Source organism: Nyctibius grandis, chromosome 1 (genome assembly GCF_013368605.1).
Source record: "Nyctibius grandis isolate bNycGra1 chromosome 1, bNycGra1.pri, whole genome shotgun sequence".
Lineage (NCBI taxonomy): Eukaryota > Metazoa > Chordata > Aves > Nyctibiiformes > Nyctibiidae > Nyctibius > Nyctibius grandis.
In genome coordinates, this window is record NC_090658.1 from 458233 (window position 1) to 602411 (window position 144179).

At 44.8% G+C, this 144179-nt stretch overlaps 1 protein-coding gene across 2 annotated transcripts; it reads right to left on the reverse strand.

Moving 5' to 3' along the window:
• Positions 1 to 1267: 1267 nt before the first annotated feature.
• On the reverse strand, positions 1268 to 112254 carry RALGAPA2 (Ral GTPase activating protein catalytic subunit alpha 2). 2 transcript variants are annotated; one of them, XM_068416322.1, is made up of 41 exons: positions 112050 to 112254; positions 106377 to 106487; positions 105667 to 105716; positions 95431 to 95488; positions 92312 to 92355; positions 91224 to 91398; positions 90800 to 90915; positions 88343 to 88481; positions 86201 to 86400; positions 85244 to 85474; positions 83444 to 83617; positions 82413 to 82550; positions 81674 to 81822; positions 81157 to 81268; positions 80156 to 80393; positions 79436 to 79600; positions 78067 to 78207; positions 75787 to 75924; positions 75188 to 75282; positions 73169 to 73253; positions 72847 to 73005; positions 71071 to 71264; positions 70471 to 70569; positions 70051 to 70206; positions 61470 to 61598; positions 59947 to 60075; positions 58631 to 58689; positions 58231 to 58339; positions 57519 to 57629; positions 57101 to 57169; positions 56796 to 56933; positions 56098 to 56281; positions 54340 to 55108; positions 53960 to 54031; positions 52843 to 52966; positions 51695 to 51850; positions 44344 to 44502; positions 39324 to 39451; positions 10369 to 10490; positions 3863 to 3902; positions 1268 to 1317 (listed from the first exon to the last, which is right to left on the reverse strand). In XM_068416322.1, the coding sequence occupies exons 1-40, from the start codon at positions 112153 to 112155 to the stop codon at positions 3898 to 3900; spliced, it is 5736 nt and encodes a 1911-aa protein (XP_068272423.1). In that variant the 5' UTR covers positions 112156 to 112254; the 3' UTR covers positions 1268 to 1317; positions 3863 to 3897. The 2 variants fall into 2 exon arrangements, with proteins under 2 accessions (XP_068272423.1, XP_068272432.1); XM_068416331.1 differs by lacking the exon at positions 78067 to 78207.
• Between the last annotated feature and the right edge of the window lie 31925 nt (positions 112255 to 144179).

The following is a 144179-nucleotide window of genomic DNA, read 5'->3' on the forward strand; positions in this document are numbered from 1 at the left end:
CAGAGCAGCTTTTATCCAGTTCATAGTACAAAACCGCAGCTGAATTTTTACAAATTAATATTTTAAGGGTTTTTTTTGACATCAGGAAAATACTATTTTCATCGGTGGTTTAATACTTCCCTGAATTAGAGATGCATATTGCTCTAAAGAGAAAGGTCTCCTTTTATTCAGCAGAATGCCTTTGAAATTGTTTCAGACCATTTATTGGATAACTAAGAACAAGACAGCCTCGCCTATCCAGTCCTGAAAATAAAATAAATTAAAATACACGTTTTATTTTCTAATTTCCTTTACCAACACACGACCAGTAGAAAGCAAACCCAAAAGGTGAGGCAGAAAGTCCCACTGAAGTCCCTTAGGAAGCGCGGCTCCTCCCCGCAGGCCGGCTGCGTCCCCCCACCCCGGTGTGCTGCCAGGGCAGGATCAGGGACCCGGTGTCCTGGAGGTGCGGGGCGGTCACGGGGTGGACACTGGCGCGCAGACAGACGGACACGCGGTGACGCCGGAGCAGAAGGGCGAGGAAACAGCGGCCCAACGGTGCGGTTTGCTTCTCATGGTGGATGCAGCATCTCAGATTTCTTTTGTTTGTGTAATACAGGGGTTTAGCTATAAAGCTGTGCCCCCCCGGGCTGAAATCCATTTCCTATCGACAATAAAGGTTTGCTCCCGACACAAAGTGCCAGGAGGACACGGCACATCCCCACAGCCTGCAGCTTTATTTGATTCTAGAGATGCTGCAAGGTGCAGCCTATTGCCCTGACGTTGTAACAAGGTGAGGCGGTGACCTAAGACGTGTGATGTCTAATTATTGAACCCATGGTGAGAAACTGTCCTGCCAAATGTGCAGCATTTGCTTTTCGACAATGAATTTGGTTATTTTTATTTTTCTGGTGAGCAGGGCTCAGCGCGCAGCCACACATGCGCTGCTGCAACTGCCCCGGCAGGCGCGGAGCCAGCGCCGGCGCTGCGGCAGGGGGCTCCTGGCTGACGTGAACGCCAAGGCGTGAAGGGAGGTGGCTGAGCCCAGCCGGCGCGGCGGCTGCTAACGGGCACCTACGTGCACACGCTCGTCCAAAATTACAAGTTCTAGAGCGGCAGTAAATCATTTATCTATTTTCAGGTCCCTCGGGTTCCCCCGCCGGAGCTCTGCCCCCGCAGCCCCTCAGCTGGGAGCCTTGCTGAGGGCGCTGGCAGAGCGGCGAAGCTTCCCGGACGCTCTGCTCCTGCAGGCACGTGGCAGCGCGGGCGAGGGCGGCTCTGCCAGCTCCGCTCCGGTGGGGACGGTCAGGTCAGCGCTTGCGCTTGTGGTGAGGCAGCCTGGAAAACACAACGGGCAGAGAAAAGGCACCGTAAGGAAGGGAACCACCTGCCTGGCTTCGCATCACAACGACTGCTTGGCAAAACGCAGCCCCGCTCCACCGCCCCGCCAGATTCATCTTGGGCATCGCTCAGGTGAACTTGACACTTAGAGGAGAAATTTGGCCCAGTTGGGGCCAGGTGTGCCGGACCACGCAGGCCCCGCAGGCGCCAGCAGCGATTCCAAAGAGTCCCAGTATTTCTAACTGGTTCCGCTACTCAAACAGGACCCCAGGTACCCACCGAGGTCGGAGCGCTCACACCGCCAGGCCTGGGCTGCGTGTGCGGGCTGGGGAGCCCGCGGCTGCAGCGGAGTCTGCGCGTTTGTGCTTTGTTGTTCAGCAACATTAAGTTACACCTCAGTTATTCCCCACGGGCGGTTACGATCAGCAGCCAGGACTAAGTAGGGTGTGTGAATGAGAACAGGTGAGGATGCAGCTGTTAAACCAAGGAGTGACTAAACTGAGGCGCGTGCGCAGCTCCTGCCTCTGCCCCGCGCGGCGGGACCGGCGCTCTGAGGAATACAGTGCGGATGCTGCAACCTGGCCCTGCTCTTGCTGCGGGGCCTCTGGCCCGGCCCAGGGCGTTCCCGGTGCGAATGGCATTTCATCAGCTCCCCTGGGGTACGGGATTGTTAAACCGGGTTACAATTCTCTAGGTCTCAACACAAAGGCTTTTGTTACAGGTGGGACCCAGGTAGGTGCCTGCGAGCCCGTGGGGAGAGCAGAGGGCGGCTCCGAGCCCCCACTGAAGGTCGGGCTGGGCCTGGCAGCCGTGCGCCTCTGAGCCCCAGCCCCACGGCCCCGTTCTGCAGCACAAACCTATTGCCAACTCAACAATAAGCTCTATTGTCAGGCTGCATCTTTCTTTGCCTTTAATTTAGGGGACGGATGATGACTGGGGTATCTTTAATAATCCCTTCAACTGTGTTGGCCTGAGCGACCCTCCAACGTGCAGAAAATGCACCAAAGGTTCTTTGCTGAAGGCCTCAAAATGCTTAAGGGAAATGTTTTGGGTAGGTGGATCCTGAACAAGGTACCTGCAGGGAGACACCACGGCCAGGCCGCGGGCTGGCGGCGCAGCCCTGGCGGGGTCTGGCTGCAGCCCCGCTCCGCGCCTTCCCCAGGTACCGCCTGTGCCTTGGAGAGCCCTCAGCCGTTGGCATTTCACAGACGCTCTGTACTTACCAGATTTGTACTTCAGGACAACTGACTGAAGGGCAAACAGCACATTAAAAAAGGTGAGAAATGTGACTTAGCGTGTAAAGGCATTTTCTGTGAAAAATGTGGAGCTGTCAGTGCTGGATTAAAACCAAAACCTGTGGTGCTGTTCGGGGGGAGGGACGGGCTGGGAGGGGGGTGTCGGACTCTACATTCCTGCAGTTCAGCAGAATGGCAGATGGTCAAAATTATACAGTTTTCACCGAGCGGACAAGCTCAAGCAATATTCATGCAAGCGCCGAACAATGCCCGGGCCGCGCATACGAACAGCGGGCGGCTGCGGCAGGCGGGGTGCGGGCACGGCCCGGCCGCTCGGAGCACCCGGCACCCGCCGCCGCGGGCCGGCACATTCCTTCAGTCCGGCCCTTCCTCCGGCGAGGCCTCGGCCGGGCCAGCGGCCTCGGAGCTCCCCCGAAAGCGCCTTGATTGATAGGGAGACAGCAGCTGCGGAGTGAGCGAGTAATAACCACAAAAGATAAAGGCTTTCATACAAATATTATAATTCCACTTGCAAGCTGTCTGGCACGAACTCTAATTACTTGGCGGCCTCGCAAGGGGAGCTGCAACTTTGTTCAGAGACGAGGCTCCCCTCGCTCAGCTGCGCTGGGGAGGAGCGGGGCTGGGGAGGAGCGGGGCCGGGGAGAAGTGGGGCTGGGGAGGAGCGGGGCTGGGGAGAAGCGGGGCTGTGCAAAAAAAGCTGCCTCCTGTTTGTTGCCATTAAGCTGCTCACGAGAGGCTCAGTTCTCCTTTTCGCAGGGCTGTGGAGGAGGGTTTTTCCCTCCCCGGCTGTCTGTGGCAGAGGGCACACAGGCAACGTGACATTGTAAGTTGTATAAACCAAGCAGCAGCTCCCCAGTGGTGTATTGAATAAAAAATCCTTGTTTCTGACTCGCAGGCGGGCCAGCGGAGCGCTCATGATTTACAGCTCAGCCAAACTTGTGAAATTTGCAAAAAAGTGGGGGAAAACCCACCCAGAGGTGCCCCCAGCCCCTCCCTGCCCTCCCGCGGGTGCTCGCACCCGGCCCCATCCTGCCCCGTGACGCCCCAGGGACAAGCACACGCAAACAGGCCCCGCCGCCACCAGAACGCCTCCCGCCGTCGGCCGTGCCCGGCAGCAGCGTCCCGGGGCTCGGTGTGCGGGGAGCAGGAGGGGACGGGGGGGGGACAGGGACAGGCAGAGACAGACCCGGAGAGCCCCGGAGCTGCACCGAGCACAGGAGGAGGAGGAGGAGGAGAGCGGTCAGTGATGGAGCACAACGGCAGCCTGCGGGAAGCATCGCTCTTACCTGCGGCAATTACCGTAACGAGACCGTTACACATTCTAATCTAAAGGGAGAGAACACAAAACCGTGTAAATACAGGAACAGCACCCGGAGCGCCCGCGCGCAGGCCGGGCCCCGGCACAGCGTCACGGCAAACCCGGCACTCGGGGGGCACTTCACCACGGACAGTTCAGCCCCAGACCCCGAGGGCACCCAAGGTTCTGACTTGGGAAGCTTTCCTAAGGTGAGAAAAGGCCTAAGGGAGGTGGGTCTTCACGCGTGACCCCGGGCTGTACAGACAGCCGCCACCATCACACGATCATGAAGGACTGTGGAGCTTTACCCTCCCCTGAGCTGCTGCTCCCGTTGGGGTGTCAGCCGCGTCCTTGTGAGCAGAAGGCAGAGCACCTCAAACGGCTCAGCGCATTTATTGGGGTGACGCTGGGATTTTATTACCTTCACAGTTAGTGGGAAAGAAAGATTTCCACATGGGTTAATTGGGGGGGGGGATAGGTGTGAAAATGTCCTGGGTCCCCCAAGTGTAAAGCCGAAACGCTGGTGAGTGAGCGGTTCGCTCCCCTGCTGTGGGGTTTCACACACGAAAAGCAGGATCTTGGGCAGCTGGAAGTGAAGCGGTGAGAAGAATCTGAACCTACAGGTTAATCAAAGGCAGGAACAACCCTAAAAAAGCCCTCCGAGCTCCCAGCACGGGTGGTGAGGCCTGACACCATCACGGACCGAGCCCCGAGTGTTTGAGAGATTGGGAAATAAACCCTAAATGGACACATCAAAGTTCTAATTAGTTGTGACTTGGAGCAGCCGCTAATTAGCTCTGCACGGGTCAGCCAGCCCGAGGGAGCACAGCGAGCGTCAGTGGCTCCTTCTCTCCGCGCACAGCACACATCCCGCAGTCCCTACCCACTGCCGGGGTGCAGAGCTGATGCCACCCAATGACTCACGGCATTTACCATGGCTTTGCCCTGTTTAATAACAGGCCGTTTCTAGCCCTTACGGGGACACTAAGGGTTTTACTAATTCAAGAAAGTATTTCTCTTCCGTGAAAAAACACAAACTCTCCTACTGCCAACACGCACAACCTCCGACCTTTTACACCCATCCAGGGTCTGCCCAAGGCCCGGGAGCAGCCCCACGGTGTGCTGAGGACGCAGGAGCTTCCCTTCTATTCCTCTGCATGTACCTACCAGCAAGGTGTTTAAACTCTGAGTAGATTAATGAACTACGGAAGACACCACAGCCTGGAAAAGATTTTCACTCGCTGCCCGAGCCCAAAAGAGGAAAAGGGGTTTTTTCTGATTCCTGGTGCTATCTTTGCGAGTGGATCAAGTGCTCTGTGGGAGGAGAGAGGCACTTCCACTCTGTCGTGGCTTCATCATTCACCAAAATTATTATTTGTTTATAACATTGTCCTGGTTTTGTGGGGATGAAGTTATAGAATCCCTTTTCTGTTTCAGTGTGTGCCCAGCTGTGGGTTGGAGATCGAAGCCATCAGCAGCTAAACCCGGGGCAGCTGCCCCAGGCTGGCCCAGGTGTGTGCTGTAACATTGACCTTGGGTCACTATAAATGGGGCAGCTCTTGGGGCTGGGGGCTCTTTGCTCTCCTCTCTTCTCAAGGGTTGTGAGCCCAGGAGGAACTTGCCACCACTCCATGGGGTAAGTGTAACTTTGTGTCTTTTGTATTAGCATTGATGTTGGTTTTCTTATTTTATTAAATCTGTTTAAATTTTAGCCCCTGAGTCTCCTTCCTTTTCCCAGTTCCCTTTCTCAGCTGGGGAGGGGACACTGGGTGAGAGAACAGCCCTGGGTGTGGGCTCAACAGAGACAAGCATCCATAGAAATTATTGAGATTTCTCAGTTTTGCTATTAAAAGGTCCCAGAAGTGGATCAGAATTGCTGTGTCACCTTCTTTGACACGCTCAGGGGGGTTTCCTTAGGTGAGAAGGAAGGAAGGAAAGAAGGGAAAATATGAAATGGACTTACTCTGTGTGCCTTGCTGAAAGGCATCTCTGGGGTTTCTGCAGAACATCCTGACTCCCCTTCTCTGTTAAATCAGGTAATTATGCCTGAGTCAATTGAAAATTTCATTTGGCACCTTCTCATTTGCTGCTGTCAAGCAGCTACCAAGGGCCAAGAGACCGTTTCACCAAGCAGGGAAGGCGCCTCTGGGCGATGCTGAGAGGCGGTCAGAGCCTCAGCGAGCTCCTGGGCGAGCCAGGGGCTGCCGGGGAAGGAGCCCGGGGAGGGCAGCCCTCCGTGCTGCGGAGCCGAGGGGCTGGAGGCTGCTGGGACAGCCGGCAGGTTCCCAAGTCCCAGCTACTGGAAACTGATTTTTCAGTTTCAGGCAACACTGTCCTGTTGATCAGACCCAGCCCTTGGCACGTGCTGTGTGTGCTGTAACACCATGGCACAGCTCCTCACAGTCAGATGGGCATTTGCTCATCTCTAGCTCCATCCAGCCTCCCTAAAAATATGCAAAAATATTATACAGAACCTGGAGAGGCTTCTGTTCCACCTAGTACAGGGAACTGACAAAACAGCCTACAGATTTTCAAGGAAAATGCACAAAGTAGTAAAAAAACCCCAGGAAAACCAAAGCAAACAAAGCCAAAAGGAGTAATTGCTCAGTTAGCATTCAAAATAATGTAAATCTCTTTAAGACAAGAGTTACTCCAGGTTTGGTTTTGTTTCTGTAAAAAATGTACTTTAAAATTACATGGCCATTGGAAATAGTCCTTTTGCTTTAAAGGGGGAAAGATAAAGCTCAGCACCAAGCAAAAGGTGGTTTAAAATAAGCCAAATCTTGTTTGTTGTAGTTTCATGTATTTTGTACAATGAATTTATGCGTGTAGCAGCCCAGAGACAAAAGCAAAGCATGTGTCACCTCCTCAGCAGCCAGGCTGCGAGATCTCAGTTTTATGTAAATAATCCGGAGGGCTGCGGTTCCTCGGCTCAAGTGTTGCTCCTGGGCAATGCTCTAATATTCATTAAAGAATCCATTTATCAGCAGATACCACATGTCAGAGTTCTCCAGCACAGTTTTCCTGACGCTGTGAGAACCCCGACACGGACAGCGCTGCCCCGAGCTGCCCCCGTGCCGCAGCAGCTCAAGGGAAGGGTTACGCTATACCCCTCCTGATACCGTCGAGCATTATGCTTTATTTCCCAAATCATTAGCATGCACAAGAATGACCTCATGGCGAACAGATGCACTTGGATATGGCAGTGATTAGATCAGTCCTCTCAGCAGTCAAGTGTGCCCGCTCCAATTAACCCTTTGAAGCACCAACCGCGGGGCTGCGCCGCTGACAAGCGGGTCGGGAGGTTCTCTGGGAAGTAAAAAATCTGCCCTCGGGAGTGTAGAAACCTCCAACACAATCTCTCTCTGGTGGGGTAGTTATCCCTTTTCCCTTCTAGAATATCCACCTACTGCCGTTTCCTAAGGGTTAACACCATTCTGGCTTCTGATCTTCAATGAAAAAAAACCAAACAAACCCTTTTTAGTCAGCAGAGGTAATTAAAACGCTTTTGTATTGGTTTTGTATCGCCTGTTCCATTCTCATGATTTTTTTAAAAGCACACACAAGTATTTTGTTCAATAACTGTTGTTCTTTTTGGCCGAGGGAGCAAGAACAGAAAAAGACAGCAGCTTAAACCCCCTCCTCCAAACCGAGGGAAATCTGCAGAGGGGAAGGACAAGGATGATTCACTAGTGCTGGATTAGGGAGGCTTTCCTGGGCTGCCTCTCGTACCTGCCTAATTAAAATACAGCATGTAATGTACCAGTTTAACAACAAAGGGCCCCGTTCCCACCTTTTGTTCCTAATCTGCACATCCCCTAAATGAGTGCGGGGATGCCCATTCCGCCTACCAGGCTGCGTGCCTGACGTTTAGGATACGCAGGGCTGAGTGATACAGAGAGGGGGTTGAAGGCTCTGCTGTGAGAACAGAAGAGGTCAAGGGGATGATTTTCACACATAAAATGTAGCACCTGCAGGAGTGTGTGTGATAGGGGAGCTTCAAGGAACCCACATCCCACCTGAAGCGAGGGGAAGCATCCCTGGAGGCAGCAGCAGAAAACATAAAACATTTAGTTCAAATAAATAGATCATTGTTAATAATACACCAAGAATGTGTGTCATTAGCAGCTACTGATTGGATTCAGTTAATGGCCTCGATCTCCTTTATCCTGTGTTAACTGCTAAACCAATCCCAATTTTAATAAAAAGCGTCCTCACTCCCTGACCCCTTCTGCTGCACATGTGTACACGCAGCGATGGCAGGGTTACAGTTGGGTGGTATTAATAATATTAAATTTACCTGAAAAGTTTAAGCCAGGCAGGGTTAGTAGTTTCAGCTGCCTTGTTACTTGAGGAGGGGAAGCACAGGCCTGTGTCAGCCCCACACCTTCCCTGCTCTGGGACTCGTTTTGTCTGTTTCAGGATAGAAATTCCCCTCTCACACGAAGGAAAACGCCGCCCGTTCAGCGGCAGAAGGTTGTATCTGCCTAAACATGCAAGTAAATGGTCAAGTAAAAAGTAACAGGTAACGTGAGGAGACTCTGAAGCAAAGATCTTGCCGCCAGAAGCCATGACTGGCCTCTGGTTTCTTTGTGAGAGTGGAATAAATTGTGATGTTTGCAAGCCTCAAAACCAGGACCTGACCAGGACCTGACCGTGGCAGGTTTTACTCTTTAAAATATAAAAATAAAATAATGAAATTACAAATCTGCGTGCTGGTACTGATGATTAACAGTGTTCTGAAAAGCTTAAGTCGATATTAGGAACACTTTAAATATTTTTGGCATACAAAATGTACCACAGACTTTAGACAGTGTGACTGTGGTATTGGTGAATGATCTGTCATTGCTTGTCGGACTAAATTTGTTTATAAGATCACTGTGTGCTGTAAGAAGAACGTGAAACCAAATACAATTATGTGTATGCGAAACGTTTAAAGTATATCAATATATCTACCTTTTTATGTGCTGATACGTCACCAGATAAATGATTCAGAGCGCTAACACCACCGGGCAGGAAATCTACATTTCTATTGAAACCGGTAATTTTTTTGTCTCGGACTTTTGGCAGCGCGTATAAAAGAATTTAATTCACAGCTGTTCTACTTTTTAATGTAGAAAACATTAATCAAAGCTTTAAGTTATAAGCTTTTCTAATGTTGTTTAGTATTCCAGTTCAACAAAGATCAATAGAGGCCATCCCTGTGTTTCTTGACGCCTCTCCAGGAAGCAGAGGCGCGATTATGTAAATGGCCCCGGCTCCCCTGCCCTGCTGCCAGCTCGCTTATCTCCAAAGCCTGCTGCCTGCTGCTGCTGGCGCCCGGCGCGGGGACGGGCTACACCTCTTATCTCTAACAAAGCTCCAGGGCTGCAGCCAGTAGCGTTCAACAATGATGCACGGCTGATTTTATTTGGGCGTGATTTATCTTAGTAAATTTAATTTCTCCCTTCGGTTTTGCAGTTGAGATGGAAGGTATTTGCTAACGAGGCGGGCTGAAGAGAAGTAGAGCAGATGTCCTGCAACACTTGCACGGGTTTGAAATAATCTATCAAACAACCCGAAAGAGGAGCAGGGAATAATTAGGAAGTGCCACTTTCACCCTACGAGTGTAAAAAGGGATTAAGGAATCTTTGTGAGAGTCCAACACGCGGTGACCAGATACTTTTTGGAGGCTGGAAAAACAAACCCTGAGGGTACCAGAGATCTGCCCTTCAGAGTCAGAGCTCCCTTTCAGGAGATGTTTAAATAAGCTCAAGTGGAAGAGCAAAGGAGCGGTCCGTACCTCACTGACTGCATGCTCGCTTCACACCGCGGTGGGGCACGTGAGGAATACGCTCAGAGCTCAGCACTGCATTTTCACCTGTCAGTAGGGCTGAGGAATGGTGAGCAGCACTGTGTGTATACATATACACATGGATGTACATCTGTACGTACAGTCAAAAAAACCCAGGCAGGTTCCGGGCCAGGCGCTGGAGGAAGCCTGCACTGTGCTCCTCTGTGTTTAAGGGCAGTGTCAGCACGCTGCTCGCTGCTCTGGTTTCCTAACACACCATCCTTACATTTCTCCTGCATTAATCCCTGACCCTGGTAGCGCAGCAGCATAATCCCCATTAGCATTAGTAGCAACGGCTTCTACTGCGAGGAACTATTTTTTGATAAGTAGGCACTGACTCAGGCACAGCTTTTGAACAATGTATTCCCAGCCCAGCAAGGAACCCCACTCCTGAATGAACCCGAGCACATTACTGAGAGAAAGTTCATTAACCTTGCTAGATGCGGGGGTTAACGGGATAGCTGAAGAAAGGAGCAGAGTGAATAGCTCTGATGCAAAACAAATTAAAATGAATGTCATCATTCCTTTTGATATTCATTAGTTGATTCAGGGGAAGAATGGTCGTCTTAAATTTGCAAGCATTTATCTACAAAAAACAGGTGTACAGCTGCTGCTCAAGTGCTTCTTAGTGCTAAAGAGAAGAATAACGTGCAGAGACTCACCAGTTCCACCGAGGGAGTAGCTGGGAGAGGGAGAAAAGACCTGAGCGGCAAAATCTTCGAATGTCATTACTTCTTTGTGGTTCTGGATTATTGCTTCGAGATACAGAGCTCTCTCCTCATAACTGCAACGACCGGGTTAAGGAAATGTGCGTGCAGAATGAAATGCTGTTACACAGCGTCCCCGAGCACCAGCGCTTCGGATCCACAGCAGCACTAACGAGGCTGTACACGGGCACGGGAAAGAGGGGACCAAAACTGCCCCATTCTGCTTAACAGTCCTGACCACGAGCAAGGAGGAGGGAACACGCTTGATGCCCTGAAAGGAAGGGTAACACCTTTTAGCTGGGTGAATAGCAGCAGTGACTCGGTGGATCCGACAGACTGCTCGCGTTCCCGAGGGCAGACACAAAGCCCCCAGGCTGCTTCTTTAAACCAAACCCCAACGTGGGCAAGCTGGGGCATTACAGAAAGGTCCTGGGACACAATATGCCCCTGTCAGACTAGAAAAATTATTAGATTGGAGAAACAAGCTACAGGACAGAGAGGAAAAACCCCCACGTATTTATTTGATCACTGTACTCCTTAAAAGAAATTAACCGTAATAAACACAATTCCTGAAAGCGTGAAGTTTTCTTTAAGGCAGGTGCTAGAAGGTGTGATCTTATGTCCCCTAAATAAACGGTGCACATTGGAAGAACTCACCCCCCAACTTGCACGCATTATAGCCCGCACAATGCAGCCAACAAAGCAATCTAAAATCAAGACTATCGCCTTTTAATTAAAACTCGGCAACCTGGAACACCCAGCATTCACATGTGTAATCAAAAACCAGTCGCCAATAAAACTTACAAGCGTAACAAGCTGAAGCAACTTTCCAGCTGTCTTAATAGGACCCCTGCTTGCGGCAGCCTTTCACGGCGGAGAAAGCAAAGCTTTCCCTTTGTGCGCAGCTTCTGCTTCCTCAGAAGGTGAATCGTCCCCTCCCGTACCGGGGGGACGGCTGAGGCACCGACCGCGGGCTGGAGAGCCTCACTGTACGAGTTAACGCTCACGGGAGCCCGTGGGACACCTCGTGCTCCGTCTCCTCATTTAAAACAGAAGTTTCCAGGTTCTAATTGTGTTTGTGTTACGGGGAAATGCACGCTCACCCTGCGAGGCTGTTAGGGGGGAGCAAAGGCTGAGTTAAATTCAGCAATGAGGAGCATGGAGAATAACACATAATGCAGGTGAGGGTATTTACAATTGAAAAGCATTACTAATTAATACTGAGGTGCCATTTGTACCTTCCATTACATCAACAAAAACACTCGCAAATGCTTTCTTTTATTAAAAACAAATCAGAGTAAAGAGGTACTTAAAAACAGGACACGATGCTCTAGTGTTCTACCAAAGCGCATCTTAAATGTATGCGAGTTCCTAGGCATGGTGGTAAAAAAGAAAACAAAAAGAATTTTGCTTTCAATGCTGGCAGAGGACGATTGATATGTGATAAATCTTCTTATAAACTTCCCGTGGAAGCCTGCAGAAAGGAAATCAATACGTGGCAGCTCAGAGCCTGCACCTGCTGGCAGCGTTACTCGCTCGGCTCTCCCCCTCCGCCCCCCGAGCCCAGGAGAACGCGCTCCCGGCGGCGCGAGCATCAGCCCGCCTGCGGCCGGGGCTGCCTCCCCATTATGGGCTGAACTCCTGGTGACTCTTGCTAATGAATAGGCTGCCAAACTTCCTCGGAGAGGCGGCACACGCCGGGGCCCCGCTCGGAGGGGCTGGCGGATGCCATTCGCCTCCCGTGATGGAGCCGGCGGCGCGGCCGGCTGTTGCCGGGGCTGGCAGCGGGGGCCGTCTGGCCAGCAGCCCCTCCGCCGCGGAGCCGGCACGTGCTGGCGCAGCGGGAGCGGAGCCGGGCGTGACAAATCGCTCAAAGGGCTCGGCTCAGCCCGGGGCTGGCGGCCACCTGAGCCCGCGGGCCGGCCGGCAGCGCTCCGTGTGCCGCTGGGCTGCGGGGCCGTGAAGGCTCTTCACGCTACGCCCAACAGCATCCTGCTGCTTCATGAAAGCCCTCGACACACGCACACCACGCGCGCAACGACGGCCCGGGAGTGTGTGCCGGCGTCGCTCGTGGAGGAGAGCGGGGAGATGCTGACTAGGTCAGCTTCACGTCTCATAAAATCCTTATTTACGGGATGGGAGATGCCCCTGACCGCACACACGACTGGAGCAAAGCCACTCGGCCAAACAGCCGGGCAGCTCCAGGAGAGGCATCTGAAACACCGCACCGAGCTGAGCGTGGGCCAAGGCCCCCAGCAGCAGCTTCGGGCGCACGAGGCAGATCACAGATCACAAAGCTGAAGGCAGTAGGTGCAGACAGCGCAGACCGCTGCACAAACCACCCCGCTGCACCAGCACGCTCCCTGCCCTCTCCCAGCTCCCCAGGGCTCCGGGCAGCCCCGCAGCTCCAGCCACGAGGGACACTCGGACAGATCTTCACTTACAGCCTGATCTAAAAAGCATTAAGTCACTGCAGGAAGATTATACCAAACTCTCTGCTCTCTCTTTTAATACATACACATATTAGGGGAAACAGATTGGATTCACTAAAATAAAAAAGTCAACTAAAGTTTTACCAAAATTTAGGGATTTTGACGGTGGCATTGGGAACGTAACAAACAAGCCGGTGCAGCCTGTAAATAGGGGTGAAGCACGCAGCGTGACAGCATGAATACCCTCTGATCTCTCACACAACAGCTTTGTGCTGGAACTTATTCAAGTTGCATCCTTGTATGCAAACAGAAGCACCGTTTTGCTACGTAATTGTGCTTATGTCAGTCTTCTGTAGGCATCACTGCATTAATCATCTGTCGGGTACCCTGGGGTCCCCAGTAACGTATTTTGAGGGTCTGAGAGAACACAACATTCCCAAAAATAATGGTATCAGATAGACGGCGGGGGGAGAAGCCTCAGCATTTCACGAGCCTTTGCACAGGAGCAGTCTGAAACAGTGATTTTCAGCTGCAGCCTCGAGAAGCTGCGTATTTATCACCACGTAAGAATGCTTTCACCCAGGTAATCGCTTGTGCAATACCTGATCTGCCAAAACTGCAGCCACTGCACACGTGCTGTGCCTTCACCCTCAAGAACCACCGATGCGATTTCACCTCCCTACACGTATTAGAACATTCAGCTGAATCTTTTTCGTGTGACATTTGTGTCACCTCTCTCCTGTGAGCCTCCAGCGGAGCGCACCTGACACAGAGGTGCCCTCAAACGCTAAGCCTGCTTGCCTTAGGTAGTTCAGAGTGCCACAGAAACTACTGCTTTTTAAAAAACACCTCTACACACATCAGCAAACTCCCCAGCTCTGGAGCGAGCGGGGCCAGGAGAAAGCTCGGAGTACCTCACGGCTGGGCTGCTGAGGTGACACACGCAAACCCTGTTCTGGAGGCGGCCTGGCTGCAGGGAGATGGGCTCTGATCTCGAACCCCACCTCCATGCAGAAGCTGGGCAGCTGGCTTCCCTCATTAACTAACCCCCATCCATCTGCAGGTTCGGGGATCCCCAGAGATCCTCAGAGAAATGGAGTTATACCAAAGGAGCCGACCAAAAGCAGCCTCGTTTAATATGTGTGGCAATTTGACCCACCTCTTCCACCACTGCATTATTGTACACTTCACTTCCACCAAGGCAAAACTCCACAGCGAAACGTTTTCAGTGGGCACAAACATCCTTATTTCACGTACTAAATGATGCAGAGAGCCAGGACAAGGTATGAATTATTGACGATTAATATACACAACCGTGGGAGAGCAGAAATTTAGCTCCAATTTGACTATGGCGATCCAATCGCGGTGTGTGAATATTGAGAGTTTTTAAAACTGTTCTATCAGCTTATCAATTATTTTCACAGTTCAATCACACCAGGTAAGCTGTTTGAAAAAACCATTCCAATGCTAAGATGAACTCTTTGGAATAAACCATGTCACCTCATTGCAAGCAGCAGGATGAGCTGGGAAGTGCTGTGGTGAAACACGCGCAGGGCCTCCTTCTAGATGGACAATCCAGAACAAGGCAAAAGGCAGGATTTTTTTAAAATTCTCCAGAGACACGGTGGCAGCTGGTGCACGGCTCTGACCTACCAGCATCACTTCCACGTTTAACCTCTACAACACAGAGCCAGTTTCAGACACATAAAGCCTTTGAAGGCCTCATCATCTGGGTTCTGCAGGTGAACTGAGCCATCCTGGGGTCAAGATCTGTCCAGTGCTTCCCTCTCTGCACACACACACACGTTAGACCATAAATAACTACGTATTTAGAAACAGGGGAAATATAGAAGACTATCATTCAAACAGATCCTGAAAAAGTAGAACTTTCGCTTTTTAACCTTAACCCTGTGCTGACCTCAAGCCAAAACATCAGCTGCCCATCCCTGCTGATGGAAATGGCCAGCAATTCCTGCCCTGCACCACAGAAATTAAAAACATTCTGGCAACGTCTATATACTCCCACCAATGGATGGAAACAACTGTGTACTTTGTTGACACAGCACTCTTTCCACGCAAACAAAAGACAAAATAATTTGTGCTTGTGAACAGGTGAAGAGAGAACTGACCAGCTGCTCTCCCCAGCTCATTGTTCGCCTCGTGCCGACGCCAAGGGGCTGCAGTGCCGGGGCCGGAGCCCCACGGCGCGGGTCCGGGGAGAGCACACATGGAACGGCCGTTCCTCCGGCCCCCGAGGGACTGCCAGGGAGCTAATGCGGGCTGTTGGCACGAACCTACTGCAATTCCCATCTGCGATGGGAACCCACCCCGAGAAGGGCTGGCGGGGCAGCTGGCCAGTGGAGGAGAGGCGAGTATAGAGGCAGACAGCTCCTTCCAGCCCATCACACATCGAGGCTGTCTGCATGTCCACGTGCCAGCTCCTTCTTCCACCCAGCTGGGGAGACTTGCAGAAAGACAAAATCCTTTAACTAACGGTTAAACGCCAGAAAGCAGGCTGCCCAAATCGACACTAGGGCTGTCCTGCTCCCCCCTGCTTGTACAGGTGACCACACGGGTAACCTGGGGACAAAAGGAGGAGAACTCGTCTGGCAAATAGCCGATTTCTTGGGCAGGCCTGGCAGACCCTGAGGCAGGGGAAATACAGGGCTGTGGTGACCTTTTGTTTTACTGGTTGCCCTCTCGAGATTTCAGTGCCAAAGAACTACTGATAAGTCATTTCTGACCATTACACGTATTTCAATATCCTTTTAATTTGTATCCTGAGAACCAAAGATGGTTGTACACAAAGGGTCTGCTCCTGACACCGTGATAGCGGTTTTAAACACAAACAAGAGCATAAATGTTTGGGACTTACCAAAGGAGAATAAAGCAGGGACCATAAAATTGAGGTTAACATAAATCTATTGCAGGTGACCTTTATGCACCTAATTGTCCTCCTTAAGCTCTGAACAGGACAGAGTTGTTGTGCTTTTAAAATGCTGTGAGAGGCAATTTCAGTGTGAAACTCAATATGCTTGATGGGGCTTGCCGTCGTTTATGGTCTAGTGACCGTCACTGCTGCATAAATTTAAGTGGAAACTTTTGGGGGAATTTTAGTAACATATATCCTTCATCGAACAGGTGCAATTAAACCGTACCTGGCAACAGCTGCACATGGATGTGCTTTTTTTAACCCAAAGCATCCGAGATTAGAACTTTTCAGAGTGATCCACGCCTTAGATTGGTCAATGCAGCATGTAGGACGTGTATTAGAGCGAGCTGACTGCGTGTAACTGTCCAGCTCGAAGGGTTTTGCACAAGAGGGGCGTGAGGTTGGCTCCCCTGCCCGCCCCCAGGAAGGCCATCTGTCTGCGGTGCAGCTGGGGGAGGCAGGGCTCCACGCTCTCCCTCGGCGCAGCGGGGCTGGCCGGTGCCAGGGCTGCTGGTCCCCCTCCTTCCCCAGAACGGGCAGATGATCCTCTGCTGCCAAAACCAAGAGCTCATCCTCTCCGCAGCGTAATTTCCCTCTGCTCTGCCACCCCGCAGATCTGCACAGGCAGGCAGCCCTCTCGCTGCTGCGCTGGGGGGTTCCCAGCCACGAGGGGTGGCTGGAGCCCAGAACACCCCGCTGTACCCCAGACATGACCCTCGCTGAAACCGACGGGTACGGAGAGCTTTTCAAAAGGATTGCTCGGGTGTGAGGCGTCTGCCCAGGGCCTCGGCACCGTGTCTGGAGCTCTGCCACCTCCTCCCCCCGAGAGGGCCTGGGTCTTGGTGCAGGATTATGGCAGAACCCCAGTCCTGACTGATGGGGATGGAGCTTCAGATACCACCAGCACACAGAACAAAAAATACCCCGTCACTGCCTCACGTAACGTGGCAGACCGCGACAGCGTTTCCCCTTTCCTCACAGACAGTCGCCATTAGTTGCTTTAAAGAGGAAAGTGAAGCAAAACACCAGCACAACCACGTTTCACATGGTCTCAAACCACCTCCGTGGAGATCAAGTAATGTAACAGCAGGATTGTACCGAAGGTGCCCCGAGGCCACAGCTCTGGCTGACGCCCTTCGGTGCGGTGCTCGCTCCTGGCTTGTTGGTAGCACTGCCCAAGGTGTGCTGCGAGCTGCCCGGCTGGCACGGGCACACGCCTGCCGCCCCGGGATACCAGGAATATGGGGCACATCAGTCATGCCAAGTGCTGCAGGGAAGAATTTTGCATTTATTATGAATAAGGCAGAAAACAAGCTTTCATCTTAATTTACTCCTCCTCGTCCTCGCGGGAAGCCCCTGGGAGCAGGTACATCGTACCATGGCAGACCCATCACGGCGTAGGACGAGGGAAGGAACAAGGGGTCACTTTCCTGGTATAAAACAATTCAGTACTTTAACAGCACTCGTGTTCATCCCTAGCTGAAGCTTTTTTTTATTCTAACATAGAGTACTTGTGATGATGTCCTATCAGGTATTCCTGGTTGTACAGATACCTACTCGAAAAAAAAAAAGTTAGAAATACACCCTATCTCCTTTATTAGCCTTGTTCTCCCTGAGATCATTCCTAGCACAGCAGAAACGAAACACCCCAGTGGTGCTCAAACCAGTGGCAAACCCACCAACCCCACACGTGCCCCGAAAAATGGCACTGCATGTTTTGCACTGTGCAGTCAGCCCTCTGCATGCCCAAGGTCCATTCAGCAGCTGTGCTCCATGCCTCACCGTACCGATAAGGCTTTGACTGAAATATTTCAATTGATTAAAACGATGACATAATTGCCTATTATCAGCTAGTGCAGCAGAAGCCCTAACGGGTAAATCATTCCACAGGGCACACAAACATTTAACCACCACCAAGCTAATTCTGCAAGAGCTATTGTGACTTCAGTTACACAAGTTTTTGGCCAGCAGTTCACTGGGGCATGATTCCCCCAACACACATTTTCTCTAGAAGTATCCATATAGTTCCCTATCCAACCCTGAGAGATACCATAAAGGGACAGAAGCTGCTCAGGTCTATTGCAAGTCACCCTCCCAGTGCCCCAGAGCAGAGATGTAGAGGTCCTCTCTCCTGCGGGCGGTGGGGTGAGTTATCTTCTGGCCGTCTCCTCCAGCAGAGCACTTACTCACCCAGGGGAACAACCTGGAGACTGCAAAATTAAAGATGGGTGGGAGAGGCGCAGAGAGCGGGGTGTCAAGATCTGCTGGTCTCCCCGAGGCAGCGCAGGCTGCAGGAGATGGACCTTCAGAAGAACCTCACTAGGAGCAAAGCCTGGGCACGTCTTGCCTACGCACAGAGCGGGCGCTCGTGACAGGGAGCTGCCGTCGTGCGGAGCCTCTGCCGTACAGGTCGAGCAGGAAAGCTGCCCCACGACGGCAGGAGACAAATCCCCAGGTCGTATTGTCAGAGATCATTACAGCACCGTCGCTGTCCCGCTTTATCAGTGTATGTACAGCTGCCGATGCTCGTGCTCTGCAATTATCTGGCTTGTTCCACCAACGGGGTGATCATCAAGGGACAAATAACCGGCGGAAAGGTCACGAGTTACCGAGCAATGCTTCCCCCGTGCTTTGTTGCAGTCTTGATTTTATTCAAACACTAACAAAATGCACCTATTGCAGTAATTCTGCTAATGAGCTGTTACTTTTGGACATCTTAGGAAAAGGGCAAAGGTACAAAGGTTCAATTATTTGTCATGTACTTATGCCTTCCAGTTCCTCCAAATTGGCTGCTTGAACACACGGGGATAATATATGATCCTTGGCCCACTATTGTTAGCCACATACCAGCAACACCATCCCCTTTTACTGTTATTCTCCTCCTTGTTACAGCATGTGTGCCTTACAGGGAAGGGGAGGCTTCTTGTGAAACCTTGAGTATTCTTCCCCTAAACCAGCATTGTAATAATCTGTTGTTTGTGAACAGCAGCAGCAGGTTTTCAGAACCGCTGCAAGTTGCCCACACCACCCTTTGGGAGGGACGGTAGAACTCCTGACAGCTTTTATCAGGCAAATCTCAAGAACTTTTGAAAACCCCAACCCTGCAATAACAGCAATAAAGACCAACGAACGCAAAGCCAGGTGCCAGGCTGTGAAGCAATGTCCTCCTCCAACACGCAATCGCTTCAGAGGTGTCGCTGAAGGGGCTGCAGAAACGGTGTCTTTTAAACCCCTCCAGAGATGGTGACTCCACCACCTCCCTGGACAGCCCCTTCCAATGGCTAATGACCCTTGCTGAGCAGAAATGCTTCCTAATGTCCAACCTGACCCTCCCCTGGCCAAGCTTGAGGCTGTGTCCTCTTGTCCTAGCACTGGTTGCCTGGGAGAAGAGGCCGACTCCCAGGTTAAGGAGAAAATTGTTAACCCAGTTAATTCTGAGCTGACCAAATATTTAATTAAAGCCAGCCCTGGTGTGTGCTATCACACAGTACAGCTGATCTGAGCGTGCGACGTAAAGACATTGTCCACTGGTTGGCTGTGATTAATGCACCACTTAGAGATGGCCAAGGCACGTGGTATTATTCAGCGCATCCCACGTGCGAGACCCTCGCTGGTCGGGTGGCTGACCTGGTGGAAACCAACGGACCAGAATACGCCAGATCCACACAAACAAACTAAACACGCTGAGGAATGCTCTGGCACTTCACCTATTTTGTATGGAGCATCTTGCATCCACGCTATTAATTTTTTTGCGTTTTGGCAGGATAGCTACATCCAAACATCTTACACTTAAGAAGAGAGAAAACCATACAGGTGAGGAACATTATTACCTTCATTTTATGGAGGACGTAGGTACAGAGAGACTGAAAAATGTATTTAGAAGTTACACAGGATGATTTTGTGGGTAAGGAACTAGAGAATAACTCGGGTCTCAATGTTTTTCCTTAACTGATTTCCTGTATCTCCTGTTTTAATCATTTAAAACATGTAAATGATATATTTTTAAGACTTTCACGAACTGGTATGTTTTAGAAACAGAAAAGTGCCTTTCATTAGGTTTTTTTTATGAATAGGAATTCTGTGGTTTTAAAATTTTAAATAGAACTTGTTTCATTTTTGCAAAGCTAGAAATTCTCTCTCATAAGAGAAAGCATCCATTTTTGGTAGCAGAGGCAGCCCGCAAACACCCAAACCTTTGGTTAGTCTTGGACTGCAGCACCTTTCACTTCGGGCCACGTACATGTGTTAAGGGGGAATGGAGTTTGGGGGAGAAGCAGAACAGTTTTTCTGGTAGCGTATTGTTTGCATTTGACAGCTGTTGGAAACTGCTTACACGCTGGAAACATTAACAGTGTGGATGGAGATAAGTGCGGCAGGCAGGAGCGAGAGGGGCTGTTTATCACACGGCTCTCCCGGACGGCTGCACCTTCCCTGGCCGAGGCAGATAATACGATTTGGTCCTCAAACACGCGCAGCAGAGAGGGGAATGTTTACTCGGGGCCGTAACCAGCAAACACGAGTGAAAGCCTTGTGCTTCTCGCTCAGCGCCGGGCTGCTCCTGCAGGGTTACACAGCCCCAGCAATTACTGCTTGAGTCTACGCAGGAGGGAAGGGAAGAACCTTTTCTCTTTCCTACGGACCCTGTTTGTGACTTATGCCTCGTACATCACCATGAGGTTGCTGTAACGCCCCACATGTGTCCCTTCCCCGCGCACAGCCCGCGCTGCAGTCCTCTCACCCTCAGTGCAAAGGAGCTGCGAGCGGGGATGCTCGGCCACCCAGGTCAGATCTTCCCAGCTGCTGCTCAGACTTTTAGGAGAGGCACAGACTTGCCTGCAAGGTCTGTGAGTTTATTAATGATACCAGTCGATGACAAAATGCTCTTGGTAGTCACTTATACCTTAAAATTTCATAATTAAAAAAATGGTAGCCCCTAAGAGCGTAAGAAAGAGGCTCGTAAAAGTTTTCAAAAATGTGGTGTTATACTTTGGTCATTGCACATATGAAAACACACACATACACACACACATACACACACAGACTTACAGGCACGTGTGTCTGTTTCAACGCAGGCACATGTACACCCTTCTCAGTACATTTTAACATTACTACATCATTGCCATCCCATTCTCCGAGCAAGCATATTCACCTGAGTCAGAAACGTCACCAAACTGGCACGCTGCCTCTTACCAAACTCAAATGCCACGTCAGCTCTGCTCCTCGGCCCCCTGTCACACAGTGCAGCTGGGGAAGGGCACAGCTCGCTGCATCCCCTCCGAGTCCATCTTCCCAAGCTCCGTCACAGCAGGATCAAAGTGAATGTTAGGAATCTCCCAGGATAACGGCGTACTCAAAACCATTCAAAAATTGGATGTACCCGCAATAATCTAAGTCATTCTCAGCTTTGAGAATTAAACAACCAGAGACAGGGGAAGAGGGGGATAGTGACAGATTCATACTGCAAAATTCCTGAGAGCTGCTCATCAGACTTGCAAGGCAATTAAGTAACTTGGAGGATAATTTTGCTGCAGTAAATCAGAAGTCAACTTTTGTCTCAACATTACATTTAAATGATAAGGGAAAGCAAGCAGAAATCACCAAAATACTTCCCCGCACATTCACTTCAGAAATCCGGGCGCTTTGGAGGTTGAAAAAGGGGTAATTACTGACAGCTTAAAGCGGACCAGCAGCCCGAAGGCAGGAAAACACTTGTGACATAGCTGACATAACTGCAGGGAGGGATCTGGCTCACCTAGCTACGCACCAGGCGTGGCTCGAGGTGGAGCCCCCTCCAAAGCACAGAGCCTTCCTCCCTAACCTGGCTGGTTAAGGGAAAATCTTTTCAGATGAATTTAGAATCATATATTTTTCACTTACTAAAGGTTAATAAACCATGATGGTTTGATAAGAGCATAAGGATCAGGCAGCTACAACCAGAACAAAACATAATTAAACAAAGTGATTGTGCCCCTTCTAGTTCATTACAGATTTTTTCATTATTTCTGGGACCAACACTACATGGCTCAGTTTCAGGTCCATTATACTTGATAATTTACACGCATTACGATCAGGGGTAGGTAACCGTGGGGCTTATTATCACATCCATTACAAGTGACACCGTTTGCAAGATGCTCAACACTAAATGTACTTGTTGCTGCAGTGAGACAGGCTGGGAAATTGCTTTACGTTAGAGCATAGGGAGGAGGAACAAATTAGAAAAAGACCCCCAAGAAATCAGCGGGGATGTGTCAGGTTTAAATTAAAAAAAGAGAGAGAGAGGGGGAGGTTTAAAATTATAATCACAGAATCACAGAGTCAACCAGGTTGGCAGAGCCCTCTGGGCTCATCGAGTCCAACCATTGCCCTGACACCACCATGGCAACTAGACCAGGGCACTAAGTGCCATGTCCAGGCTTTTCTTAAACCCCTCCAGAGACGGTGACTCCACCACCTCCCTGGGCAGCCCCTTCCAATGGCTGATGACCCTTGCTGAGAAGAAATGCCTCCTAATCTGACATATTCATAACTGTTGCAGATATTCCAGAGCTGGGGACTGAGCAAGGGACCTGCTGGGCACGGAGCTCTGAGTAACAGACACAGCCCATCGAAAAACACCCTCTCAGGTCTGGTTTTGTGAACCACGAGGCCACGAGCGCTTCGTGGGGGCTTCACTTCCAGCCCACGCTTCCATGCTGCCCCCTTCTCGTTGGCACGACGATGGGGCAGGCACAGCCCGACACCTGGCACTCGGCTGGCTGCGAAATCTCCCTGCCAGGTGGCCGCCCTTCAATGGCATCAGCTGGGCACTGCAGGGTTAACAAGGATCCGGAGGAAATCTTTTATTCATATAACACAGTACGTCTTTTGTTGATCTTTGAATAAAGTTGCTTAAAACCCATTAAACTAAAATCCTCCTTCAAGCGCGCAGGTACAGCGGGACGCGCCCGCCGCCGCCTGCTCCCGCAGCACTGCCGTGGGCACGCACCCACCCCAGGAAAATTTGATCCCCAAAAGCAGATGATTACATCAGCATTTAAAATAACATTTTTTTTTCCCTGGAAGTGACCTCTCAGTAGGGGGAACGGATTCCCCTTTCATTGCGTAGCTCAGCCGGGGCACATGCTGGGATGTCTCTCCGTTTCCCCAAAGGAGTAAATTAAAATTCTGGTGCGTGTTTATGAAATCTGCTTTTTTTATTTATAAAGAGGGGGTGAGCGGGGAGGGGGGGAAGCAGACCTGAGAACGTAAGCGCCTCCTTCACAAAAAGGCAAGCCAAGGAGTAGTTGCACGGCTGCTACCTTCTTCCAAACGTTCTAGTGCTTCTAAACAAATGTCCTCACAGGTTTAAGTAACTTGAGTCTTATCATCACAAGCTCTTAGAGCGTCCTGCAGCACCAGAGCCGGGCTGGAGCTGGGCTGGGGAGGCGGCACGGCCCAGGGAAGGAGGTGGCATGGTGCAGCCCCGTGGTGCAGCCCCGCAGGGGCTCAGAGCGGGGTGGCACAGACACCCCCAGGGGAGTGTCGGGGAGCAGAGCTGCTGCACAGCACCGGGTCGCTGGCAAAGGCTCCGCACCCCTGCCCACCACCGCGGCGTCTGGGTTAGTGTTCGTAGTGTTAACACCATTTCTTGAAGGCAGCGCCCTTTAAGTTGAATTTCTGAGGTTCTTTGAAGCCCTTTACTGCTGAGTCACGCCAGATACAAAAGGAGATCGCAGGGATCCCAAAGAGGAAGGGGAAAAGCAGATGATGAATTTTTAAAGCAGCATCAAAGTTGGCAGAAGCCACCAGAGAAGGTGAATACATAGGGAGGGTGGCCTCGGGCAGAAGCTGCACGGCAGGAATGCTGCGTGTTGCTGCCATCGTACTTCACTAGGAAATATTTCAAGGGCAGGCTCACGTAAGGTTTTTCTTTATTTAAGTCTTTTTCCAATTTTTGTTAAGTCTTAAGCTTATCAATAAAACACCTGTCCAGCTATAAGCTTTCTGAACTACCACCTTTCAATTAAAATCGAATTTTTAATTAAAACAAGAAACGATATGAGAAACTTTGTTGATCGTGTCCTACTTTACTGTTTAATTTGCAACTTACTTTTTACAACTACAGCTATAGTTTGCTACTGCTTGAGGAACACACGAGGCACATTTCCTGCACTCTGAGCACGAAGCTCTTCGGCATTAGATGACGCTTCCCTACAACACCCACCCCCAGAGGCCAGTGTACAGTTATTTAACTCACTCTCTCAAAACTCGACCACCAAATTTCGCCCACTTTAAAAAATTAAGTTTTTAATCACTCAGTTGTCAACTATTCCCTTTCACAGACCACAACCAACACAGAAATCCCTCCTGCGCAGTCACACACTAACACTTCCCACATTTATCTTCACGAGGAGTTCAGCGACCTGTTTCCTCGCAGCCAACGCCAAAGGAGCGCGGGTATCTCGGGCAGAGGTAGAGCAGACACGAGCAGCCCTTCGCCATGCAAATTTGTTGCTACGACTGTGTCACGACCTACATCAATCCCCTGCTACGTGGGCTGCGAGCCGGTCCTGCGAGCAGCCTGCAAAACCTCATCCCTTTGCTGGAAAATGTCCACTGCGACACGAGATGAGGCCGTCCAAATAATTTCACTTGCTAATTAACTTTGGAAATGCATTACAGCCTTGCCTTCAGGAGTGATCTTAGCAGGCTGCAGTGCTTATTGCACCGCCAAGCTGCCTTTCTGCTTCAAACCCAAATTCTGTGACTCGGTGTAACAGCAGTAACGCTGACACAGGGAAGTGGGTTATTCAAAATTAAATATTTGGCGTTTTTGCAACGCGTATTTTCAATAAATGCCGCGGCTTTGCCCTGGTATTCCTCTGTGCAGGCACACCGCTATCTGCTCCCAGTGTGTAACACCACTAATATCACTGCGTGTTTATATCGAGGGTTGGCTACCGAGGGCTGGCTACCAGGCTATCAGAACCTGCCCTACGAAGCAGACACTGCTCTGCAGCTCCAAACAATGACCAGCACTTGTGAATGAACAGCGAGAAAGTGAACATTAGCACATCAAAGGCCCCTTTCTGAAAGAAGAGAAATTGCGTGATGCTCACTTTAATCTCGCTGACAATCTATGCATGGATTGAACTCAATTCTGTTTTTCACACAAATGGGAATGCTTGATACGAGGACATCCTTACCAGCAGCAAAGAGAACAGAGAAAGACGCGCCAGCGCAGCCTTTGAACCTCTAAAATATGGATTAACGTGCACTAATATTTAACAACTGATACAACAACATCCTTCTTATCTCTCTTAATAAACCCCAATAACCTAAAACACGTTTTACAGGCAACATACAGAAAGACTGTTACAAATATTTTAATCTTAAAATAAAAAAACTATTTAAGAAATCAGCAGTAAACAAAATATAGGCAATATTAAAACCTTCATGTAAATGTCTATTAATTAAAATCAGTTACCCATCACAGAACAGCCCTAAGTGTAACTCGCTTAATTAGCACTTCTATTTAGCTAACTAAGGGTGGAATGGGACCTGGGCTTATAGGTTTAAAAGAAAATATTGCTAAAATATGTGTACAACATGTATTACACTAACCATGCTCATCCTGCCCTAGTAAGCACAGGGGTTTCTGCATGTAGGTGATCTCGCATTGCGGAGGACTTGTGCCAATCGGCCCGGAGAAGCAAACACTCAGGAGCTGCCCCGTTTGAGCTAGACAGCTCTCTGCTCAGCAGAGTGTATAAAAAGCCCACACCAACAGCACCATACTACCAAATGCTGCAAGAACTCTCGGCGATCCGGCCCTCTGCACCCTCTCCATCAGACCCTGCAGCAGAACACCGCAGATGGGACGGCTTCCATCACCCCTCTCCCACCGAGGCAGACCTGACTTCTATTCCGTGCCTTTAACGAAGCAGCTAAAAGGGGAGGACGGGTAATCAGAACCCTTTAAGTGCATTTCTTCAGCAGATACACACCTAGAAGACAGCACAGCAGCTTTGGAGGATGGCTGCAAGACAGCTACTCACGGCCACACATCCAGATGGACCCACACCTGCCTGCGGAGCAACGGGAGGGAAAGGGAAAGCGAGTGCAGGGCAAGACGTTTCTCCCCTCACTCCTCCATCAGCATGCTCTGTTTGCTGCTGGAATCTCACCAAGACTGTCTGTACGTTTTTTTCTGCTGACAACGTGTTAAACTGTGGAGTGCAAATGCCTGCAGAGAGCAGGGAAGGGACATGCACAGAGACAACGTCCCAGGGTTTTCTTCACGTAAACAGAACTGCATCCTCGTAACTATCAATGGCATGATTTTATAAAGAAGCCTTATTAAATGCACATGCTGAATGAATTTGTTCCTAAAAAAAGCCTAATTCATTTGGTTATAACTCAATCACAGCCAGTGGAATGACATCTTGGAAGAACTTAAATAAGATCAGAGTCTTTGACTCGCAGAACGTCACCAGTGGAGAAGGCGGAGGCACCAGAGCTGGGTGGTGAACATGGTGGGTCCAGCCCCATGACTTTTATTTCACTTCATATTTTTCTTCTCCAGGATACGGCCTTACTCAAAGCCCTGGCTAAAAGGCATACTGGGGGAGGAGAGAATGGCTGGACAGCCAGATGGTCTGCCTGCGGATGCTGAAAAGGATTTTGAGGGAGCTGAGCAGTAGGACTTAATTCTTGCCCTGAGAATTTAAGGTAAACACAGATCAATCCAAATGAGGTAAAGCACTACAGCACTACAATACTGCGCCGTACATAAAAACCAGCAACAGATCATGAATGCCAAAATGCCCTAGGAGAAAGTGTCCCTTTTCTCCTTTACCAACCTCTCCAGCTCCAAAGTCGCCCATGACAGCAATCTGACACTCAGATGCAGCACAACTCTTTGACTATGCATGAATATACAGAAACCTTCTCAGACTGTTTTTCTTACAAATCCTGATGCTCTTGGAGTATTGCCTCTTCTGTCTGGTCAGGGAACAGAAATTTACTTTCATTTTTAAAGCATGCAACTATTTATTCATTCTGCATAGATCACTGACTCAGCGTGTTACTGCACAGTCACCACGCACAGAGGGAAGGCAGCAGGAACACCCAAAGTGCTCAGGAACTTCTGTCCTGCTGTTTCCTCACAAATCTGGACCATTATTACAACATCTCTGTGATAACTCCAGCAGCACTGGTGGGTTCTACTCCATCCTAAAATCTCATTATACTGGAGACTACAAAAAAAAAATAACAAAGCTGTCTCAGTCCTGATGCTCTAAATGTAACAAAGATGAAATACAAGGGGACAACAACGTGCGCCTGCATGCATCGTACTTCTAATGTTTAAAGTGTAAAATGAAAAATGAGCCATTTTGCCTGCTAGTCTCTGTATGTCTTCTTCAGTGATACAAGGGAAGAGTAAACATTGCTGGTTTGGGCATTAAAAAGAACACTGAACTCCACGTGAGCCTTTTGTGTGTAAGCACCAGTTTTACACATGTTGTAACTGACGTGAAAAACTGAAGTAAAAAAGTCAAACCTCTCCACTTTGCTTTCCGAGATCCCCGTACTTGGTGTGTTGACTTTTGGGATTCCAACATGCACGTTGCTGTGGTGTTTAAAAACACGGAAATGCTGGCATGCAAATCCTATTCAACAACTTGAGAATACCCAGGGCTTTCACAAGGCAAAGAACACGTTAAAAGTTCATTAATTAAACAGTGCTTGTGAACAGATGGAATGGCTATCTGGGCTCTAATTACTGTAAGTTGGTACAGAGGTTCGCAGACCTTAATGAGGTTCAATAAAATGAATGATTACACATCAATCACAATTAGAGAAACCTGTAAGATGAGCTGAATTATCACGGCAACAAGTCATAAAACACGGGAGCACAAAACCCAGCAGGCTCTGCCAGAGCCTATAAAGAGAACGTTTCTGCATCAGAAGAGCTCTGGGTTGGAAGGAAGCCTCTCTCCTGCCCACCCCTCACAAACGCGCCGGGGTTTAACCGTCAGGGCTGCACTGTCCCTCTCTGACACCCCGCAGGACTGACCGGCCGCAGGAGCGCGCGGGGCACGGCAGCACCGGCAGGGTTAGCAACGGCAGGGCAAACACGGCAGCGGTTGGAGCAACAACCAGTGACGGAGGGGAACGGGAACCCCTCATCGTGCGTTAAATGTGCTGCTGAAAATAAAGACCCCGACGTTTCTTTCTGTCTTCCTGGTGAAATGGAGATGTCAAACCTCAGGTACAGAGGGTGTTCCAAACCAGTACAACTAGGAAATGGGGCTACGTGGAAAACGGTGTAGTTGAGGCTACTCAGACTGATATGTGTGGGTGTAACTGCTACTCCTACAGCGCCAAACCTCCAAATAACACGGAGCTTTATTTAAAAATTAAGGACAGAAAAATAACCCCAGCCGCTTCCACTTCTCTCTGCTGGAGCTGCCTGTGGGCACTGATGTTCCCAGAGCCTCAAATTTCCCAGCTGTAATAGATGCTGGCAGTGGGGAGAGGAAGGTGGTAAGATGGAGACAGAAATTAATAGTAAGGGGAGGAGCTCACATATGATACGTGAAGCCTCTGAACGTTGTTCCCTGAAGTAACAGCTCTACACTTTCATCATCTTCTCCGTACTGCTACACTGCTGTCGCCCTAATGGGGTTGGTCGGGCTGACACAGCCCCCAAAAACTCCACAAAATGAACGAGATGGATCATCCTAAAGAGGTCCAACACTTCTAGCTGTTCCGCAGGAGTTACAGGTTCTCAAAAAAACCTGTCCCGGGCCAGTTCACAGAAAGTATTAAAAACCAGCAAATAAACTGAGAATTTTTTTTCAAACAGAAAATGCTGCACATGTACTAGACTGTTACTGAGCATTACATAGTAAGGAATCATTAAAAGCCATCTGCTCCTGTTTATACACTAGAACTCTGACAGTTAATCTTACTGTGAAATACGCACAAAAGTATGATACTGAGGAAAGAAAAAACACAAATTAAATATGCCAGCCAATAAACTATGAAAAAGTAGCTTTCTCCTGTTCCTCTCTTGCTGTCTCCACGTTTCTGTCCCCAACCTAATAAAAAAGCCCCCAGTAACGGGATGGCTTCAGAAGTTTTTCAAGCGCACGGAGAGGGAAAGCCTGTCCTCTTTAAAGAATGATATCAGATTATGGCACTACCCATTAAAGTAGCTTTTATACAACAGGCAAAAAAAATCTGCGCCTCAGCCTCTTCACGTGGGATGCACAGAATCAGGTTGGAGGGATGTCAGGAGGTGACCTAGTCTCACCTCCTCAAAGCACGGTCACCACGGAATTCAGAAGCTCATTTCTACTTAGGAGAGAAACAAAGCAATTAAGAAAATTCAAAGCTAAACCTAAAAACACTTTTCCTGTTTAGAAAATGATTTCTTAACTTCAGAATGAAGCGATCATAGCGTGTATGGTTCATGAAAAACATACACTGAAGTCAGGTTTTCTTCAAAAGAGAAAAGTTTGAAAGATGCTGTAAACCTCTACTGGCGACTGCACACCTGTATTAACGCCAGCGCCGGGCCGGGGGGGACACACGCGTGACAATGCCCATGTGCACACCCAGCCGTCCCTCTGCACCTTCGCACCTCCTCACCCCCTGTGCAGAGGCGAACGCGCCGCTTCAGGGACCTGGGAACTGCCTCGCTGCATCGAAACCGCAGTTTCCAAGGCTGGTACCCGGGCCTGAGCCACGGCAAGGACACGGTGCATCGCGGCAGAGCCGCTGGGAGCCCCACGGCAGGCCGGCGTGGAGCCACCGGCCCCACAAAAGCTCTCCTCCAACTATCCCTGGTGAAGACTTTCCAAAGCCAGGACTTCTCAAAACCGTTCCCCCGGGAGCATTAACCTCGCTGGAGCAGCGCCCGCGGGGGCTCCCCGGGACAAGGTGCTCCTGGGGAGCCCGACCCGCCGCGCTCGGCCACCTCCATCCCTCACCGCGGGGCCCTTTGTTCCTTTGTTGCGACGGAGGGAGCGGGGAGCTCCCGCCGCGCCGCCCGCTCCCTTCCCCGCCGCTCGTACTTCCCGCGTGCTTTTTGTCTTGTAACAACAGTGAGCAAGCCCCAGCTTTTCACTCTCTCTCCTAACGAGCCTTTTCATGACCTATATAATTCCCCACTCACGCAGAGTACCCGTGCGCTTCAGTTTTCTCTGAATTTTGCAGCTTAATTTGATGATTACACTGTAAAAATTAAGACGCATCCTTTTAATCTAAATTACCCGGGGTAATTTAACTTGATTTTATTAAAACGTAGAAGCGATCGCTGTACGTTCTGCACAAAGGAATTAGACTGGAAGGTTAAGAATCAGCATCAGCGATGCCAGCAGCTCCCTCTAGTTGGAAAGTGTATTATTTTTCTCCCCTGAAGGGCTAATATATAGGAGAGACAGCCAGATAGCACAAGCTGCTTACAACAAGCGGCGTGGTAACTCGCGCTGTAATATACGATCGTTGTAGATCTACTAGCTACGTTGCTTTGATTCTCTCTGAAATGTAAATAACTTTAATAATATGCTGATTTCTGACTATTTTTGTAATATGTGGCTACCCAAAAATTAAAAATTGCCAACATTTTACAATGAATCTACTAAAAAAATTACCGTATGTTAGAACAGTTACTCGAAAACGGTGTTTTCCTGAAATGTAAAACGAGCGTTAGAACTTGCATATGCTTTAAATAAATCCAGGGCTTCGTATATTGATCCAGAAGCCACCTCCTTACATTTCCAAGGCTTTGAAACTACAGAAGAGGCTTTTTTTAGCCTGAGGGGTTAAAAGTGTGGGTGTGGAAGTGGGCTTTTGTTAGAAAAATTAGCAATGCTATGAGTCATTGTGCATTAGCGGCAGAATAGTTTTGCATCTTGTATGAATCCAGACACCATATGCCATGCGAGGGCCGGCTACTTTATGCGGTGCCGCGGCTGCCGGGCGGCCACGTGGGCATCCCCAGCGGAAAGGCTGTCTGCGCGGCGGCCGGCGCGGGGCCCGGGGACCCGGCCACGCCGGACATTGTGGCGAGCAGCAGGAACAGCTGGTAAGCCAGCGGAGCGAGCCGAGCGAGCGGCCACGGCGGAGGCCAGCATGCTAATGAGCGCGCACAAAGCCCCGCGCCGAGGGACCGGTGGCCCGGGGCTCGGCCCGCTCCCGGAACCGCCCGCCCAGCGCTGCGGCCGGGGCTCTGCTCGGGCACAAACGTCACCTCGGTTCTGGCCGGGACGACAGCCCTCAGTCGGTGGCACTCACGCGCATTGTCCCTGCGAGGATCGCACAGCCTGAATTAAAGTCCAGTCAGATAAAACTCTACGTACTTTTCTTTTTTTACCCATTTGTGACAAAAGCCAAACAACAATAACCCTAAAAATCCAAAGCGCAACCGAGCATTCAGAAGCAAGTTTCCAAAAGATCATAGAAGCACAGACCGGTTCGGGTTGGGAGGGACCTCAAAGACCATCCAGTTCCAACCCCCCTGCCACAGGCAGGGACACCTTCCACCAGACCAGGTTGCTCCCAGCCCCATCCAACCTGGCCTTGAGCACTGCCAGGGAGGGGGCAGCCACAGCTGCTCTGGGCAACCTGGGCCAGGCTCTCACCACCCTCACTTAAAGAATTTCTTCCTCAGATCTCATCTCAATCTCCCCTCTGTCAGTTTAAAACCGTTCCCCCTCATGCTGTCACTCCATGCCCTTGTAAAAAGCACCTCTCCAGCTTTCCTGTAGCCCCTTCAGGTACTGGAAGGTGCTAGAAGGTCTCCCCAGAGCCTTCTCTTCTCCAGGTTTTAGCTACACCCGTCCCTGCAAAGTTAATAGGGGCAGAACAGAAAAATCATCAAAACTCACTTTGAAAATACAAACAACACAAAGCCCTTTAATTTGTCTCATGTATAAGTGGAAAAAAAAAAACCCACACCAAAAAACCCCGTAAGACTGAATGAAGTACTCAGTAGTAACCTGAGTATATCAATTTTGCTTCTGTCAAGCTTTAGAGAGAGCCTCTCACTAAACACAAGTTAGAGGTTGTCTAATACGACAGAAAACATGGAGCAATAGGTGTTTGGACCTCTGTCCACCTTACTCGAGGAGAGTGGGAGCTTGAGTTCACACCTTGCTGTGAAAGGTACATTTACTAGTTTGTTACAAACAAAACCCTACACCACACTGACTCGATGTTTGTTATTGCGAGTTAAACTGAAGTCAGACTCCCACCACAGACCTCCTGGAAGCCCTTTGGGTAGGGCACTTTTACTAAACTCGTTTTATTTTTATGGAGCACAACAGGAACACTCCGATGCCACCAAAGCCGGCGGGCTGCAGGCGAGTGGGAGACGAGCGGGCAGTTAATCTAGAGATGCAGCCAACGTCGGGCTGCTGTGAGCACTGGTAGGCACCCCGTGAACACTACTAGCACTTAAATAAAGACCCCAGTTTCCTACAAAATGATTCATGAACAAACATTACTGATGAAGAAATGGAATAAAGCAAGTGTTTCATTCAAAGCAGCAGCTTCTCCATGGCAGAGAGGCATTAGGATTCAGACTCCCAGCTCCCAGTCCTGATCTGCTGCTTACACTTTATGTACTACACTAGTTCCAGCACGATCATGACTTCCCAGCCTTTGGTAGGGGCCAAAGAGGTACGGCTGTGTATTTTAGGAAGTTTGCTTTCCATTAGTGCATACGTACATCATTTAACAAATCCAAAGCTGAGTTTGTTTTTTTTTTCCCCTGTTTCTGACATACATCACACAGTGAATTCACTTTTCATTTAAAAAAACAGTACATTCATGATGCCACTTAACCACAGGTTCATTTTTGGAACTACCCACTAAATCACTTAGCAAATAAAAGCCTTTAAAGCTGTTGGGGTTTATTGACTCTTAGTGAAGAGAACAGTTGCCACAGAGATCACCATCAGGAGGGGCAGCAGTTAGGGACGTTTAAAACTCTGCTACAGAATTAGCTCAGGACTTTCTCGACAGCCCTCGGTGAGCTTTACAGCTTCCAGCCACGGGGAGGAATAACGATACCCCACGTTACAGCAGAAAAATAAATGGTGTTAACATGCAACCTTCCCTCTGCCCCCCTCGCCTTCTGCAGGACGGTGAAGTCGCCAGCAGCTCACAGCAACGCGTACCAAGATGTGTCTGACAAGGGACTGTGGCCAGGGACAGGCAGGCACGGACGCACGCACAAACCCACAGACATTTACACCCCTTGTGCCCGCACACCATTCAGCAGCACGCGCAGTTCAAATCCGCACAAGCATTATATACTCTTCAGATATTCACAGGCGGGACGCAGTAGATTTCTCTGCCAGTCTATGAAGAGCACCATGAATAAGAGCTGAAGAGCCGCCTCCACAATCCCGTGTAATGCCACCTAAAAGCTTTGCCTCGCATGACTTATTACGGGCTGGAGCAGATTAGAGGCATCGATCGCTGCCTGGAGAAGGTTCTCGCTGCGAGGAGGGAAGGCAGCCGCGCACACAGCCAGCCCGGCCATCGATCCGCTCCAGCGGGGAGCCGCGCCGCAGAACGAGGGTCAGCGCCGCCCCGCGCCGCCCCGCGCCGCCACCGCCGCGGCCATCAGCATCCCCCGGAGCCCGCGGCGGGGCCCGGTGCTTCTGTCTGAAACGCGAGGGCTGGGCACAGCAACGAACAGCGAAGGGCGGTGAGTCAAACCTGCTGCTCGCCGCAGACAAAGCGGCGGAGGGCTCATCACCACGGCCAGCACCGATCACTGGCAGAGAACTGTCAGATGCCATGTCATATAAATTGTCACAGCTCCCGGGACACGTGCTGTAGAATTTCATAGCGATTTCTAACAGCATCTCCATAGCTTGAGGGCACAACTTCTTTGGATGGAATAAAGGGAACAAATTGTGAGCCCTTCTCTACAAAGAGTAACAGCCTTTCTGTTTTATTGTCACGGCACCATCAAACGCCCCTTTATACCCAAAGCACAGCTCTAAACGCAAGCTCAACAAAGCACAGTTTGAAAGGTATGCAAAGGGTGTTTTCAGGCACCTGACATTACGTGCACCTAGAGCCATTCACACAATTAAGTCCCTCATGGCAAACATCTTTTTTAGCCTCTGGTAAAGCAGGTAAGCAGATCAGCTGCTCTGCATTGCGTTAATCAGGAATTGGCTTAAACCAACAAAAAGAATTCATTCAGAATTCAAAGGTGAAGTTCTTTGCTTAATCTTCCTGATTACAGACATGACATACTATTATATAGTAGATATGTTGATATCTGGATGCAATATAAGGAACAGAAGTTATGGATACCTTTTTTGTTACACATTTAGACTGTCTTTTGATTTTACCCCAACGCACCCCTTGTCTGGTACAGGTAAGGAGGCACACCATACTCAGTACAGCACATAACACTTCAAGAGTTATTCACGTATCAAATTACTCCTCCAAAGTAAGGGCTGTGTTTTCTCCTGGCCCACAAACAGGACTGCACATCGTAAGCAGGGAAATGGTGACATCCAGTGCTCAGATATTCTCTAAAGCGTACGCATCCTCGTTGTGCTCTGTTTTGTTTGTTCTAATGCACAGACGCTTTACGTTGCAGCCAAGTACTATCAGCATCCATGATACACTTAAGAAGAATTTAACACTCTTTTACCTTCAGATTTTCTCTTACAAATAATGCAAACAACTTTGGAAACAATACCACAACCTGCCGCTGTGGTAGTTTTTTTCTTCTTACCAGACCATTTAGGTCAGTCCTTGTATAATTTTATGTACATTAACAAAAAAGGCAGAAGCAGCGTAGCTTACATTAGAGATTTGTTAAGATCACACCTCCCAGAACACTTGCACACTGCCTGAAATGGACAGTTCCAATGGCAAAACCAGTGGCTGACAGACATGAGTCTGTCTGCCCACCCCATCAGCTATTTCTTCTTCCCCCCCAGAGTAACGCAGCACTGAACTCGAATCACCACGTTATAGAAGAGTAGGAAAAATATGCAGGACTCAACAGGCAGAATAAGAACAAACACCTTTTCTTTCTCTAAGACCAAACCAATTTACCCTCAAAGTGAGATTGCTTAAAAAGATAATTCTATAATAAACATGTTAATTCTCAGTAAACCCCAACAGGAACTAACTCCCTATTTACTCGTTCACAGGAAGATACATGCAGCTTAAATTGCTAAGAAAATAATTCAACGACTACAAGGAACCAAGGAAGAAGGCAGGGAAGGAGCCAGCTGGTGCCTGCACATCGGAACATTTCCTACCCTCCAGCTGGCTGCTTACAAAGAGCTGTTCGAACCTGGAGCAGCATTTCAGACATGCCAGATTCTCTCCTGCTTTTCTTCAGACTCAGTTAGTGAGAGCAGGTAGGACTGGAAGTATGATAGTAACTTGCAATGGCGGGGGGAAGTGGTAAGTTACTACAAAGAACATCACAATAATTTTTCAATTAAAAATAAGGTTTTTTCAGTAGACGAGTGGAAACACAGAGATATGGGCCTTACAAATCTCTAAACAAGAACAGTTTAATTCAAGGAGCACGGAAATTACTCCATTTCGAAAGACAATCTGGATTCTGGGTAGTCAAAACTGCCTTTCCCTATGCCTTCCAAGGGGAGCTTTTTGCTCAGCCATCACTATCCCCAAATCCCAAAGTCTTTTTGGAGACCAACAATAAATAATGGAGCAACCAAAGCACTCAGGGCGGCTGGGCCTCCAGAAGGCACGAATGTCCAAAGCTCCTTTTCCAACATACAACTAATTTAATATAAGCTGGAAGACAGCACAAAAACGCAGTTTTACAACCTCACCTCTACCATTTTTTGAAATATTCATTATTACCAGCACAGCCCCTTGCTGAGGAGTCCTGCTCAATCCGATGACAATTACCCAAGCACTGCACCAGAGCACCGAGTTACAAATGCACTGTTCAGGCATCCTGCTTATACTCACGTTACTCCCAAATACTGACAATTAGCAACCTCTGCTTTAACTGGGCTTAATAAGAGGGACTTTAGTTTTGATACATAATTGTTTACCTGAGATTCGTTGGTCCTTCCTTACCCCAGCACATAAAAAGGTGGCTTTAAAGCTCTCAAAAACTTGCATAAATATATACATTTTTATATAACGATTTTAGTAGGTTTAAATATTGTACTTCTGTGTTATACAATTTAAGCCACCTCGGTGTTTACGATTTCTGCAAAATACACAGGCGTATTTAAAGTAAAAATTATTGCCTGAAAAAGCAGACTGCTGGGGCTGCTGAACACATTACCTCACACTCAACAGTTACTTAAGGCTGGTGAGAGCACCAATTAGTATGTCTGCAGCCGCTCGGTCTCAATGCTTCATTGCACCAAGAACGGATGCACTCCTGAAAAAAAGGTTATTTTGAGCATATACTAATGTATAATCATCCATGAGCATGTAAATTCGCAGCAGCTACGGAGACACCCGAGCTTTAAGTGCTCAGAAGACAACTAAGCTATGTGTTACCCACCCTGGTTTTGCTCCTGTGCAATGCCATCGCACGCCACTTGATGTATACAAAGGACTTGTAGCCAGAATGGCTTTAAACTGAAGTCTAAACATAGTTAATTATTTTTTAATGAATATGTCTCCCACCTTAATGAATTCCTTAAACAGGAACAGTTACATGAACATAAATAACAGATTTAAAACTAAAGAAATCTGCTGCGGTGTGCCAGAGTTACCTTCCCCATTTTCAAAGAGATTTCCAACAGAACAGTGCATTTGGGCATGACAGTGGAATTTGTCTCATCATGACCAAGCGATTAGAGCGCGCAGCGAGATCCTCCCCGGCTCTGCGGCCCCGGTCCCCATGGAAACCGGCCTCGGATATTGTCCTCCACTCGCTGGAGCACCGAGGCTTGGGAGCCTTTTGTGCCTGATGAGATTTCTTCCACAACCTTCCAGCAACAGACCCCATGCTTCCTCCTGACTCCTTCCTAATTGAGATGCAAATTAATCTCTGTGGCTGATTACACTTCCCTTAAAGCCCCTGACAAGTGCAGCTGTAACCGGAGTTTACAGACTTCCCAACAAGTGACTTCAGCTGTCACTCCTGGCAAGACGCAGCCCCAGCTCGCCGGCACGCGACCCTGCGCCAGCAGCACTGCCTGTGGGCACTGCCACCACCACCACCACCACCACCATCACCACCACCGCCACCACCGCCTCGCTCCCCTCACAGGGCAGGAGCGAGGACCAGGGCTCTGCTCCGCTCGGAGCAGGCTCCCAGCGGGTATTTCACACCCCACCGCTGCTCCAACACGAGCACTCGGTGTCTTATTGCCATTGAACCATTTACACCAGAAGAAGTGTTCCATCGATTTCTAACCACGCTTGAGAACATTTTTAGCTGCTAACCCTTCCAATGGCTGCTGGCTTTTCCATGACCCGTGTGACACACAGCAGCGGCAGGCCACTCAGCTCTGCCTTACACAAGCTCTCCTGCACTCACCCAACTGCAAGGGGACGTCTAAGGTGCTGCCAAACATCATCCATTGCTTTTCCAGGATTATTGCTTTTTATTTCTCCCTTCTCTCGAAATCCTTTGAGTTATTTCACCTTTGAGTTATTTTCATCTCCAGTCTGACAAAGTTACTGAACTCTTTCACTTACTGTTTAAATTGCTGGCTCTGCTTTCCTCCTGCTCTCCAAAAGCAAACACCAAAGCCACCCACTGCACGTGCACCCTTCGGGAGCTCCCAAGCAGTGGTACTGCACTGGGCAGGTTCAAACGCCACCTTTACACATCCAGGCATTTACACTCCAATTTCAGGCTCATTAAGAATTTCAGTATATCTAAAAGCATTTCATTATCTATAGATAAAGTTATGGATAGCTTTCTCCCCCACTCCAGTGTCATCCTGATGGGACCTTCCCACCACATGATCTTTGCCCAGTTTCAGAAGTTTCTCAATCCACTTTCATTTATCAAACAGACAAGTGGCAGTTGATGCACTACGGATATCGTTGGTGCAAAAGCAGGCACAAAAAAGGAAGAAAAGAATCCGGGGACAGATGCTGTTTCAGCTAGACCTCAAACATATGCCGAGAAGCGGCATGTGCTCTCATATTTGTGCTGCTCGGGTGTCCCTGGGGACGAGCAGGGACCCAGAGAGCGACCGTGCCGGGAAGCAGGAGCACAGCAGGCTGGTGAGCACTCACAAAACGCTGAGCAGGAGCAGGAATCAGAGGACCCTGACCAGGACAGGTGGTGGGACAGTGCTAAGAGGCAACAGCATCTCTTCACTCCTGTAACCGCTGTGGGTCATGTTAATTTTACCACACTGCTAATTTATTATTGTACACTGGCTACACAAGCAGATGGATTAAGCTAATTCTGCATAAAAGAATTTTAGTAATTAGCTAGATTTTTCTCATGAAACAGAAGTGGAAAACTTGGCAAGTTTGGAATCATCGGTTAGGTACTGCCACGGCTTTGCAGCTGATGTACTGCATTCACCTGCTTACGCAACAACTAACTGTCCTTGTTTTAAAACAAGCACACAATGAAGTTAATACAATACAAATTCATTTAACCACAATTCTACTTCTAATCTCTGATAGCTTTTGCAAAGTATACTGGATAAAATTTAGTCTTTTTTAAAAAAAAATAGTATTTTGAGGGCATTTTGTGTTTTAAAAATGTGCATCTCTAATTAATCAATGTTCTTTCAAAGATCAAAACATTTCATTAAAAAACTCTTTCATTAGAAAAATACTCAAATCAAAAGCTCCCCAAAGAAAATGAAGTGCAGTGAGCGTTGGTCCTGAGATAAGCGATACGATTAACAAAACAAGCTATAAAGTGTTTCTAGCATAATTATGGCATTAAGAGGAAATCCTAGAATAAGTGAAACCCAGTAATAACGCTGTTAGTCTGTGTATCCCACACCAGTAACAGCCCATGCTACACTCTCTGTAACAGAGAAGGAGACCATCTAGTTACCTTCCAGCAACTGGTAGAAAGTACGTTCTGAAAATGCCCAGATGGCTGGAATGAAGCTGGAACTGGGCAACAGAAACATCCATATCTGAAGCCAAATCTGTCTTATTGATGTAATGAGTTCAAGTCAAGTCAGCTGCACTACTTTTCTGAGCAAGATAAGAATACAACCAAGCTCTGTGTGTTAGCCCATATACACTGTAGATAACACAGATAACAGATTTCTATTAGCATGAAAGAAAATTGAGTATTGTCATTACTTACAGTTCAAAGCATCAGCGTTAAGTCCAAGTCCACCACCAGCGAGACTGAAGCTGCTGGTGAGAACACTCTTGTGATGTTATGATCTTATGTTTACAACACAGGATGACAACTGGGTGTTAACGACTGAAAACATTGAGCCTGACGCAAAGAAAGCTCTGACCTTCTCCAACGAAGTCCAACGGGAAGGATTTTCATCAAAGCTTACCTCTCCGCAGAGGAACACTCACAGTGAGGACCCTACCGAGGGCAGCCTTGCCCCAGAGGGAGGAAAGGATACAAGCTCTGGTAGAGCGGGATGAGCGACTTGACGGCTCTGCTGGCGTTGATGCAGGTGGCACAGATGAGGCTTGGCAGCAGCGTTGCAGTCACGATTGCTCCATCGAAGAGAGGACCGAAAAACGGCACCTGTGGGTCCCAAAATAAAAACAACACGTGAAGCCAAGCCAACGGAGGCTGAGAAGGTTGGCATAGAGCATGGGAGCAACTTCCCAAATCACACGCAGAAACAACGTGCCCGGCTCCCAGGGGGTTTGCACAGCAAGGCATCTGCTGCTTGAGAAAGGAGAGGGAGGCAGGAGGAGGCACGTTTCACACCGCCCTGCTCCAGACAGCGAGGTTATCCGGTTCCATCACAAGCGTTAGCTCGCTCTAGGCCTCCTCTCTGGGTCAGGGCACAGAGACTCCTCCAAGTACAGCAGCACAACACCAAAAGGAGCTGTAGCCACAGGGCCGTTACCAGCCCGGTCGGGCAGGTGGTTGGCTCTTGGGGTAGGGATGACCCTTGGGTGATGCCCACGGCTGTGTGGGTACCCTTGCTAGCACGACGCACTGCATCTCACATTGTGTTATTGATGTGTGGAATAATAAGCATCACACCCGCTAGAGAAGACCAGGACATTATTTTGCCATAAAATGGTACGACCACGTTGTTTTCCATGCTGACACTCCCAGTGTGATATTAATCTCCTAATTTTTTAAGGTTTGAAATCTTCCATAATTGCCATCAATATAATTTACACATATACGCACGTTTCACAGAATATACAACTGGGTAAACACGAGCTTGTTATGCATGTGAACAGAATCTGCCTATGGATTTGAAATCGATGCTCCATTCTGAGCAGATATCAAGAGCTGTTTTCTGTCTTGCATCGCACCAGGAGACCCCAATTCACCGGCTGAACCCTACACTGGCAGGAGCTTCTGCAAAGAAGTAAGAGACGCTTCGGAACAGTGAAAAACCTCCAGAACTGCAGACTTCTAACAGACTTTGCCATGTCAAACCCAGAAGATTTTCATGTGTAAATCACAGAATAAATTTCAGTATTTACAAGCAGTCAAACTCATTTCCCTTTCGCAGACTCAAAATGAAAAACCCCAACCCAACCAAAACCCCGAACAGAAGCTAGCAGCAGTTATCAATACTTAAGCTATAGGTTTTTTCCCTCTGTACAGAGGCTTATCACATAAATAAATACCCTCTATTATTCTTCTGCAACTGCTTGTGGGTGACTGTGACAGTCATTCAATAAACGGACAAAGGGAATAATACAAATCCCCTGCACCTAGGGAATCCCTCTAATTAGAAGTGGCAATGAATTACAGAAAAAATTTGGGTTTAATATAACATCTGCAAATGACAGCTGTCTTCTCACACAGCTATTTTGTCATTCCTTTACTTAAAATAATTACCTGCCCCCCCCAATACATTAGTGTAAAGTGTTTCCATAGTGGTTTTGTCTTTTTTTTTAACGGTAGCATGACTACCCAGGCAGTTGGAAGGAAAGGTGACAGGAGGAAAATCTGTGCCACCAAAGTGACACTGTGCTAGAGCATCAAGTTTTTCCCCTTTAAGCAATAACATTCCTAAGTGACATTTTTAACACGTGCTCTTTTTACAAGTATGGACAGAAGGAGAAAAATTTAAAACTACATTTTTATGTAAGTACAAACAAGGAGGTTAAGTACATACTAGTACCAAAATCATACCAACACCAGATATTTAAAGTCAGATTAGCACTTACACACGCTACTGCACAGGGAACCCCACTGGCAGGCTTTTTGACAGGCAATTTTTGCTTCCAGGACTTTGCTGCACTGTTTCAAACCCACCTGGAGCCTAGGGAGTGTGGTGGATGTTCTTAACACGCTATTACAGAGTTCATACACTTAAAATATAGACACAAAATATTTTACACACCTTATATACGTGTGTATATAAATACATACACATATATACATATGCTCACACTTAAAAACAAAACCTTTCAGTGGGCACCCTCCGGCAAATTTATCAAAGATATCTCCAATCTGTCTGACGTTTTAAAACAAAAAGTTCAATAATTGTCTTCTCTCAAAGTTTAATAGTCGTACTCCAATAAATCATCCTTTTCTGTGCTATAAAATTTCTTTTAAACCGAACCCTAAACGCTGGGAGCTTCCCTTAGCACCCCCGAACCCTGTCCCGACGGTGCGCAGACAGGAGCGCAGTGGGTGCTCTTCAGCGTGACTTCCATGAGATTGGGAAGCGTGCTTTTTGCAAGCACATTTCAAACAATCAGATTATTTCAAGAACTGCGTCTGAGGCACGTGTTTTGTCAAAAAGCACGCGTTTGTCACGACCCAAAGCTGGCACACGCTGGCAGACGGACACAGAAAACAACGCACAGGCTGGCCGTGGCTGTACGAGCGACCGCCTTTGCACTGACCCAAGGACAGCAAGGCAGCCCCGTGAAGCCAGAGCCAAGAGCAGCGTTTCCCCAGCGGGTTCAGGCTCTTCCACGCGCAGGGCTAACCCTCGGGAGGGCCGCAGGGGCGTCGCTGCCCTGCCAGCAGCAGCGGAGCCGGCAGCCCCCGCGGCTCCCCGGCGGGCGCAGGGCCCGCGGAGCCGCTGCCGGAGCACGCGCCCGCGCGGACACAAAGCCGGAGTTATTAATTCCCGAGCAGCTCTGCCGGCCATGCCGAGGGTCATTAGAGTCACTGGAACTCGCGTATCGTCAGCCTCCATCTGTGTCGGGGCTCTGCCCTAACGAGGGGCTCGGGGGGGGGACCAGCTGAACGCAGAGGGACACGCTCCCCGCTCCATCCTTGCTGCGAGTTGGCATTAAGGACCCGTTTGAGGAAAAGTGTTTTGAATGGTTACAAAAAATACATTATGCTTTGACAGGAATCAATTAAAACAAAAAAAAACAGGAGCAAAAGGAAATATCCCCTTCCTTGTGCGCTCCAAATGTCAGCGCCAGTTACCCATGAAACAAAAATTAATATTCAGCCCGTCGCCAACACCTGCTTCATTACAATTCCCAAGAAAAAAATAATCATTTCTGTTGCACGCAGTAAAAGTAGGCAAGGTTAAATAAACCTTTTGAGCACAAAGCCTTCCCCTCTATAGCAAGAAGCACTAGTTAAAAGAGTGGGGAATGGGTAAATTATTGTACCAAATGGCTGAGAATTAATCTCTGATGACTAGCTGCAATCTAACGAGGCATCTGTGTCCCAGGGAACCCGCAGCATGTCCCTGGCGGTATGTGCAGTGTGTAGAGTCTGCCTGGCATTCTTTGTCCTCTCTTGCAGGCAGCTTTTCGTCTCATTGTTCCGAATATCCTCATGCATCTGTGACGCGTGGAATGCATTCACACTAACAGACTTACTATTGTCTTCCCGCAGAAGCTTTGTCGAGCAAAGACTGCATCACGGTTCCTGATAATTATATTGCTTAATTAATCAAGACAAAAAAAATTTGCAAATCATTGCCCGGTTGCCAAGCAGGGAGATAAAAAATGAAAACAATACAAGCTGAAGCAATATAACAAAAGTAACAGCTATCTGATCAGAAATTCTTCTATAATGAAGCTATTAATGCTAAATCGGTTAATGTTAACATTGCTCCAGGTGTCTCTGCTCGGATGCAAACAAAAAGGCTAACATTATGTATATAAAAGGCCAAATGTTGCCATGGATTCTGTAACCTGATAGAGAGGACAGCCTTTTCATTTGATTAGGGAATGCAATTTAAATACCAGGGACTGAAGCCAAACAACAGACATTTCTCTCTGCAAGCCTCTTTCATTCACCCTGGGGTCAGGAGCTGGTGAACAAAAGGTCAGCCACACTTGCCCTGGAAATGTCTGGATTAATTTTATTACATTGTAATGGTTTGTACTTTAAATGTAGGGATAACACTAAATTTCCAGTTAGCTATTATTCTTTCTGCCCGTTGGGTATTTTTGACTAATATGGAAGATGACATAGCTTTTCTCCATCGGTTCACAGAATTTTCAAGCATGGTCACAACACTAAATTCTGATTTTCCTCACAAAACATTAAAAGCCAAAATTTCCGAGAAGTAAACTGTGGACCTCAAAATCAAGTGTAGGAAAAAAAATCCCACTATTTCAATTTAGAAAAGATTTTCAAGTTTGAAATGTCTGCTGGCAAACCACTGGTTGTTAATATATAATAGCACCGTCAGTCACAACTTGAAAAATATTGTGTACAGCTGGTAAATACGTCATCTGATGTACACATTTTTCCACAGCTGGTTATTCTCTTGGACAAATATTGTCCCTCATGTAAGGGAAATGGTGTTTATCACACTGAGCACTTTCATAAAGTACATTTTATACACATTTTTGCATCCATAGTGTACCATACAGGCATTTATCAAAGTAGCTTTTTTATACGTGTGCACAGATGTACATACACACACCTGACATTTTGCAAACAAAAAACATCCATTATTTCCAGAAAATGTTTAAAATATGGTTGTGTAACAATGACTTAAACAGAAAATAGGAAAGCCCGAGTGCTTTGTTTGATGTGAGGATATCCAACGCCTGCATCATGCCGTTGAGCCAGATTATGAGGACGGTCTCAAGAAGATGTGAGGTTATGCACGGTACCACATGTACAACAGTAACCAACCGTACGGGGTGAATTAACAGCAAAATAGGAACTTAAACCTATTATTTTTCTTTTATTACCTCACACTGGAAATTCACAATGATTTTAAACACTGCTCTTTGTACTCCTATGGGCTGAGAATTCTGAAATATTTCTTTAAGCGCTAAGCATCAATATAAAATTAATTAGCAGCCATTTCAATCACTATTAATAATTCTAGTTTTAAGGTAAAAGCTCATTGCTCGGTATACTTTTAAACTGAGAGGGACAGACTGTATTTCATATCTGCTGGAAGAAAAAACCCACACTAAACCACTGAGCTTTATTTAAGCAACAAAACCCTTGGTCACTTGCATAACACATATGATAGATGCAATAAAGCAGTCAAAACATACCTCCGGCTTCTTCATTATCTCTATGAAAAACATGTGATTCTTCATGGGATAAATAACAATTAAAACGTCTCCAAAATCCGTTGGTATAATGCCTCTGCGGTAGTTCCTGGTGTGCTCAGACCAGACGATGTGAACCTCATCATTTCCCAAGTGACGAAGCTGCAACAGCAAATTGGCTCTTTATTAATCAGAGTGATAACAACAGTTTATGAGGGGTCACGGCTTACAAATTGAATTACAATGCTCAATCGTAGAAATATTTCATTACAGAAAAACTTAAAATATTGTTTTTCTCCAGTTGCTCATGAAAAGATCAGCTAAATAATTTGCTTCATTCAGAACGCATTGTTGCCTGATGGCTTAATTAAGTAATTATCAAACTAGCCATTAGCACAATATGTAAATGTACATCACCTACAATAATTTAAGATGGAAATCTGAATTACCAGAACAAAACACTAACCAACAGAACATCGTGTTCCAGCTACAATAAGGTAGCTGTCACAGAAATACGAAACGCCTTGACTCAGGATGTCAAGAAACTTTCCATCATGAACCATTATCACTGAACTTATTATATTACAAATATCTCCCCGCTGACTCTGTCTGGAGAGGACTTTTGTTTGAAAATGTGAGCAAAATATCTGGGCAGTGTGAATTAGAGAAGGATGCGAAATGCTGTGGGAGTCACCTTTTTATTGGAGCAGAGTTCCGTAAAATATGGATAAAATTTAAACGTGACGTACAGAAAACGCATCTGAAAGCCTGTGTGTTTGCTTTGTTACTGGAGGAACTGGAGGGGATCTAACAGATGGCAAAAAGTATTTGGCAATCATGTACCAGCCACGCACAATAGTTTCAACTGTAAGCTTGAAAGTTAAATTTTAATCCACACGCAGAATGCCAGCCCGAAGCATAAAGAGAATTTAAGTCCCACTTAAAGCCTAAAAGACACCCCCGCCCCCAATTCGTGTCCCCCCCCCCAGTTTGGTGCTAGCCCCTGGAACAATGTGCACAATAGACCTAACAAAGCAGCCAGCTCGGAGCTCTGCCTTCCTCACTGTCTCTGTGCAGGAGGGGGGAAGAAAAAAGAAAAAAAAAAGGTAGTGATTTTCATTGGTAATTAACAACTAAGTGATCTCCACACGCCTTGTATCAGCCCATGTTGTACCACTGAATGTCCCCTCTTCAGGACCAGGCACTGCCTTTAAAAGTAGACTTTCACTCCTGCATATTGGGTGCCAAACCGTGCCCTAGTTGTAAGGGAAACATGGCAAAAACATAATAGTTATGAGAATCAGCAAAGTTACAGCTATGACCTTTGCTTACTGCTTGTACTCTAGCGGAGTACAACAAAACTAAGTTCAGAGTGGCTTAGATTCTCAGTTCATTTTACATGAAACAGAAGATAAAGAGTTGTATTTTATTTCCACCTATGAATAAAAGACATTTCTAGTTCTGTCTGAAGAAAACAGAAACCACTTCTGTCTTACAAAAACACGGAAACATTAACAATATTACCAGAGCTTCTGACGTGTACAAAGCCCAGCACAAATTACTGCTCTCATGGTCACCCTGAGTCCTGTGCCTTCTCTTGGATTTTCTTAATTGCTCAGTAAAAATAAAGCACCACCCAAGCCAATACTCCTGTCAGCGCAGACTGACACACACAAAACGAAGCAGTCGTTTAACACGCACGACACAACCCCGATTTCCCTGGCTGTGGGCAGACGCAGCCAGGTCACCTCAGGAGGGATTAAAAGCGAGATGTAAAGTTGAGTCCTAAAAAAGCAGGACTCTGTGGCTGCAAGACTGTGTGCACACCAGGTTATGTGCACTGAGGACCTGAGTGCTCGGCCCGGCTGTTCCGCACGCAGCGGAGCCGAGCTGTCATTTCTGTGAGCGCCGAGCGGGGAAGGACCCAGCCCAGCCCAGCTGCGCCCAGAGCAGCCCCGCGGCGAGGGGTGTGTGAGCAGGGCCCACAACTGAGCCCATCCTGATCCCAGAGGGAGCCTTGGCACTAGCTGCCCGACACAGAGAGAGCCCACGCCGGCGGTATTTAGCAACCTCTGCTCTTAAAAGCCCAACAAACAAATACGGGAACAGAATTCTGTGCGGTGATGCAATTATCCAGTGGCACAGGGCAATTCACAAACTGAACACGGCTCCTCTTTCTACAACAACAAACTGGGAAGAAAAGGCTCTGCACTTGATAATAACCAAATACTTGTCACGCTGAAGAATCCCACAACACTTTGTACCTATATCACACCGAAGACAACAAAATTCAGTGAACAGGGAGAAGTGAGATCAGCCAAGGCTCGCTGTGCTTGGGATGGAAGCGATGGCTACGAGCTCAAAACCGTGCAAACATCGTGTGAGAATAAATTACAACCTTTGCTACAACCCTCATGGCATGCCAGTAACTCATTGTGAAGCTGGAGTTAGTACCTGCCGTTGTTTTGAAGTCACGCATCCTTAATCGTCGCATTTATAAGGTATAATGTTACAAATATTAAATTGGTATTAATCAAAAATATTTGTTCTTGCAAGATAATTCCACTGATAAAAACCATTATAACAACCTTATCAGTGACAATGAACCAGCTGCTCCTTTCCTGCACTGCTCGTTCCAAACAGAAGCTGTGGGGCAGGCCCGGTGCCCTGCGGGACGTGAGCACGTTTTGCCAAAGGTCCACAGCAACAGAGACGATGCGTTTGGAGCCAGAGTCCCACGCGCTGCCCTCCATGCAGTTTGGGGGGAGGAAGGAAGGAAAAACCAGATTTAAAAAACTCCCAAAGCAGCCAGGAAATAAGATATTTATTAAAAAGCAAAACCAACCAACCACAAGTGGTCAGATTTTAAGTTTATCGCTGACTCGAGCGATCTCTCTACCAACGCTTGGGGAAGGCAGCCTTGGACTGGCAATGGCTTCTCCTCCCCGAGCTGACAGCGCAGGAGCTTTTAGCTTGCCCACCAGAGCAGTTGGGCTAACACGGACGGCACACACCCGTTCTCGGCCACAGCCCCGCCGAGCGTCCGACGCCTGGACGCTGGGTCACCGCGTGGGTTCCGCCGTCGTTCACCGCAGCTGCTCCGCGTTCCCCCAGCCCCACGGCGGGCGTCAGAGCCAGCCCCTCGCCGGGCGCCGCCGCTCCCGAGGGCTCAGAGGGTCCGAGGGTCCCCGCACGCTGCCTGCCAGGCGCGCCGACGCTGCCCACGGCGCACACCTCGCGGCCTGACCCCCTCTCCCCGCTAATTGCATTACCGGCCAGCTGGCCCCGCAGAGCCGTCGTCTGTTGGGCTGAAGGATTCCTGCTCGCGGGGAGGCAGGGCTGCTGCTCGCGCTCAGTGACAGGCGGGCCTGACGTCCCCATTGTCTGCCTGACAGCGCACCCATCCTAAAATCTAAGTTTTATTTGTAAATTAACCAAGAAACTTCCTGCCAGAGCAGGGCTGCCTGCAGACTGATAATGTGCGCCTTTCATTCCCTTTCACTCTTACTGTATCACTGCCAATTTGTTTTTCTGCTGCTCGCCAGCCCTAGGCTATAAAAGCCTTGTAAGACATAAGTGCAATTATAGTCCTGGAGTCAAATGAATTGGACAAATCCAATAGCACAGCTCTGTCCCCACTCTGCAAACCCCTACAGCAGTCAGATTAGCTGCTAAAAATCTAATCTAGCTCCAGCTAACAAATTTCTGCAGCGAAGGAGCAAGAGTTCAGTATGGGGTTGCAACCAGATTTCTGAATTGAAAAAGTTCTGCTATGACAATGGAGAAGAGGGAATAAATCACTTAAACATTGCTGCAGCTCGTTTTTAAACCGTTAGGTACAATTTAGGTAGAAGGCGACAGGGGATGGCAGGGTGCTGTTACTATGATTGATTTTCATTCTTGCCACAAGACAGCCAGATTAAAAAAAAGTTTAGAGCCAACGATGCTGAACCCTAGAGCAGCAAAAGATAGCAGCTGAGTTTTGATTATTCCACTAGAAAAGATTTCTTTCAGGGCTAAGGCTTATTTGGAGCCCCCCGCCAAATAAGCAATGTAGTATGTCAGCATATACTTCAAATAAAGAAACACAAACTGCAAATTACAACTGTAGTGCACAGAAATAAGGGGCCGGGTTCATCCTCAGTGGAAGTGCACTTACTCTTGTGAATTGATACCACAAATGAATTTATCCTCTTGTGTTCAGTAAAAATAAAGAACCATAATAACGTATTTAAATAAAATTACTGCATCTGCTAATTCCCCAGCCTGCAGAATTTATGGCCTGCTGTACTACTTCCTTGGCCAGCAGGTGGTAAGACCTTCTGTTCAGCTCTGGAGCTGGCGAGCCGAGCACACTGACTGGTGGTGAATTCTTTTTGCCTGTCTATAGGCAAAATAAGCAGAGAAGAAACCACAGAAATGACAAAGATTTCAGACCTTAGATGCCAAATAGTACCCATGCAACCCCATCTGATGGAAGCAGGGGGAAGGCAAGGAAAAAAGCTGTGGCCCCCACTGCATCCTGCTTGGCAACAGGATAAAATTTCCTCCTCCCAGTAACACTGTCCTCTACCACCATATATAGTTCCATTGCAGCAAACACTGAGGTGGAGCAGGCACTGACTGACACCACCATCACCTGCCTTCCTCTCACACACTGCTAGGAAAAAGCAGCATTAACAGAAAGAAGCATAAATCTAAAATCACCTTTTTAACCTGGACACACTGCCCCGACAGTCTGAGGTGAGGACCTGAGCCCAGCGTGCACTAACACTTCAGTGAGCATGTGGAAGGACCAAAGTACGTGTGATGGTCTTGAGAGTTGCCCCGACCTCGGAAGCAACGTTGCATTTGATGACAACTCTGTTAACCAGGTGTTACAGAATTCACCAGCGCAGTACCCACAGCTGGCGGAAATAAATGCATCTTCCTCTTGTTTAACACGAGTATGTTGCAGGCAGGCACGTGTTTCTTTTCAAGCACCCACGCCACTTGTGGTCTGCACATGCAATGGCTGCCAAAATCAACACGGGGCTTCTGTGGACTGAGGAATTTAGTTGCAAAAGCATCAATGTACTTGCCTTTACGTACTTCAGTATATGGCCTCCACAGCTAAGGTTCACAAATGAAATTTCAAGAAATTGACTCTTCCAGGGTTGTAAGAGTTCTTGCAGGATGTTTAATATTGGCTTTAAAAGCGGTTTGGATATAGACTCATGCCCAAAACACTGCTTTCAGATGCAGGCTAGTTCATCCAGCAGCATTTTCAAAGAATTAGAGCACTATCAATCTTCCAGAAATCTTACAGTGCTTCTGAGATGCATCTTGCCTCCACTTCTAGCTGCAGTTTTGTAAAATTTGTTAAGAAGTCTATGCTAATTTGCACAGAAGTACATGCTTGCTTGCAAAAGAGCTGTGACAAATTAAATGAAACTGTTCTGTGCAGAAGCACAGACCATGGAAGATTATACACTAAAAAAGACCTCTGGCAGTCATCTGGTCCAACCCACCGCTGACAGCGGGGCCAGCTCCCGAGGTCCATTAGGGTGCTCAGAGCTTTGTCCTTCTTTACAGGAATACACAGTTTGATCCCTGCAGGGTTCCATTCCTATAGCAGATTTAAGGGGTTTTTTAAGTCTTAAAGCAATTACTTTGTGGTATTTTCTGTGGCTAATACGTACTGGAGCTGGCCTCGTTTCCTAGCGCTTCAAGACTTGGAGACTGGCAACTACTAAGTACTTTTGCTTTTTGTTTCTCCCAAAGAAGAAATTCTTGTGAAGCAAACATAGGGAAGACAATTAAATAGAACAACCAGGCTCTCTCAATGTCTGTGTTAATCCCTAACGTGGGTGGGAATTAGGAGAATTAGTAAAATAGACTGTTTGCAATTAAAACCCATTTTCCCCCTCGTGGTAGCTCTGTCAGACTGTGCTCTCTCTCCTCTCCCAGATGATGCATTACTCAACACCTAGACACTATTTCACTGCCTTTGCTATGCTTCCGTAAATCCAGGAGCTGTGATTTACAAGGGAAGATCAGACTAAACGACCACAATTTGTGTAGGAAAAGTAAGACTGGGAAAGACGTGGTAGCAGTTCTCCAACATGAATAAGCCTACTGCAAAACAATCTGTTCTCCATATCCACGTGGAACAGGGTAAGAATAAATGGGCTTAAACCGAAGCAAAGTAGATGCCACAAGAAATTTTCTCATGGTACAAAAAGTGGAGCATAGGAATATGTTGCCTAGGGAAGCTGTAAAGCATTCATCACTGGAGTTTTTAACTAGCAGCTGGATAAATACTGGCCAGGAACAATAAAAACACAGATAGTCCTACCTTGGTAAAGCAGCAGAGACTGTACAGCCTCCTAATATGTACCACAGCCTCTACCCTAAAGTACTCAGCTGACATTTTTTCCATAGCCATGTAAATCTCCTAATACGGAGATAATGAGTTGAGAGAAACGTGTCATTTTGTTGACTTTTTTTTTAATGACAGATATCACAATAAAAAAGAAAGGATCTAGCTTTACTACTAAATGCTGGGCAGTTTTTCAGGACCAGTAATCAGAAACTCCACCTTTTTACTTTGAGGAAAAGCACATGTCATTTTGAAACTCACTGGACAACAAACACAATCACTCAGTGACATATTTATAGATAATTTTCAGAGCACAATATAGTATCACATGGCAGACCGGGTGGCTGTAGCAGCATTATGAACACACATTAACAACCTTGGTAGGACAAGATGCTGATCTTAAGGCAAAGATTTGGCATGCACCTAAAATCTTTGACTCTAAGCAGCAGCTGGCAAGCGCGATAATCTCAAATCACTCCTTGTTAGGAAAGACAAATGATTAAGTGCTGATACCACCAAAATTTTGGGCTGGGTTCTGGCCATCTTTGAAGCAGAGTCTGCTTGTCAGAATTGTGACTAACTGGATAATGGCTTTAAATATCAGCTGGCTGCTTTTGGGACTGTGCTTGTCACTTCTTTTTCACTTCTTTTCTGTTACACGCTGGACGAGTCACCTGTAGGGTTTTATTATGCTGCATTTGGTTGTTTTGTTGTACCAAACTACAACAGTTCTGGCAGGCAGACAACATCCAAATGAAATTACTGCTAATATTATTACTAATGGTGGTATTTGAGGCTACCACGGAAATGTTGATTGCACTTCAGAATCCAGAATTTAGATGCCATTTAATTCAGATAATCTAGCTGCAGAGCGCCATGTGGCACAGCAAGGATGGCCTGCTAGGACCAGTTAGCACAACCTGCTTTCACTCTGAACTTTAACTTAAGCACTTGCAGACTACAATGTTTTGAAATACACAGCAACTTATTTACCTTTTTGGTCAGTGAATCGTCTGAGTCTGATGGCATTCTTGTAGACACATGAAAAATGATCTCCACGGTAGAGGTAGCGTAATAGGGGGCCGTCTGTCCTGTGCTGCCATTGCGCTGCAGGCCACCCATAAACCCCCCGTGTGTTGAAAGATCAACCTGATTGATTGAAAGTCATAATTAGAAGAGATTTTAAAAGACTGATGAATAATCAGTACTTATTTATATATCAACGCTTGGTGAATTTACCCCCTCTAAAATTCTGTCGCCTTCCCCTACAGGTTTGCGATCTTTGCATTAGATCTGCCTGTTTCCCATTCCTGTATTTGACATTTACTGAAAGCAAACACCTCTTAACCAGGTAGAGGCATTATCTATGCAGCTATTTCACCTTCCAGCAGGAAGCAAAAGCATTGTCATGCGCAGCTGCTCAAAGGGCTACGCACGGCTTAGCCAGCCCGCTCAAAGCACACACTGCGAGGAATAATCATGAAGTGCAGAGAAAATATAAACAATCAGAAAAACTGCAAAAGAAAGTGAAGATTTGTACAAAAAGAAAAACCTTAGAAGAAATTATTCTAGGAAATTATTCAGAAGAAATGCCTCTCTCAAGACAAGCCTGTGTCCAAAAGCTTGGTTTTCTTTCCCAATGCATCAGTCTAACTGAGGACGCCGCCTCTCCCTGTAGACCTTGTGTCACTTAAATCCAAATCTAAATGAAATGCAGCTACTCTATATTCCCAAAAAACATACCTGTTCATGTCATTTAGGTTACTGACACACCATTGCAACAATGCAAACTAAACCCACGTTTTCGTCCTTCGTAAAGCAGTCCTGTGGTTGGGTATGTGGTCTGACCACATGAAGGGCTAAAAGGAGCTAAAATTAAGGTAAAACTATGCTATAGCTCCTAATGATGCAGAAAATCCACTGCAGCCCCACCTGCCCACCAGAAACAGGAAGGATGCGTTCGTCCAGAAGTGGCAGGTGGATTTACAGCACTCTGCTAAAAAGGTGATCTTTTAAGTACTGCTAAATATCAGTGAGTATTAAAATTTATCTCTTTTTTTTTTTGAGAATTAAAAAAACGTGCAGTGCTATAAGCAATTTGTTTTCCAGTATGTTAGCTTGCCTAAATTTATGACTATTACCTCCCAGCCCAGTCCAGCAACAAAATCTTCATATGCCTGGCTGCCCCTTGCGTTGGATAGTATGGAACATTTGTCCTCCTGGCCTTCTGCAATGTAGAACACTGCGATCTTGTGAGTTTCACGGCTGGAATTAGATATAAAAATAAACAAAAGTTAAAGAAGTTTTAGCTCAAAATTATTTTTTAGATCACCTGTGCTCAAAAGCTATGAACAGGTGACCATGTTTAACTCTACGTGTCCATTTCATCATTTACATCGCTCAATTTTGGTTGAAGAAATGTATTTTCACCAGTTTTTTCCCCCCATGACCACACTGCAGAGACACCACCGTTCAGAGCGCAGAGCCACGTCTGTTCCTCCCGCACATCAGCAATAGAATTGCCCAAGTTCCAGTTACAGGGTTAACCACTGACATCTGTGCAACCTCGCCACAGACAGTAAGATTGCACAGGTGTTAATGGGAGCATAATGTGACCTACAGAATTTTAATTACAGGGTGATGATATATGAGAAAGAAAAAGCATTATTGACTTTCAGAGCCTGGGTTGAGTTTTACAAGGCTGACAGTGACAGCTGGCTGCTTTGAAAACAAGCTGAGTGGATTCGGTATGAAAATTGTTGGGATATAAGAAAATCAGAACTCTGCAATGCTGCAGACATTCTTCCAATAGCTGTATGTCAAGTAATGAAACATAAAAGCTAATATCCAGAACTCTGCCACTACCTGGCTGCAGAGTATGTGTATGGAGGTTACCCCTCAAGACACTGCTCTTGACACAGGGATCATCCTGCAGAAAATAGTCCTTCGTGTGAGTTGAGCCAAGGCTGCAAAAAATATTGGAACTTCATCCCTCCCCTCCGAGCTAAAGAAAACAGGAAACAGGTCGCTGAGTCTGATTATTGGCTACTGAGTTTGAATCCTGTGTATATAGTGCCAGTGAAAATAGTGTGTCCACTCAGGCTCCAGAACTCTTTAGAAACAAACAATCCATTTTTCACACAAATATTTGTATTGCTAGCACACGCAATGTTAATGAATTTTGGGTTTGGTGACATACTTGTTCTTTCTTTGGAAACGCCGCCCCTAGCAGTGGTGTGTTCAGTAAATATCACCTACCATTGGCGGGAATCCAGATTTTTCAGTTCTCGCAGTAATTTTGAATTTTTCTTGAGAAGATGAAAGCTTTTTCTGTAAATATATTAAAAAAAAAAAGATTTGAAGGAAAATGCAACACAGCACAGACACGGTATTTTGTCACTCAAATACCTAAGAGAAGGGAATCAAATTAGCATGATTCAAATGATTTTTTTAGAATTATTATTATAAACAATCTATAGATGTCTATTTAAAATAATCACCAAAACAGGCACTGTAAAAGCTCAGAAGTATGCTCTGGCTACCACCCAGCTATGCAATTCTTACTTTCCTAAGCGTGCACACGTTTGGGGAAGAAGAGTAAGAGTATTGTAAACGTGTTCTGAATCCTCCCTTCCTACCTTCTGTCCCAGGAGTTCATTCCCAAGTCATTTAGCAACAGCCGACAGAAATAAAAGGACGCCTGAGGTTCAGCAGGACGTGGCTCTTCCTGACGTGCCACCTTCATGCTCAAGTCTGAGCTGCATTTAAATATATACTCTCTTTCCTGGGCGCTCTGCCTCATCAGGGCCTCAGTGATCGCGCTCTCTTGGTCGTAGCTCATGCCAAAGGGTGGCGGCGACGGCTCGTTCAGCTTTCGCTGGGGGTGTAGAAGGCATTCGGGACTGGTGTTACCAATCTTCTCCAGCAATTGGTCGAGAGCATCTTCTCCTTCTTCCACCTGAGAAATACCTTTCTGGGGAATGAAGTGGTGCTCGGGGTTGCCCGAGATCACAAGCGCGTTCACCACGCTCTGCCGCGGCAGGCAGCCCTCCAAAGGGCCGTACAACACTCTGCCATCCCAGGAGTACTTCCCTGAGATATCTCTGACAATCACCCTCACGTCCGAGGGGGCTGCTGCCGGCTCAGCGTCTGTCCTCTCTGCGGGGATCTGGAGGTAGGATATCAGAGTACTGTCATTAAACACGAAGAGCTGCAGGTTGGGACTGCGGAAGACTTCTGAGGACAGCTCAGAGGACTCCACGTAGGAGTTGTCGTGGTTCTCGCTGAGGAGGCTGTGCAGAATGGCAGGGCCTCCGCTGAGCGGGTAGTGGCTCAGGTGGTTCACCAGGTGGGTCATAACCATCCGTGCCGTTAAAGGTATCAATTCTAAATTCCTCCTCCTTTTTTCTAAAACGATCAATGAAAAGACAACAGAACAATAAGAGCAGCAAGAGGGAATTAAAATAGAGTATCGGCAAATTTCTGTCGTATTTCAGAAGCTTGCCTTAGCTGTCCTTCTAATCCTTCCTGTTCAAGAAATTATCACCTTCCAAGAAATTCTACCTGCCACCCATTTTTATTTCATTTTCCCACCTGCCCTTTGACATTTAGCCTACTGTGACACCCAGGTCTCCGTACCACACACACAAAGTCCTTCACACTGATCCCACAACGCCTGCTGTCACTACAGACTCATCTGGCACCTCAGGGTGTTTCTCCTTACTGCCTGTGTTCCCACAGCCACCCCCACAGCAATCGCAGCAAGAGAGGGACAGGGCACAACCAGCAAAGGGAAACCAGAGATCCAACTACAAACAGCAGCACGGTGGTAAAGTTTGTTGTATGAGGCAGGAAGAGTCTTTCTGGATAGCCCCAAGATGTTCCCCTCAGCCCAAATACATCAGTTATTTCATAAATCGATTGTGCTCTGAGTCACATTGTGTCTCCACTTCTCCTACTGGAATGCTGTTCCAGAGTATCACCCCTTTTATAGCCAGAAACCTTCTAATTTCCAGTTTTTGTTCATATTCAGTTTAAAACCATTTTTCTTTAGTTTATAGTGTTTTCATGCAGCTGTAGAATTTGGTCCAAATCATACATGTTATTCTCAAATCACTCAGAACAGGCAAATTATCTATGACAGTGGAGTCATTTCTACTGAAAAATTCAAGAAGGGCAGCTGTATGCTTCTGAAAGAGGTTCGATTTGGGGATTATCTCATTTGCTGAATTTAGTTCTATAAACTAAATTATAAGTAGTACCAGTTTTCAGGGAACGGCTACTACGTGCAGTAAGGAGAAGCATGTTTTCAATGAAGAGATGTAACCTGGAAAGCTGTATTTCCTCGCTGCTGAATGCTGACGTGCTGGTCCTCACTATGCTCTGGGAACTCTTACCCTCGGCAACAGTGAGCAGGTTGCCCAAATCCATGGACAAGTGGCACTGGGATGGCTCGGAGCTCTTGACGTTCCCCAGTGGCAAAAACGGGTCGTAATCCCTGGAGGAGAGATCCGCCAGACTGAGCACGTAATGGCTTTGCTGAGTGTACGTGCTGGAGCCGTTCACACAGCAGTGCAGGACCTGCGAGGAGACGAGCACGACGCTGAGGAAGCAATGAAGGGTACATTGCAGCACCCACTTCAACACATTCACTGAGGAGTGACCCACCATAAGTTTACATTGTGGAAGCCAGGAGATGCTACAAAAAACATCTGTGTCTGCATACAGCGTTTTAAAAATAACACTCTTCGTCTGCACTGATTTTGTACTTTAACAGCTCGATTCAGGACTTATTTTGTATTTTAACAGCCCATTTCACATAACTCAAATACTTCTGCAAAGATTATTTTCCCTGGCTCGTTGTTGTAAGCATTTTACCTTTGTCTCCTCACCGTCGACTGTCTATTCTACATCTCTGATCTTATCGTCTTAACATTTTACACTCCCAACTTCTCATCTGTGTGACTTCTGTCTAGACTGGGAGAATTCATGATTTTCTACAGCTTGCTAAAAACACTTCTGTGCCTAACAGGATCTGTGAAAGGCATCTTTAAACATCTAGACACAACAAAGCATGCTCATTCCTCAGACTCACTCTGTAAATATAGTCCAGTAGAGGAGCTTTGGATGCATGTTGATCTTCAAGACCACCAGCAGACACCGGCTCCAGCAGCATTTTCATGGGTAAGGCCATACACCAATCCAACAAGCAAAGCAGCAGTGAAACTATGAACTAAACAGAAACACGTAACACAGTATTTAGGTGTACTCTATTAAATTCACCCAAACCTAAAGGTATGAGTTTGAAAGTTTAAAATACGACTCTGGTTCCAAGCGACTTCATTTAATAACCGTCTCAAACAGCACAAAGAATGGAGACTGCTCTTTGCAGTGACGTACCTTCTTATCTGCTTCCACGGAGGAGTACTCAGCACTCGGCAAGAGAAATGCAATAGTGGCCACAAGGATCTACAGTAAGAAACAAAATTCCAGAAGGATGTTTAACTACTGCGCTATAAAGAGCATGAACTTCATCTGAACAGGGTATGAAAAAGGTTAAATTCTCTTAGAAGTATCTAACGGCCCTTGGAAATCAACGTCCAAGTGAAACAAAAAGTTTTAATGAGCATTTTGGAAATAAATCACTACAACCGAGAGAAATACCCTGGTCCTAGGACTACAGTCAGTACACCTCCAAAGAATAATTGCAGAAGAAAGAAAAAGTTAACACAAAGTCACAGTTACAGTAGCTCAAGTAAGGAATTAAGACAATTTTGCATATGATTTCCATACAAACATTTTAAAGAAATGGACATACTTCAGTAATTTTTCTGGACAGAGAGGATTCGTACTTCTGAAGCTTTTGCCAATAAGAAACCAGCAGCTGAAGAACATCACAGGCTACTTGAGCTACCAGTTTATTAGAAAACTGGAAGAAAAGAAAAGATGATTAAAAGCCAAATAAAATATCCAGGTGCAATACAAGGCATTCAGTTGTTCTACATTTTAAATTATTTTGCATCTATACAAACAATAAAAAATGTTAATGTTGCAAACCCACCCTGTCAGCATTAGGAAACAGCAGGCTTGACATTCTCTGTGTAACCTTAATTTGGTCTGTTGGGGAAAGGGGCTCCACGTATAGAATCACATGCTCTTTTTGCAAATAGTCTGCACTTTTGTATAGGGTACCACCTTGGCGACACTGAAAAACTGTGCATATGCTCCTCAGCAGCTTCCCAGGAGCCACAAGGACCTGAACCATGCTCAGGGAACATAATGAGCTACTAATTACATGCAAAGGTTCAGCACTGGGAGACATGCTTCTGAAGATGGCCAATGCCATATCACTAACGCTATGCAAAAAGTCCCAAGCAGTTGTTTGTTAAGCAGTGTCCTGCCAGTGTTTTAGGCAAGGAGAAGACAAAGCAGCACACTGTGCTCCACACAACCAGCAACTATTAAAAAAAAAAATGAAAATACGTTCTTTACACAACGTTTATTGATTACGGAGACTGTCACAGTAATACCTTCAGTGTCACACCTATGACATTGATTGCTTCCTTCACTTGGGGATGGTTTGTGCACTGTGTCAGTTCTTCACATACCCAAACTCCAAGGCCACAAATGGCTATGCATCTTTGTTAAAAGAAAAAGTGTTTTTGTCAGAAGTTTTAGAATATTTAGAAAAACAAAGAAAAAAGAAAGAAATGCACAAAGACACAATCTCTTTTTTCCCCCTCTCTCAGGTCACACGACAGCTCAACACCTTCATGGCACGGAGCGAATCTCATCTCAGTAGGGTTAAAGTGAGTAACTCATCCAAACAGGATCAAACAACAAGGCAGTAGTAACAACTCAGCTGTACAAGCTCCAAAAATTCAGTAGCGAGAAAGACTTTCCCATTTGTTCTTTTACTCTGTACTTTACCTTGCAGCTTCACTTGGTTCCTCTGTAGCATTCTTCAACAAAATATTTATGAGGTAGCACTAAAATAATAAAATAAATTAGAATAAGCATCTTTTTCATACATCCACTTCTTTTAAAGTTGTTTAATAGCTACAGGTGAAATAACTTTAATCCTCAGCCTATTGTTAAAGCATTTTTACCTCATGCCAATTTTTTTTTGTCAAGGGAGAAACACTTACTGATTACAGCTCAAATATACAGGCCCTTGTGGATAAATCTAATCGACTTAAAATCCTGTGCAGGCAGCAAGATGGAAGTCAATTCATTTTCAGAGTTGATGGGTATTTACTAATGATGACTGGTGATCACCTGACAGTACAAACTATAGTGTTTAAGTTCTAAGTTTAAGTTAAGACATGTTTTGAAAAATCTAGTGTATTTTTTAGTACAGAAAAGACTCTTAAAATCGAGGCTGTTCTAACACACCACCAAGGACTCTCTGAGATCTGGTGAGGAAAGCAAGAACGGGAGCCAAGCACGCTCTGGGGTTTGCTTTCTCTCTGGTTCCACCTTCTCAGGCCGCAGGAGGAATTCGGAGGTTCCTCCCCAGCTGTTCCTAACTTTGTGCAGTGGATCAGTGTGGTGCCCCAAGTCTATCAAAAGCAAGTGAGGCTTGTGCGAGGGCAACCACTTGGACAGGTTGCACTTGCAAGTGATGCTCCAGGTCACCTTTGATGGGTCTTTACAGGACACAGTGGGTGATTTTTCCCCACCAAGAGTATTGCTGTGAAGGTCATTAAACTACAAAGCTTTCCATCCAGCAAACCAATTCATGTCTTGGGGTGTCTCACTGAAATTAATTCTCAGGGAAAAACCATTCACAGAAGTTGATGGTTCTGCCTAACAGTGGAATTTTCTTAACATTTTACTATAATACCAATAAGGCAAAAAATATCTCCCCTTAAGCACACCCCACGTCCCTCACAGGACAAGCCAATATACAGAGATACAATGAACGGACACTTTAAATAATCCCACCAACATCATGTAATGAATTGACCTGACAGGCATCTGGCTGGAAAACATCGCATTTGATCATAGCCAGCTCACTCTCCTTGAAAATAAAAGGTAATTTGCAGTATCTAAGCTTTGCTAATTTGATGGTGCACGTTAAGCAAAGCAACGCTTATCAAATAAGTGCATATAATGTGTGCAGTTGTGGGGTTTTGAGAAGGAGGGGTTTATTTTTCAAACAAAAAGTGCATGGTAAAAATGAAGTGAGTATGTAATAAAAATGTTAGGTTACATAAGGATTTACCAATAAAACGTGACGTTACCTTCACGTCTGCTGTCCCCGCAATGATATCGCCGGCTTCTGAAATGGGCCGCAAGAGCGGGATTTCTTGGTAGATATTTGGAAAGCAAACAAGAGACCCGAGGATGGTGTGAGCTTCTGAACGGGGAGCCTAGCGAAGGAAAAGTCAAAAACCATCTTCTCCATAAAATCATGCAAATGGCATAAGCTACGAAGCTAGTGTCTATCCCCATGCACACCAGATGTGCTGTATTCCCAAGGCAACACAAAGTGTCCTGAGGAACAGGTCCCGGTAGTTTTTCAACTACAGCAAAAGCAGCATGAAAGCAGCACCTTACAGACACTTACTTGCCTCTGCTTTTTGCTGCTGTGCTCTTTTTCTGAGGCCAATCTTCTCCTCCAGCAGGGAGACCTGGCCCCACTTCTAAGCGTATTCTACATTTTTAATACCTCCTCTGTCATTACACAATCCAACTACCAGCAACTCGGCATCAATAAAAAATACAGAACAACCTGAAGAAAAGCTAAGTGAGAGTTTTAAGCACTACTCCAGCACTACTATGAGCTGATCGTGTGACACAAAGGACAGCACACGGCACTCCAACTGACTGCACACATGATAAAAATGCGCAGAGAGATTCCTACTTCAATAAAGCCATCAAAGGCAACAGGGCATGAGCTATAAATGCATTAACTACTGCTGTATAACCTTGTGTAATGTTGAAAATAGAACACATGCTAAGTTTTGTGCTTGCAGGAGAAATGAAAGATGAGGGTTAGGTATTTTTTCCATGGAAAGCTGAGTTTCCATCTCTTATTAGCACTTCAAGCTTTGGATCAATGATCAGGCTGATCAGGTGTTTTTAAAGGGCTGTCAGAAATTAACGGCTGTAACCTCTCTGAGGGACAATGGAAACAGCGCGGCCAGGCTCAGCATTTCAGCCCTGCTGAAACACGAGAGGGCTGCAGCCCTGCGCGGGGCTGCACAAATGTCACGAGCAGCGGTAAGAGCACTTGGCCACGACGGACAGAAGGGGCTGGGGGCTCCCCTCAACTGCTGTTCCATGCACAACAAAGCCTTCCTGTTCTTCCTGGACTGCCAGACCCTCCCCTTGTTTTGGCATCCCATCCCTGATTTGCTGTTTTACTTATCCTTCACCAATTTAACCGTTTAGAGTCACATTTCTACTGTGTGGATATTCAGTAAGAAATGCTGTATTACCAAAAGAGTTCCGTATTTTCAATATTTGCTCACTGAAAAAAGCTGATGAGCCTCTGAAATCCAAGCCCTGCTTCCAGCACGCAGGCGTGCTGCACTGTTAGCGAGGATATGATTTCTCACACTGTGGCCTTTGATGAAACACCTCTGCAATACTGGCATGTCACCTTATCCCACGATTTCACACATGAGCTGCCGTGGGATCTGCCCCCAGAGCCCCGTTTGGCGTTGCACTAACGAGCCAGCACCTGTTAGAGTGCAGACATCCAAACCTCGTTAGCGAGCACGCTCCCGGGGGACGGGGGCCCAGGCATTGCCGTGCTCACCTCCAGCGTGTCTGTGCTCAGGACCCGGGCTGCCGCCGTAATGAAGTCTCCGATCAGCATCGTAAAGCCAGGCAAGCCCAGGAAGAAAAACCACGGCGGGCAGTGCTTTATGATGGTGTTTAGGATATCCTGAAAGAGAAGTCACCTGTTTGAGAAGATAAGCAAACAACACAAAAAAAGCCCCAAACCAAAAAAGGAGAGTCTGAGAATGTTTAACTTTGCAATTCACCAGTTCCACACTACTCCAGGTGATAATTCACACAGCTCTGTGTATAACTGAGCGTCACGTAACAACCACTGCTTTCCGCTGCAGATGCGTTTAGCAGGAAAAGTGCATTTTGTATTTTGGTAATATTTGTATTCTTAAATTCCTGCTTAAAAAAAAACCCAAACAGCCACGTCTCTTCCCATCTAAGCCTAAAAGAACTGTGCTCCTGTTAAATAAGACTTTGGATTCAAAACATTCAAACTGTTAATCAATTTACGATGAAGCATTACACCACTCCAGATGAGGTATTTCCTAAAATCACATTACTCAAACTTCTGTAGCCATAAAACCACGAGATGACACAAATGAGTGTCGCCTCTGCCCCGAAGGAGCTCAGGGCAGTAACCAACAGCAGGTGGCTTTCTGCTGCTGGGCTGCTCCCGCACATCCAGGGCTTGAGCTGCTCTGGAGCAGCTGAGACACACAGCAACGTTGATGCAAGAAGGGATCTCCTAAACAGTTAAGACACCAAATATAGGTAAGCCTTGGGGGGAAAAAGAAAGAGTTTTGCTGAACTTTTGAAGGAACAGAGGGGTGTTTGTTTTTAAGAGGTAGCACTATGTGTAAGAACAGACCCCCAGCCACGGCTTCGCTCTCATCATTGCCCTGTGACACAGGACACATTCGAGATGAGCATTTCAACTTTCATCCTTCCACATTTCAATTCTTCACAGTCTTTCCAAATGAGAACAAAGTTCCTGTATTTGAGTTAAGATTTCCTTCCTGCAAGGTTTGAGCAGGTTTAAAATTAGGCACAAAATCTATATAATCCTTACCTGCAACATTGTATTTGCTGAAGAATTAGATAAAGCTGTTTCTATATTGAGTAGAAAATTATTTTTTGTCTCAATAAAATTTCAAAGAAAAGTTGCAAAGAAATCCACTTTCAATGCCCATCTTTACTGGTTTTCTGATGTATTAAAGAAGGCTTGAACTTAAATTTAGTCCCAGAATGTGTCCACATGCTCAATTTGTACATCAGAAACTAAGAGTCAAACTCACTTTTCTCTACCTGCAGACATGCTTTACCTACACCAGTATTTTCTCAAAGCACTGTCAAACACCTGGACAGAACCTATTTAGTGTTCCAGTAAGTATTTACAGCAGTAACATCCTATGAAATAACTGTGTTATATATTTTAAATCACTAATATTAGTTTTTAACATAGTAGCAGATAATGCTTTCACTTTCCTGAATAAGCGAAAACGCCACTCGAGTTAATGTTTAAACTAGTTTTAATCACTTCCTTTGATACATTTTAAAGTCAATATCAGTCAATGCAAACATTCAAAAAGAGAGCAGATGGATGCAGCAGCTCATAAAGTGGGGGGTAAACTCACACTCCAAGCAGAACAAAAGACCCACCTTTTTGTAATTAAGGGTCTGATTAATGCACCGGGCTCCTCACGACACAACGCACCTGTAATTACCAACAGAGCCAGGTACTGGGATATGTTTGGTCTCTGAATAATTGGGCATCAAGCTACAGAGCAGCAGATGGGAGTACACTGCTGTGGACATATGCCACCATAAAAGAGCCGTGCTAACCTGGCCTGGAAGGTAACAGAACAGGGGAAACACAAAGACCTGCTGCACACAACTGCGTTAACTCCTGCCCTCGCTCCCTCCATCCCATCTGCTAAACACCACTGGAACAATCATCTGGCTGCATCGGCTCCTAACTCTTTAACTGTGGCCGTTGGATAGAACACTTGGAAAATGAGGATAAAAATGTAATTGCAAACCCATTAATGTATTAATACCTGTGAGTTTACAGCACAGCATAACTAATACAAGTCTAACAAATGCTGTGACAACACACACATTCCCAAGAGCTCCAATGGATGCACTTGCTGTTTGAGATGTACTACTGCTAAAAAAAATTAATGATTTTTTATAGTAAGAAACCTTTGAAAAGTTTATTTTGAAAAGCTAGTGAAACAATCCTCAATTTCTCATTTTTGTTATGTAGCTTCAAACTAATGAACTCCCAGCACGGAGCACACGCTGCGGTGATACAACACACACCCAACCGTTAACAGTTAGCAACGTACAAGTGCACAAGAGCCCCCACACAAACCTGTTCAGCCCAGCTTGCCATTAGTGTCCACTGCCATTTTTCATCTCTGGCTTTTCAGGATAAATCTGTCATAGTTTCAGTGACAAATTAATACAAGGCAGCGTATGTCCTGACTGTAACACTGTGGTTCAGAACAGCCAGGAAAGGAAGCCCAGCCCAGGCAGGCGCTGTCAGGTAACACCAGACAGTTTTTCTCCCATTTCCCAGCTCGCACACTTCCACACACAACCCGGCTAACAACCAAAGCATGATTCCACGCGGCCGTTCAGCAGCGTTGCGAGCTTATCAGAGGGTTCAGGCTTATGAGAAAGGGACCGAGTGAGAACATATGTCCTATCAGTGATACTGCAAAAATCAGGTAATTCAAACAGAGGCGAGTTGTTTCCTTCCCTTCAAAGCGCTGCTCTGTAAATGTAAACTCTGTCCAGCAGCTTACAGCCTGGTAAATGAATCACTTTAATTGAGCGCTGTGTACACGGTAACTGGAACAACACAAGCAATAAGAGAAACATATGGTGATGGCTATAGAAATTGGTTTACTCATTCTGCACAGTGTTGTTTCTGTACTGCTTTCATAATTGACCTTTAGAACGATAAACGTGTAAAATAATTTTGGTTTATTATGGCTCCAAACCTTTCAGCAATTACACAAAATGAAAATTTAAAAGGAAGTATTCATTCTGGAAGCATTTCCATTGTTTACATAATTGCACAGCTATAATTTAGTGTTCATGTTGTTAAAGAAAAGTGAAAAAAAGGACCATTATGGACAATTTCAATTCAAAATGATGCTCTGTAGTGTTAAAAATGGGGAGGAGGGGAGAGAAGGGGGCAATCACATGCATGTCCTTCTCAAATGCATTAACCCTATAAACAGCATTGTATTTCAGTATAGGTTAATCTAGTAATCCAAATAATAAGGTCATAAACATCCACTGAGTAAGTGAAAAAAATTTATGCAAGTTCACTAAAAGGTCAATTACAAAAATATTCTTCACCTAATTTTTGTTCAAGCTTTTGCAGATTACAGGTGTAACCAAATAGCCTGCCATCTGCCTTCATCACGTTCCCAATTGTCCCTCACCAGGAACAACATGGATTTTTCACTTAAAGTTCACTCTGTTCCTCACTGAGAGACGCCTTGTTAGGGGCTGAAATTTACAGCACGGGAAAGATTATTAATTTACACAAGACGTAAGTGGTAAATCCTTCATTTTTTACTTTAAAGGAACAAACACTTCCATTTACTTATTGCAAGTTCTCCAGGCTATCATTACATTTTAGCTAAGAGTTAACTTGTCAAAAATTAAGTTCCAATAAAAATTTATGAAGTATTTTGACACCCTCAGAAAGCACGGGATTAGCTTGTCAGAAAAATCTATTTCAATCTGTCATTTAAATCTAACCTCCAAAAAAGTTATATTTGCTGAAGTATCTTGTGACCAGAATGCAATAGGGAGAGACACTAAAAACCAGAATAACACGTTGTGTTTGTAAAGCATGGATAAGGTTATTCACAGGCGCTCACGATGACAGGTTGCTGCATAAGTCACCTGCTGGTAATTGCTCCTTCGCCTCTAAACTACATCAGTCGTATGGTAACCAAAAAACCCCCCTCAAAGCCCTTGTGCTGACAGGGAGGTGCTCAGATACCTATTAACAGAGATTAGACAGATGAAGGGAACAGAATTTTTAAAGTTTCTCCCCTCTTAGAGTACGTTTGATATTTTCACAACCTAGGAGGCCACTGGGATTAAGGATACACTTCAAACTGGAAGAAATATTTTAAGTTCACGCACACCGAGAGGCAAATATCTGAATACCCATCAGGTACGGGTACCAAGAACACAGTTACTAGCCCACGGCACTGCTGGAAATGCTGAGAGGACTTCGTGTTGCCACATGGGCTTTTCCCAAACGCCTGTGGCAGGACCTCTTCGAAGTGTCCGACTGTAAGAAACCAACGTGGCAGTGCTGAAGCACCTGTCGAGCACGGGGTTAACTGCTCCCAGGGAAGGGAACCTGAGTGCACCCCTGAGAGGACAGGTAAAGGAGCTGCCCTTGTGCTCAGAGCCTGCTCCTTCTGCACAGCAGGAAGGCAGGTCCCCCACCTTCGGTGGCCATTAGCAGCACTCCGCACACTCTTCCCTCTCACCTGCTGCTGTGTCAGTTTTCAGGATGGAGGAACGCACGCAGAGGATAAGGGATTGTTTTGCACAGTCTTATTACAACATCCCAAAAAATGGCAAATACATTAAGCCTTGATTTGCTTGAAATAGTCCCTCTCAGAATTTATCATGTAACCTTACTTAAAAGATAAAGATAACAGCTAAGTGAGAAGTTGTAGTAAAATACGTCTGAGGCAGAGCAGCTCAGCTGCACACAGAGGGAAAAGGACGGATCCTGAAGACACAGCCCAGGTGAAATAAGCAGAGGGAACAGGGAAAGTCGAGAGCCAAGGATGAGGGATGATGAAACAGCGTCGCATTGCAGGGGCATGTTAACAAAGAAACTTACTTCAGGAGATCCCAAAGCTGCAACGCTGACTGGAGCGGTAGAAGGAAAGGTGTGAGCAAAACAGAAGAAGAGAGATGTTGCCTCTATTTCAAAAACTATTTCTGTTCTGGACAGAGTTCAGAAAATCCTCACAAAGGAGCTTCCAAGCAGCAGGCACTCCAGCAAGATACTGCTAGGAATGCAGAAGAGGCAGACAGAACACCGAGTACGAAACAAAGTTGGGTGGGAGGGAGGTGATTTGGAAAGAGCAAAAGTGTTACCAAAAAAAAAAAAGAACAAAACGACCAAAATCATTCCAGAACGCACAGCTCCTATAATCGGCACTACCTTGTTCTCTCTTTCTTCTATTTTTCTCCAGCACTTCCAACTAATCCTACTACAGGTGAGCAGAGGGGTACGCAGGGTTTCCTGTGAGACCTTGCATTGGTAGGTTTGTCCCTACTGGGAACGTGCTGTCTGTTAACACCTCTTCAAAGCACTCATAAAGTACATAATGGGGGCACACAGGCAAGTTTTCCACAGCAAGTGAGATATGGGGGAGATTAAAAGAGGGAGAAAACCATGGTAGCTATTGGAAGAAAGTCACAAGAGACTAAAATACGGGAATCTAAAGTCTTAATCGACTATATGATGATTATCTTTGAAATGGCAGTCTGGAAAGGACTCTAAAATGCGTTATGGTTTCTGAAGCGCTGTCCAACTAAGGGTCCTCATGTGCAACGTTATCAGGCAGAGATCCGGGCAAGGAGTACTTATTCCACAGCGTACAAAAGCAAAGCTGCTCACCTCTTGTACCTTTAGAAGACAATGCTCTGCCCGGCTAATACATGTCCCAGTGAACAGCACTGGCTGAGCAGTCTAGAAGTCGTACACCGCTCCTCACTGGTGAATAAGAACTTAACAGAAAGATACAAAAGCTCACAAGTACTTTTTTTTAAAACTTCAGATCAATGTGAATACAAATAGGTGATTAATATGGCTTCTCCAGGAGCAACTCCACTCAAAAATGCTCCATATTATAAATTAGCCATCTGCCATACAAACAGCTAGAGTCAGTGTTTCTACACAAGCTTTCTACCTAACTGGTGTAGCTTCCTTTCCATAATTAGCAGCAGTATATTTTAAACAAATTAAGAGGCTTATAGACAAGCATAACACACACTAGTTTGTTACCATCTTTATTGACAGAGTATTTCTTCTAAGTCATCCATTTGCTCCTAAAAGGAACTGAGCTAAAAACATAGCTGTTAACTTCTCTGCCTACAGCTGGGCTGCGTTCTGCGGGCAGCCCCGCCTGCATGTGCTGAAATTTAATCACCGAGGACATCTGTCATCTCATTTGGATTTGGGCTTTCTTTTTTCTTCCATGTTTAAAGTTTGTTCTGCCCTTAACATCACTAAACTAAAGAAATCCACCAGCAAAGCTTCTTTCCTTGTCTGTTGTCCTCTCCACAGAGAATTTCTGAAGTCTATTTTTATTATGTTCCTTAATATCTTCTTGTATATACAAGCACTCTATTCCAAAGACACTCCAACAAGCCAGTATACGTGTACATTTATTAAACTTATTTGTTAAGCCTCCCTTCAGAAGCCAGGGATGTAACTAACCTGTTAGCTGACTTTTCAGATATCCTGACTACTGGGCAAAGCCTTCGGTGGCACGTGTTGTCAGTAGGTTACACCAAGCACGTTAACTGATGCTAAAGCCCTGGTAGTAGGGTGAGACTTTCTAAAAAAAAAAAGACACTAAACAGCACTCAAAGAGTGCAAATTTAGACAGAAATAAGAGAGAGTCACAAAAATCCACAGAAGTTTTAGAAGAAAACCACCAGTAATCTAGAAGGATTATTTAAGTACCAAAAGTACCAGAATTGAGGAACTGGAATTATCTCAATAGTTGCTTTTCTGAGAAGGGGGCTGAACAGTATTAGCAGTATTTTGGAATCGTGTTTTAGTACTTCTGTTCTTCAGCAAAGCCAAGGAAGCTATGAAGCAAGGAGATGTTTATGTACCTTTTCAAGTTCATGAAGCAACGACTTCTCCCACCTGAGAAGGTGATGCAATTGTTGCAGGCAATTGTTCACTTCTTCATGCAGAGATGTTTGTTGTTAGACGCTTCCACATGGACAAATTAGATGCAGCTCATTACCTCGCTATCTCCTTTCTCATCTGCTAAGCTAATTGCTACATCTTGAACTCCGAGTGCCATGGGAGCCTTCTATAAAATATACCCTTACACTGCTCTTTTATACACCCCACGAGACAAGGCTGCAAAGTCAGGCTGCACTTGCTGGGAATAACATTGTATTCATTTATAACCATATTCAAAAACGTATTATTTTGTTTTTCTATCAACACCAAAATCTACACAACACAGCAGAAATTTTGTACATCCATATCCTCAAGGGAGGGGTGGAAAGAGAAATATATTTCAAAAAGAAACATTTCTGATGCTCACTAAGATATTGATAATCACATTCAGGCCAAAGAGGTTTCTGCCTGTAGTTTTTTTAAATTATGCAGCCACCTAAAAAGCTCTTCTAAAGTAGCCAATGTCCTTTCCTGGAGTTGCTCTACCTGTCTGTTGCTTTCCCCCATAAACTTTGAAAGTTGCACTAGTCATTCATACAGAAGGAAAATTCCCCCATGAGAACTCCCACCCCTCCTTTCTCCTGTTAGTGTTCCTTAAGAGGGAGACATATATGCTTGCACTTAGCAAGCAAAAACAATCTGTGCTAAAAAAATCTGCACTAAAGTTTATTTTGGTATGCAATAAGTTGAATCCTACAAACCATGCTTTGGTGGGGGCAGATTCTGCAGTGCTACGAAGAACTAGGGTCTGTGTTCCAGTGATCCTTGGGCCCCACGACATTGCACCCTCTTTTATAAGAGGTTTCTCAGGTAACAGCACACACCAAAAATCACTGAGAAGCACAAAAATCACAGAGTCTGTGTCGCGGTCATTGTACATCATCCTGCTGCTTACAGGAAGCCGTGAGACCCTGTGGCAGCAAAGTGCTTCACAACGCACACTTTACTACTGTTTGCACGTACCAGAGTAGGTACTTCTGCCTCACCCAACGCAGTCCTGCATTTGCAGTTACCCTCGGCATGCAAATTGTCTGCCTAGCCTCAACGCCCAGCAAGCACCTTGGCACTAATCACACTGGAAGTACAGAAATAGGTACGAGGATCCTGCTTCGTATCAACACGCTGCAAGAGGATCCACGCTCCAAAGCACCATGAGTTAACACCTCCACCGGTTTCATAGTTAAGGAAAGCGGAACTGTAAGGACAGTAACACAAGAAAAAACTGGTGGTCAAGTGTGCCACCAAGAGGCAAAACAAAGCAAAACGAGTGAGGCAAGGAAGAACAAAAGAGCAGCATCAGCGTGGCAAAATATCTGGGAAAGCCTGGCATGAAATGCTCTGTGGGGCCTGCCTTCATTGCTTCATCTTCTTTAACTTCGGGATTGTAACTCTGCACAAGGACTGAAATCCAATGTGCACGGCAGGAAGCAGCTTACAATCTGTGGAACTGTTACTAACACCATACGCCATAAACAGGGTAAACACCAGCTCAACAACAACGAACACGCAACACTTGTTGCAAAGCATTGCTTCCTTTCTGCTTCACATCTTCAAACACGCAAATACAGACATTTCCATCAGCACACAGTGGTAAATTAATTTTTTAATCAAGTAAAGCATGTACCTGGTCTTCACTTGTTAAGCCAAGGTGCATCACAAAATAGAAATGAACCAGGAAATCAGAATTTGGCAGAACGTCCTGACGCCTAGTCATCATAGCGCAGATCAGCCTGTATGCCTGAAGTTTGCCTTCCTTATACTCACTTGGCAGGGTGGTTGCCTGAGAAGAGCAAAAACCTTGTATCACTACTTTTTTTCTAGTAGCCAGCTAATGCAAAACCGTATCTTCAGCAGATTTTCCATAAAGCAAATGTGTTCTGTATATCTATCAGAACAGATTCAAGTCCAAACGGCCTTTGGAGGGTGTTCACCTTCTCAGCCAGCAGTGATTGTAAAAATTAGAAGTAATGCAACTAAACATACACAAATTCAGTACTGATACAGAAGAAAATACTAATGTGTGAAAATCTGAGACATACCTTACCTTGAACAACCATGATGCAAATATTCTGAGAGGAGGAATTAAGACAGGAGGGGAGGGAGTAGACTGATTGTCCACGCTTATAGCAAGGTTGTCCCGTATCTAATGGTTTTAAGAGAAGAGAGTTAGTAAAACTGGTAGCTTACTTTATTAATGCTCTTTATTTCATATTACTACTTATTACTTTATTTTATTTACTTGAAGGCACTACACCCTGTGCTATACAGAGTTCCTAATTAAGCCAAAACTACCAGGAAAGCTTGTTCTTCCCCATGGTCTAAGCAAATATTACCACTTTAGATCATACCACGGACTTTTACACCAAATACCAGTGTTTGTGGTATTCTATTCTATTCTTCTATTTTCTTTGCTACTGTTTCCTCCCCCCAGTTAAATTAAGTGATCTAAATCTCTTGTCATTGAACAGGAACATTCTCTACTGGGGATACCTTCTGGAAATCAAACAAGATTAGCTTTCTTTACGACAGAATCCTCCAAATCTCATGCTTATGCTCCAGATGCTAATGCTAAATCAAATGTAATAATTATTTCTACAACAAAAGAAAAGTCATTATCATTAGATGTAAGCCTCATATACAGTACCTTTGCAAGTTTGTACCACAACTCATAAAGATACCCAAACACTTTGGCGTGGATTTTAGGCGACTGTATATTGTTCACATCTCCAAGAATTCCCAAGATCCTCCTCCATAACACAGCAGCAGAATCAGGATGCCAGCCAATAAGGCTTCCACCAGCAATTATACTGCAGTCATCAGCAAGGAATTCACTACTGTCTGTAAATTTTAAAAAGGTCCATTTCCATGAATTAGAAATGCAGTATAGATTGGTCAATAGAACAGGAACGTTGCTCCTTCTAACCACCTTCCATCTCTCCCACCAAATCATCTCTCTCTTTTTCCTTGCTCAAGCTAGCACATGATCCAAAGAAAAAAATGGCAGAAAGCGTAGGCTAAAGGGCCTTCCACACAGGGATGACACAGCTATAGATCAGTGCTGTATCAGGCTGCCCCCACGCCAGGTTGTTTTTTTCAGCAGGGAGGCAAATGCAGTGAAATGGAACATTCATGTACTCCGAGAGGGTTATTCAATCAATAACTGGCTTTTACAGGGAATATTTCTATTTCGAAAAGTCCTTTCTTTCTTAAGATCACCCAGTAGAAAATGACCTGGAAATGCAACTGAACAAAGGAACTAAAAAGTATGTGCTACCAGCGATGGCGAACACGCTCAGGCATCATCATTTAGAGAGAAGCAGTTCCTGAGACAGCAGTGTGCAAACTGAGAAGGAAAGCAGGGGTTGTGAAGACTGTCAGGATAACGGAATTAGTATGCTTAAACAGGAAAAGAAAAACCCCATATTGAAGTGCAAATTTTAATGACAAGAGCTGTATCTTCTATCAGATCAGGGAGAGCTGTGTAGCAGCAGAATCAGACCTACGGCCCAGCGTGGCACCCTGCAGTGCTCAGCAGCCAGTGTGTTTTGAGGAAAGATGCAGAAAACCTCTACACAGGCAGAGGGAAATAACTTGTGTCCTCCCAGGACCCACTGAAGGTTAGCAAAATAAAAGCCTTTTTAGATGGTTCTATGTTTGCTTGAATTTATTTTTAAAAAAGCTTTTGGGATTTTTTTCTTTTTGCCTTTTTTTTTTTTTCAGTATTATGAATTCCCAAAGTGTAAAGCAGGTTATTTATTAAGCACATTAAGAATGATCTTCAACAGATCTACTGTCAAGGAAATTGCATCAATGCTGTTCAGTGGTGGCATCACAGTATTTTTTTGCCTTACACCACAGACGTTTCTACAGCAAAACAAAGTTTTGTGACCTGGGCGAGAACCAGAAATGCAGTAAGGGCACACTGGCTCTGTTGGGCAATTACACATTTGTTACCCCACCTTTCTCATGGGGTTATCCTGAATTAACCAGTTATTTCCTATCAGTCAAAACATACAGTAAGGAATTTGCTTAGAGCATTCTGCTATGAATAAAACATTAACTCAAAATATAAACTGATTTATTTTACTTGAACACTGGAGCAGGCTAAGAGAACACAAGTGACCAGCTATCACATCTCAGCTGATCAGCAGTAATCTGACACAGTAAGCAACCCAGTTATTTTCAACTGTGTGACGATTTTCTGGACCACAATTTATTGGCACCTAATGCCAGCTTCAATCTGATTATCCAAATTCCTTAAACTCTGGGCATTCAAATCTCATTTCTGAATGAACACCATGAACGGAACTTGGTGATATATACCAAATGAAACATACTTTTTATAAGCAAACTGAACAGTATGAACTCCTTTTAGAGATAAAAATCTAAAATAGTAAATACACGTTCTGGACTACAGCACCTGTTAAATTTGCAGTGTCTGAGGGACTAAGCTGAAGCCAGCGAGGTGTGTCAGGATCCACACAAACTTCATGGTCTTCTTCAGGAGCTTGCCAGGGAATAAGTGCGATCTCTACTTCATTGTTATAGCCAAGGGATGTGTCACTGCTAACGCTCTCACCTAAAGCAAGAAGGGGATTAATGCAGATCACAAACCCTGGTTTTACAGACTACATTAGCAAAGCATGATGAGAAAAGCATCTAATATATCTGTAACAAGACAAAACTATGACACGGATTTCAATTGCTACACTAAGAAAAAGACTGTATTTCTCAGAACTCACTTTTTTCTCTGTAATTTCCGTGTGATTGCTGCAAGTCTGCTTTCAAATCTAATTCAGCTGTACTGCTGCTCCCTTGTACTGGTACCTTCAGAGAAAAAAACATTAATCTCAGCTTATTCCAGTTTTGAGAACTACATCATATTTTAGCAAATTCAAGATACACACACAGTCATTAGAAATTAATTACAACTCAGTCAAGACATTTTCATGAATATTTAGACTACCCAAATATCTTTAAGTGTCTTAAGGAAACCATCATGCTTTCAATTTTGGTCTTTATCTTCCTTTTCTTAAACTCAGTTTTCATACCAACACACAGGACTTCTTACGTATGTTTTTCCACAAATCTGAAATCATTCAATACTTTTAAAAGTACCAAAAAATCTTTCAGGAAGAAATTAGTAGTCATCTCTTATGTCAGGGCATTACTCTGTTGCAAAACAACCCATGCAAAGACACCTGATCTGCTGTTTACCTCCTTCTTCACCAAACGGATTTATAGCCTACTTGCTGAGAACCCTTTGATTTTCTCCTTCTAGATGATCCTGCTCTGTGCCTAAGCAGAATTGTTTTGCTTTACATCTGGCAGGTCACCTTCAAATTCAAATTTCTTGCAACTCCACGTCATCTATAACTGCAAAACTTAGTTTCTGACTGACAGAAAAATAGAGTATCATGTTTTACGTTGCAAATATGCAACAAAAAGCCCCAACACCTTACCCCTAGAGCAAGCTAGATCTAACTGCTGAAGGAATCTCTACTCTAAAATTCAATTCAGTTAACATTTCTGAAATTCCATTTTGATATTTGCAATTATTAGTATTACTATTTTAAAATATTTATTTTAAAATAAATTTCTGATCCCCTGGCCAGATATTAATGTGTTTGTTCTTTCTGCATATATCTGAGAAAGCAAATTATTAAACTGGAGAGAACTGACAATCATTCCCCAGAAAATACACGTTTGCTTGTGCTGCCTGTCAGACTGCAGAGCGGTGTCTCTTCCCTGGTGAACCTGACTCTTAGTGATCAGTGATGACAACATTTCAGCGGGTTGTGGTACGAAGTCAGACTGGTTCACGTGGTACGTTAGCAAGTTCTGCAGTGAACACATGGTCAGACCCCAGCTTTCACTCCCCAAAAGGGTGGAAGTGCACCACTGGTAACAGCCCGGCAGCACATGCTTGTGGAGGTTCTATAACACAGGCCACTAAAACAGAATGGGGAGCCAAGGTAATTTTTAATTCCCTCAGTTACTGAGCTTACTTCTCTCTCTCCCTGCTCCTCCATGCAAAGTGGACTGGGTTTTCCTTCCTTGAGACACGCTGTTATTCCTGAAGCGATTAATGAAAGCACTCTGCAGAAAACATCTCGTCTCTCCTTTCTAGAGCTCAGTGTTAATGGTGCTTTAAGTCTAGATGTCTGGGAGAGCCGAGGACCGAGGATGAGATTCGGCTTGAAGCCCTCCATGCTGTACTGCATTATACTTCTGCAAAGATGATCAGCCTCAGCCGTTCATCATCTCTGCTGTTTATTCAAAAGTTGCATTAAAAATTTACAAAGCTTGCCTGCCCTAATGTTAGCTTATACAAACATCTGCAGTACATAGCTGGTGATACCAGCTGTGCTGAAGGAAAGCATCTTCCTCAGCACTTTAAACCATCAAACATTTATTCCAGTGTGCTCTAGCTCTATAATAGCCATGGATTATTTATATTTTAAAAGTTATGAACTTCTTGTTTATATTTAACAGTAAAAAGCACAGAAGTCCTGTATAAGACTAGAATATAGTCAGTTGCATAAAACCATATAAGCAACTGACAAGATCAGGAGACACAGAATAATCACAGCAAACAGCATAATGAACAGCTACAGCTCAATTCCAAATTCCATTCTAGAAATGTGATGAATGATTTTTCACACTTTTAGTATTTAGAAACTCTAGCAACTGAAAGGCATCTGATTAGAAATAAAACATTGTTAGAATCTTATCAATAATCACTTTCTATTTTGCCTTACTTGCTCAGCTTCATGTTCCTTCTTTGTACATCCCTTATTTTCCTGAACCGATTTGGAGTCTGAAGTTAAATTATGAGAACTCCCAGCCTTTTTACCTAGAAATTTTAGAAAATAAACAAGAAAAATAGACATTTGTTGCATCAAAGTACATAGAAAATTATATTAAAATTTCAGTTACGTTTACATGTACCCTTCTTATATTTACAGCTAAGTGAAGTAAAATGGAATATATGGTTTCAAAAATCCTTCATAAGCATAACACACACAACAGGTACAGAAGTAGAATTGTTAGCCTGAATACACAAAATTTAAATTCAAGCCAGATAAAAAAAAAGTTTAAAGAGTTGCATACAAAATATGTACATTGAAAGGTTTCATTTTTAACCACCTTGCTTTATAAACGTCACGTCCTGCGTTTGTGGTCTGCAACTTCTTAAAAACAGTTCTTTCACCAAGATACCAACAATATATTTACTAAGAAAACCAGATAAAAACCATTTTAGAACAGAGCCAGAAACCAAAGTAGCATTTATGAGGCTGAACAAGTCTCAACATCTTTTCTTCAGAAGTACAGTACTGTTAGATTTTATCAAAATTACCTTGAAAAAAATCAGATGGAAACTGATCTGTAATATCTGAAGTGCTGCTACTTCGAGTTAGCTGCTGCTCTTGGTCTGCAAGCAGGCCCGTAGCTTCTGCTCCTGTTGAATTTTCCAGCTGTTGAGATTCTTCAACTTCTGTTGATTTAATTAAAACACACAATATTTGCACAACCTCAGAATTATATACGTGAACTCCTTACCTAAGCAAGCTATATGAAAAAGTGACCCATTCAAATAGTTAAAATTCCCAAGTTACAAAGCTAGAATGTAAATCCTAGTTACAGAAGTTATGATTTAAGTTTTATAAAATATCCTTAGAAAAACTGTCAAGTTTAGAGAGAGATGTAGGAGCAGTGTAAGTGGTAAAAAGTCTAAGAAAGGGACAGAAATTCCTCTGGGGGTTCGGAATGCACAAGGCAGGGTAGGAGGATGTCAGGTGAACAAAGCTATGTTCCTCAGTGCTGGCGACCCAAACTAGACCCCACTTGTTCTGGAAACGGAAAGAACAGAGGAGAGGCAGCAAGACTGCCATAAACAGAGTGCAGAAAAAAATGACTGTGCTTTCTGACTTCTCCTCCATGAAGAGGGGAAGGGAAGAATAAAAAAGGCAACAATTCAGAGTAAAAAAAGAGCTGAGCTACATATGATCTGGGCTTAATTTGTGAGGACAAACTGCATCATGCAGCTTTTTTGCTGTAACTGAAAATGAGAAATAAAAAAAGGAGAGAGAGGCATGAAAATCCAAGTGAGAAAGTAAACTGACATACTGGGGAAGAAGCAACGGGAACTCTTGAGATTAGCTAGCAACACAGTGCTTTTAGGAATGCATTTCTCTTAGCACTTGAGGGGGCAAAAAAGACAGTAACCCTTGGGATCAAGCATGTTCCCATTCAGTAGGGGTGGGTTTAGCTATGGCCACGGCACTGGTTAATGCTACCTACCATACCTGAGCTAATGGCTAACTCTTTCCCTGGCGAGCAGTCAGAGGGAGCCCACACACCCCGTCAAAGCCAACCCAACAGACCCACCACAGACCGTTCAAGGTGTTCTGTCTGCACAGCCAGCGCTATTTTCCTTTTTAAAAAATTATGAAAAATGCTGCTGTAGCAACTCTTACGAGAGCCCTTAAACTTCTCTTTTCAATAAATTACATGGGCTGAATTATTAAGCCTTCTAGATTTCTTTCAGCATATTGTTACATAATATGCACATTAAATAAGTGACCTTTCCACCACGTTTCTGTTCTCCTCCTCCTGTCTCCTTTCCCCTGCTCTGCTTCCTGACTGCTCCACAGGCACTGACATTGAGGCTGCACTTGTTCCGAGATGAGCAAGAAGTACAGCCCCTGGTATCTACTGATCTCAAAGTATCACTGTTGACTTTAAATGTCTTACAGAAAGCAATAATATAAAATAATAAATTAATAATAAAAAAAATAAAAGTTTGCCTTTCAGGTCAATGCCCATATTCACTAGCCAGAACAATTTCAGTGCTGCAGCTGAAGATAACTGTAAGCAGTATGTGATGAAAAACCACTAATGATATTTCACAGAACAGGAGTCCCTACAGAGCCAAAATGCACCACATACAAAACTATTCTTTTCTTGCTACAGAAGCTAACGACCGGTTAGGGCTCAAGAGTCAGAAATCCCCCCCAGGAAATGAAATGTGGGAGGTGACAGAAAGTCGTATTTCAGACACTTACTAGCTGGAAACAGCAATAAAAAAGTCTGCTACCATGACAGAGGAATCTCACTGCTTCAATGTGGATTGCAGCCTTTAGTTTTTACAGTCCTAACCCTTAGTGTATTTGGTTTGCACTATATAAAAATTTTAACAACTGCTTGGAAACCTTTAATAAATCAAGTAATTGAAAATGTAAACATGAATAAAAGCATTTATTTATTAAGAAATTAAAATAAATGTTACTGTAGTTACTAGGGAATATAATTGTAATTCATGGTAAACTTTAATATCATAGAACCATAGAAGGGTTTGGGTTGGAAGGGACCTTAAAGCCCATCTAGTGGCCACTTTTTGCCACCCTTTGTATGTTTAAAAAAGGACAAGATATGCTCCCACCAAACTTGCTCGTTCCTTAAGGGCTACCAGTATTACTTAACACCATGCTCTGAACAGATCCGAGCCACGGGAAGCAGAACCATGCAAAACATCTTATTCCACACTACTAATCAACTGGACAGAAAGGGAGTAGACAGACAGCAGTTTAAAAATATAAAGAACATTTATATAAAAGTTGACTTTAAGGTACAGTACCTGACAGTCTGTGAGAGCAAGAAGTGTAAGAGATACCAGGTAAGAAAGAGCTCACAGTGTGAAGCAGAAGAGGTACGCTTTTAGTAGCTGGCAAAGCCTCATAAAGATGAACACAGTTGCTGATAGACTGGCTTCGCTTAGCTTCCAGGAAAAAATAAAGCAATAATTATGTCAGAAAAAAATAACGACATATCTGGGCTTTTGAATGTCATGATACAATGAAACACAAAGCTTTGGGAAAAAAAAATGGTTTTACAACATTAAGCCCCAAAGTATTTCCTATAAGCTGTAAGTTACCAATGTGCAACTGTATCTCACACATTGAAAGTGCAATAATCAGTGACTTCTGAACCACAGCAGTTCCACAACACGGAATATTTCATTTTGTCAGTGTACAATTCCTGTCTCTGGGCTAATTGGACTTATTCTTTTTTCTTTCATTGAAGAATCTGTAGTAGTACACACAGTTCAAAAGCAAAGAATGGAAAACTTACTCAAATTCCCCTCTACCAGCAATACTCCCCCCCAAAACCAGCTCTTACGTTCATTCATTTGCACCTGCTGATTTGGGAGCCATTGATCATCACAAATCCCATGAAAGCCAGAATAATTCTCTTTTTATACGACCATGAGGCACAAAATGATACTAAGGGCTGTTTACACATGAAGTTCATCCTCCTACCTGACAAGCTACTTCCTCCCCACCAAACAAGCTTTTCTTACTAAAGGTAGGAAGTTCCTTTAATTTGAACCCACACGACCAAGTAAAGTCCTTGCTGATCAATACTTCCAGGTTCTCTCTAATGCTCTGGTGGGAAGTCTAGAGGAGAAATGCTGTAGCAGAAGAAAGAAAGAATTCTCTGCTGGAGCACAAATAGGAAGTTGTTGAATTTAAAAATAAAGCAGACACAGAGAATGAACTGAGTCCAATTGCCAAAATGTTTGTGGTCTGAGCTGAAGGCTGTGGCTTAGCGATGAAGCCTGTAGCCACAAAAACATACTAAATCACCTTCACATTCTCCTGGTAAGAAACACAACTGATCTGTTCCGAATGAGGAAGGAAGCTGTGCAGGAAAATATCTCCTATTCAAAAGCAGGAGATTTTCTCTGGAAAGTTTTAATCCATAGCCCGTTGAATTGGAACACAGAAACATGCTATCACAAAATAAAAGAGGTCAAATTCAGGCTGCTGAAATGCTTGAAAAAAAAATCAGGTCTCTGTTCTATGCCTGTTTAGGCATTCAATTCTCTCTCTTGTTTCGGCATTTAATTATTAAGCTGCATGACTTCTGGAAGCAGCCACAACTCAAAGGCAGATTTAAAACTTGAGTGTTATTGAGTGTTTGGGAGCATTTAGCTATGGTCTAACCTGTTGCTCTTTGACGAACAATATTTCTTGCTTTCTCAACTCCCGGGGCTCCAGAGGTTGTAGCACTTCTGAATCTCATTGGCTCCACAACTTCAGGGTGACTTTTCCAGCTCAATGAAAAAGATCTTCCCACTACAGCTGTCTTCTGAGGCTCTAAAATGCCACCTTAGAGACACAGAAAACAAAATTCTCTCACATTGTATGCTTTGGCACATATTTTTCTTAAGGAATGAATGGACTTACAAGCACTCAGACATGAAAAATACTACTCTTCTGAACAGCATAGATGAATTTTTAGTATTATTAAAAAACAATCATTACTTCAAGTATGTGCATCAACTGCAAGGTGGCACATAAGTGTAGGTAAAATACTGTAATTAACAAAGTTTAATAAAAATACATGGAAAAGAATTTTTACATTGGTGACTATGCCAGACTACAGCACAGGAAACCACGTTTCATTGCTGCTACACAGGGAAGACTGATTTCGAGCGTGTACTAAAAACTGCTAAATAGCTATCTTCTATTGACCCCAATTACCTTTCCTCCCACAAGGAAGGATGAGAACACATAAAGCCGAAGCGCTTCATGTTTGATTAAACAGGTTCTTACACTAGATTAAGTAGTATTTAATGTTAGATTAAATTAAATTAATTTTTAAGTTTAAACTTAAATATTTAACTTGTTGGGTACAAAAAGCACTGAAGCACGGAGACTAACCTTTCCCTCTCTGCTTTTTTTCTTTTTGCTCACTGAGCTTATCCAAGGGTAAGTTTGTCATTTCCACCCCGTACACGGTTCTTGCCAGCACTGCTGTTAGAGAGTCCATGATATTGGCCCACTCGTTGATGAGCTCCTCCCAGTCCGTCAGGGCGGACAGAACACTGAGCAGCTCATCCCACAGCTCCCGAGAAATGTAAACGCTCAGGTTTGCTCTGATCCAAGCCACAATGAGGGTCTGAGAGAAAAGAAACAAGCGACAGTTCACGTATTTCTGTCAAGATGAATTCAGCGCACCAACATCAACCCGCATGTTGATGAAGTCAACACCAACCTGCATACTAGCATCAACCATTCGTGATGCACAGATACTACACATAGATACTTGTCATGAAAAAAACATTCCCAGAAACTGGCAGGTAAATAATTGTGAGTTACTGACTATGGAAATCTAAAAATTCCGAAACGTATGTTTCAGATGGTCTATATGTTCTCTGGCAAACTGAAATAATATGCTGTGTATAATAACAACAGAATGAAGGCCTGTCTCCTACACCTACAGAATGATTGTAGTGATTGAGCTATGCCTGTGACACTCAGACTGAGATACTGAAGCTGAGCATGCAAGGTACAACACGATGTATAAATGTTTTCATCTCACTCAGCGGGACTCAGTTTTTGACTTGCCAGCTGCACTTGTAGGAAAACAGTTACACCAAGCTTTAGAGATACTCATTGAAGATATTCCACAAAAGGACGGTGTGCCTGCCTGTTCTAGCACGGTTTGTGGTAGAGCCCCCAAGGCGCTTGTTGCACCTGGAATCTGTCTCCCTCTGTCAGGAACAGTTTACAAAGTAGTTACCTGTATTACCGCAAAGAAGAATTTTTCCATGTTTTACAAGTAGGTTTCATAGTACTGTGCAATAGTGCTTAACTAAAACTATGAGTATTCATCGTGAAAAGCCAACATAAAAACAAACAAGAAACCCCCAAACACTCACTCGGAAAAGTAATCCCGACATGCTCTGAGCGAACGTATCCTTTACTGGGTTTTCTTTCGGCTTCTGCATCACAGCTTCTGTTATCCTAAGGAGTATCTGTAACATCTGTTCCCTGGTTCCAAAACAAAATGGTACGTTTTGTTCACTTGTTCTATTAATTGTACTTGTTAATTTTCATGTACCAAAAACCGCTCTTAGTCCTCCAGTAAACCTTACATACTGACAATGTGATCACACTTCACAGATCACCTGCAAAACAACAATAGCTGGTTGTGGACTGTAAAAACTGATTTTTGAGAAGGTGAAGTCAGGAATGGAAACACCAGCCAAAACCCTGCAAACAGTCAATGATGTAGGCTCAGAACCTGCAATCTCACAAATCAATTCAGAAGCCAGTCACGAGTGTGACATGTATTAAGGCCTACCCCTGAGAAAGTCAGTCTTTTCCCTACCCAATAACTGTCCCACAAAGTGTTAATAATTTTCTCTTAAATGACACAGAATATATTAAGCTTACCATGTCTTTTTATTCATTGATAATTCCATTATCATGCGCCTGAAGATACTCAGAACTGCTTTGCAAGCATCAACTTGCTCCTTCAGAAGCACAGGGACTTCAACGCACGGTTCCAGCAAGAAAACATTCGCGGAGTTTGTCAAGAACACCTTCAAGACAGGCACTTGTGGTCAGTTTATATAGTGTCAGGAATAAAAACAGCCAAGACTTACAATAGAATACTTGCCTCCCTCCAGTCAAATCTTTCGCTTTCCTTAGAGAAAGTTCCATGTTTTACCTATAACTTTATTTTTCTACGTCATTCTAGTGAAAAGTCAGGTGCATTACAGACCCAACAAAGGCACCCACTGCACACTAAGGGTTTTGCAGGTCTCTCTTCTATTCGGTCAGGCAAGCACACCATTCCTCCAGCTACTCATCTCCTGGCATTATATGCTTAAGCAACCACCAATATTTCCAATAAATGAGGTTCAACGAAAGCAAATGCACAGTTCTCATTAATTCCTAGTACCCACAGTAGGGAAAAAAAAAAAGAGAACCTTCTGTCTTAAAACAGGTATCTGTCTCTAAGACATGGACACATGGTTTAACATTAATTTTTTAAAAGTCCATATTCTATCTTACAAAAACAATCAACTGCTGGCAGCTGTTTAAGGAAAACATAGACCACATTATAATTCGTAGCACAAGTTACACAATGACGTAAGTTACAGCCTTGTCCCCTTTCTATACACCACACCTGTAGGGCAGCTTGAGCACCAGCTTTAACATTTTTGTCCTCATCTTCTAATACACATCCTCTGTTAACAGCACTGGTGAAGGAGTACGTTCTTCCCCAGCTGGATGAGCGCTTATGGCCTGAGTGGTCAGAGGAAAGCTTTCAAAAACATGATCCAGTTAGTGACAAAGCAGAAAGGAATATGTCCGTATTTATTCAAAATAATTTAAAATGTCTAAAGCAAAAAAGGGGGAACTGTCACGTCCTACATTCATTTCAGCAAGGAATTCATGTCTATCATTTCTTAATCTTTGAACAAACAGACTGCATATGGAATTTAAAGGTTCATAAAAGTTTTAAGAGCTATGTTATTTAAAATATTTTATATCACAGTTTGTAGTCACCGATTGCAGTAATATTTCAATTTAAGCCTGGCAAAACTATAAATTCCCTACAAAAACAATCTGCCAAACCCTTGGAATTCTCACTATCTTTTTACAACTTGAACCTCTTTCTCAGTACAACAAAACTTCCCCTTAAATAGCTTCACAGTGTCCATAGTGTCAAAGTCAACTTTTACTGACGGTTCAATACAGGATACTAAAAAGATGTGCACAGATTTTGTATCTACACTTTGACTTCCTAGATTAAGGTGTCTGAATTCAAATACTTCATCCAGTATGTACAAGTTAGTAGATATTTTCAACTCCTTAAGTAACTATCAGCAAAAGGAAATAGTCCTACATGCACTAGGCCAACAGACAGTGTAAATTTTAACACTGCAGAATCTATTAGTATTAAGTTCTTGGTATCGTATTTGTATAGACAGGGAATAACCAACAAATTACGTTTTTCAAAACAGCTACAATCTTTCCCTGCACTCATTAAGGGCTACTGAACACTCAGTATTTAAATTTCTGGACCTTAAATAAAAGCATCTTTTAATGTTGATTTTCCACACATTTTTTAAGTTGTTATTCATTTACAAAGCCAGTTTAAAACTTAAATTATACACTGTAGGCGAACAGAACGAAGTAACACTGATACCATACATGTTTACCATCCGTCTGCACTGACGAATCCTCTAAGCTGACAACAGCCTCCTGACTGTCTTCCTTCTTGTCCGGCTCCTCCATGAACACAGGTTTTTCCTGCAATATCCACTTCCGATATACCTTAACCACTTTTCGTGTTGCAGATATATCAGAAGGCGGCAATAAAAAAGCCTAAATCAAAAAGTTAACTCATTTTACTATACATAGGACATAGATGCGCATGCACCTATAAACACACTCACACACCAGCACCCATAAATAATACAGCTCAAAAACCTCTCCAAAAGCTTACAAAGGCTAGACTGGCTGCTTCCACATTTCTGGAGGTCTTGGGAGACTAAAAAAAATAAATACAGTGGCAGAAGACCTTTGCACTGCAGTGAACAGCCACAGAAATCAATGTCTGAAAATGCCATCTGGTACAAAAAAGCATATTTTGCCAGCAAATAAAAAATTTTATATCAGTATGCATATTATAAAACCACTGGAAGAGATGAAAATACATTTTTCACACTAAAAAAAAGTCCTGTCAACTATGAAGAGAATACCCTCTCTCCATGATTACCAGGGTCAAAACCTGCAGCATTTCCCACACTCATTCTAGCTGCACAAACATGACAAAGGCGTCTTGCCGAGGTGGGGGGAAATCTTTGCATCACATAGTACACTCCTTGTCTCTAGTCAGCATGAAGTGCAACATCCAACAGCTGATTTCAACAGAAACTGAAGGGTGAGCAAAAGCAAATTTAAATGTGCCATACAACAAGTACGTGAAATTTCTGGAAATGTCTTCACAGACACTGTGAACTTATTAAGGACACAGAAACTGAAAAAGCCAGAAGCCAGCTGCTAGAATATTAGAGAAACAGCAGCTCATCAGCGGGATGAATGGGCATGACACAGAATGCTTTCAGAAAGGCTAAGGAGTAGAAAAAAAAAAAGGAGAGTAGAGGAATTCACAGTGACTAGTGAGATTCCTGTAAGGGAGAGAGAAACACAAAGAGGATCCAAATACCATTATCTGTTTCAATTACTGAACACAAGATAAGGGTACTGCATCCCGTTCCCTTTGTCCCTGGAAGCTGGGCTAACCTTACACACTCGGAACAGACACCAGGAGAGGGCAGCAAGCCACTGCGGCTCTTAACACACACCAAAATACTCCTTCCTGTGAGTGCCATCCATCCCACCGAAAAGCACTGCTACAAGGAGTTCCTAAACCGTGCCACACGAGATACTTCACAGCGAAGCACGTGTGCTCACTCAGCTGCTGGAGAGTTTCTTCTGCACGTTTGCGTGACCTGGAACTGCTGCTTCAACCAATTTCTACCTTGGTAACAGACCAAGTAGGTCCACATGCATTTTTATCCCAAACAATTGAAAAGATGTCAAATTAATGACAAATACCAGTAGAAGCGATCACTGTTCAAACAGATATTAAATACTGACGTTGATCACAGGAACAAGAATCTTACTAACTCAAATAATAAATTTACAAAGTAAGCTCTTTACACGCCTTTAAATTACATCATAATACCGAGAACAAACAAAGTGGCCCACTCAAATCAGACATGTTGCTGTCTGGCATCAGCAACAAGCTTCAGCTCCCATAAAAATTTCAAAATTTTATCCTTAAAACTAGACCTAGGAAGGACTCCAAACTAAAAGGGTGCTGGTGTGATTAGCATCAAGTTTGACCAATTACCTGACCAACAGGCTTCACAGTGTTTTTTTCTCATAACCATGACGTTTCCTTTAAAAAAATATACACCATAGCAAGTGAGCACGCACACTTACCTGTCGAAACACCTCATTGACAAAGTTAACGTATCCCCGAGTGGATAAGAGGATCCTCTGCACCATCTCGTAGACGCTCCGGTGCTGCTCTTCGATGCTGCAGAGGCTGGAGTTGCTGAGCCTTCTGTCCGACAAGGTGCTGCTGTTAGAATGGCTCCTCTCCTGCTCGCTTGCGTAAGGCGTGCTGGTTTCCAGCTCTGCATTTTTATCTTGGTTTACAACACCAACAGTCTACGCAGAAGAAAATGCACGCCTAATTAAATAACTGCAATAGCACACACCAAAAATCTGGAACACTCGCACAGAACTCAGGGAATTTGGTCTTACACTCTACATGATGTACACGTCACATGTTTATGTGTATGAAAACATACAGTTCTACCATACTAGTTAACGTATGCTTTTCTGCTGAATCCAAATTTGACACTGACCTACAGTTTAAGAGAAGAATGTAAGTTGACATTGATCCTAAATTTTTAACAGGAAGCTGGAGAGTCTCTTCAAAGACAAAGCATCTATTTCTATAACATTCATTGTGAAGTCCATAATCCCAGAGAAGTCTCAACCAGGAATTCGAAAGTGAAATATTTTTCTAATATCTCATTGTAAACAGCTGCTATAATCAAGAGGAAAACAAAGCAGCCTTTGGTGTTGCTGGGAAATGGTCCATGGCACAAATAAGCTTGACAGTTTACAAATTAAATTCCAAAAGTCTAAACATAATACTGATGAAGCTGGTGAGGCAAGCAGCTATGAGAAAAAAAATTCTAGTAAGTGACTAAAGGGCTTCCCTTGAAGATTACCTCCCTCATCAAAGAAAAAAAAAATCAAATAATCAAGTACATCATTTCTTCACTTAGGGGCAGCATTTCTTTCTTGCAAATGCTCACAATGCACTGAGAACTGAAGCAAGGTTAGCATGTACGTAAGAAAAGAGATGCAAACTTTAAAGCACACCTGAATAATTTTAGGGAGCATTTCTCCTCCATTTTTTGTATTCTGAGCAGCAGTTAAATATTTCTTCTCAAGAAAGAAGGTAACAAGCCACTTAATAAAAACAACTCGAGCTGCCATATATGGGATTTTTGTGCTATAGACATTCTCATTGTTCCGTGTTGCAGTAATGTATACTGGTCTTGGTCTTACATCAGGAATATCTGGTGAGATAAAAAGAGAAGATATAAAGAAAATCTAATCTTAAAAAACTGTAATTGCTTCCAGACTCTGGTTAAATGCATTGAACGTGTCACCAACGACATTTTCTCCATATGAAATAACACATGCAATGACTGACTGCTTTTATTATGTTAGTGCTTATATTCTATCGTAATTTCATTACTCCTAAAGAAAAGCAAGAACACAAAAGCACAGATCTTTCCTGAAGGTTATAATTTGTCTCACACAAAACAAAGGAAAGCAAAAGAGAAGGGCTGCAAAAAGAAGGGCAAAATCTGAAACAAAGAACTACTCCTACTACAACGTAAGTTAATTTTATAAGTTCCACAGAGTTTTATTAATAAAGTACAGTGAGAAAGAAGATGGCTCTGAAACACTCCATAGTGCAAAGATTAAGAAGAAAAAGGATACTTAGCGCGTCGGAAAGGGAAGTGAACTCATGTGCAAAGAGGGCTGCACAAGCTGAAATACAAGAGAAAAACACATGGGAAGAAGTGGAAGATTGACGTAAATAGTTTGGGTCATAATTCATTCAGATGCTTAGATTTAGGGAAAAATCACTTGTACACAGCTGAAAAACACGGAAGGCCTGGGCTCCAGCTGTGAACAACACACATCGCCAGGTCTTGGTGAACTTCTCGTCACCCATCACCCCAAGTCCTTCTCCTCAGGGCTGCTCTCAATCCATTCTCCGCCCAGCCTTTGTTTGTGCTTGGGACTGCCCCGACCCACGTGCAGGGCCTTGCACTTGGCCTTGTTGAACTCCATGCGGTTCGCACAGGCCCAGCTCTCAAGCTTGTCAAGGTCCCTCTGGATGGCATCCCTTCCCTCCAGCGTGTCACCACACCGCACAGCTCGGTGTCATCCCAAACTTGCTGAGGGCGCACTCAATCCCACTGTCCATGTCACCGACACAGATGTTAAACAGGACCGGTCCCAATCCCGACCCCTGAGGAACGCCACTCGTCACTGGTGTCCACTTGGACGTCGAGCCGTTGACTGTAACTCTTTGAGTGCGACCATCCAGCCAATTCTTTATCCACCGAGTGGTCCATCCGTCAAGTCCACGTCTCCCCAATTTAGAGACAAGGATGTCGTGCGGGACAGCGTCAAATGCTTCACACAAGTCCAGGTAGATGACATCAGTTGCCCTTCCCCTATCCACCAGTGTTGTAACCCCGTCGTAGAAGGCCACCAAATTTGTCAGGCATGATTTGCCCTTGGTGAAGCCACGTTGGCTGTCACCAATCACCTCCTTGATTTCTGTGTGCCTCAGTATAGTTTCCAAGAGGACCTGCTCCATGATCTTGCCAGGCACAGAGGTGAGACTGACTGGCCTGTAATTCCCCAGGTCTTCCTTTTTCCCTTCTTGAAGATGGGGGTTATGTTTCCCCTTTCCCAGCCAGTGGGAACTTGGATGCTTGTACTATAATATGCTTGTACTTGTAATATGCTTGTAATCCTACAACTCTCGATGTACATCTCCATTTCCTTTCATTTGGCCCTTCACGCTCATTTTCTCTTCAAGGAAACAAGAAGTAAAGTAAGAGTAACTAAGTTAGCTACTCCCTCATGCTTGGGCAGCTTGCTGATCCTTTAAAAAACCCATCAGAGAGCATGTTCTGTCTTCATTACACATCACAGAGTCCTTGCTCACTTGATATAAATGCTATGCCAGTGGAAACGTCCTTAGGAAAGAAGAATCAGGTCAGCCCTTTTTATGCAGTGATGAGCAGCAGCAGCTTTCCTGGACTATCTCAGAAAATCAAAAGTTGGGCTAGGAAAAAATCAAAACATGAGACAAGGGAGGAAAACTCCTCATCCAACAGAACTGTAGTGACATGCCAGCAAGTAACAGAGATGCTACTGAGAACAGTCACCATTATTTCCTTTTCTACTTAAAAGACAAAATTCACTACTTACCAAGAACAGGTTTGTAGAGGTTGGTTAGCTTTGTAAAAGATGGAAACAAGTGAGGAAGATAGTATTTTCTAAACAAGGTAAAGAGAAACTTAAACCCAGTGTCTTGGTTCTCCTTGTTCTTCCACTCTAAGCTTGCAGCCTTTGTCACGGAGTTAAAGAGAAACAAAAAGCTTTAAGTTAATGTGTTACACTGACAGTCATTGCACATTGAATACAAAAGATAAAACGATTACACTTTAACAGGAGATATAAAAAATTAGCACGGTCCCAAAAAATTTTACAAACTGCAGTAAGAATATCAGGTATTACCATGAGGGCTTTGGCTTATCAAAGCAAGCAAGCTCATTAGAAGCCAGCATATCTGTGCTGTTCTAATGCAGGGAAGTACAGAAAGTGTCACATTAATGTTTTTAACAAATTTGCTTCTTAACTGTAAATTGAGACAAAGTTACTCTGGGCTACACTTTTATCACAAGTATGTTTGTCATCAGAAACACACTCAATGCCCACGTTTAATACGGTTGCACACACACATGCAATACTCCTCTGCAAAATTTGGCTCAAGGCACAAGTAATCTCCTCTGACAAGGAAGAGGCTGACACCTAAGCTTGTTTTTAAAGGTACTCTGACATTCTTGCACAGATCAACACCAGAGTCCCACACGTACTTTCAAGTTGCTCTTTACCAACAGTTTTGAACCACAATTCCTTGGAAGACTGTGCCAAATTTTGACAGACTTGCTCTTTCCATATTAAAACATCTTCAATTTGGAATAAGCTGCACAAAACCTATCTGGGTGTTTTCTTTACCTGTATAACAAAATCCAACACAATTTCAAGAAAGGTAAAAGTAGACACCTTTACAATGAAGAACTTTTTCCACTGATGACTTAAACCTACCTGGCTTTTAGTCTCTTTATCCCTTCTCCTTTTGTGAAACTCAGGTGAGCACTACAAGTGTTCGTCTTTTGACATATACTTTAAATTCAGGCCCATCGCTTTTTTTATTTCCTTTTTTTAAGCAAGGTGAAAAGACTTTAGGATTCTTAAATTGGTTTTTTTTTGCAGGAAAGGCTCTTAGAAAAGCCTGTCCAACTGTATACAGCAGATGACAAGTTGACTGAATCTATATCCAAGCTGAAAATTTATTAAGAAAAACTGACTTGTTCACATCAGTCATGCGAGATTTTTTTTTTTTATTTTTAAATACATTTTCTTGCTTTAATCTGCACTAGATCTTTTTCCAAATCTCTAAAAATTGTGGAACTTGCAATGTCCTACTTCTGCAAAACACACATGTAGAGCTTGGAAACAAGACTGCTGAGTTTTTGTAACATTTTATTTGTTGTGTAAATAAACCGACTCATCTTAAATTCTATTGAGTCGCAGATATAAATTTTCTTGAAGACATAAGATTTGCTCTACGGTCTGGCTCTCAGTGGTCATTCTGCACTTGCATCAGATTACTTTAATCTCATCTCTTGCCTGTAGCAAGGAGGTTAGAGGGGAGCACAGTTGGGCAGTACTGAGCAACACAAATAAATGAATGTTGGTGAACCACAATGCAATTGGATTTATAGCACAGTCAGTTTTTTAGATCCCAAACACGTAATAAGAGTGTAAGAACAGTGAAAATATTTTTTAACTGAAGTAATATTTTTTAACTGAAGTAATATTTGTTAACTGAAGTAATATTTTTTAACTGAAGTGTTGTGAGACTCTGATATGTAAAACAAAAGAGTGCTGTGTCGGAAGTTGATAATTTCATACTACCACTTTTCAAAATAAAGCATCTATTCAAGATGACAAAACCCTTTCCAAATATCATTTTGGTCTTGCCTTTTGATATTAAAAAAAAGTATCTCAAAGTGTTTAATTATCTTTTATGGGTTTTTTTAATACTGAGTTCTTTAATGTTCATTGTCTATAGTTTCCACTTTATTTAAAATGTTGCTTAACTTGTACTTTTTAAGTATATACTTTATCTTAATTTCCTTCCTGTACAGATTAATCTGATCTATTTCTAATTAAAATTTTTGATTTACATGTTTCTTGCATCCTGTTAAAAAAATCTCAGAAGCCATCTCTCCTTTATCTCTTTCTCCAGTGCTCCTTTACATGTCTTCTCAGCTGTGTACATGTCCACAGAGAACAAACTGCATCTTTACCACATATCAATTTTCTAAATGCGACCACAAGCACATAAAAAAGTCAGTTATCCTGCAAGTCTGGATAACATTCATTAATTCTTATCACAATTCTTATTTTCACCAAAAATGGCACAAGGAAATACCTTTGGGATGATTTTCCTTTTAAAAACAAGAATAAAAGTGCAGAAGACAGCTTCTTCCTGGGGAGGGCCAAAACCAGCTCTGTACAGATACAGCGTAGACTTAATTTGCTACCACAACCACATTCCTCCAAATATGAACAGTTAAAAACACATATCCTCCGCACCTGAATTACCATATATTTTAACAGTAGCTGAAGAAAATAGCAGGTTTGGTCTTCAGCCATTTTCTCTCCAGAGACAGCTGGCAAAAGTGGGGTTATTTCTTCTGGAAAAACCTTAGCTAAAATAAAAAGAAGATGTTTTAAACATAGAAAACTTGAAAATAGTCAAATAAAAGATATTTTCTATAAAAAGATTAATTTGAAAATAACCAGCCAAACCCAACTGCTCTGAACTCAGCATGACAAGATCAGCAGGCTGTACAGCTGCAGCAAATACAATGGCTTGGCAAACTCAATATTCTGAATTACAGAGACAGATACCATCACCCATGTGACATCTTCCCCGCAAGGAACTACAGCTCTACAACGACCTCAGTGAAAGAGGGAGGCAATACTTCTGCCATGGAAATTCTGGTCATTTACTCACCGTCTGGCGAATTAGGAGGACTAATGAGGTTATCTAGTGTACAGGGACCTCGTGAGGACATAATGGGTGGAAAGCCAGGCACAAGGCATGCAAATATCAGTATCTGCTCTTCCGCACAGTTAGTCTGAAGCGCTTGAAGCCAGAGAAGAAACAGTCGGATTCCTTCACATCTTATCTACAAGGGGAGGATTTGTAGAAAAAGATATTGAAACTAATCTGTAAGTACAGTAACAGTTAAATGGTTAAGAAAACGCAGGACAAGTACTTTCATCCCAGCTATGTGCTAGTGAGTCTCTCCATCACACCAAGAGCAGTCACATTATTTCTTTAATCATGAGCAGAGAAGGGTGGGAGCAGCTGTACCCAAGGTGGTGGCACTCCAAGGAGACAGCATCGCCACTCCAATTTCAGTCAGAGGCCAAAAAGGTCTAGTTCTGCTCCCCCAGCTCCCGGGGCCAAATGCATCTTGGCTAGTCTAGAGACTCAATCCTAAAAGGGGCTCTGGAAGCACAGCAGCAAGTGTAACACACAGCCGGGGAGCTGCCAGTACTGTCTGCCCTACTAAGTCCGAAATCTTGGCCCCACAGAAACCAAAGCAAGCTATCGTCCTCAACATCAGAGGATCCTCATGAAAACCAAGATGCAACAAAACCACCCGCGGCAGGGTATTCAGTAAGTTTACTAAGTTTATTTACCTTTTCTTTTTTTGAATTAACAGGATACAATTTTAATTTTAGCAATATATTTGGAAAAAGAAGAACAGATTTAAAACTCTGGCAAACAAGCAACCCATACGTTTAATACAGTATACTTAGTGCTAGAAAGATCTGAAAAAATAAAGTATTAAGCAAAATATACTGATACCTCCCCTCCAGGTAACTTTACAAAGGTCATTAGAACAGCAAAATGATTGAAGATCAATATTAAAATAATCTAGGATTACAATAACAAAATTTATGATTAAAAGGTGAATAAGTAAAATTACGAAGCCTAACAATCTGAAAAACATTGATATTGGAAAATTATCAAGTAATATGCTTCATACGAATTAAAGTGAAAAGAAATACGAACACATCAAAGAGAAATACCTTGAGAGAATTTCCAGTGTGCAAAAGTTTCTTCAGGATCGACCCTGGATTAGAAAAATCAAATAGGCACGTATCAGATACTAAGACGGCCACTTTCCACCAGAAAGTTTTTTTTAAAATACTACAGCACAGGCCAGTTTAATGCCATTTACTATGTGTCTGCTGTGCTGGTGTTCAAGAAAAAGAAAACTATGGGGTGAAAAAACCCAAAGTGAATCTAATAACAATCATCATCAGTGTTATAAGATTAAATATAATGTATCTTTACAGTAATGTACTTTGGTTTTAGTCAGATGACAATTTCTCAAATTATTTTCATTAACAATAAGATATCCAGGGGAAATTTTGACTTACTAGATTTGGAGAAATCAGGAAGTCCAACTTGTAGCATTAACGCATTCAAATACACTAATATTGACAACTACTGTAAGAAAAAGCTGCTGGCAATCTATACTGCATTCATGTCTATAAAACACAACTATTAAAATTGCAAAATATTTCATTTCTGGTTTTAGGAATACCAGGCTAACTGCCCTCAACTTCAAATGTCTGACCTAAAAACCAGAGAGAGATTATACATCAAATGTTTCAGGTAAAAAATGTTTTTAATCCAATTCTGAGAAAAATAACATGATGTAGCACTCGGCTGTTATTTCTGCTGGATTTGTGAATTATGTACGTTCCTTAAATGTGATCCTTCCCTCAAGATCTCGCCACTTCACAGTATTAAATGGACACTACGGCAACACATATTAATGCACGTGAACATTAAGCAAAAAGCAAATCACAAGGTACAGTTGCAAATAATTGCACCACCAAATTTTGTAGCTTATTTATTGGGCGTAGCTAAAAAATTACCCAAATATGACTACCCAAGAGAAGCATAAATATAAAGAATATATTAGCTATAAAACAACTGACTAAAACCAATTTGTTCTGGACTAATTCAGATGAAATGGTAGTAAAGTGGTCAAGCAGACGTCTCTTTATTTTTGTCAGTGCTGACTGGAGATGTGACAACAGCCCTTTCCTTGACCTTCAACTTCCACTCGTTATTTCTTCTGCAACAGCAAATTCATTGTTCTGATGAAAAACATGGCAGCTGATGAAATAGTGCTGGAAACCAACCCAAACAACAACAACAAAGTACTACTTAAAAGAAATATAACCCCCCCCAAAGCAGCATAAAATTACTTAACAAAACAGCAGAACAAAATGTTGTGACCACTTTGGTAGCATTCAGAAGCAGAATTCTCACAGTGGTGATGAATCAAAGATATTTAATGCAGAGGAAATTATCAAGTTTAACTACTTCATTGGATTTCAAGGTGCTTTGACTGTAAAAATAAATTTATTTCACCTTGCAATATTTCTGCACTCATTTGACTCTAGCTTCATTCAATCTGGTCAAATAAGGAAAGGAATAAATTTTGCTTTCTGGCTCCTGTACATGACCACAAGGTCAAGACATTCACTATATATGCACTGTAGGCCACAGGTAATATTTGTATTTAACAAGTTAACTATCTTCAAACTAAAGGCAATAAAACTTTTCTCCCCATAGCATTAATGTTTGGATCTAATTTTAAAAACTAGTTGAAAGTCCTATATGAATTATGTGAAAACTTCTAAAAAACATGATAGTTCATCAGAAAAATTAATCCTGCTTTCCTTATTTGGATTCCCCAAGTTCACGGGTGACTAAACCAGGCCCGTTAGATATCGATTATCTTTATGCTTAAGAGAAAGCGACTATAGCAGAAGAACACGAAGTGCTTTAAGCCAAGCACTCCAAGCGTGTGCCTTAACCAAGCTGGCAACTTTATTTTGTTGGGGTTTATGCACGTATTGCAATACAATCTTCAGTCCCGTGCTTACGAAGCCTTTTTCTGCAGAGCACTTGCCCCACAAAGCGTGCAGAACAGACAGGAGACTAAGGAAAATAAAAGAGCAGAGCTTTACTAACCCCAAGGCTTCTCTCTGCCAGACTCCTATCCTTTCCCTTGCTCCAGAAGCCAGAATGTGCGCAGTAAATAGCACAGGAGCGCGGGGAAAGAACACACAGTCTCTGGGTTTGACCAGGTGAATGCCATCCACAGGCACCTTGTGTCTGTCATTGCCAATGTCACATTCTAACGTGATGCTTGGCAAATCCTCAATTATATGAGAATCAGCTAGGGCTAAACTTCCAGAAATACTGTTTATTCAGAATTCCACTTCCAAAGGCCAGTAAAATTGTGGACTGCTCACGAAAAGAAAAATTGATCAAAAGGAGCTACTAAAAAGTTTCTATTTTTGTCCTTAATCTCTTTCCTTCACCATGCCAGCTCTAAACCAGAAATTCCTCATTTAATTCCCACAAACAGTGTGACAACTGAGTGTTTCACAACTCTTAACGAACTAAACTGCACAGAGAATACAGGAACACCAGAGAAGTTAAGCTCCTGTTCGCTGCAGCAGCCCCACGGCTTGTGTTCTGTTCAGCACAGCCTGTGCTCCACTACCAACAGCCACCTGCTCACAGCGTAAGTTTTACAGAACAAGTTTCCAGGAGGCGGCAAGGGTCGAGTTCAACAGAGTATCTGCCGTTAGGCAGAGAGCAGTATCTGCTACTACAGTTTTGTATGGGCATCTCGTATGTGATTGCTTGCAAAAGACTATCATAATGCAAATTTGCAAGAGTCGCATACAGATTCCACAACTCTCCTCAATCTCAATTTTTGGTGTTAGTCTGTGAATACCAAGGGAGACCTAACTAGAAAAAGGTGTGTTGGTTTATAAACCCCGTCATCTTGATAGCTTCTAGACCATGAAAGAGAAGGGAAGAGGACACAGCTAAATCCAGGAATACAAAAATTCAAAGTGCATTCGTGCAAAATAAAAATGAAGCAGGCAACCAAACCCACAGAAACCAAGGAACACACAGAGCTGTTATGGCAGGTACAAAGATTTCCATATGCTTCAACAATTTCCAGCGGCAAGTCCCGCATGCGAGTACTGTTTGTGTACGGGCAATGCTTAAGGGATTCTGGGTTAACGGGACTTGCAGAACCAGGGAAGGGACTACAGAAACACTGATTTTATTTGTACTAGAATGTTTTTAAACCATTCCTTCTTACCTATACTGCGAAAATGCCATCGATAAAAAATCCTCTCAGGTAGTAGCTGCAATATTTTCTGCAGGAAACAAAACTAAATAGTCAAATTTTCCATAATAAACCGGCTCATTCAGATGATACAAACTAATACACAAGACATAAATGAAACGGTAATATATACATAGAGAACACAATAGAAAGTGAACACCTAGCACAGTGAGGACTCCTGCCCACTACTTTCTTTTTATGGAGAACGATACTTGGAATGGTCCTGAACAAATACAAATAACCGTGACACTGTCATGAACTGCCTTCCCTTTCCCACTGTCTTTTAAAACCCCAGTATTCTAGAATATAAACTGATTTCTAATGATGAAGTTACAGATTTCTAAGCAGCTCGCTTTGGGTTACATTTTTCTGAAGTGTCTGGTAACAACTACTGCTAGATTGATACAGCCCAGATTTTGAGCTTCTGTGGCTTAGGTCTGTCTTTTCATCAGGCGATGGGGTCTGAGCTCCCAGCTAAGGCACACATGAACAGAGGTGCGGTTACTTTCACCGTGAGATGATTTACCTGTGTTTGCAGCTGGTGAGTGAAACCAAGCCAAATTACACAGAGCTATACTAATTTAATTCACAGCACACGCAGTTAATAAAGCACTTATGTGGAATAATACGTAGTGGCCTGCCTCTGTCGTTCTGGCCTGATCCTAGCAGAGGCAGATCAAACAAGGAAAGAGGCTGTGGTCAAACCCATTCCCCCTTAAGTTTTGTTACCCTACAGGGCGCCAACAAAGCAAAGCAATTTATGCATGTGCTTAAGTGCTCTCCTGAATGGTGTCTTACAATGTTAGTTGCAAAGAACAGCTGGGGCTACAAAATGTTGTTCTTTGTCAGTTTAGTGGATGGTAATGCTATTAAATAATCTGGAGAAATCAAAACTACTTCAGGCTCTGACTTGGGTAAATATGGCTTTTAAAAGGACTTTAAGTTAACAGGCTCCAAGATACCTCCCCCCCTTTTTCTTCTTTAAACTATCAGCAGTATAGACTAGGGCTTGGCAAGTAGGTGTAGTAGTAGTACAGGACAGCTAACTTATTGCTGCTCAGCCTCCCAAAAACAAGGGAGAGAACAAACACTGTTTGGTGTAGATTTCACAGAAAAATGTGTCTGGATCTTACAACTTTTCAGCCACTGAAATATGAAATTAAGAAGATATATTTAAACGGGAAACTAGTTTTCAACATCTACTTTTGGAAATGAAATTAAATTAAACAATGTTATAAATGACTAACAGAGTTCCTTGTAATCATCAAACAAAATCACTGGAACAAACTTCTGCACAACGAAGCGCCGTTAAGTTTTCAGAAATACTACATGCAGGATGCAAAATGAATGACAAGTCATTTAAGCAACGGTGACCCATTTGTTGGTCTTTTGCACATAAAAGCTCACAAGAGGAAATAAAGCGTCACAGCCAAGAAAGCAAGAACTGGCATTTTAGGCAATCCTTCAGAGACGGCCAACACATGAATCATTATTGCTGTTAAAAACAGTATGCTCGAGAGATGGAATAAGACAGACATTTTTATTTTTGACAACAAAGTGCTTCAGAAATTATATACAACACTCAGAATAGACTCTTTTGGAAAATGGAACATTCCTTTCTCCATGGCAGAAGATGGAAGTCATGACAAGTTCATAGACTCAGGGAACTAGACCTCAGGTCACACAGACTGGTCTTCCTTCACATCGTTACCGTAGCACACGCTCCCCACATAGTATTTGGCATTTCTAAAAGTGTACCTAGAATAAATCGGACACAGCCCTTCTATGTTCTCGTCGTATTTCGTCTGAGTGTTACTCCCACAGCTCCCTCCCCAGGACACCGTGGCAGCAGGGACCGAAGGAGCGGGAGGCTGGTGGCCGGAGGTCTAGCTCCCCGTCCATGGGCAGGAAGAATGCGCTTGGGATGGAGGATCTGACTGGCTAAAAATGAGGCTATGATTCACATTTGGGCTTTACCTGTTAGTTAAGGACCATGTTTCTGCCAACCAGATTGCAGGATCCGCAGACAAAGAATTATCATTATCCATCTAAATATCAAAATACTAGCAGCCCACCACTTTTCAAGACTATTTCTGACATTAACCTTTACCTAACTTGGCACAGGACAGAAAGGAGCTTCTAACCTAAATCAGGAATACTTCAGGTCACTGCAAGAGTGGTGGCACTGTGCGTGCAGGGGTCGGTCTGTAGGCAGGCACACGTCAGACCGATCCCACACCGCGTGCCCAAAGCGCACGAGGAAAGGCTCCATTAAACAAAACCACAAACTGGCAACAAAAGAAGGTCTGGAGTCAAGTATGAGAATACACCGCAGGGAGGAACCTTCAAATATCTTCACGTTTATTATGGAAAACCAGACAAAACCACATATATTTTGTTTCCATTGTTTAAGTCATTATAAGAAGTACAGCAGACTGTTAGAGCAAAACCAATTTCCTTTTACAGGCCACACTAGCAAGATACCTTCAGCTTGTCTCTGGGTGTAAATTCTCTCTCAGTTGTTTCAAAACACTAACTTTTGAGAAGTAATTGCATTAAACTTCCAACTGATACAACTCCTGTATCAGAACGTTTTATTATAAATTTATCAAAATCTGGTAACGCTACTAGTGAAAATTCATATCTCAGTATATTTCAGATGATACAGTAAAATTCTTTATTGTAAAACAAAAAACTGTATTTAGAAAATATATCTCCACTAAAAGTCTGATGTGTACCTAAACACCAGGCGTGGCATACTCATGTATTATGAACGCATGTCTGAAGTAAATCTGATGAGGTACAAATAAATTTTCCTTAGCTGCCAAAAGAAACAATACATATTTCCCTAGAGCTTCAGCAATGTTCTTAGAGGAGTTTTACAGTTTACACATCCCAGCTGATTCAGGATCAAAACCGCTTGCTGGTTGGTTCCAAACACAATAGCACTGAGGGAAGGTGTGTTTTACTACACCCTCTCTGCAAGATGCAAAGCGTGTTCACTGGTGTTTGGGAAAGGCCAGGGGCATGCCGGCACACAGTAAGGGCAGTATCTTACATGGTACACAATTTCACCTAAGCCTGAACACAAAGTTCACTTCCAGAAAGTGAACTATGATACGGTTTAAGCTGATAAAGGTGGCAAAGCTGCATAATAAAGACCCATTTGAAAAAGAACTTAATAACTCTCACATCCGAGCGTTAGTGAATTTTAGGTTATGCCCAGAGAAACCTGGAAAACAAGCGCTGTTGCAGAGTACAACCACCACCAGGAAAAGCACGCTTAAACTTTAAATTGCGTGCAACTGGGAGGGCTGGGGAAGTAAAGAACATGCTTACAGGTTTTTTTCTTTAAAAAACACAGAATCAAACACCCTTGTCAGGTGACTGAATCAAAACAATTCAAGGGTTGAAATTAATAGTAAGAGGACAGAAAGCTTTGCAGGAGATTAGAATGAATATAATAATCTAAATTCAGAGTCCACGTTTGCACCTGCAATGCAAATATAAGTTAGCATGGTTAAAAGTCTCTACTTAAATAAAAACTTCCGAATGTTACTAGCTAATTCAAAGCTACGGCTAGAACACCTTCCAGCTGGTAATTTTTGCGTGTGTGCATTAGAGTCCCCAGACTGAGATGGTGTTACGGCGTGACATAACATTGCCTAAGTCATGAACAAGCTCCAGTCGTCCTTTCAACTCAGCATTTCCAAGAACATTTTCCACACTCTCCCAACCCCTGGTGTTCTACAAAACACATATTGCTGTTCCGATAAAACAAATGGCAGTTTCTTCCACTCCAGCCTAGCCTTTCAGCCACACCGCTGTGAATCCAAACTGCCTATTGACATCTCGTTTCTAGTTTCACACTACACTAATAAGAAATATTTTAAGAAACCCCACAGTGCGAAATAATATTGCTTTTTCAGAAAACACATAGATCTATTTAATGCTTAGTGCTTTGCTGCATCTATATGGTAATCCATTATAGCACACTTGAAATCGAAATTAGGTATTACTACTGATCAACACATCAGGGTATCTGTCAGTTCTTTTAACTGATTATCCATAGTTCTTTTTCTTCTGGACTTCCTGCATGACTAGGAATAATGTTAAGTTTAAGTCTTAGTTTACACAGGATGCTGCTTTTTGAAAGAGATATCTCTCCCTTTGATAAAAGTAAAATAAAAAATACCAAGGTTTGTATTTCAACAGATTCACTCTGACTTAACCAATACTGCAACTTCTTTTAAAAAGTCTTTTATTTTTGCCAGCTTTGTTGAATCGTATCATGATCGGCAGCTTTGTGCCCGTTATTGTGTGCAGCGCTACCCTGTTGTAGAGCGCAGGGAAAGCCAAGGCTGTTATCACACCTCACACTGAACTTACACAAAAGTGAGACAATAAGCATTGTTGTTCTGCCTTCAGAGCTGCATGAAGCTGTTCTCTAACACGCTATGCAGAGTCTCTTATTAAACAACAACAAACCCAAATGTGTTCTGCTGATTGAACGTGCTCTCAGAGGCAACGTCAATGACAAGATCACAACAGTGTTCATTCCAGGAGAATGGATTCTGAGGAAAAAAATTGCTTTTTCGAAACAACCTGTACATGATAAGGAGCTTCTATTAGTCAGTGGCAAGTAGATGTACTTTAAGCCAAGTCTAATGTAGAATAGCCTCTATGTTCAAGTACCATTCGGTGGTATCTCCACAAGACTTTCAGAGTGTTCAACTACTAAAATCTGCAGTAATTCAGAAATTTTCCGGCTATTATTCACCGATTTAGGTGAAGCCAAGAGCCCAACAAAGTTAGTACGCCTGCAGCAGTTCAATCTAAATAAAGGGATACCCTATTTATTGCATCAATAAATTATTTACAGTTATTCATTGAGGGAAAACGTCTGCCCAAAGCATGCAAGATACTTATTCTTGCCCTAGGCATAACATTAAACTGTCGAACATATGCAACATATCGTTAGAATTTAAAACAGAATGCTGTAAGAATAACATCAATGCTATTTTAAGAGCAATAATAGATGAACCGATCAGAGTTACAGCAGAACAAACTGTAGATGGTTCAAAAAGTAATTTTCTATGTGTAGGAAGGAAGGGCTATAAACAATTTTATTGTTATAAACAAATAAGCCCTTTTTGCTCTATTGAGCTTGAGAATCAGCCAACCGAGTCAGTGCAACAGCCTTGAGGTTACACAGTGGAACTGATAATCACAGTAGGCACAGGGAACCAACTGAAAAGCTGTAGCAGAACCTACAACCTGAATTTAAAGCTGTGACTCTTCATGGTAATTTCATTTCAAGTGTAAGATAACCTGCAGATGGAGAAATTAAGCCATTGAGCTGTACAGACATGAGGAAAATGCAAATAGTAAAAAGAAAGTTAAATAAAGGGCAAAAGTTAAATAAAGGGGATAACCCCAAGAAATGAGAAACCAGGACCTGTGGCAATAAGAACTCTGCAATTATTTGACTTGATTATTCCTTGTAAAGTATTTTACAACTACTTTTCACATTGACCAGTTTTAATACAAAACTTATTTCTGCAAAACTTTTATTCAAAATGTAGCAAGTAATCAGGAGCAACATCCTAAGAGAAGCAAATCACCCTAAGAAAATGCTACAGATATAAAAGAACAGCCTTTTGCACATCCATAAAAACAGCAACACAGCACTAAAGTCTTCTAAGAGAGTTATGAATCAAAAACTGCTGAAAGTTTCACTGATACAGGTTTTTATGAAATTGAAAGTGACCTGCTAAAAATCACCACTGGCTTTGAGATTTGTTTTAAGCTGCTTAACCAATATTGCCAGTTCACACAGTAGTTGATATAAAGCAGACCTACAATGTGGTGGAAGAATTCGATATTTAAAATATCCACAGCAATCTTAGTCCAGAATGAACCAGAGCTATACATTTGAAAAATTATATTTATGTGCATTACTAGGCAGTACTAAAAAAGAAGCGTATATTCCTAAGCTGCATCAGTGCATGGAGCTATCTGGTCACCCACCACCACAGCAGGTGTTCCTCTGACAGATGCGGTGTATTTACTGCGTATGGTCTGTACTCTACTTTTCAAAAGGGTTGCTAACAGACTATAGCCAATTATAAACCTATGCTGAATTAGCATTAGCATTTGCAGAACAAGTAACTTGTGCACATCTGCACTAATAAATTTAGGCTGTTCAGCTGCTTCTGTAACCATCACATTCCCATTCTGACAGCAGACCAATCCGTGTTTCAGAGGATTTATACCACATCTTAATCTTCTGAGTATGTGGCCATTTGTGCTCATACTTAGATGTGCTTCTAAGGACAACAATACCATATTAAAACCAGTGGCTGCTGCTACAAAATAGAGAGCTCAAAGTAGGGCTGGGCAAGTTCTAACAGTTTATTGATTATCATCTCTGGAAAAACACTTAGTGTTATATGAAAGCCAAGGCAGACCGTGAGATTGAGTGTGTGTAATACCAATGCTGCTGAGGCTATTAGCACATTTATATTCTACTTTACTTCCACTCACTAGCTAAATCCGCCTGCTGGGTACACACTCAGGATACTCCAAATCAGACCTAGGAATGATACATTAAAATTTTGCTGCTGAACTCCTAAGGAAGGTCAAACAGACAGCTCTGTCCCTGTTTATAACCACAGCTAGCCTCTCGTTTCAGCAGAGCAAGAGGCATATGGGGGAAGGCTAGGCTAAACTTCTAGCAACAATAGTAGCTACTGAAAATGACTTTGGGAAGCTTTACTACATTAGAAAGAGTATCCAAAAAATTCTAAGAATAAAATATTTCATACAGTGAATGTGTCAAATTGGTGTCATGAATTTTATGACTGCATCAGCATGAGAGATGTGGCTGTTCCTGACTAATAAAGCATAATTACAGAGAATGAAAAGAAATTGATCCATGTATTATATCAAAACCATTAGTCTGCTCTTATTTCATCACAGATCCAAAAAAAACTGCAGTGTCAGAGAAATCAGTATCCAATGCCGCAAGAAAAAAACACTTTATTATAAAAAAAAAATCCAAGCTTTCACAATCAAATGATGGCATAATACTTTTATGGGACCTAGAAAACTTACATAAATGTAGTGCACCTTTCATGAGTTCTGTCACACACAGTGCTCAGCTGACAGCTGTAACAAACAATGCCCCCAAATCACAGTACAGTGATATAAGAAACAATATTGACACGTTCTGAAAATATACTGCAAATGTGGAGATAACTAAGCCTTGCCAGAGAAAAAGCAAATGTGTTTTTCACATCATTTTAGCCTTTTAGCTGAAACAGGGAAAAATAATACAGATAATTACCGTTGCTGTATCATTTCATGACTATCTATTCAGAAAAAAACAAGGCCAACGCACCTTAGAGAATATAAAATTAGATCTAATAACCTTCTAATACTAATTGTAAAAGAGCACTTTACAAAATGAACTGTTAACCTTTCACATTACTCCCTTTTGATTAATATTTCTTCTTTGATTAATACATTGTTTGATGCTATTGTTGAGGGCCAAGCTATGTAGCTGATGTGTAAAATTAAGACTTCAATAAATTACAACTGAGTCAACTTGGTTTTCAGAGCATTTGTGGAAAAGGTCTGTTACTTTTGCTTCATGTACACACTAGGTGTCACTCAACAGCAGCAAAATACCCACCAACTGTACCAGAAAAGGCGGAAGGCAATTCCTTTCATAAATATTTTTATTGATTTTTAAACTGTTAACCCTCAGCACCTGGACTCAGGAATTGTCAATTCTAAGTAATTACCTACTTAGCTAATTAGAAGAAAACTCTAGGAAACCTCTGGCTCACACTACACCTGATTAAATACGGCAAGCTTAACAATCAATTAGTTTTCTTTCCTATGGCTTACAATATGAATGTTTAATCACGTGGCATTTACATTTTTTCTTGCCTTGTGTTCAGACTGACACATTCTTGGTCTCTGCGTTGAAAGGCCCTCTAAAAAGCTGTTTTCCTACAACGCATTAAATTTTCAGTTGTTACAGTTATAAATGGACTGCAAACTTACTTCCAGTAGACAAACCCCACGAAGCAGATCGCTCCAAATTTCACACAAATACCTTAAACAATTTCTTCTTCCTCAAAGCTGCTGATGGCTATAATATAATTCTCCTTGACAGGGACCAAAGCAACACTTTGATCTTATATAACTATGTATTTTTTTCTTGTTCATACAGTATGTTCTCCTGATGTCTTTAAGCAGTATTAGCCACCCATTTTCAAGACACAGGAATACATATTCATTACTTTAACTGGGTGAGTAAGCACTAGCTATTTTCCATTCAACGACACAGCCACAGAAATTTAATTACTTATTCAAGACCACAGAGTAAGTGTATTAATGAGCTCCAATTAAATTGCACAGCCTTGCTCAGTAAATGTGGTGATACCTTCTCCACTGGGAGTGGGGAGGGAGGAGGAGGAAGAATCTCTCCTGCCACAAATATGGTCCTAGCAGATATATGAGCTCATGTTCTTTGACACTGCCTCATGCAAAAGCCTAAAGCAGACTCTTTTACTAATATCACAAGCAGCAGAACACAAAATTTGATTTTCAGATTTCAGTCAGAAAATGCAGTCTTGTAGTTAAAGGAGCAAAGGGAGGGAGAAGAAGGGAGAGGAGCTTGCTACATCATAAAAGTCAGAAGATGAGACCACAAAAATTCATGATTTCATGTCATCATTTTGACAGCCATTTTACATATTATAGGCATGTTCGGCTAAAGAGCATCATTCTTGTAGTCAACATAAATATTATTCTAACTACAAACTATACAGTAATGCAAAAAAAATGAAGTCATGTACTTCTGACGTTTTCATTTTGGGTTGGTTTTTTTTTTCCATTTGTAGAGACAGGTATAAGAGCTGAGAACATTTAACCTTTGTTTTAATTTCAATTCCTAGAGTCTCATTGGAAGTTTTATTTTTTCCTACTACTCCTATCAAAAAATAACCCACAATATAAACAAAGAAAACATTTCTATGATGCAATACTCAAGTGAAGTTAGTAGTTGGATTAACAAAGAGAAACCAACAGAAGATGCGTGTATTTACCCTTAAGAAATCAGGCCAGTTATTTACCTAATGAATTGTTAAAAAAAACCCCAAACAACTAAAGGCACCACTGATCTCTGACTTCAGAGACAGGTAGGACTTATGCTAAGACTTCTGGTATGCATTATGAAAACTTTTTTATGTGTTAGGCTTTCATCTGGTCCAGTGATATTTTCTCACATCCAAATATATTTAGATAACTCCTCTAATTAAAGAGGTCCCTTGGAAAATGATCTATCACAGTCTATTCTTTTTTAAATTAAAGACATCCCAATTTGATTATGCAGAAGTTAACTAGCTAGTATTTCCTCCCTAGACACGGCAAATGCTATGACTGCCAGTGCTGGGAAGGATCTGCTTCTGGAAGTAAAAGATGCTCCACTGAATTTAAAAAAAAAAAAAAAGTTAAACAAATTAACATTTCACACACTCAGATCAAACCGATATGCAGTGGCTGACAACTTTCATCCTTTTATTTTCCTTGTGCTACAAGACCAAATACTGCAATCATAATAGATGCCTCCATCTGAAAGGAGCAGAGCCTAAACTCCTGCTGTGACACATTCAAAATAAACATAACCCTGAACTTCATACTGACAAAGCGCAGGGAAAAAATACTGTTGTTTTGAACTAGTCCCCCATAAAATACAGAAGCAAGAACATATTTAATTAAAAGAAAAAAAAAAAAAGACTATTTTGACAGCTTTGGCCTAACAGAGGCTATGCAACTATTGATCACCTGCTCCCAAATTCTACTGAAAAACAACAGGACATTTTCAAAGAGCTGATCCTCAGTTCCTTAGGACAGGTATATTACTGTAAGTTTTTCAAGTCATTTTGATAAAATATCTTAACTCTGCACATTCATTCAACCAACATTCCCATTGCATAATAAATTTTTTATTGTTGTTGTATCTGAAAACTTAATGCACACCCTAGTTCTTTTCTGCCTTTCACCTTGCCTAGTCGTGGACACCTGCTGTCATTTTGATTGATACCTGGTTTCAGCCCTCCTTGTAAAGGTGTAAGTAAGCACATAATGACAATGAGATTTAAAATAAAAATTAGTTTCATGGTATGGAACACTTACTTCGAAAAGAAAGAGAATGGAGTCCAGCTCCTCCCTTTGTGATTTATTCCCTGCAAGACAGAAAACAACATGGTTTGCTGTAAATATACGGCATGAGACAGACGGCAAAATTACACTGATGTTATCCAACTGAAGTCAAAGATGCTGCACTCTGTTTATTTTTCTTCATCTTTATTATCAAAAGAGCAAGGTGTTTCCAAACTTCACTGCTTCTCTCTCTTGATTATGAACGAGGGACAACTAGAGTCCCAGCTCTGCACAGCACTGTCGTGCTCATCTCCAAGCAAACAGCTACTCCTACGGACGTATCTTCTACACCCAGATTTGTTCTGTGGATCTCTGACAATGCTGCAGTTGAACAGACATCTGCTTCACTGTGGGATTAGGCCTTCAGTACTTCAAAACAAGATGAGAGAACACATATATATGCACAAGACCTGATTTTTGTCCTGAAATGACACTTAAAGCCATAGAAATATATTTAGAATTCTTTTCAGTTACTTATGACATTTCAGAGAACAATTTTCCATGCTCACCTCTTCTGATACCAGAAAATCAAAATGATTAATACTAATACTGTACTGCATGAAACTATTAATGCAAATATAGGTAATTGTGGACTGTATAATCATTAGATAAGCTCTTATAGAATGCTTTTGAGAACAGTTAGGAAAAACTGACTCAATTGCTAGCAAAACTCCAAAACTTACCTTTTTGTTTCAAGCTATTTTCCAGTGTTATGAAGTTTTCATAGAATATAAAATAAATTTGAGAATAATTGTTCTCAAAAAATTGCTTCAGGTCACTTCCATCCACAATATCTGAAAAGAGGAACAGAGTTATTACACAGCATCAGAAAGCTGAAAATTGCTGCCTTCGTGCAAATTTAGTATTACAGAATGAAATAAATGCGATACAAAACAGTTTTAGTGACCTCATTAAATATTCCATACTAAATTGTGATTCCATCCTTGGAAGTGAAATAGGGAAATCTCCATTTTCACTTAATTTATTGAAGTTTGTAGTGTGGCTTAGGTTCATTTGTTTTCCATTAAAAAAAAAAAGATGGGATGTGTCTTAGGTATCTAACCAAAGGGCTTCTGTATCATCAAAACAAGCAGGTACCACTGGAAAAAACAAACTCCAGCAATAATTTCTGTATGCAAATTGCAAATCCAGTTCTTAAATTTACCTGACAAGCAGACCAATTCAGAAAACAGCATATTTCCAATTCATTTTAAAAAATAATGGAAACCCAAGCATGCATCACTTCCCTAAGCCCCAACTTAGGTCCAAAATTTGAAACAAGTTTATTTTTTAAGAAGAAAAAATCCAAATGTTTGCTAAACCTGATGCTTGCAAAACACACTTTAACTTCACCTGTTTGCTCTCTGTTGTAGCTGATTTGGTCAAGAAAAGATACATGATTCCACCCAGAATTAAGAGGAAAAAGGGCAAGAATTATTAACAACACGTGTTCTCATTGAAGTTTCACCTCTCAAGAAACCCATTCATTAATCAAGACAACAAAGCTGATAACAACAAGACCCAATAATATCACACAACTACAGAAGAATGACGTTAGCCCTGGACAATGGTGTCTTAATTTTTTTTTTTTTTTTAAATTAATACCTTTTCAGTAGTAAGGCTTTGTTTGGTTGCTTGCACTATGGAAACAATTACTGCATGGAAACTCTTTTACATCATGTTTGTTTCCGACAAAATACTGGTCTTGAATTTGCAAGCTAAGCGCAATTATTCCTCTCTATGAATGTGTTCTGTTAAATACAACTCCAGGAGAAAACAAGGCTTTCATTTACAAGGATTTCATATGAAGGAATGAGGTCATTAACATCTAAACAAAGAGGAAACTTTCCCTTTAAACTGTGAAAGGAGGAGAAAGGAACTGCCTAATCAAAAAAAAGTAAATTCTCCTTTTCTATAACTGTGGCATTTCAGTGGTGACTCATCTGTTACTATGATGTAAGGGTGCATTCCCCCCACAACCCAGCTTCTCCCATCCGTTCCACCAAAAAAGGATCATCACAGACAAACAGAGATCATGACAAGGAAGACTGCTCCTCAAAAGGGTTTACTAAAAGCTGGCAGGAAGCCTAAGGCAGTAACTTGGATCACTACTATATATACGTTTAACTCGTAGCTGGATAAGGCTCATTCTTCTGTCTTTCAAATGGAAAACATCAGTGAAAGTTCCATGCGCTATTTATCAGTAAAGATATTACAATAATCTTTAATTATTGTAGTATCTTTAATGATACTACAATAATTAGTAGTATTATACTGACTTCTGGCAAATCACATGGACTGAAAAGTATTTATAAGTGTTCAAGGAAATTAAACAGCAAGGTTGGGACGGAATTGCAGGTATTAGGTTATATTTTTGTATTTGTATTTTTATATTTACTCATATGCAGCTCTCAGATCACAACTGTTGAAAACAGCCACCTCGTGAATTCAAAACTCCGAGCACTAAAATCTAAGGCAAGCTGGCAAACGTTATCAGCCATCAGACAGGTGGTGGCTTTCCAAGAACATGTATGGTGTAACAAGGACAGGCGATCCATTGGGTCATGCTTCTGACCAACACTTCACAGCTTCTGCAGCAACACAGAGGCAGCAGCGAGACATTCATGAGGATGTACGTGACGTGGTTTTGATACAACATACAAAACAGCTGGCTCATGAGATGACTGCAGCTCAGCCTCACTGGCCTTACTACTTAAGCTTAAGATTTAAGGAAACAAACTACTCAGATACCACTTAGTAAGAATCTGAGCTTATTGCCAAGCTCTCATCACTCTTCCTCGTTTTAAAAAAAATCTAGAGGGGACAATAATCTTGCCCTTAGCACACCAGCTTTCCTTTCATTTTTCTGTTAACTACCAAATGTTACTGCATTCATTTAAGCCGTTAGAAATCCTCCCTTAATTTCATGAACTTACAAAGTCACTTGGTTTTATGCTATTTATGCAGAGTTCTCTCAATCCTGAGGGGTTTTCTTTATCTTGAGCACTTAAAAAATTAAAGGAGACAAAGAGACAACTTCACAGTCATACCTTGGTTAATGATAAACTTTTATTACTAGCCTCACCCCAGAATCTACATACAATTTTTACTTACCTTAAAAAAACCCCCAACAACAGCAACAAAAAACATCTCGGGAATATAACCAGAGCCTGCTTTGACATTGTCCCTCCAATAAAACATACCCACTAGAAGACAGCCAGCTGTCATAGCACAGCGCTTCAGCCAATGAGCCACTAATATGCTACCCAGCCCTCTGGCACTGATAACAATTTGCACTTAAAACCAATGTTCAACAATAAGTTTAACCAAAAAATCAGGTCACTGTCTCCAAACGTAACAGACACTTGGAAGAAAAGGTATTTCCTGAGAAGTGGCAGGTGTATTTTTCCTCCCTTGCCAACAGGGCAGTAAGTCTCTCTACTTAACACCAGACAACGCTACCCTCTGTACCATCTGCTTTGGGACATAAATTAATTTCATCACGCTAATAGGCATATCTTTTCATTTGTTCCACCCATCAGGTTCACCACAGGAGCTGGACAACCTCCTCCGTACCGCACTGGCACACAAAAACGTAACACTTGCGTGAGATGGGTACAACCAAGAGGCAGCAAGTCCAGTATTTCATCTTAAACTAGTCGTGTCTTGGTTGCAGGTGTATTAACAGAAAATTGCTGTATTTCTTATTTCTTCAAGTCCATTTATTCTAGTGAGGCTAGTGGAAAAGGAAGAAGTGTAAGGTCTGCGAGCTCACACTACAGTCTCTTAGACCAATCTTTCTCAGGATGGTTTCCCAAAACATTCTAAACCTCATCTCATAAATAATTTCCCAAAATTTTTTTACAATGAAATTTGACATTATTTTAATATTGTTTGTACAGCACGTGAGCAATAAGATATATACAGTTAAAGGCATATCATAATGCAGGTAAGGTATCGTTCTCCTGTCTTCTCAAATTCCTGCCCTTAGGCACTTAGATACATGGCACGATTTAAAAGAACAAACAAAAAAAAAACCAAGCAAACAAAATATTTTCTATACCTCCGGAACAAGAAATGTACACATCTGGTCCCCAGAGGGAAAGCGACACAAAACTGACCACCAGCTTGCTAACTATGGAGATTTTTCACATACACTTACAGAATAGGAGGAATTTATAACCAGAGCAGTCCCGTGCCCTTCACTCACAGCTGACTCCAAACCAAAGGCTCGATACTGTCCACAGAAAACATGAAGACTGCAAGTGCTGAGGGACTCCAACACATCAGCCTCTCGTCTCCCACCACCAGGCACAGTGGTCAGAGCTGCTCTACTTGTGAGGCCAAATCATGAAGCTTAAATATCTACGGATTGGGCGTGTTGAACCGACATGTGTTGTTGCTCAAAAGATGAGCAAGACCTGGTCGCTTTTAGAGCGTGACACAGACCACTTACGGATTTGCCCAGCACTTCGTCCACTAATCAATTACCCACAAAAATCTCTTTCAGATTAGGTACTTAAATGCAGCAGATCACAGGAGAATAACATCTTTAAATCAGTGATAGTTACTCACACCTGTAAGCAACACATCCCCCAAAAAAACAGTAAGATGCCCATAACAAGGCAAACTATCAGACTCTTCTACTCCTTCGCTTCCACGCTCTCAGAGTACAACTTTCTCAAAGGAACCATCCCAAAGAAGACTAATCACTACTCTTCTCGCTCGTGATCATGTTCAGCGTCCTCACCACAAAAGCTCCTCACTTTGCTACACTACATTCAAAACTTCTTTCGTGTATTTTCTCCTATCAGTGGAACGTCACAGGAAAAAGCTTTTAATCTTAATCTCAAGCACCTCCGATGAGTCAACGCTGCAAACCACAGCAGGGTTCCTCAGTGCCAGCCTGGTGCATGTATCAGGTGGAGGGCTGAAGGGCAGCACCTTTGCTCTGCAAGGCCTGAGCTGCTTCCTGGGCAGTAATGCGGGCTCCACACGTCCTTCGCACCGAGAGCAACCACAGAGGGGGTCCGAGGAGAACAACACGAACGCTGGCTGACCAGAGAGCCGCTCCTCAGCAGAAGATAGAGCACCCAACTTCTGCTGTCTCTCGATGAGCCACTAACCTCAGGCCCTCTCCTCCAGCCACTTGTTTACTTCTCACAGCTCGTAACATGTCTTTGAGGCTCCTACATACCCGCCAAACTTCACCAAAATGGTAGATTAAAAAAATTAGAGTACATACGAGTACAAATCAGATAATTTTTTCCTCCTTGTTTCTCAGCAGAACAATCTAGAATGAGATAAACACCATCACTGATTCCCCTGAACTGGGACAGTGCACAAAAGCTCTTAGAAGAGCCTTTTCCTGCTGCAGGTTGCTAATAGAGAACAGGAGGCCACCCAAATCCTTGCAAATCATAGCTCACAGCTGAAACACATCAATTGGTTTCAATGTTCAGAACACAAAGACAGGGTTAACGCTTCAGCTGTTAGGTGACATTAGAGAAAGTGGTTCCACCTTGCCACAGACATGGGAAGGGCAACACAAAATACCATTACACAATGCCCTTTAAACTTTTTTTAAAAAAAAAACCAAACTAAAACCAAATTAGTCTTGTTGAGAGGAGCAAAGTGTCTGTGAAGGGATCTTCTGAAGAACCCTGCTGGAAATTTACACACTATTTTGCACCCAAACAACAATGTTGCATATCACAAATATTTTGACACTGGGCAACACAAGTTTCCAAAGCCAGGAGCACCACAACGCACCAGTAACTTTCTCCAACAGCTCCCGAAACGCTGCAAGGACACGCACTTCTGCCTTTCCACATCTCTAACCAGGAGAGCCCACAGAGCTCCCCAAAACCGCACAGGCGGCTTGACGAAAGCTGAGCAAACCTAAGGCAGAAAAGGGTGTCTTCCACAAGGATTGCCTACGAGAAGTTTTTATCACTCGGTTTTACTCTTGCCTTGAGGACAACCCTCACCCAGCCGCCGCGAACAGCGTTATAAAACGCTTCGAGGCGCACCGGAGGGCGGACGGGGAAGCGTGTCCCTGCAACCGCCCGCGGCTCCCAGGTCCGTCCCGGCGGGCACCGCCGGCGCCTTATCCCTGAGGCGGCCGACAGCGGCTCCTCTCGCCCTGCCCCTCCCGCCGCCCTGCCCCGGGTACCGACGGCCTCTGCCCTGCCCGGGCTCCCCCCGGCCGCCCTCACGGCGGGCTGTGGCGGCCGAGGCGAGAGCGAGGCGCAGCCCTGAGGGGAGCCAGGGGGCGGGGGGTCCCCTTCCCGCCCAGCCCCGCCCGCGCGCCTCACGGCGCGGCGGGAAGCGCCCCGCCTGCGCCCCTCACTCACCCAGCAGTGCCCGGAGGTGCTTCAGGCGGGTGAGTACGTCCCGCTTGGGGTCCAGCGCCTTCTGGGTGGATTTCCTGACATCGGCGTGGCCCTTCCTGGAGAACATCCCGGCTCGGGGGCGCGCGGGCGGCGAGCGCCCGGCGGCTGAGGGGAAGGGGTGCGCCGCGCGCCGCGCACGGCTGTTGTCCGCCGGAGCGGCTGAGGGCCCGGCGGCCGGGCAGGTGCGGGGGACGGGCGCCCACAGCCACCGCCGCGCCGCCCCGGGCTGCGGGGAGGGAGGGCAGGGGATGCGACCGAGCCCGCCGCCCTCCGCCGCCGCCGCACGGGTGGGCGTGCCCGCGCGGACCCGGCCGGCCCCGCCGCCGCCTGTCCGCCCCCCGCGCGCGCCGCCGCACTGCGCAGGCGCGCCGGCGCCGCGCGGGAAGACTACAGCTCCCGGCGTGCCTCGCGGCGGGCGGTGTCGCGCCGTCGCCTTGACGTCATCCCGGCGTCGCCCGGCCGTCGCTCCCCAGGGCTTCCCGCCGAGGCGGGCGTGTGTCAGCCCCGCTGGTGCTGTGCGGGGGCTGGACGGGCCCGAGCTCCGCGGGCACCTCACGGCAGGTGGCACCTGCCGGGCGCCCTGTGCCCCTGGGGCTGCCGCTCTCCACAGGCGGGCCCGCCCGGGGCCTGCCAGAGCCCCCTGGGCCCCTCAGCGCCCCTGGGCCCCTCAGCACCCCTGGGCCCATCAGCACCCCTGGGCCGCCTGGGGCCTGCCAGCGCCCGATGGGCCCGTCACTACGCCTGGGCCCCTCAGCACCCCTGGGCCTGGCCATGGATGGCCTGCCAGCATCCCATGGGCCCATCAGCACCCCCAGGCCCGCCCGGGGCCTGTCAGCAGCCCTGGGTCCGTCAGCACCCGTCGGCCCACCCAGGGCCTGCCAGCACCAACTCTGGGCCTCCAGTTTAGCACCCGGGTCATTTCTCCCCAGGCGCTGAGGGCACAACCCTCCCACCGCAGCGCCTGTGGTCAGTGAGACCACCAAAAGTGGCGGTGTCAAGGCCACACTGGGTGAAAAATCCAGCTTTGTGTGGGGCTCTGGACAGCCATGGCTGGGGGCAGGATTTCCAGTGAGGCGCAGCAGAGCTGGGAGAGCTGCGTGAATAACAGAGGCAGGGCGGTGCGCCGGCATGTTTGAAATGGACACACCATTGGGAGCTGGCACTGAGGTACACTCAGTTTTATTTATGGGAAAAACCTTCAGGTTTTGAATAACTGCACTGTAAATGTGTAAATAATAAATGCTGTCTTTACTCCTGATGTATAGGGAAGGTAAAAGACTTGAGCAGATTCACAGTTACACAACAAAAGCAGGATTTGCCCCAGAGTTAGAAGCCAGCAGGGTTTCAGTTAAAGGCCCTCAGGTCCTCTCAGTAAAAATCCTGGGTAGAAAAGTAAATTTTAATAAGTTCCAAGGCAGGATGAGGTCCTAAAAAAGAAAACAATGTTTCAGAGAAATAAATTGCATGTATACTTCTCAGTTTTTAACAAAATTATTTAAAAATTAATATACATGCCGTATATTTATAGAAGTTATTTTTCAGCCATAAATTATTGTAGAAAAATAAAATGTCACAAGAATCACTATTGTTAGGACCGGAAAATATATCACTGCCACATCTCGCTTCCTCTGAGCCCTCTTGGGGATCGTTTCTTCCGCGAAGGCCTGGAGTCACCAAAGCAACACATCAACAAGCCCTAAACGCGTCCCGCTAGCTCCGGGACAGTCCCAGCTTCTCTGTGGCATGGACGCTGCCCCTGGGGTGGCCACGTGGCAAGCGAGGTCAGGGAACTGGTTTGGGTGAAAATTAACCTGGCAAAATTAAGAAATAAATAAGCAGTGGGGAGTTGTGGTGGAAGGGGGCTGTGGCCAGTGCTCGTGGGCACTGCGGGTTGCGTGACGTGGTGTGACCGTAGCACGGCTTCCCCGGTTTGAGGCACAGCTGGAACGTGCCTCTGGCGAGCAGGGACTGGCCACGTCTCATAGTGCTACCCTGTAGAGTCGCCAAACCTTGTGGCATTCCTGCTGCTCTTTAAGAACCCGCTTCCTGGAGTCATAGGCAGAAGAAGAGTGCTGACACAGCATTTTTTTAAAAAAAGCTTTAATCCTTTTTCTTGTACAAAGAAGTTTGAACCATGACCTTGGAATCGGGCACAGAGAATTTATTGTCGCCTAACAGTCTATTGTTTTGGAGCCCGTTTAAGCCTTACAGTAATTCATATTGCATATTCTTCCCATAACGCTGTTACACAGGGGCTCATGCTAGAAAAGTTATAAATCTCCAACAATTGTCTAACGTTTTTGGTCATGTGTTGCAAATTGAATGTCTGCAGCTTCCTGAGAAGAGCGAATTGGGTCATTCCAGCTTTTCCCTTTCATTGCCACAAATCAATACGTGCAGTTGGCCGAGGAAGCACATGGCTAACATCTTGGCTTGCTCTTTCCTTTTTTCTTTTCTCTTTTATTTTAATTGACTTAGAAAAATGATAGCTTTCTGTTTGTCTCTTCTGGCAATTTCTGATCGTTTCATGTTCTTGTCTTTTTCTGTTTTGTTAAATAAAATCTGCTAATGCAGATAAAGCATTTGTGGTTGTTTGGGTGCTTTAACATCTAATAACTTATGTGTGAACTAGGAAAGCATTCTGGTGCTTAGCACGTAACTGCATAGCTTTAGGCACTCTCTGTTTTAAACTTTGCCAGAAATCCTCATGAAAAGCTCCGCAGAATATAGATTTCGTGACTTGAATTGCGGTGCTCTAGAAGGGCAGTCCTTTCTCTCCCCATTAGGACCTGGAAAGTGTGGTCACGTGAAGAGCTCAGTGAGTCAGCGTTGTTTAACAGCAGCATGATTAGAGTTTTGGGGTTTTTTTACTTGTGTGCTTTAATCACAGAATTAAGGTTATTTGAACTCAGTTCTCGTGCCTCAGTGAGCTGCAGAGATTAAAAAGTGCCTCCGACGCTGTGGTAGCTGGTAGCGAGTCAGTTCACTGTGGGGCAGGACATGCGTGTCTGAAGGCTGGAGGGTTGGCACTGGTGAGCACACGTGTTGTGATACCCAGCTACAAGCCACCTTTAGGAACTCAGAATTATGTGCAACTGACCTTTAACCTGTTAGTTAAAACATCATGAAATAGAACTTTTCGGATGATTCATTTGTGAGCTGATGGAGCATAATGCAAACCAGAAATCCCAATAAACTTGCAGCGATGATTTCAGCCTGTGTAGGGGAACCACTTGTAATATCTGAGACTTGTGTTTTCTGACAACATCACAGTTGCAATTTCCCAGAAAGTCAGGTGATGCATTTCCGAAAGTTGATGCTTGAGGTAGAATAATTTCCCAAAAGGGATTTGGTCATTTGGCATTCAGGATCTGAAGTAAAATCTATATAAAGCAGTCACTTAAGGAGACAAAGCAGTAATCACTTATCACAGAATTGAATTTTTAAAGGTCACAGCACAATGTGACGTCCTGAGTGAGCTGGACATACACCGTAAGCACGGCAGTGGTGTGCGTGCACTCGGTATTCGTCTGGATAAATCACTCCTGGTGCGTTTGGATAAATCACTCCTGCCTTTTTAGCTGTGTGCGTGTTTGGGTAGTATGGTGGGCAGGCCCCGCTCCTGCTGGCGCCACGGGAGGAAGACCAGCATCACATCAGTACGGGGGAAATTTCTGGGAAGCTGTAGCACAGCCAAGACCCTGCAGATGAAAGAGAAAATTATGACCTTGAAAATACTGTCACTGCTGTGTCTGCCCTGAGAGGAGAGCCTGCCTGTGGGTCATGGCCCCTCCTGTAGTGAGCTGTTAGAGGAGGTTCTCATTCAGGCACCCATTGCGTACAAGCCATACAGGGAAGGGGCAGCACATTTCCAGTCTAAAATAGAATAAACTAAATTATTAATATGCGTTTACGCTACAGGCAGGCACGCTGCCCCTGAATTGCACGGCTCGTGCATTTTGTTCCTTCCCTCTTGGAAGCAGCGTGGTATTTCCAGGGAGTAACAGGGTCGTGCTGACAGCCACGGCCCCGCAGCAGGCACTGCCCCGCTTCTTCCTGCAGCCGGTGCCTGCCGCTGGCACATCCCACATTGTCCTCGTTCAATTTCTAGATTAGAAATTTTCTAGCGGTCCCCAGGAGTGAAGGCTGATGGTGGGTCTCAGGGTTTGCGTATCGTCACCTTGAAGACACGCTTACTTTCTGAATTCCACGTGAGAAAGATGACACAAATCACATTTCGATGGTCAGAGCAGTGACTTACCATAGCGTATAACGAAATGCATCAAACAGAATCATAGTCAAAGTAATTAAAAACCAGGATGTGCCTCATCTGCTTTAATCTTTTGACTTTGGTGGGCCAGGAGAAGCAGGAGTTGGCCTGCGTTTCTGTGCTTTTAATGTATCAAGCTCCCTAGCCACGGCGAGGTGGAATCTCTGTCCTGTGTTCTTACCTGCCGTAGGTAAGAAACTCTGCCTCTTGCTGCAGACTGTGTGGAAAGGTGAAACCCACTGCTGCAGCCGTAAGTAGGGCTGCCTGAATTCACTGGACTTGATGAACAGGCAAGGTTACTTTTCCTGTTGAGTCTGAAATTTTAATGACAGAGATTAAATTACGGAACTTCTCTGTTTACTTGTGTCAATATAACGCTTTATAATGAGCCTGGAAAAAAGGGTAGGGGAAAAGTAAATGAAAGAGACTTGTCTCTTAAATAATGTACAGATGAGATAATAAACTTGCTTAGCATAGGGTGCCGGTACTGATTATTTGTCCTTCAAACCAAATGCTTCAAATTTTATTTAGAAAGTTACTTTTTGTGTCCTGTTGCATATCCTTGACTCATGTGGTGACTGAAGGGTTTCTTATTGTCCCTTTGCCTGTTGCAGGTGAACTAATGAATGACACGGAGGCCGAAGTGTCGGAGGGGCTGGCAACGCAGAGGGAGTTGGGAGAGGTGCAACCATGCCCAGCTTATCTAGCGGGTGGAGAAGAGCAGTTCAAAGGTGCCTGGTGTCTGCGAAGGATGTCTCCTGAAGAGGCGTGCTGACTTCCCAGACAAGGACACTACAGCCTGCAGGCTTCCCAGAAAACAGTTAATTATTTAGCGTGAGTTACTTATTTAATACTTAACTTCGTAGGAGTTGAATATTTACTTTAGGAAAAGCAGACAGGACTCTGGTACACAAAAGTACATCCTCCTCGGACGGATTGACTTCTGGTTTAAGCTGGAAGTGGTCTGCACTGCAACGTGCAGGTCTAGATTAGCGTATGGACTGGAGACGAGCAGCAGCGTGTTGTCCGGTTCCTTTGGGGACAGGCTGTGACAGTACGTGAAGATCTTCAGTCATGGGATCAGCACAAGCTATCTGCTCTGTGATTCTATATCTGGTCGTTTGCAAAAGATACAAATACAGTGGAGGAATCAAACGCCAGGTACAGACGTCTGAGCATAAAGTTGTGAAATTTTCCCATCCTGCCATAGCTACAGCATCAGTTGTGAGCCTCTGCATGCGGCGAGCGAGACACAGGGCTTGGAGACTGGCACAGCGGGGTGAAGGTCAGTGGCCCTTCAGAGACGTGGCAGGATCTGGCCCTGTGTTGAGCACAACTTCCCGAAGGCTGCAGGATGGCAAACAGCAGATGATAGCGCTGAAATAAACTGTGCTGAATTAAACCACACGTAAAGCTGGGAGCAGGAGGGTCCCTGAGCGGAGCAGCGCTTGGGAACTGTGTTTTCAGAAGTTCCAAACCCTGGAAACCTGGCAGTGAAAGGGAATGGAGCTTCTGGGTGCTGGGCTGTTCAGGAAAAATCTAATGGAAAATTTCTAACCATTGCAGCATATGAGGCGTTAAAATGGCATTGATATAGTAAAAAGGATAGATGGGAAAAAAACACTGTCAAAAAAAGACATCAGATTTCCTTCTGCCAGAATTTCAAACTGTGTGTAGAGGGAAAGAGAAGAATTTATGTCTGTGGATGGAAAAAAATCCAAAATAGAAGGAACATGGACTGCATGTCCTTTGATGCCTTCCAAAAGGAAATGGCACAGAGAGTGAGGAAATTTCATGGAGTAAAAATATCTACCCACTAAGGAGAGATCAAACTATGCTTGCCAAAGGTTGAACTGTGTGCAGAGGTTTATGGCAAGTTGTGAAAGCCCCATAACCAGCTGTCCTGGCCAAGATCTTTCCATGAGGAGGTGTTACGGCTCAACTTGAGACCAGACTAAGAGAGCAGGGATGGCTTGCACTGTAAAAGCAGGAAAATCACTACTCTGCTTCCCTGCTCTGCATGCCACGGTACACAGATAAAGTGCTGCTTGTCTGAACTGCACTAAATCCGAGATAAGTGTTGTTTACTTCACCCCTCTCCAAGAGGAAGGGTCACTCGTGGGCTCGGTGGAGCTCCAGCAATTTCCTCCTGGCAGCATTCACCTCTGCCCATCCGGCATGGCTGCTGAGCTGTGTCCTGGCTTTTGGGGACACGTGTTAACCCTCTCCTGCCGGCCTGTGCCCCTCCGGCTTCCCTGGAGCTGACTCTGCCCAGACAGGCAGAATACTTCAGCAGTACGGGTTTGAGTAGCAGTGGGATGCTGACAGTCAGACTTGCAGAAATACTTCTGGTCCTGAGGAATAACGCACACAGGGTAAGAAGGAAAGCTCATTTTTGTACAAGTTACAGGCAAAGTGTTCTCCCACATGAAGTGAGAGTCATCTTTTTTCTCTTGTCCTCTGCTCAGCTTGTTTCGTTTTTATACTGCCATGTATTTAACCTAAGCTCTCTTTTTTTGACTCAACAGCATTTTCATATTTTCCTTTTTCTTGTGTTTGCTTTTAATCACTCTGAGGAACAATAAATGAGGAAGGAAACAGTTGACAGGGATCACCCTTAAGCTGAGCTTTGTTACCATTAAGAATGACCACGCAGGTTGTCTTAACCTTGAGCACAATTTATACTGACAAACCAGACTTTATCTAATGGCTATGTAATATGTTAAATTCTTCTTCTGAAGGTAAGATCTCAAGTTCTCTTGTACATAAGGAAGAGAACAAAAAAACCTTCAAAATAAACCAGAAACACACAAAGCAACCGCTGGCCACTGATGTTACACAGATTCTTCCTTCTTTTATTCTTTTGCAAATAAATTACTGCAGAAAGCAGCGCAGTAATTATAGCCTTCAGAAATGGCTCGGGTTTTCCTCCATGGACAAGCATGACAAAAAATAATAAAAAATGATTTTTACCAACACAGCTGGTGTTCAGATGAAATTATGTGGTTAGCTTTGAAACGATATTAAAAGAGAAATTTTAATTAACCTGCACCACTGAGTCAGAAGATAATATCTGATGCATATAACAGGCATACAGACAAAATATGATAAAATAATTATTTGCAATTAGATATATGCATTACAGACAATGTTGTAATTAAAATGTACTTAATGTCACAGGGGGGCCTTTATTATCAAAATAATTTGTCAAAGGACTGTGGAAACGATGTGGTGATTATCCATCGCTCTGAAAAAAAACCCAAAATTTACCAAGAGCCCGAAGCATTTCTGGTTTTGGAGCAGATACCGGTACGGTCAAGCTCACTCTGGGGCCTGACCATATTGGTGCTAATGAAGGTTCTGGCAAACCTCTCCATCTGATTAACATTGCCCTGTCCAGAGCCACCGCGCTGTAACTGGGGGGGCTGTTTCGCTGTTTCTCAGGCAGACCTTTTCTCATCGCCACTTTCTGGATTTGTGCCCCTGCACTTGTAAAATTCCTCTTGAAGTCAAAGGAGATTTTGCGTGAGTGAAAGAAGAACCCAGCCTCATTACAGGGTGCAGCTTATCCTAGTGGCACGTCTTTCTGGGAAGGACAGAGAGTAGCAGTCAACCGTGGTGAAGTTAATGTTTCTTTATGGAAATACCTATTTCTTCAAATCATAAATAATAAGTAAAATTGCTGCAAACTGTGTTAAACTGAAGGCATGGCTGGAGGGGAGAACAACCCCCCTAGTATATCATCAGCTGCTTCTTTATCTCCCCTAGGCTTCTCCACTTCCCCGTTTATCAAAAGAACAAAGAGAATGTGCCAAAGCTGCTTGGGGATTTCAATGAAAAATAATGAGAATTCATTGCTAATTAGGGCTCCAATTAAAAAAAATGATCTTTGCAGGGACACTGTTAATGAACTTGTAAATTATAGCTGCAGACTTGCATCCCTATGAACATTGCCCTTGTTGGATTCCATTTGTGTGTGCGGCAGTGGTGAGCGAGGGCTGCTGGTGCAGTGGGTGCAAGGGGCGGCAGTGCCGATGGCTGCTCTCTCCATACCCCCTGGGGTCCCTGCCCGCAGCCTGGCACAGGGGGCAGCTTGCTGCAGGCGTCGTACTCGGCACAGGTAACCCTTCTTCCTCAGAGCAGGGACATTACACCGTGTTTGCAGACTCCTCTCCACGTACAGAGCAGGAGGGATGAAGTGCTGCACAAATATCAGGAGCGCAGGAGGGAAGTGAAACATTTCATCCTTATTCTGGAGCTGGGTATTAATTTTTTTCTATTTCATTCAGATGCGTAGATTTTGTTTCTGGTAGAGTGTCACAGCTGATAACATACATAATGGAGCTGTTCAGGGGCATCTCTGAACATGCACTTTTCCACATATAAAAATGTACCTGAAATTTTCAAAGATTGAATACTCATTTGCCAATTTAAAAAGAAAATGGAGAGAGCAGGAGACAGAGGCTTGCGGAGGTGCAAGTCTTCATAGAAAACCGATGGAAAAGCACATGTACATTTAGAATGATGTTGACATTTCTGAAACGAGAGATATGGTGTTTTATCTGAATTACACCAAAGCCCTTCAGGATAATGTGCTGTGTAATACCTACAGTTTTAGACACTATTTCATTTTCAAACAATTTTCTAGACAAAAAGCACGATTCTTATCTACAATTTCAGTTCAGTGTTTGACAAATTATTAGTGTATGCTTCCCAGCTACACCTAATATAGGGAAAGCTGTATTTTAGTGGAAAAGCTGGCATTTCTACCTTCCCCTCCACCAGCTTTGTCAACATTTTGTGTCGTGTGGGGAGGAGGCAGATTTATAAAGCCCAGAGTGAAAGGAGGTGTGGGAGCACTGCAGGCACTAATGAGCCTGAGTTGCCCTGACGAGCATCACCTGGGCCCCCACCCACACAGCCCCCACCCATTGGTTTGGGAGCTCCATTTAAGCTCAGGGTCAGGGCTCCCTTCTCCTCCTATAAGCTGTGCTGGGGCTGTCTCTGCTGAGCACTGCTGCTGGCTCTCCTGGCTTCTTCACTCCTGGATGCACCTTGGACCCATGCTGCAGGTAGCTCCTCTCTTGGTCCCTAGGCTGTATCTGCTGCTTGCTCCTCTGGCCCTGCTTGGGGAGGAGTGGGTGCTGTGGGTGCCCTCTGTTCCTCCTCCTCCCTTGTGCATTCACTGTGTGTGTATTTGCAAACAGCACCTTGCTCAGTGGTGCTGCTAACCCCAGGGGTGGGGGGTACCTTGCTCGCACCCCAGGCTTAATGTGAACCGTGTGTCCCTCATGGTGTGTGCTGGCTGGTGAGGCTGGGAGGAAGAGAGACCCCCCCAATCCTGCTGAATGCTGTAGTAACTGCTTGGAATTCATTCCCAGAGCATGTACAAGCAGGTTGTGGTGCTTTGAAGGGTCCTGAAGCACCACAGAGCAGCAGTCTAGGCTGACTGGAGAAGCTCCTCAGGAGCCTCTTGGAGGAGTTGTTCTGGTGTCTAAAAGTAGGTTGTGCTTTTGTACCGCCTGTGCGAGCTGTTCCCATCTGCAGCGCTGGCTGTGAGTGCTTGTGTGTGCCTTGTGCTGATGAGTCTGGGCTCATGTTACAGAGGTGTTTTCCTTCCCTTCTGGCAGCTGAAAAGGTATAAATCCTTTTGACACCCACTTGGCATCAATGATGCCAAGGCATGGCCTTGTCTTTATCTGGAAGCAAAGCACCATGAGCTTTGGAGACCATAGAAGTTCTGTTAACTCTTGTTCCAAGAGCAAGTACCTTGGCAGAGTTGGCAAGGTCAGCAAATAAGTTACATGATAGATGCCATGTACTTACCTGAAAGGTGCTATTTCCCCTCGCATCTGCTGAAGTGACTGAGTGTCCTGGGTGTGATGGGATGGTGAGCCTGCTCCCTCTGCAGGGAGCTTCCACTTCATCAGCATTGATTTATCTTCAGTGGAGAGGGAGAAAAATTCCTTTCTCCTGAGAAGTCTCTTCCAAGATGCTGACGAACAAAATCTGGAAAGATGGGGTTTTTGCATCTATACTTACAAGTAAGTAGTCCCCAACAAAATGTGTGTGTAGTCACAGGGATGGAGGTAGAGCCCCAGCCCCTTCAACAGCTGGTGGCCTGCTGAGTGCCAGCAAAAGATTTCAGCACACCTTGTAATTAGCAGGGAAAGGAGGGTTTTCATGACAACCATAAAGCAACAAAACAGAGATTAAATTCTGCTAGGAAACTAAAGGAACAGAAATAGTTTCCTTGGCAAGCCAAGAATAATGCTGGCAACACTCAAACTGGTTGCTAAGTGAGGAGGCAGAGCAAGAAATGGGTAGTGTAGCTGTGATTATTGTTGCTACCTTAACAAATATATGCATTAAAGGCAACAAAGCTCCACTTTTAAAACTGTGCAGCTTCCCAGTGTCATGAGGATTTCTCTGTAAACAGAGTAAGGGAACTGGGGGTCAGTAAAGCCTTGGTATGCATCTTGGAGGTAATCTGTCCGTGGTCAAAATAAACGTGTTTATTTCTGGTCCGTAGGGAGGCTGTTCCCCCTCCATAAATGTGCAGGGATTTCTCTTTGTGAGGTCTAAAGGGGTGCGTGTGCTTTGGTAATAGCAGTGTGCCATCAGAAGGGGGAACTGTTGTAAAGAGCAGCTAATTGCTGGGCTTGCAAGCAGTGCAAGTAGACTCACTCTCATTAGTCTGTGCCTTTACAGTGAGCACCTGGGCCCTGCTCCAGCTTCCCTGAGACAGAGGCAGAGCTGCCCTCTGCCTGCAGCGGGCGCAGGACCAAGCCTGTGCAAAGTGCCTGCTGGAGGAGACCTAGAAAGTGGAAACTGCTGTATTTTGGTCCTAGTCTTAAAAGGATTTATGGGATGACCTTTGGCTTAATGATGCTTGTCTGTCTTGTTAACTGGTAAGATTTATGGCTGGAAAAGTGCTGCATGAGTGTTAAATAGTTATGGAAAAGGCTTTTGCCACAAATAATGCAAACTTGCCCCAAATTACATTTTCTGTGCATCTTGGACTAGTGTAAAAGTCACGTCATAAGAAGTCAGGGCATAAGACATGCTTCTGCAGCTAAAGTTACTGACTAAATCAAGTGACCTGCTATTTTGGGCAGGTATTCTGGTCAGTAAGCGTGACAGAGCAGAGATCCCGTAGTGCTTCCCGTGTAGCTGTGTTGCAGGGTATGGCTGTCCTTAGGAAAGGATGTTGAAGGTGTAGGTCCTGAGCCAGGCTGGCTCACTCGCTTGGATGCAAACTTGGAGTAAAAGTACAATTTGTTTACTGGTGAAAGCTTATCTGTCCCAATGTGTATTGGGAGCTGGAGATAACTGTGCTGTGTGGTACCGTGGGGTTCCTGTGTTAGCCCTGCAGACTTTGCTACAACCCCTCTCTTCCTGCTTGCTCATGATCCCCTTGTTCCCCAGCTAACTGGAGTTTGTGCTTTTATACATGCATGATTTTAGAGAAGTTTGCACAAGGGGGATAGATTGTTCTTAAACATACCTCTCTGCTCAATAAGAGGATCCTAGCTTAAACACCGTACAGAATTTCCCACTGCTTCTCCGGTTCCCTCGTTACCATGAACGAGAATAGTTCAACCAGGTACGTTACACTGTGGGATGAACTATAGATCATCTCACCAATTACAGCAGTTCCTTGAGATCTGAGAGTCGGGTGCCAGAAGACCCTTAGGAATGAGTTGGATGTTTAGGTTGCACCCACCAGCAGCGATGGAGTTGAACAAGATCTGTCCATGACTTCACTCTCTGTAGCCTGATGTTTGCCAGGGACTGCACAGCTTGAATGTGCCTGTACCGAATGTGTGTGCTTCTGCCTGCTGTGGGGCTGGGGAAGGAGTGGGGAGGGTGCAGTGCTGCAGGGGCACACCAGGCTTCATCCCAGGGCTTGCCTGTGGCCCTTGGCAGGAGCTGCAGGACTCAGACTGCTCCTGAACAGAGACATTTTTGTATTGTGGGTTGTCTTTGCAGCATCAAAAAAAAGTAAAAATCGTATGGGGGAAAGTATCTGGGGAAAAAAACCTGAGTTTGGTCAAGTACTGTCCTTATCCATGATACCCTGTCCTGAGGTCCCCCTTCAGCATGGGCTTAAATGTTGGTTTTGGCAGTTTGACTTTGACATATAACAAAGTACTTTGGGCTTCACTTAGGACAGATAACTAACAGTTGGGCATGAGTGTGTTAATATTCAGGTTTGTATTGTAAGGAAACACACTTGGGCAAAGCCAGGCTATTCTGCTTGCGTGGCATCAGCAGTGTTGAAGGGGTAGGATGTGGCTCTGATTTCTGTGTGCAAAGTTACAAAGTCAAAAGTAGCATTTTGCTAAATTCCAGCATTAGAGGGAACGTGGGAATTTTGTGAGGTTTAAACAGGCACTAGATGAAATAAAACAGGAATGTAGAACAGGTTTGATTTTAATATTCCCAGCTAAACAGAGCTGGGTGAGCTGGTGACCAGAGCACTGCTGGGACGGGGCTTGAGGAGCCCGTCCTGGGTCTGGTGTTGGGGGGATGCTGGCCGTAGCCCGGGGCTGCCGCATCCTTGGCTTGGGTGGCAGCGGCAGCTCTGACTTTGCTGCATGGAGGGCTGGGACATCTATGGTGAAAGGCCTTCTGGAGAGCACTTCTCTGGAGTGTTCGTACTGTTTTCAGTATAAACAATGTGTTTGCTTCTGTCCTTAGGGAAGAGAGGCATAACTGGGTGGTGAAATGATTAACCCATGTAGAGAACTTGCAAAATTAGATCTCTCCTTGGTCATTAGGCCAGGCACTTGTGCAGCCAGAAAAGCTTCAAAAACTGTTTGTAGTGTAAAAGATGATAGACTTAACTACCTGCTTTAGTTGGTGCTACCACAGTACACTATAATTTGAATTACTATTTGGTTTTCTGTCCTGCAGTTGTTGGCAGCTCCCATACAGAATCCTTGTTTTAATGTTTATTTGAATGTTTAATTACTCTATAATAGCGCAATAATTACCGTGTAGCTCCAGAGGAATTACACGGTTGTCTGTGCTCTGTAAACCAGTGTCAACCTCATCCGCAAACAAATAATTATGCGGCTAACGTACCTGTTTAACTTAAACAGTAATTAGCAGAGAAACAGGGGAAATGTAAAAAATTCAGTTGCTGCCTTTGTAAATAATCCCATGTGCCAGATTCTTCAGCTCCCTGATTTTTTTACTATCATGTTAGATGATAGGAACTGGAACTAGGAAAAATATTGCTATGGAATTAAAGGCTGATAAAGCTACCTCTGAACTGTGTAACTGCGTGCAGCGTTATTTCTCTAGCTGCAGGTTGTGGTCAGGCAAATGAAAACATTTCCTGATAACCTCACACGTTCTCAGGGCTCATCTGTGACTTGGGGCCCTCCCAGAAGCTGGGAGGGAGGCCGGCAGGTGGCAATGTGCACCAGGGAATGGAAAGGCTCTCGTCTGCCCCAAACCTCCAGCATGCCTCAGAGATCAGCTCTTCTGCCTTGGGAGTCAGCTGTATTGACACTTGGCCTGTTACAGGAGCTAGTAAAAGATTTCAAGCATCTTTTCTGTTTTAGAAAGACTTTACAAGTGTAAGAATGTAATTTTTTTTTCCAAGACAAGAATACTGTAGGGGTGAACATCTCCCTGCTTACTGTTTTCTTTCGTGCTGGTGGCTATCTTCAGTAAACTTGTATTTGTGTTTGCTTTAGGGTCACGTGTTCCCCAGTGAATATTTGGAAAATGCTTTCTTGTGTTGCCAGTTTCCTACTCGAAGGTCTGTTTCTGTGCTTCTGGCATTGCTGGTGCTCTGTCTGGGTATTGGATGTGGAAACACCACTGCAGCTTTTGACCTGCCAACCCCTCCCCTGCACCATCCCTGGCTCTTGGTGGGAATGTTTCCAGCCATGGCAGAGGAAGGACATTCTTGGGTGCAGCAGGACCTACTGATGCACTGTGTATTTAAGCAGTAGTGTACTGGTGATTGAGACTAATGGGGTTTATCCAGTGTAAATCAAGTTGCAGATCTGCATGGTCCTCAGGAATGCAGGGAAACAATCTTGAATGATGTTTCCATCTAAAGAGTGCCGAGTTTGCCAGTTGTATTGCTTTGGGGAGGGCAAAACAGGCTAAATTTGAGGGAACGCAGCTCAATGTTCTGGGTTACGCTGGCACAGCAGGAGCAGTGTGTGCCCACCTGTGGCTTCAGCACTGCTTGGCAGCAGGGGAGAGATGTGTGGTGACGTGGGATCTGGGTGGGATGATGTGGCGAGTCGGAGCAGCTCACCTGAGGGCAGTTGTCCTTGCACGGGGTCTGTGGGCCACTGGCCATCCCCTGTTAGCCATGTCTGATGTTCTGGAGCTCTGCCTGGCTTTGGTGTGCTGGAACATAGATGTGAACTGCAGGAAACTGATGAAAGGTCAGTGATCACCTTCCTGATAGGAGAGAGGTCTTTTTTAGGGAAATACTACCCACAAAACCACTGTTAGTGCTTGCAAAGCAGATCTATTTCATACTCGGTCCCTTTCTGAGGGTTCCCTGCTTTTTTTATGAAGTCAACTCATTTATTTGCCCTTTGAAAAGCCTCTCTACAGCCCCTTCAGGACCAACAGCAGCTCTGGGGTAGGAGGCTGCTCTGGTGCTGCGTGCTGTGTCAGGACAGCTCTTGGGCAGCAGAGATGTCTGCAGGCCAAAACCTGCAAATCCTGATCCAGTGGAGACATGAGCAAAAAGAAGAGTTTAACTGTTCCCCACATTCTCCTTGAAGCCCAGCCTAAAGCGTTAAGGCATGTTGATGGGTTGTGAGTCAACGCGGTGCGAGGGGGGAATGTTAATCTTCTGGCAGAACAAATGCTGTGAATTATTGCGTGTTTGCTAGTCTGGGGCTGCTTATTCCCCCCCTGAATATCTTCCAAACTCTGCCCAGGGGAAGCCCTGGCGCTGCTGGGGAAGTGGCTGTTCTGCTGCCTGCGAACACCAGGAGGCATCGTGCCTGGGCGATGGGAGCTGGCAACCCAGCCCAGCCAGAAGGGAGCTCAGCTTTGAGTCTTTCTGGGCATGGTTCCAGGCAATGATATCTTTTCCCACCAGTTGTGAAGGGATCTGAACTTTAGTTTGCATGAGAAGCTTAAAAAAAAGCAACTGTTTAAAAAACAGAATCCCTTTTCTGGCTTGTATGGTGCTTGGGGGAGAGCTGGTTTGCAGAGCAAGGCTGGCTGTATGTGAAGAGACCGTGCGTAGGTTGCCTGAACCTGGTGGGGCTTGGTGTGGGTCTGGGGCTTTCCTACCTGGACTTAGTGTCGGGGTCACTGCTACATCGTTAATGGCATGAGAGAAGCAGAGCTTTAAAGACATAGTAATGTGTCTTGGCCCTGTGGAGTGCAGGACCAAGCACCTCAGAGCAGCGCTGGAGTGCAATTCTCACAAAGCCTTGCTCATGTCTCTTTGGCCATCCAGCACTGACCACCTTCTGCGGGTGTTTCCACTCCTCTGACCACTATGCAGGCATCATGTTGGGGACTTGCAGCTAAAATACCACCAGCTTATTCCAGAAAGCCCTCTCCAGATTCACTGGGAAACGCTCACAAAGCAGCTTTGGGTTCCTGAGTGCTAAATCCCAGCACCCACCGTGCTGCAGCGATCTCCCGGCAGGGCGAGGGAGGATGCAGTGACTGGGACCAGGGCGTGCTGCTGCTGCGCTGGGCAGCCCGACAGCAGAGCAGGCCTCAAACCCATCCTGCTGAGCCCCAGGCTAGCCCCTGCTCTTATCTTTCCCAGCTTTTCTTGTCATGTTTTTCAAAATGTTTATATTCTTTTGCTGCTTGAGCTTTTTTTTGTGTAGTCGCAAAGCTTTGGAAATGCAAGGTGGTGTCCCCCAGAAGGCTGTTTTTTTCCTTTAGAAAAAGCCAGCCCTTTAAATCTGTCTTTCTAAAGATAATATTAGTAAAAAGCTATGCTCTTCCCAGCACAGCTCCTGGGTAGGGGCAGGTCAGCAGGAGGCAGAGCTGCACATTGCCCAGTGCATCCCCGAGCTTTAGCCACTTGATTGGAAACAATTGTTTTCTCTGTGGCTTTGTAAGGGCTCAGTTCAGCACAGAAACAAACAGCCAAGATGATGTTCACTTCCATTCATCTGTGTCCTGCGGGAGAGGAAGGCAAGCTTCACCAGCCCAGATGATTTCCCAATGAATTGCAGGGCTGGGTGGGGAAGTCAGAGGCTCTTTTCTGAAGAATAGAGCCCTTAGTGTCTGCGCTGCAACACTATTCCCCTTCTGTCTGTCTTTAGCTCTTTGTTATGTCAACATCTGTAGCTGTGAGTAAATAGCGTAAGGGGAGAATACATATTGTGCTCCGGCTGAAGCAGCCAGGCTGGGTGGGGGCCAGATGCCCGCGTGAACTGTGCTGCCTCTGTCTGCAGCGAGGCGCTCGGGAGTAAATGCATGTATAGGGCTCCCAAAGACCCTCGTTTATGATGAATGGTATTGCAGAGCGCCTCATTGACCAGCCTGTGCGAGCCAGAGCAGCCCCAGTGTCAGGCCTGGGGATGTGCTGGTTTACTGGAGCGGAGCACCTGATGCTGTAAGCAAGACAGGAGGCGAGTACTTGTCTAGCTATGAAACATTCATGTTTTCTCTTGTCAGCTCCCTCCAGATATTTTTTCAGCTATGCTGATTTTTATGAATAAAAAAATGTAAATATTTATAACTATATAAATGCTCAAAACTACTAGGAGAACTCATTTTATCAAGAAGGACTTTAAAGTCCTGCTCTGCCTGCAGCCAGTGCCACCTCCTCATCCTTCTCCCAGCTGGTTCCAGGCAAAGCTGGCAGCAGAGCTGGTCTCCAAGTGAAGGAACTCTGCTGGTTTTGTGGAAATAGGTAGCTGAGGGAGATGGTTAGTGACTGCAGAGGGGATGGCTGCTGTGAGCTTGGCTCTTGCAAGCCCCCTGAGATGTGGTGTGGGAGATTGACAGCGAGATGTTCACTAGCTCTGCAGCTCCCAGAGACCAGCTAAATGTCACCCGGCTGCGGGAGGGACACAGCCCAGGCAGAGCACCTTCTCTGAGCGGTTTGCTGGGCCTGGGGAGCTGCTGGGTAGTGCTGACATCAGTCTGTGTGGCATTTCCCTGCCCAGGGAGTCAGCTAATGAGCAAGTGATCATCTGGTCCAGTGCAGCCTTGGAGCATGCCCTTTCCAAAGGGAGAATAAGGTCACAAATACTTCCCAAGTAAATATTGTTGTGAACTAGTAGTTAGGCTGCAAGAGCAAACTTTGGGAGATGTGCTTCATCTCTCCTCTCCATTTGGCTGCAGTTATATAGCTCTTAAATCAAAATGCCATCTTCCTTGGAGCTATTTCTGGCAGTCCTGGCCTCCTCTGTCCTGGGAGTGCTTTTGCTGGGTCATGCTGTGTTTGAGCTGTTTTCTTTACAGCTGTTTTCGTACTGAAGGGGTCAACACACCTCATATGTGAGTGCACCTTACAGATCGCTTTGTTTATCTGCAGCATCCTTGCATCTAAAGTGTCAGGACAACTACATTGCTGTGCAAGGTGCTGTGCAGGCATGTGGTATGAGGCATCTGTCTCCAAAGCATTGGTGAACTCATTAGGGAAAGGGCAAGCAGGATTCCTGGGGGCCACCTGGGGCCAGGCAGCAGTTCTGGGCATGGAAATCAAACCTGACATTGCTGGAGCTCAGGTGAAAGATGCTCAGGTAGAATTTTGCTGAGACCTGTGATCACAAGGTGTCCTGTAGCTCTGTTTGAACAGAGCCATAATGGTGGTAGCTGGCAGGCTGCAGAGGTGCTCAGGTGAGCAGCTTGTTTCACACACCTAAGGGTATGTTTGCATCACAAGTAATGGGAGCTGAACCAGCTGTGCCATTGTGAATCTTGCTGTGGGATAATGGGTCCTGCTCCAGCCTGGTGAGGGGCTCAGGAATCCCCTCTGCAGTTCTGGCTGGCTGTGGGTTCAGTAAGTACGTTTAAAAACAGGAGCTTGGTTCCACAGCCCAAAAGAGGAATATGGGCCAGCTCTCTCTGAATGAAAAGACACTTTCCCCATGTTCAGTTGAGCTATTTCTATACCCTCGGTTAAATTACCTGTGTAGTTATTCCTTCCACTGATGTTTGTTTGTTATCTTCCACAGCCTGCATCTCGTGTGTATGTGTTGGACTGACACGTAGCACTTCTCTGTAGCGCAGTCGGCTAGCTGGGAAGGACCCAAGCTCCACGTTTCTGTATTTCTTCACCAAGTGCTGGAAGGAGCTAGCTGGCAGGCTCTGGCTCCACAGCTTCAGCTGCAACTTCCCTGCCTTCTTACAAGGCTGGTGAGGTGAGGGGGCCTGCGAGGGAAGTCGCTGCCACTGACCCTCTGTGACACTTCTCTGGACTGTGCTTCCGAAAGAGGCTTTTGAGGGTGGTGTGAAGCCATCCTGTGGTGGCTGGTTCTGGCAGTTAATTAGGGAGCTCTATAAATGAGCACCTCTGTCCTGGGAGCATCTGAAGAGTGGCATGGATGTGGCCTGGCAGTGTTGCTGTGGTGCTAAGGGAATGGGCATTAGAATTAAGGAGATGTATCTGAGTAAATACACATGTTCCACTGTTTACAGAACACTTAATTATTTTTGATAGCTAATTAATGTGTTCTTTATTTTGATGTTTTTCCTCTAATAGAATACATGCTACAAAAGGTGGTTCATGTGGGATAGGGTTTCCTGCACTTTGAAAGGAGCCTTTACCTGTCTTTTTTGTTCTGCATTCAGAAAGGCCATTTGAAGGCCCACTAACCATTCTCTTGGTTGCAGCTGATTTTTTTTCCTCCTTTGGAGGCTTGACAGTAGATTTTATTTCCATTGAGCATAAGGGGAAGGCTTTTAAAAGCACAGAGTACTAACAAACCTAATTTCACTGGAAGGCTGGGTGCCTAATTGCCCTTTGTGCCATTAAAAAAATCTCCCCGTTTGTGTGTGGTTTTGTTTGTGGGCTTTTCCCTCCCCACACAGGCGAAAATCGATTGATCAATGTTTGTTACAAAGTTATGAACAAACGTCTGTGGTCTCCTTGATGCATTGATGTCAGCCCAGCGCGTTCTCCTCGCTGACAAAATGAGTTGCGGAGTCAGCGGGAGGCTCGCGGGCACGGAGCGGGGTTTGTTTGCATAGCGTGGGGCTGGCTGGGCTCGGGCAGCCGCCTGTCCCTCTGCTCGCACATCTTTGGGGCGGCTGGGTTCGCTTTTAGGGATTGTGGTGGAATAAAAGGTCATTTACTGCCTTACTGAGGGGAGAAACAGCAATGGGAGCGTACTGGGGTGTGCGGCACATGGGGGTTTTCAGCGGGCCCATGAAGGAGGTGGCATGGCACAGCACCACGTGTGAGCACAGGTGGGGTGGTTGGGGGCTCAGCACCTTCCTGGGGCCCAGGGCTGCAGAGAGGTGGGATGTGTGGGGTGCTGAGCACTGTCCTGGGACCCAGCACCACAGACAGGTGGGATGTGCGGGGTGCTCAGCACCTTCACAGGACCCAGGGCTGCAGAGACAGGTGGGATGTGCGGGGCTCTTACAGCTTTTATCATCTTTTCCTGCTCAATTCCCACCCAAGCCTTGCTGTAGTATTAAGCTGTCCTATGTTTTGCTTGGCTGTCTTCAATATTTACATGTTCTTTTCAATGTATGTAAACAAACACGTAACACTGTAACAAAATGCAATTATCGCTTCCTCTGGTGTCTTTCCCCAATGTTTCTTGGGTTCCTGCTGTAACAGCAGGAACCAAAAATGTGCAAAATGAAGAGATATATCTTTAATTTATGGGAGTTCTTAAAAGGCTGCTTTAGGTTCAGATTAAGCCCTACTGCGGGTTCAAGGGAAAGTTTAAGAAAATCAATTTTCCCAGGCTAAAAAGAGCAAAACCACTGCAGCTTATATAGTGTCCTTTGTTACTTGAATCAATAGCTCTGTTCCCATGAATGGCTGAATAATCACTTTTTTATATAATGTTAGTACACACACAGACTTATCTCCTCCAGACTTTGTTGTTGAACCTGCAGTAGAATATTTTTGATCATTAACAGTTTCTTGCTCTTATCCTTGTTTAATTTTGTACTGTATCTGAGTCTGGCTCTGAGCTTGCAATGTGGCGATTATTCCCTGCTGTGGCACTGGCATGAAGTATAAAAATGTTTCAAATAAATTAATGTTTTTCTGAGAAATTGTAAGAAATGCCAAGCATAACAGTGGCTTAATGCAGCATCATTTGGGTTTCTTTCTGGCTGGGAATATTTTCAAACTCTGTTCCAGAGTTGCTAACAGTGGGGGGAAGCATACCCATCCTGGCAAAGAGTCTCATTTCAGAAGAAACTGCCCAGATAAAATGCATCTGAGGAAGAGCTGGCTGGCTTTGTCCTGTCCAGGATTAGGGTGGGTATTTCTTTCAGCGCTGTGTTGGCTGCAGATGCTGTGAAGTGCCCTGTCCCCCTTTCCTTCTGCAGGAGGAGTTATTTTCCTTCCAGGTATTCCCACCCTTGGCTGGGAATGGGAGAGTTCGTGTGGGTAGAGGTTACAGCCCTGCAGCAGGATGAGCGTGCGGGTACCTGTGCATTAGAGGTGTGATGGGAGGACACTCTAGCAGGAGGCTTTTCATTGTCTTTAACGGTTCTGCTGTCTTAATTATGATATTGTAAATTGCCTTGCAAGGCCACGGTCCCTTCAAGAAGCAGGCAGGACATGGAAAGGCTGACTGAAAACAAAAGGCTTTTTCTGGTTTGTTTCAGTAATTCACACTTATTGCTGCTTTGTATTTTAGGCATCACCTTTCCCACCTCCAAACAGTTGCATTATTAAGGAGATATTTTCAGCTGATAGTAACCTTGGCAGTAGTTGTCAAGGCTAATAGTGTGACATTTCAGATCACCCACAGCTAATCAGCCAAACGTGGCAGCACATGGGAGGGAGCCATTAGGGATGTGTGGCTGCAGCGCGGTGTGCCCGGGTGGCACGGGCGGCTGCTCTGTGTCCTGCAGGATCGCCCTCGCTGCCTGGGCACGTGGCAGAGGAGAAAGGGCTTGCCAAGGGCTGGGGAGCATCCAGCTGTGAGGGAGTGAGCGGTACGCCCTGCTCCCGAATGGCACGTGTGGTGAGCACCCAGTCTTCCCTTCCAGCTTCTGCAAGAGCTGTTCTCCATCTCCTGAATGACTGGAGTTGTGACCTTCCATGGGGTCTCCCACTTGCCACCCAAAATGATCTGTGGCCAATGGTTTCCATGGGTGTCTTGTGCCTTCCTGGAAGGTCAGGGAAGCTCAAAGCAGCCAGCTGTTATAGCTGAGCTCTCTGAAATACTCCAGTGCCCAGACCTGGGACCCCCAAAAAAAAAAAAGAACAAAAAAGGAAGAAATAACTGTCCTGCTTCTCAGGTCTCCTGTGTGGCAGAGTTGCTCAGGATATTTCTTAAAGCATTTGAGCTTGCTGACTGCTGTGGAAATGGCATTTCTGCTCAGGTGCTGGCCAGGCCTTGCAGCTCTGGTCTAGCAGGGAAGACTCAGTGCCTTTTGGAAGCCACCTGAGCAGCCACAGCTCTGCCCTGGCATCTGGCATGTCTGGCCTCTGATTTTTGTCCAGGATGAGGCTTATGACAGGCACTTTGTTCTGCAAAATGCTCTGAGGTATATGATAAGAAATTGTGATTTAAGCACAAGTGTGAGGTGGTCTGTAGCATGTTGGAGTGCAGGACAGGTGAGTTCTGGGCTGAGAACCAGCTTCTGCAGAAGTCTTGGCATGGCTTGGGACTGGAAAGGGGGAAAACTCCTACCTTGGCATCTCGCTAGCTGGCCTCTGCATGATGTATAGGCTGACCTGCACAGGTCATGTTCTGTTTCCTAGAAAGCTCAGCTGGTGTTGCTGCATTCCTGGGGTAAACCCTGATCAGATGGCCTGTTCCCTCCAGCATGCCAAACCAGCCCTCTGGACCCGTCTGCACTGGTGACTTCTCTTTGGTGCACTGGGAACCTCTGAGCAGCTGCCCCAGTTTCATGAAGGGCACAAGCAACTGCCTGTCCTTGCTCTTATTTAGTAGGACAAAACTATATGGACAAGTTCAGGGCTTTGTGGCTTTGCCTTTGTAAGGAGTTTCGCTGCTGCAGAGCATGTCCAAAACGTGCTGAATTGGCAGAGAAAGATGCAGGTGAGGTCTGGGCTAATCTCCACTTAAATCTTTGAATGATTGAAGTATCCAGTCTTAGTGATGGCACGAGGGAGTCAATGGTGTGTGTGGTCCCCGCAGTGCACACTTAAAGATAATGTGTTTTCATGGACACAGTTCAGCATATAAAAGACAAGTTTCCACCTGGTTACAGCACCTTGGAGTAAATGATGGATGCTAGGACTCTTTTGTCTTTTTTTTCTATTTTTCCCTCTTCAGAACCAGTGGAATAGAAGTAGTTTGATATGGCTGACACTTCTGTAACTGAACATTTGCTTGACACCCAGCTGAGATCATAAAGAAAAGGTGTGAGGTGTTTGCACAGCAAACCTGGTGTCACAAAGAAGCTTTTGTCCTGAGTCTGTCCAAACCAGCAGCACTGCCCCTGTGGTACAGGTGAAACTGGGGGGCCGTGTCCACCCACGGGACCATGTACATCTTATTTCTAATTGTGTTGCATAGTGGTAATGGTCTGGGGGAAGAAATTTGTGTGGGATATGTTCATTTTTCCCTTAGCACTCTTAACAAGAAGAATGTTTCAGTGAGATCTGGACTCCTTTTAGCTGGGGGTCTGTGGAGCTTGGAGCATAACATCCTTGTGTCCCTGGTGCCTTGTCTGGATAGCTGGAGCCTGGAAAAAAACATGGATTTGTCTCGATTCCCATGACCACTGGCTCCTGATGCTAGTTGGGGTGTTTCATCCTTCTGGGGCTAATTAGACACTTGTATTTCAGCACAAACTTGTGGCTTCTTCAGAGAAGCATTTTAAATCCAAAACCTGTCTGTTCTTGTGTGCTCTCAGTGCAATCCAGCTCACTTGCCTGAGCTGCTGTGGCAATTAAATTGTCCCTATATATAGTTTAGCATTATATTAGACTTTTAACCTAGCTGTTGTAAAGATTGTCCATATATGTATCATGACTTTGAAAGTAGCAAAATAATTTGCAGGTGTTTTTTCTTTGCAAGGTTCCCCAGGGACTGGTGGTGTGCAGCATGTTGGCCAGGAGTGGTTAAATGGAGCTGAGTGACTTCACTGGGGAGGGCACTTGGCAAGAACATGCATCCTATTTATCTGTGACTGGAGGGTGGGGAGAAACAAGTGAGCCAAAACTGAAAGTGTGGTTTAGCTGCTCTATGCCTCTACTCCTGCTGTATAGATACCGTTTTCCTGCGCTGGACCTGGGGGTATTGCGTTGCTGATGTGTTCCAGGTACATAAAAACCCTCCAGTGCACAAAGTCCAGAGGCATTTGGAGCTGTGGCTGGAGGAAGGAAACCTTGGGTGGGTGCAGAAGGTGAGGAGTGAAGATGTCTGGTGTGGCTGGTGGGAAATGCCCACTGGGGTGTCCTAGCGTGGCTCATCCCATGGCCAGAAGGGTGCCTGGGTGTCTGGGCCACCTTTGGCTATGCCTTGTTGCTCAAATAATGCCTGTTCTCACTCGTGTGTGCCCCAGGCAGATAACTTGTTAGGGAGCTGGGAGAAAAACCGACACATCAGCTACGGGTTTGTGTTGCTTCTGAGCTCCTGCTGTTCACAGGCGCTGTCTGTTAATGGAGACACTTCTTCTTCCTTTCTACCCTTTGACAATTGCTTGAGTTTGGGGGAAAGAATAAGGAGACAGCATGAACTAAACATCTTTGTTTTCTGAGATTTGTCCTCATTGGCTTAATTGCAATAACATTTATATCACATAATATAGTGCAGCAGGGTTGTAATTTTCCTATCATCTAAATTGCAGGCTGAAAATTGTGTTAAGAAAGGACTGTAGAGAATGAATTGCTGCTTTCAAAATGACTACTGTTAGCTGACAATGTGACTGGCAAATGGTTACCCAAGGCAGGGTGGGTTTGTGTGTGATGTTAGTGAACTCTAGCATGGTGTTTCTCAACACATCTTGGCACATGCTGAATAATAGGTTTTTAACTAAAAGCAACTGTCTCTCTTCAAACATGCCTATATTTCTTGCAGGCACTTTAAAAAAAGGGACACATCCAAAATGCCTAATTATTACTGAAGGAAATACAATTCTTGAATTCAATTTGCAGTTATTTGTGAATGTGTTTGTCCCTGAGACCCATCAGCTTCACCTGTTCCTCAGCAGCTTGGCTTCCCTGGGGCAGTGACTTCAGTGATGTTCACATGGGACACAAAGGGCTGTTCCCAAGAGCTGACCAGTCTGTCAGATGAGTTGGAGAAACTCGCTTATGTAATTTAGGTCCTTTATGAGACCTCAGTGCTTCGGTCTGACCTCTGAGATACCTGTCTGCCTTGGTACAGGTAAGAGGTGGGCTGGAAACACTGCTTTGATGCTTTGTGACGCTTCTATATTTGAATATGAGTAGGATATGGGAGTCAAAATGATAGCAATTCAAAAGGTTTTAAGCATGCTCCGATGTGCTCTCAGGCTTTTCTGCCATGCTGCCATGTTAAAATGCCCTGGAGCTCCTGGCACATCACCTGTGCCAAGCCCCGTGTCGCAGCGTGCGTGGCCTCAGCGCCTGGCCTCCGCCTTGGCAGGAGGGAAGGGCAGCGCTGCGCCTGGGAGCGCAGAGCGTGGGGGCTCCTCATAAGTAAATGAGCAGTTAATTTAATGTGACGGGTGGCTTTGATACATTAGAACAACTCTTACTAATTGTTTTGAAAAACACCCGTGTGGCTGTACTCGGAATGAATGCGAGCAGCCCGTGGAATTGCCAATTTAATTAGTGGGGTTTGTGAGGGTACAACAAAGTTGCTGAACTAACTTGTCTCCTCACTGAACAGTCCAGCCCTGTATGTGTAAGCATGTATTGTCTCCCTCTGGCTTCCGAGCTTCATTTTAGCTGTCAGAAAAAATTCTGATATTCAAGTCTTAATTTTTATATGCTATTCCACATCATCATCAGGGTTTCATTTTTTTTTTCCTAAACACCAAACAGGGTTAGTTCAGTACAAAGCGTACTGTGGCTTTCTTGCTCATGCTCTGGTTGGTCTGCAAATTAGTTCTGTAAATGTTACTTTCAGCAAGTATTAAGCTCCTTTTACCAGATAAAGGAACTTAATGTGCTGGGAGTAAAGCCTTCTGCATGTATAATTCTGCCACAAAGAGTTTAGAAAGCCTTTTGATTATTTAAACCTTAATTTTTTTGCTTCCTTCCATGACTCCTCGCTGGAAGAACTTTTTTGCATGTCACCAGAGCTGAGGCCTTAAAGTTTTGAAGCACCAGGTGAAGAAAGCAATTTCATGGTTTATGCCACCCTCAGTGTTCTGTTGTAATCTCCAGCGAGCAAGCCCCTTCCGTCTGGGTTTGGGATAATGAAGGGTTTAACTCTTCGGTTCTGTCAAATTAGTTGTGGGAGCGAGGAGAGAGGCCCGCTTCCCTTTGGGTTTTGCGGAGATTGCCTGCCCAGACGAACAAGTGAGCATTACAGGTGGTGCTTTCTTCGCACGGAGGTAGAGAGCTTCCATTTATTGCCATCAAATGCATTAAGCTGGAAGTCAAAGCCCTTAGCTTTTTGCTTGCTGCCAGTCTGGACCAGAAGACAATCAAACCATAAGGGTCATTTTCTGCATGAGCTAACCTTTTCCTCTCTTATGGTTTGAAGCCTTTGTTGACAGCGAGATGCTCAGTGGGAACATTAAATTAACACTTCATATTCGTGGCTGTAAATTTACTGGCAAGCTGAGGAAAAGTCAGGGAAAACAAACACTCCATCATTTCTGCTTCATTTAGCTGCTGAATGGGGCCACTCTCACCTGCAGAGAAAAGAGGTCAGGGCAAACAGGGATAATTTTAATCTGACTCTCAGCCTAGTCTTTAGTGGCGGTGGATTGTGTTGCATTCTGTGCTGAAAGTAAAGGTGAGAGCGAGGTGAGAGCAAGAAAATGGATAAGTACTATGTGAAATGCTTAAGAGACCTTGTCGCAGGCAGGGATGGATGGCTGGGCTGGTTACTACGGAAACCAGCAGGCTAAATACTATTAATTTTGCAAACTACAAAATCAGTTTGCTCTCAGATAATAGCTGCATTTAGGTTTCCTTGTGTCAGCCAGGAGATAACACTGAATTCCTCTGCTGAAGGCTTAAAAAATGAACTGTTTTTCTTTTGCTCTGAGATAACGATGCTCGATGGTGACTTCATCCAAGCCATGTGTTAAATGTCTCCTGTCTCCTTCCCAGGCTGTGGCAATGGTTTCAGGGGCTGATGGGCAAATAATGTGCTTTTGCTGCAGTGCTGACTGATGTGGCAGCGCTTGGTTGTCACCAGCTATTAGTGTGTGTCACCAGCTATGTGTGTGTGACACTGGTGCCCAAGTTCCCGAAACACTTGGGGTGGCTGAAAACTGGCTGGTCACTGGTTTTGCCTGGTTCTGTCAGCAGCTGAATGTTATAAATTCTGTGAAAAGGGGAACCTTAATTACAGATCAGAACAAGATGGTTGAAATGTTTGATCTGCAGCACTTGTTTGCTCATGCTACTAGATATGTGTGTCAGAAATCTGTTAGCAAAAGGTTTGAGATAGTTGAATTACTTTGGTGGGTGTTGCTGCTCCGGCAGGATTCAAGCCCAGTGATGAAGGAAAAGGTCCCCCCTCGGTGTGGAGCAGGGGGTGAGGCACCTGGGAGCAGGGTGGCATTGTGGAGGACAGGGTTTCTCCCAGGTGGGGTGAGCGGGCTGTTGGCTGTTTCCAAAGGGAAACACTGGGTTTCATTCCAGCTCCTCCTGTGTCCCTGCCAGGGGCTGGGCTGCTCCTGGGGAAAGGGCCCTGGGGTGCTGGGGGCACCCTGCCCTGCCTCGCCAGGGGTCCCAGTGACCTGCCAGGTGGTCCCAGTGGTGCTGGGCAGCATGTGAAGGCTTTGTGCCAGGCTGCCCATGGGCAGGCTGGGCTGAGCATCCCAGGGGCAGTGGGAGAGCTGGCAAGGAGGAGGCAGCGAGTGTGGAGAGGAGATGAAGCAGCTGAGAAAGTGACAAGCCAACAATAGAAAACACTTTTCAATAGTCACAATCCTTGACATGCAGGGACAAATAGGAATGCTTTTATTCTCAAATTTAGATTAACTTTCGGTTCAGGAGTAAAACTTCAAGTAACTCGGTACTCCCGCACCTCCCGGTGTACCACGCAGAGCACAAGTCTGTGGTTCATTGCCGCTGACCTCCTGGGAGTGCTCCTTTACAGAGACCGAGGGAGACAACGCAGGCAGAGAGCAGCACGGGGTGAAATGGGAAGCACAAGATTTTCATAATTGTCCTTTCCTCTGGTTTGTATTGGGTGGCTCTTCCTCTGCTGCAGTGTCCCAGCCTGTCTGCTCACACCAAGCAGGGCTGGAAGCATTGTTTAATAAATTTCTCAGTGCACTTAGGAGAAAACAGGCTTCACCAAGAGGGCTTTGCACATCAGGCAGTTTGTGTGGGCACACGACTCCTTGGGAAAGTCTGAGGCAACAAGAGACGAGACTTATGTGGGGTGGTGACATTTTAATGATAATTAGAGGTGTTATGGGGAGTAACGGTAAAGGGAACTGCATAAAATAAAAATAAATTCACATACAACTTATTTTTGGCCAAACGGCTTTCTGATCCAATTGCAGAGAGTTGCAATACCATGAGCAGTGCTACTGATATTTTAATTAGCTTTTCGTGCCTCCTGACAGGCCAGAATAAATGTCTGTTTACCTGTGCTTGGGAATTTGGAGTGTGAGCAAGGGCCTGGAGAGGAAAAGATGCTCCCTGATGGCAAGGAGGGGGAGGTTTTAAGATCCTTAAAGCAAATTGGGAAGAGGAGGAGGGTCAATTAACTAAAAATCTCTCCGAAGGTAACTAAATGTTGCTGGCAATACTGTGCATGGCTTCCCCACGCTGCTGTGAAAAGGCAGCTGTGAAATAAACAGCGAAAGAAATGAGCTGCATTAGCCAGACTAATGAATTCACAAATTGTCAGCAGGCTCGGGGCGCCTGACATCCTTGGCGAGGAGGGCAAAGGCATCAACCCACACCCCCCACCCGGGCATTCCTGCGGGTGGCCAGGGAGATGAGCTGAGGTTCCCGAAGGGCTGGTGCCCAGGGAGGAGAGAGGAATGTGGGCAGGCTGTGCGTGGGCAGCACCCCTGGGTGGGTGGTGATGGGCCTCCAAGGCAGGGCTCCTGCCCCCGGGTTCGATCCGGTGAGGATGGCTGATGGCCTTGGCCTGTGATTTCTGAGGTGTTGAGGATGTCCCTGTGCCAGGCACGCTGGGGAGCCCCGCTGGGACCCAGCGGTGGGCAGGGGAGCCCTGAGCAGCCCTGTGGTCTCCTCTGCATCCGTGGGGTGGGCTTGCACCAGCTGATTTCGCCTTGGGTGCAGAGCAAGAGTTGATTTGCCTCTGTGAAAATATTACCGTTTGTTTTACGGGCCTCTTAAAAGATAAGGTTGAAACATGAGTCCTGCAGCTGAGAAGAGAAAATAAAGAGGATCAGACACAACCCCCGTGTACACATGATAATTTCTAGTCTTGGCTTATCTTGTAGGAATTATAAGATACTGAGTAGGAAATAAATCATAATGTCAGGACCAAATGCCACTTTCTTTCTTGGTGTGATTTGCAGCATCCCAGTCAGACAGATTTCATTCCCTCTTGTAGGATTCTCCCCTTTAATTGAATTATGCCCTGACTAGCAAATGGGATTCATTCTTTGAGATACAGGGAAATTACCATTTGATGGAACAATGCTTTACTCCTTCCTCACCTGCACAAACATCCTTCAGGAAAACTATTATGCAGATATCCTTGATTACAGACTATTGTTCGTTTGATCTCTAGCTTCGTTCATTACAATCAACAACACTGCAATACCGCATGAATATTACACAGCGAGTGCACAGATGCATTTGAACTGTCCTCCACAATTGTTTGCTGCCTATTTTCTTAGAACTTCAAAAGAGTTTTTTGGTTCTATTTAATTAAAATGCTCTCTGCTGCCGACGGCTAATTGACAGGCAGATACTGTATCAGTGAATTGCTTGGTGTATCACAGCACCTTTATTCACTTCTTTATTCCTCTTGGGGTGGGGCATTTCAGAATAATTAATGCTAATGACCACCAGAAACATCATTTCCTGATAAATTATGAACTTCAATAAGTGTTAGAGATTTCTGTGCTCAAATCTCTTGTTGTTACCACAATGAAACGGTGAATATTCCAATTCAAGATTTGGAGTATTGACTCTTGGAACTACAGCCATAGGTCTTTTGAGGTCTGTTTTTTGGATTTGTGGTGTTAAGTGATCTTTGTCTTGAATTCAGACTTTCACTTAATTCCTGCTCGTCACAGGTGTGAAATTGAGAGCTTCAAGTTCAAACCCCAGAAGGCAAGTGAGAGAAGCCAACCTGTATAACCATGGATTTTCAGCTGATACAGTGGCTTGGGAGGGGAAAGGCTGATCCCAGAGTCTGGTGCTCCTGGGGCCAGCCATATGGAGATGTCTCTGCAGCGGGCACCGTGTTGTCAGCTGATGTGTGGAGTCTTTCTGGTGGCTCTGAATACGTACCTGGCACTGCAGGTCCTCCTTCGGTACAAACTTGCTAGGGTGTTTTTTTAATGGAGTCTGAAAAACGAGCAGGCACACCTGGCAAGGTTGGGAACAAAACCTGTCCCAGTCTATGGGGTGGAGGGATGGCAACTAATCTGATTATAGCAATGCCATTGCTAATTAATTTACTTGGAGCAGTGACGGCTGATCTGTACTGTATCAGCAAGCTGATGCTGTTTACAGGAGTTGCAGTAAATACGCACAACTCGGCACAGCGCGAGCACAGTACCTGGTGGAGCAGAGGCTGGGTGCTCTCCCCGTGCACACAGTGAGCTTTGAACCCACAGGCTCTTTCCCGAGGCTTTCTGGGCTCTGTAAGTGCCTGTCGGAGCCGTTGCTCAGGTGCAGACCCTGCGGTGCTGCGTGACCCGCTCTGCCCTGCGCGGGCTGTCGGGCTGCTCCCCCGCAGCCCCACGCTCTCCCAAGGCAGATGTGTGCCACTTCATTTCAAGCATAAAATCGGAGCTTACTCCAGCAGTATGAGAACCAAAAGGAAGAAAGCATAAAAATAATTATTTACTGATTCAGTGGCTAGTTCCCTTTATTAGTTTCACATCTCTTACAGAGCTAATTATGTTGAATCTCATTAACTGCCTGGAGTGGGTTGGAGAGTGGCATTCCTGTGCCTGGCTGCTGATGTAGGCTTAGTGTCTGCACTGGTGGTGATCGTCAAGAAATCTTGATTTCCCACGGCAAGAGGGTTGGTGCTAATTTACATGGTCCCTTTTAGCATGTGCTGATGGTTGGTGGTGAAGACCTAAAACTCTGCTTGTCCTGTCAGGTGAGTTCTGTGTGCTCCTATAGCAATCCCCAACATGTAAGCATTTAATTTCAAGTGATTATCTGTTCTGTATCTCTTGATGTGAGAGAGCCTTACATGTGCAGAGAGGCCAGGAGCCCTTTTATAACAGTGATATCTCAGTGGGGTGTTTTGCCTCTGCATTGAACTGGTGGCTTACTGGGATGGGGGTCGACCACTGCTCCTGCCTTGCCTGGCAGCTCTCTGGGTCATCTGCTGTGCATCACCTTCCTCGGGGTGGAAAGCCAAGCAGACGTTCAGAGGTCCCTTTCTGACTCTTGTTCTTAAGCAGTCAAAAAAAAAAATCAAGTTTTTTCAGCCTTCCTACAACTGGGGGGGAGTTTAGGAAGGCAGCTCCAAGAACTAGACTTTTAACTAAAAACAAAGTACACCCACAGACTCCAACTGCTGGAAAGCTCAGGGAAAAGTGAAATAGTCTTTCATTGGAGACAAATGGAGGGCACTGCTTGCAGTGGCTGTCCAGCAGCCTGGAGCTTTGCTGTGCCTTTGGCCGTTGGCAGGTTTGGAGGGGCAGAGAGGGCTGCGCTTGATCTGGAATGCAGCGTGGAGCGAGTGTGGGGCTTCGCTGCAGCTGGCCAGCCTTCCAGGCCCCTGCCTCGGTGTTTTGATTCAAACCAACGTTGTGTTTCTGCCTTTCAAGAGCCGTGTGGTGGGTGCGAGATAGCGCAGTGCCGCGGGAAGGCTTTGATTGCTGCAACTTCCAGCACATGCCGATGGCTCCATTTGATTCCCGACAATAAACCCCGTGTTTGACTTCCAGTCTAGAAACCGCCTTTGGCGAGGGACCGGGCTTTGGCTGGGGGCTGAAACATGAATAGCAGCTCCAGCCAGCCTTCCAAGGGAGGAAATTACATTTTTAGGCTGGATAGGATTATAGTAACAGCCTCTTTGCAGCCTGTATTTTCACAGAAGTCGAGCAAACTTTCATTTATGCTCCTTGCCTTGACTAAAGCTTAAGGGCTTGTCGCTGCTTACTCCTCTAGTGCCTTTTCGTGCTGATAGGGAAAGCAGACCGATGCAGAAGCACTGTTGTTTTCCTGCTGTGCAGTGGGTATGCAGTTTACGGGGGGTAGCTTATTTTCATACTTTTATCTGAGATAAATAAAGAATACATTTTGGCTAGATGCACGTGTCCTGCAATTCATCTTTCAAACTACTCTGGTTAGTAAGGGCTTGACAGCTGAAAGCGGGACCACCAGAAGCCAGGTCCGAGCTCTGAAAATCCTTAGGTCCCCATTCCTGTCAGTGGGTGCTGAGTGTGCA

Bases quoted from the DNA above. Each gene is read 5' to 3' on its own strand.
- RALGAPA2 (XM_068416322.1), bottom strand. From the start codon at position 112,155: ATGTTCTCCAGGAAGGGCCACGCCGATGTCAGGAAATCCACCCAGAAG. The intron at 56,282-56,795 runs GTGAGTCTGAGG...GTCTCCTCGCAG, and splicing joins TACTGGACTATATTTACAGA to GTCCTGCACTGCTGTGTGAA. The intron at 55,109-56,097 runs GTAAGAGTTCCC...TGATCGTTTTAG, and splicing joins CCTGCTCACTGTTGCCGAGG to AAAAAAGGAGGAGGAATTTA.